We start from the raw sequence: 142,582 nt of genomic DNA on the forward strand, positions 1-142,582 counted from the left end.
ATGTTTGCTTATGTTAGCATTTTTTTTGCAATTTCAGGAATATGAACTTACGTAGACTTACCGCTATCATGGTAGGTGTTAGCATGTTAGCATACTAACATAATTCTACAACCTTTTTTAGCTTTTTCAGATGTAGGCACTTATATAAACACTTAGCACTATTATGCTGGGTGTTAGCAAGCTAACATTAGCATGTTAGTATTGGCAGCATGCTAATTTTAGCATGGTAGCACTTTTAGTCGTTGTCATGGGTAGACACTTGTTTGAACACTTAGCACTATCATGCTAGGATTTACCATGCTAACATTAGCATAGTGGCATTTTTAGCCACGTTCACAGATAGACATTATTATACGTTTATTATATGTTTGCTTATGTTAGCATTTTTTTTGCAATTTCAGGAATATGAACTTACGTAGACACTTACCGCTGTGTTGATAGGTGTTAGCATGTTAGCATAGTAACATAATTCTACAAACTTTTTTCGCTTTTTCAGATGTAGGCACTTATATAAAGACTTAGCACTATTGTGCTGAGTGTTAGCATGCTAACATTAGCATATTGGCATTTTTAGCCCCTTCACATAATAGACATTATTATACGTTATTATATGTTTGCTTATGTTAGCATTTTTTTGCAATTTCAGGAATATGAACTTATGTAGACACTTACCGCTATCATGGCAGGTGTTAGCATGTTAGCATACTAACATAATTCTACAAACTTTTTTTTAGCTCTTTCAGAGGCAGGCACTTATATAAACACTTAGCACTATTATGTTGGGTGTTAGCATGCTAACATTAGCATGTTAGCATTTTCACCATTCTTTAAGTCTTCCATACCCTTCCATAATATGTTTTCATGGTCAAGGAATGTAAATATGTAGCTACAATTAATATATTTATGGTGTAAATTCCAATATCAGGGAACTACAAGGCTTGGCAAAGGTATGAACTCTCCCACTGCTTTTCTAGTTACTGTGGAAGTTGGCCTGTTTGTTTTTCTAGTTTTATGCAATTAGAAGTCCAAAATGTAGCTTAATATATAGAGTACAACAACCCCTCGCCATTCTGTGCTTCAAATATTGCGACTTCACTCTATTAAGGTTTTTCAAAAATATATGAATGTATAAATCATGCTTCTTCATGGTTGAATAATGAATTAATTAACAAATGACCGCCATTTTGTGGTTGACTATGGCCCTCTTTTAGTCAAAAAGTATGACAAAAAGTCAAGTTTATTTAGAAAGCACTTAATCACAAAAGAGCCTCAAAGGACTTAAAAAGCAGGAAACAGTAGACAACAGTAGATGATAGACGACATCCTCTGATCTGAACCCCCCATCCGGGCAAGGAAAAACTCTAAACCCATTAGGGAAAAAAAGAACCTTGAGAATGGTTACAATGTTGTAATGTTACAATGATGAGACATTACATCACATTCAGGGTGAAGGGGGAAGTTTTGTCATCACATGCAACTCTACTATATTGCCTGTGCTATTATTTTTCAAAGAAATCCACCACAAAATGACACATAATGTCATAAAACACAGAATTTCTTGGATTGCCTTGAAGTTTCTCACACATCCTAAAGCACTGTTTTGCCAAATTGCCCCCCCCCAAAATATTAATATATGCCTTTAGGGGACTGACACATGTGTGTAGAATTCTCCAGTTCTTCACAGCACATCACATCATTGGATAGGCGGTACACATAATAGATTGACAGATACAAAGGAAACATAACTGTATTATTATCGCTTGATTGACATATGACTCAGCAACAGTCATTAGTAAGTGCTTAGCGTGCTGGTCCACAAAGAAAGCACAATTCCCTAACCTTTGTTACTGATGAGGTGCAGAAAAAAAAAAGAACAGTCATGTTGCAGTCAGCACACCTTCACGCTGAAATCAGCAAAACATGCAATGCATCTTGTTAGTCTTAAGAGGCAGGAGTCATGTGTGTCCGTGAGTAAAGGATTCGGATGATGGAAGTTAAGCTCGTAATGTCTTTCTCTCTGACACACACACACACACACACACCGGCCTTTCACGCAAAGCAAAATTGAGAAGCCGAGACCTCTTTTCAAGCTCCACGGCAGTTGCCTTCTCTATATAAAAGGATACTACTCTCCTCGGCTACGCAGCTATCACATCAGCACTATAACTCTATTAGGCACAGCTCCAGGACACACTAAGCAACCAATAGCCCACAATGGCGTCATTGTCAGTGAGGACTGCAGCTATTGTCGGCCATGCTACAGGATTTATTCCCCTCCTCCCATATTGTGACCTTCACCTTTGACCCCTTCTGCCATCTCACATGCTCCGGGACTGAGCATGTAAGGGTTTCTGGCCTTCTGACTCAGGCCTGCTAAGTGGCTTCTCTGCACAGTTCTAGTGTTTGGGTGATTCAGTTTGGTGTCAGTAAGGAGAGAACCAGCAGTGGTGTTGTGGGTGTGGGTTGCTTACAGAATTGTGGTTCTACTGACCCTCTGAAAAGGTCAGTTGCAAGGCATGAGAGGAGAGGAGCTGCCTAAATGGTTCTTTTCTACCCTTTTCTCCCCCCCTGGCCAGGGCAGAGACTCTGTATGGTTATTTATGAGCGTGTGGGAGAGCGACGAGAGGGTCTGGCAATGAAACCCACCGGCTTCTTTGTTGCCAGGACTGGGCTGAGCTAAGGTGCCTGTCATTGGTTCTATCATATATTTACATGCACACGCTCTCTCAATTCCTCAGCCACTATTAGGGACCCCTCCCATAGCCGCAAGGGCAGAGGAGAGGGCTGTGTTGCGAGGCAGATTTGGAGAGTGAGGTGTGCTTGGCATAAAAGCTGTCAGCAGTTTGATAGATGCCACTCAGGCAGGAACGCCAGGGAACTTCCAGAAGATGGATACTGCTGACATCATTGAAAACGTACAGCTCAAGCTCCATTTTTGTACACCCCAGTTTGCGTGTGATTATTTTTTTTAATCCGAAACTTTCTAAATTCATATTTTGCCTCAGTTTTTGTAGACTTTTGTGGTTTTTGGCTGGCGACCATACCCCGCCTCTCACCCGAAGTTAGCTGGGGATAGGCGGCATAGAAAATGGATAGGTGGAAAAATGCTCTCAAAAATTGTAGCTGAATCAATTTTTACCATAAGAAATAAAGTAAATTCAATGAATCTGTTCCAGAAAGTTGGCTGCATTGCGGACGAGTGGTTAGCGAGCAGGCCTCACAGCTAGGAGACTCGAGTTCAATTCCACCCTCTGTGTGGAGTTTGCATGTTCTCCCCGTGCATGTGTGGGTTTTCTCCGGGTACTCCGGTTTCCTCCCACATTCCAGAAACATGCTCGGTTAATTGGTGACTCCAAATTGTCCATAGGTATGAATGTGAGTGTGAATGGTTGTTTGTCTATATGTGCCCTGTGATTGGCTGGCAACAAGTCCAGGGTGTACTGTTGTGGCGTAACTGTATTAGTTAGCAAAGAACTGGATCCAACCACTGATGACATCATTGGTTCCTGTTTGCATGTGTTAAAAAGTCAATAGGCTGCTCACGTTCTGAGCACGTTCTGGGACGTTTTGAGGTAAAAAAAATACATTAACTCATTCAATCACAGCCATTTTTGAAAAGACAATCCCTTCAGTACCGGCCATTTTAGACAATTTTGACTGATCTTTGAAGGCACTTCAAATAGTGTGTTGTATGACTGTATAAACATGGAGCCAAAAGACAGAGCAGACTCCCGTCTTTCATTAGAAAAAAATGTTTAGTTCTACCTTTTTCCATTATTTAGTAGTCAACAGTAGAACATAGGTAAGTTTCAAGAAAATATCAGTTCCCCACTAAAAAAGACAGAAAACCAGATACTTTTCAACACTTATTTTTCCTTTTGTGACAGCTGAAATATCTTTAGCAACTACACCACAACATAAACAATACAAAAAAAGGTTGTTTTCCATCAAAATAAACATGTATTTACATATATTTACATATTAATTTACTCATATTTACACCATGAACTATTTACAATTTTCACATTTGGACGCATATGGACGCACTTTTTACCTCTTGCAACAAAAATATGTATAAATATGTCTTTGGTATTGGGCGTCCGGGTTTATAAAAACATATAAATGCGTATTTGGTTTTGAATGAGTTATTAATAAAGGTGCACCCATGTAGTATATTTATATGGTACGCTACCAAAAAACATGCTAACCAGGGCGTACGCTGACCAAGGTTCCACTGTAGTCCGTTTGCCCTGTACTATATAGTTTATTGAGTGTGACTATTAAAATAACTCGCCATGGGGCCAAAAAAAGTGTAATTTGATAAAGTTGTTTTCTACATGTAAAATTAACAAAACCTGAGGTACCACTGTACTGTACATTTGAAAGTTACTAATTGTTATTATTTATATGTATTTAAAGCAACTACAAAACATATATTTTTACAGTAATTTGAAAGTATGCATGAACAAAGCAGAAGACGACTGTCCCAGAAATGTGTCTGTTCACACCACCGCTACGCTCCGCCAGTGTAACACACACCACTTTTTTTTCCCCCTCTCCCTTGACAAAAGTTAAATTAAGCTTGAATTTCTCGCCGGAGTCAAATGGTCATGATGTCATGGTTTGAGGACAGAATGACTCGGTTTGTCTGTCGACTGAGAAGGCCTATTCTTGCATGTTTGGGTGGGAGCACGCATATAATTGCAGTGCGGGATAGCGTGAGGGGATGGGGGCGGGCGGGCGGGGGGGAGGGAAGGAGCCAGTTAGCACGCAACATGAGTTTTGGCCCACGGTTGCCTGGTGTGGGTGCCAAACTTGTCCAGAGAGCTGATGTGTGTATCGTTGCGCCAGGCTAGTTGTGCTCTCTTTAGAAGCTTGCGCTGTTCCAAGACACATCTTTCATTTGCACATGTTGAATAGCTTAAGGGAGCCCAAGGCCATTTCGACAAGGGACAGATCTCGCTTTTTCGGGAGGTTGCTTGGCTCTATGCATGTGTGTGTGTGTGTGTGCTTGCAAAAATCTTCAGAATGTCCATTTCCAGTAAGATTCGTCACAGTGTTTGCTCTCAGCAACCAAACCGCGGTGCGCGTGTTGCTGCCATTTTCAGGATTACACTGATCCAAAAATCTGACAGTAAAAAAGAAGAGAATGGAAAGCTTTGTCTGCCTTTTCATATCCTCTCAGTGGGAGGTAGAAAGGCAAGACCTTCAGACCAGAGTGGTGGTGGTGGTGGTGGGTGTTTGGGGAGAGTGGGGGGTGGGGGGGAGCTCTCAACTGCCAACCAGATGGGCCACCAAGCCGTGTGTATTTAGAGAGATCATATGGGATAACCTCGCAAAGACAGATTGACATTTTGCTGACAAAACAAACCACCGCTGTCCTGCACGCACGTAGCGCCCTTTCCACACATGCGCCCTCATGTACGGCCATGCAAATACTTTAAGTGGTGTTTGCTTACATAGGTCTTAAGGAAGTTATTTCGGCATGTGTTAAGTACGTGCCGGTGGAGCCATAACAATAAGAGGATAGAACAAAGATTCCCGCTCAACAATAGCAGCACTGGTGACCTGCGTAAAAGGAGACAACCTTGAGCGAGTCATCTCATCTTTTGCCTTGCCTTGGGATTTACCTTGGTGCTTAAAGGCCGGGTTGCAATGTATGTCCCAGAAGGTTAAGAAGTCATCATTTGTTTGGGTACAAGCGATGATGCCCTTCGCACTTTTGCCGTTTTCATGTCAAATACAGAGTCCAAAGTTTTTTTTATTTATTAAAAAATATATAATTTAACAAGAAAACTGAAAAAAATCAGCAAAAATTAAAAAAATCAACTGCAATTTTCCAAGAATTCATCGCCATGTTTTTTTGTCTCGTACAGTGGTTCATGTACCCTTTACTTATATCGAACTACAAGTGATATGTAGTATTCTGGTCACTAGGTGGCAGTAATGAAACAAAACATTGAGATATTACCTTATATTACATTACCTTATCACTGCATGAAGCCATGAAGTCATCCATGGCATGTCCGACGTGATCGAGTGAAAAAAAGTTACCCTCCCAACCCGGGTGGAAGTGGTAAATTTTTAGCTTCTTGAGTTTATTCATTCATTCATTTTCTACCGCTTATCTTCACGAGGGTCGCGGGGGGGGTTAGCTGGAACCTATCCCAGCTGTCTTCGGGCGAGAGGCAGGGTACACCTTGGACCTATGGACAATTTGGAGTCGCAAATTAACCTAGCATGTTTTTGGAATATGGGAGGAAACCGGAGATGCACACTCCACACAGAGATGGCCGAGGGTGGAATTGAACCCGGGTCTCCTAGCTGTGAGGTCTGCATGCTAACCACTCGAACGCCGCACAGCCCTTTCTTGAGTTTAGAAGTTGTAAATTTGAGGCTAAGTGGTTAGCTTGCTACCCAACAGCTGTCTTGAGTCTCTGCAATGTGCAATGTGGTTTAAACAATCAATAGTAGGAGTGTAGAGGTGACTATAGGGGTGTTATTTTATGTCTCCAGAGCTCTAATAATGTTAAAACCATATTTAGAAAGTCATAAACAGGTTTTCTATGCTCTAACTATAAAAATTATCCAATTCATTAACACTGCATCGTATATTGTGGACATTCAATTTCAATTTCATTCAAATTCAGAAGTTTGGACACCCTTGCTCTATCCCTTTCAGCCGTTTAGCCAAAATATGTCACTCAAAAAGTCCCTGACATAAATGAAGAAACATGCAAATATAAAAAAGTAAAATAAACAATATCCCATATCTCTAATCCACTTCAATACACTCACTACTCCCACTCTCTTTATTTATATAATTAATACAAATTGTACCAGAATATGTTCTGTTCCAAAAATACTGATTACATTTGTTGTCATAATACAACACTATCACCACACTAATTTCTGGCAGCCTTTACGCCATGCGGACAATATGAGATTTAGTTTAAGTCAACAATGTAAAACTGATGACTGCACAGGCTGACATGATCACGGTGACCCCCCCCCCCCACCCCCACCCCACCAGAAAAAATGATGCCCAAGGCTGCTCACCTCTCTTTTCTTTAACCTACTTAGCTACTTCACTCAAGTTTTATTTAAACTTATTTAATCGTACTTTAATGATAAGTATTAAAATAATAGATTTGGAATAGAATGATCTGGCTGAATTTATGATTATTTTATGATTATTTTACAATGGTAACTCATTCAAATTCATTTGTTTCAAAGAATCAGTGGAAAACCAAATTGTATGAAAACCGAACTGATTTTTCCCATAAGAAATAATGTAAATCCAAATAACACACAATTTGGAGTCGCCAATTAACCTAGCATGTTTTTGGAATGTGGGAGGAAACCGGAGTACCCGGAGAAAACCCACGCATGCACGGGGAGAACATGCAAACTCCACACAGAGATGGCCGAGGGTGGAATTGAACCCTGGTCTCCCAGCTGTGAGGTCAGTGCGCTAACCACTCGCTCACCGTGCATCTAAGATGGCTTATTTTCTATTATTAGAAAATTCAAGTTAGCTATAGGGGTGTTATTTCATGTCTATGGGGCTCTAATGAACTTATTTTGAAGATCAGGTTTCCATTTATTGAATCCTATTTTGTGGAACTTCACTTATTAAGTCTGGAACTAATGAATGAGTAATCTTGGTACATCATTTACAAGCACCATCACTTCATGATGCAATACTGCATTACTACAACTTTCTTGGCTTTGTAGCTTTTTTTGAGTTTATTTATTTATTTTGTGCAAGAATGGGCGTTATCTTTAAAAATAAACAAAACGTGTGTGAGGAGCTATCTCATTGATTATACTACACTGTCCCATTTGTGATGTCCTTGCATGCACATTATGTACCTTGGGCTTTGACTTTGTAGATTATTCCACGTTGTTTTGGTTATACTTCGGTACGTGACAAAAAATTAAAATTAAAATTAAAAAAAACTTGAACTATGTTAGGAAAGCAGGAAGTGAACAAATGTAACAGTTACTCATTGTAAAAGTACCAGATGGAGGGGTAGGATTTAATAAGCTTTGCTTCTTCCTACTCCTTTTGGACATGTGGAACTGTGAACTGATTATGTAAATAAAATTAAATAAAATAAAATGAAAAAACTAAACTAAACTAAACTAAACTAAACTAAACTAAACTAAACTAAACTAAACTAAACTAAACTAAACTAAACTAAACTAAACTAAACTAAACTAAACTAAACTAAACTAAACTAAACTAAACTAAACTAAATTAAACTAAACTAAACTAAACTAAACTATATTCGGAAAGCAGGAAGTGAACAAATGTAACAGTTACTGATTGTAAAAGTACCAGATGGAGGGGTAGGATTTAATAAGCTTTGCTTCCTCCTACTCCTTTTGGACATGTGGAACTGTGAACTGATTATGTGATGCATTCAATTGTAATCTGATGCATGTTCAAATGAAATAAAACCATTACCATTACCATTACCATTACCATTACCATTACCATTACCATTACCATTACCATTACCATTACCATTACCATTACCATTACCATTACCATTACCATTACCATTACCATTACCATATCTAATGTGCAAGATGGTGGCCAGAGTCATAATTTTATGACTATAGTTGCACCCGTGCGTGATGTCATGTCTTCAAAAGTGCACAAGCCAAAACGAGCAGTACTCCATGTGTCAAGCGTGGCCGAGCATGGCACGAATGGAAGCAAGTGAACTTTGACTATGTCCTAACGGAATTTGGTGGATTATTTGGCATCTCAAATGCACCTTGTTGCCACGTTCATCCTGTAAAGCCCCCCAGAGTCGGGACAAAGATGAGCTTATTGGATGGGTTCAATCTTGTTTGGCCATCTAACGAGGATAAAGGATGGCGCTTGAAGGTCAAAGGCCTCTTAAGCTTATATGACCACCTACCTTTTGATAATTATGCCTGTCAGAAAGGGTTAGTTTTTGTCAGAGCTGCAAATGTCAAAAGGTAAACAGGTCACTAACAGCCTGTGTGTGGGCTTTAAGCGACGTAGTAGTGTAATAGGATGTTCTGGGAGATGCACAGCCTGCCAAATAAACAAGCAGACAGGCTGCAAAGCAAACAGTTGTGACAATGGAATCCTCAACGTCACATGCAAGAAGGTACTCCAACGTCACTAGCGGAGGCCTTCATCATGCTCCAATTTCTGCTGCCCTCCAAGATGCTTCAGTGTGCTATTTTGGTAATGCTTTGGGGCTTTTGTGTCTGGTGATCCAGCTTGGTACTCTTTCCCTTCCTTTTCCTTTTCCCTCCCTGACTTTCTCGCCCACATTACCAACCCTTGCTTTTCCATGGCCTCTCATTCCAGAGAGCTCTGCGAACCAAATAAATGAACGACAGCATCCGGAAATAGGCAGTGCAGCCGGAGATGGTGAGCAGCACAATCCCTTGATTAATGTTGGCAGAAGGCTTGTAAAAAGGAGCAAAATAGTATTGCAGTCATTCACACTTCAGACATATGTGCTTTGGCGCATACTTTTAATCTCATGTGTGACTGGAAAAAAGTATTTAAAACATGTCGGTTTTACCTCAGACTCAGATACTGCACATGTGTTCTCATAAAGCTACATTAGGATAAACTGCTCAACGTGGTACACTCTAAAAAGTAATTCAGAGTATCTGTTGACACCACTTGATTTAATACATAAATGCAATGTAAAAAAATGTAATTAATTGATTTAAATAAACTTTCTAAGTTGCTAACTTTATTTTTTAAGTTATGTTCAAATAATGATGTTGGCTATTACATGAACTTAATTTAGCATGTCATATACACTCAAATTTTATTGTTTACTGTTTGTTTATTGTTTATTGTTAACATATTTCTTTGAGTTACAAACTTAAAAACTTGTCCCTATGACAACAATTATTCAGTAAGCATTACTTAAAATGAGCTTTGAGTGAAGAGGAAAAGCTAATTTGTGCAATGCAATATTGTTTGTTGGTTCCAAGCAATTTCAAATTAAGTTGTCATAACTAAGAAAGACTAATGGAAATTGTTGCGTTGATTTTTTTTGTTGAGGCTAAACATTTATTTTTTTGAGTGTATAGTAAAGGTTGACTTATCTTTAGCCTGCAAGGTCAAAGTGCATTATTAAAGTGGGACAGATGTCTGGGAGCATGGCTGGTGTAGATGAGTGGAGCACAAGGCGCTGGGTAAATGTTGTCAGGGTATGCAGGGAGGGATTGCCACGATAAGAGTTGTGCCAGCAGGTTAAAAGCGGGGTCAACTCTATAAGCGGGCGGTTGTCTGGAGACTTGTCCGCTGCTGCCAATCACAATCATACTCCAGCATGACTGATGACATGTCGGCAGTATAGCTTCAGTCGCTTTAATCGTATACACTCTGGGGGGAATGTTGCTCCTCTTTTGCTTTTTTCTGAGCTTAAATCTAAAAAAAAAAAAAAAAACGCAGCATGCCCAAACCCAGGACAACGTTTGCTGCCGGCATTATTGTTATTTTGACAGACTAAACGTGCTCTTGTAGATTGAGCAAATAACCTCGAAAGGCATCTTCTGACAGATCTGTGAATTGTGTTTCACTTGGTGCCTATTAAATGACCCTGCTCACTTTTTAAGCCTGCGTGAGTACATCTCACTATTACAGTCAGTAACATGAGATGGCGAACCACAACACCGCTAAATCAGTAAAATGGAAGCCCGGAGTCACTGTAATTTGGGAGGGAGCTGGTTAACCACTCCTCATAATGGATGGTGTTTCTGTTTTAGCCCAAGGCGTCGGAGCTGAGGTCATATGCAAACAAGGCAGATCCTCGGTTGCTGATTTTAATGCAGTGTAAATTATGTTGTGTTTGATCAGGGACCGTGATATCTAAGAAGCCTCAATTTTCATCATGGAGCTCAAATAACTTATATAAGGATCTCCGTCCCTTGATAGGGATTCTATCATTTAAATCTATTTGAAAATATATTTTTAAAAGGCCCGAGCCACTTGGCTAGTCCCTAATGTACCACAAGGAAACAGCCTAGATTTTCTTCTCTAATTTGCATAATAAAATATGAGCTGGACTGTATTCCCTCATGCCTAAAAAAAACATTACAACTACATTCAAATTATTCCACTAGTGCAGCCATGAAACTCTTAATGATACATCTATCCATATTTTATACCGCCTGTCCTCATTAGAGTCACAGGGGAGCCGGAGCCTGTCCCTGCTGACTTCGGGTGAGAGGCGGGGCACGGTCTGCACTGGTGGTGAGTCAATCACAGGGCACATATGGATAAACAATTCATACATGGAAGATTTTGACTCTCAGATTAACCTAACATGCATGTTTTGGGGGAGAACATGCAAACAACACACAGAGATTTTTCTGTCAAGCAGATGTGCTAATCGCTAGTACACTTTGTTTAAGATGTGTACAATAGTGTGAAGTTGTATATTATTATGGGAGAGAAAAATCCAAAACTACAGTAATGACTCATTTCAGGAAAGAACATCATTCCAACAGTAAAATATGGTGGTGGTAGTGTGATGGTCTGAGGCTGTTTTGCTGCTTCAGGACCTGGAAGGCACTTTTTCACACCACTGTATCCTTTCTGAGTTAATGAAAAATTCATACAATTCACACGTCATCCAATACAATGATCGGGAACCATTTCACTTATAAACAAGTTACATTAGAATTTTGAGAATTACTGTCAGTTATTTATATTTTATCATAGAACATGTAAACTAAACTGAACTTGTATTTACTTCAATTTTTCAGATTGTCTACCATTTTATAAATTTTCCCATGTTTTATGTTACAGCATTATTTCAAAATGAAATAAATATATTTTTGTCCTCAAAATTATACACATAACACTCTGTAATATCTGCAATAAAAAAGATTTAAAAAAATGTTTGGACATATATTTTTTTATTTTAAAAAAATGAATAAATTGCATGTGCATAAGTATTCACATTCACAACATTTTTGTCGTTCTTAAACTTTGTTCATTCTTATGACGTAGTATTACAGCCAGATTAGCAATAAAATAGAGATAATGATAATTACTTTTTTCTTGTAAATTTATGAGAATAAATGTGCAAGAAAAAAAGTTGTACATACACACAAGAAAAGGAGTTGTGAATTTTCGAGAAAAAGTAATAAATGTACGACTTTTTTCTCATCAATTTAAGTATGTTGGAAATTTACAAAATTTCAAAAGTAAAGCTTTTTTTCTCATAAATTTCAGCATTTTTCTGGTAAATTTATGAACAAATTTTTTTTTTTCAAAAATACATTTTTTCTCCAAAATTTATGACTTTATTCATGTAAACTTACGAGGAAAATAAATACTTTTTTCTTGTTAAAAAAAGCCATAATATTACGCAAATAAAGTTGTAATATTTTGTGTCATACGAGGGAAAATAGAGCTCTTCAGGAAGGAAGGAAACTTTGGTTTTGCTTCGGGCACGCTTTTATTTATAACATGGCAGCAAAACAGTTGGGCACAAACAGATTAGCCCCCTCCACATTCCCGAGGCCAAAGGTCACACAGGCCGCCCTTTTCATAGCTATCTCAGGCCATGCCTGTAACACAAAGTTACAAGTTTTTCCACTTGAATATATGATTTATTATTTTATTTATTATTAAATTATTATATTATTATAAAATAATAAATTTTATTATAAAATTATTATTATATTATTAAATGTATTATTTTCATAATATTACAAGTTTTACGACAAGTCGATTCTCAAAATCTCTGATTATTTTAATGCTCGTACAGGCATTGGCTGAGTATATAAAGTCAGGATTTTCCTGACTTTTGATCTTGCAAATATTACTGTTTTTCTCTGAAATGTACAACTTTATTGTCTGTAATGTATGACTTTATTCTTGATACGGGGGCCTACTTGTATGCCGTACATCCCAATCCACCCTCAACACAGTTGGGATGTACAGTAACACCAACATTTCATGATGAATGACAACCGGATTGCAAATTGGATTGTTAAGGTAAAATGATATTGTCATTATTGTTTAACTAAATTGCATTCCTGCATTTTGGTGCGTTTGTTGTTTCTGGGTCATCTGAACACATCCTTCTGTTTATTGTGAATGTCCCTTTAAAGGATTACATCATCTTTTTAGCTCCTGTTTCTCCTTACCACAGTTCTCCTTGTTCAGCCTTTTCTGCCCAGAGACAATTGGTTCATTCACCAGGGTGTAACACTGCCACCTCCTGATCCACCTGCAAACCTGACACAGACTATACAAACAAGATGTATATATTTTTTTGTCTAAGTTCAAGTCTCACACTACAGTTATGTTTTAACAGTCACGTGTTATTGCTGAATATTATATGCAAGATATTTGAAAAGCATGGACCCATTGAATTGCCTGGAGGGTGGGCTAAATGTGTTTAGTCAGTGTTTATGCGCCATCTAGTGGCAGAAGGTAATATTCCACCTCTTATAGCGTACATTATGTGTCAGAACTAAATGGGGCAATGAAAATATGAAATATATATACTCAAACCAAGTTATGCAGCTTATTGTTTTTTAATACCTTATAAGACTTCTATGAGTGTGTGTAATGTCAATATTTCTTTGTGCTGCCACTACAGGCTAAACTGACATTCACGTGTCTGTAGCTTTAAGAGACACACTTAATGCCTCTTTGTTATCTGCTTCATGTAAAATAAAACCTTTCAGCGCAGTTCCGTTTTATTTGTAAAATGGTTTGCTTTCTAAAATCTGCAGCAAATATTGTAGAAAGCTGCATGTTTTTTTTAATGTGGTTATTGTTGTCTTGCAGTCCAAATGAGTGTGTTTCTGCAAGAAGCTGAAGAGGTGACGTCATAGACAGAAAAGCAACAATGTGATTGGTCTTATCTTATCTGATACCTAGCTTAGACTGATTGTGTAGTACTTTACACGGCTGATTATGACGCAGTTGTTCTTCAATCGTTTCCTGCTCAGGTGTAAATGTGAATGGTTGTCTGTGCTCTGTGATTGACTTGACTGACAGTCCACGATGTGCCCCGCCCCCTTGCCTAACATCGGCTGGGATTGGCTACAATTTACCTCGTGACCCGGAACGAGATAAGCCATAGAAAATGCACGGATAGATGGTGTCACTCAGCTTTTGTTCTTTCACAGTGACATTTTCTTAGTATTCTCATGGCCTTTCTTAGGGAAATTGCAATTTCTTGGAGTGAGACAAAGATCAATTCCGATGTTATGGGGCGGCAGTCAGTCTGTAAGGACTTGTTTTTGAGATGCTAAAAGACATGCTAGTCTGCTTTCTAGCTAGCTCAGGGGTGTCCAAACATTTTCCACACAATGTAGAATGAATCAAGAAATTTCTTTTTCAACTTGAGATATAGGTGAAAGAGCATATTATTAGCATTAATGTCAGTGTTTACTCTTTTTTCTCCCCCATTTTGAAATATTTCAACATGTTTAGAGAATAATATTCACACTAGTACTCACATTAATACTAGTACTAGTCACACTAATACTCAAAACTAGTGTAATTATCTGTCCATGCAGCAAGTAAATTTTACTTGGCAAGAAAGCTGAAATAAAAATTTCTAGTACGGAAGCGTCAAATATGGTAAAATCATTTTTTTTTACAAAATGTTTCTTATTCTAACGAGAAAGTTTCTTGTTCTAACGTGACATTATCATGTTCAAATGAGAGATTTCTCGTTCTGATGTCATAATATCACGTTCAAACGAGAGTTTTCTCATTCTGATGCCATAATATCACGTTCAAACAAGCGTTTTCCTGTTCTGATGTCATAATTTCACGTTCAAACAAGAGTTTTCTCGTTCTGATGTCATAATATCACGTTCAAACAAGCGTTTTCCTGTTCTGATGTCATAATTTCACGTTCAAACAAGAGTTTTCTCGTTCTGATGTCATAATATCACGTTCAAACGAGATTTTTCGCATTCTGATGTCATAACCTCACGTTCAAACGAGAGTTTTCTCATTCTGATGCCATAATATCACGTTCAAACGAAATGGTTTTCTCATTCTAACGTGATGATATAACGTTCTAATGAGATAAGTTTATTCATTTTCTACCGCTTATCCTCACGAGGGTCACGGGGGGTTGCTTGAGCCTATCCCAGCTGTCTTGGGGCGAGAGGTGGGGTACACCCTGGACTGGTCGCCAGGCTAATGAGATAAGTTTGTAATAAAAGCTATATATGTATCACGTTATAATGAGATAACTATAATAAAAACGAGAATTTTACCATATTATAACTAGAAAATTATCTCGTCTATATGAGAAAATTATCACATTAAATAATGTATTTATTCATTCATTCATTCATTTTCTACCGCTTTTTTCCTCACGAGGGTCACAGGGGGTTGCTGGAGCCTATCCCAGCTGTCTTGGGGCGAGAGGCGGGGTACACCCTGGACTGGTTGCCAGGCAATCACAGGCTAATGAGATAAGTTTGTAATAAAAGCTATATATGTATCACATTATAATGAGATAACTATAATAAAAACGAGAATTTTACCATATTATAACTAGAAAATTATCTCGTCTATATGAGAAAATTATCACATTAAATAATGTATTTATTATAAATTAAATTTCTTACTGTTCCCATGATGCCTGCATGTAAACTGCCATGTAAAGTAACATTTTTTAAAAGTGTTTCTGGTTCTAACGAGTTAGTTTTCTAATTCTAACATGATGATTTTCTAATAAAAAGGAGTATCACGTTATAATGAAAATAACTATCGAATTTTATCAACGTGAACATCTTTTACCATGGCAGTTCTAAGAAAGTCAATTTTTATCATTCTAAGGAGAAAGTTGTACGTCCCAGTACATAAAAGCACTGTATGTAATTGTTGTGCCATTGTATTCATAAGGCTTGTCAGTAGGTGGCAGTGTCGAGCTACATACAGTCAACAGTAATCCTTGTGAGCTTTACATGGCAAGCTAGGGAGCTTGTTTGAATTAACTTTATTTCACACTGGTAATTCTAGATTCATTCACTATTTGTAACGTACACACAATCCCTAATGTATGGGTGACACACCCAAACATAGGAGTAGTTTGTCGCTAACCCAAAGCTCTCTTTTTAGGCGATTCACCTTGTTCCAATCTCCTTGGCTAATCCTCACTGACTGTGACTTTTGACCCCATCATGACATCTTATGTAAGAATCTTGTTAAGGAAATCACACGGGACATGCTTGTGCACTGTTACGACTGGCAGGGGTAAGCTCATTAAGAGGTACCCCCGGCCACACTCACAGGTAACAACATCGGCTTCAAATATGTCTCCCAATTGCACAACATCTTCAGCTGCAATGTGTTTGTCTCATTTGGCGGATTGTCTTGTTTATTCTGTGTGTTTTCCTTTGCGGGATATAAACGCAAGAGTCGGAGGCCTGAGCTGTCCGCCTCGCTCTTTTCAGTGAGCTTGTGTTATGACTACAACTGACAGTGTGTACTTTGTGGTGATAGATGCACAGAGGCCCCGTGGCGTCAAACTAGTTTGTAATCTACCGCTGATTGCTGTCAATGTATAGTTCTTTTTTTAATTACATCCATCTCGCCGTCATTGCTATTGCTATTTTTATCATTCCCAGTAAGGATTATATGCATAGAACTAACAAACAAAGAAATAATTTAGCTTCATAAATACTGTATTCTGCAGGTATAATACATGTGCATCCCTGTGTAATTTGCACGCAGTCAGCTGATGTAGCTGTTTGAAGGAAGCCAAAGGCATCAGGGGACAAGCGGCCATGTGACTGTGGATGCAGGGATTGGTTTAGTGCAGCTGTGACATCAGCAAAACCTCCCCTCTTACCGTTCCCTCCCCTCTCCTATCACCCTGGCTGTCTTCCTCCCTCTCCTTTCCGCTCTGCGTTTCTCCTTTGCATTTCCTCAGCATCCCTCCTTTCAGAAATGGCGTGTGTCGGTGCTGGCAGGGCGTCGGGGACCTAACGTGCACTGAGAGGACCCCCTTCATTCCAGGATTTGCTGAATTCCCCCCTCGAGTGTGTCTCTTTCTCTTACTGTCCTCCCCCAGCTGCTGCCTTTCAACCCCCCCTCCCTTCGCCTGTTCTCTCATCCCTGTACATGGGAGTTGGGCCTCTAGGGGAGGAGGGAGTCAACCTCTGTGCTTCGCCGGGGATCTGTGCACAATTAGCCATGCCCTGCCTGGACATCTTCTGACCAACTGGAAGCATTTCCACTTCTGTCCTTCCACACACCAGCGGCAGTGTAGGATGAAAATCTGGAACCATGATGCAAGGTAATGATGTGTCCCTCACTCCGCACGTCCTCTCCTCTTGCCCTCTTGTGTCCTGCAGGGCCATCAAGCACCAAATTCATTGATGTAGTATGTCGTGCAGTGTGGACTTCTGGGACACCCGTGCTGTTGGGCATGACTTGCATGTCTGGTGTGTTGTGACAGGTTTACGACAAGCTACGGTATGTCCGATGAATGCAAAGGAGCGTGAGGTGTGGTTAAAAAATTAAAAAAAAAGGTGCCTATAGCCGGTGTCCTGTCATCGAATGATGTATTATTGTTAATATCTGCACATGATCATCTTTCACATTCATCTGTGTGATATAGAATTTTTAGATAAGCTGAGAAGTGCCAACGTTGACCAATCATCCTGTTTGCTTGAATTAGCCGGCAATCAATGACAAGACATTATAACGTCTAAATCTCATCAGCCTTTATGACAGATGCTGTCATTGCTAACATGGAAGTAGATGGCTGCTAAAATTAGCAAATGGCCTGCAGTCAGTCTCCTGTGATACTGTATGTACTTTGTGAGCTTGAGGGTATTCACTCAGCGTGCACGTGTCCTACACCTCTCATAGTCTTTGTTAGTGACACGCATCACTCCACACTAGGTGTTTTGTATAGGAGTGCAGCATCATTTTATATTTAATCTGAAAATATCATGAAAAATATATCATAAAGAACAAATGGTGAGAACAAGTGAGTTCACATCAGAGAGACAATACCCCAAACATTTATTAGCAAAGTTGAAATATTAAAGAAAAAGGACTTTTTTAAAGTCGTAATATTGTGGAAAAAAAAATTGTTTGCAAAAATTTTGAATGTTATTATGATAATAATAAAGTCCAAATATTAGGGGAATTAAGTCATAATTACGGGAAGAACATTAACAAAATAATAACAACAGCAGAGATGGGAAAAATAACTGTAATTTTTGGAGAATAAAGTCAAAATATTACTAGAAAAAAATCATATTTTAAATAAGAAAAAAGTTGTCATTTTCCATGAATAAAGTAGGAAAAATAATGTCATTTTAGTAGCTTTAAGTTATATATTATTAAATATATAATATAAATAATATAAAATATAAATAAATATAAATAAATCTATAATATATAAATATAAATAATATAATATTAAATTAAAGAAAATTATATATTTTTTATAAATGTAATATGATAAAAAAAATAAAAAGTCATTTTGAAGAATAAATTTGGTGGAAAAAAATGTCAATGTCAATAAAGTCAGAATATTACAAACAAAATTCATGAAGATTATTAATCAAGAAAGTTTAAATATTTGCGAGAAAAATATGCTTTTTCACCTATATGTCAAAGCTGAGATGCAGTTTCTTCTTGAGATATACTATATAACTTCTTAGTATATCTAAAATATTTCCCCTGGAATTTCCCCTTGTGGCACTAATAAAAGCATATCTTATCAAAGTAGCCCTTGCATCCTTTTATTTTTCACTATGTGGCCCTTGCCGGAACAACTTTGGACACCCCTGTTTTAGCCATACTTTAAAATATCAACTAGTAGAGTGTTAGTTCCTGTTTCAGGGAGGTGGACAAATTCAGTTCCAAACAGCCAGCAGAGCAGAGCCGGGGTTTTCTCTACTGGTCTCATTCTGGGACCCATATTTTCCTGGGGTCATTGAGTAGTGACCCACTTTTAGCTGTAAAAGTATGCAAATGTATTTGTATTTAAAAATAGCAATACAAAACACATGCAGGTCATGAAAAAAAACAAACAACACTCAATTAAATGTGCAAAATGTGCATAATATGAAGCATGATATTGCTGTAGAAGTGGCTCCACCGTTAAATGCTGCTCTCCATTAAAAGTGCAGACTGACATAGGCCTGCTCTTGTGCTTCTTGAATCACTCTAATGAAGTGAACACATCCATCAACATTGGTGATTCGTTTCCGTCTCATAAGTGAATTGAATCTTTTTCCGATAGCTCAGTAATCAATCTGGGTGATCTCATACAGACTTATACAGACATACAGTTCCTTTTACCAGTAAACAAAGTGCACATCTGTTTGTTTTTAGGTGATATTTACCTTGGAGTTTGTTTTAATGTCAGTTGAATTAAAAGTGTGGTGCTAAAATTTAATTCTCCATGACATTTTTTTCTCTTTCTGTCTCTCTTTGTGCTAGGACTGAAAAACCGAACCAGGAAAGCCTTAGGCTTACGGAAAAAAGACAAGGATACAGAGACAACGTAAGTTACCTTCGACCAATGATGTCATTGAGGAAAAACACCAAATGTTTATCTACTATGATGTGATTTTGCTGATTTTGTCTATACATACATGGTAATTTTATTTAATTTGAACATGCATCAGATTACAATTGAATGCATCACATAATCAGTTCACAGTTCCACATGTCCAAAAGGAGTAGGAAGAAGCAAAGCTTATTAAATCCTATCCCTCCATCTGGTACTTTTACAATCAGTAACTGTTACATTTGTTCACTTCCTGCTTTCCTAATATAGTTTAAGTTTTTTTTTGTCTTTTTTTGTTTTTGTCATCCATGTACATGTGTACAAAAGTATATATTTTGTTGGCTTTAGTTTTATGCTTCAGAATTTGTGGCCAGAGGCATTCCCTTCTTGCCATCTGCCTGTATGTGCCGTTCTTGTAAACACACTACTCCAGGAACGCCCGGAGGGAATGGCCACAAATCTGGCACAAATGTCCACTTGGACTCCAGGATGAACTGATTAGAATGTAGTGGTCAAACTTTGAAATGTCACTATGACATTACATATCATTACAATGCATAGTGTGTTTAGTTATGATTCACTGGTGAAGTGTAACTGATAATACGTGTCATCGGAAACAGGAGCTCACCTGACAAAGAAGCAACTGGAAGTGGAAAGAAAGGAAACGTATGTATATTTTGGAATAGTAATTTAATTGTTTTTTACAATTTCTCCTCTCTTTTTAGCTATGTTTGGTGTCCTATTCTTTTTTTAAATGACATTTGTGGTGCCCTCTGTGTGAAGCCTGGCTTATTCTCAGTGTACTTGCTCCTCCCCCTGCTATACCCTCAGACGGTATAGCAAGCCATGGAAGTATTGTGCAGTGAAATCTGTGGTAGTAGTAGTAGTTCTTGTCTGGAAGTGATATACCATCAATTCCGGTGTATAATCCTTACCTACTAAATTTAGAGGAAAAAACAGACAACATATATACATACATATATAAGCCACAATATACTACATATATAAGCCACAGTGGTGGATAAGACAGACATGTCCACATCATATCATGGCATATTGAGTGCACAACGATCTTGTCAACACTTTGGAAATCACAGGAGGTCAGTATGTACATAACAGTATAACAATATAACAATCTGACAGTGACACATCTTAACATTCAATAGGTATACCTGATAAATATACAAATATGTACAATATGAGTTTGAAATTTTACAGTTTTCCCATAACACATTTTGTTTGAACAAAACATTTTATTGAAGGACAAACAGCATAGAAAATGGTGCATGGCGCTGCACTGTTATCTCTGTCCACCTGAGGGAACCAACCAGAGGAGTCCAGAGGGAGACTGACGTCATTGCAGCATCCCAATGAATGCATTATGGGAAAATAAATGAGCTATTTTTTTCCATCTGAAACTCATATTGGCACGTGTTTTATATTTATATATATTATTTATATATATAATTTTCATATTTATTTTAGATTTATCAGACAGACATTTTGAGTGTTAAGTCACTGTGTGATTAATTTAGTTTTATTTGTACGATGACACTGGCAGTCAGACCCTTATATTGTCAGACTGTATAATGACCTTCTGTGATGTCCAATGTCAAAGATTTCCTGTCAAAGAAAGCTAAATGAGCTTACAGTCGTTGTTGTATGTTATGGATTGGCCAGAGACAGTGACGTTTGATTGGCCCCCATCCCATGTATTATACAAATGGATAGGGTTTTATGGGCAGTTAGTTGTCAAATAATTTTTTTTACTCAATCTCTACTAAATTTTTGTGAGAACACATTGACCGACCGTTGTTTGTAGTGTTTATGAATAAAATTCATTTTTTTCCTATTATTTGTTCACTTTTATTCTGTTTATTTTCGACACACTTGTATGATGTTGAGCTTGATTGTTGTCATTTTGCACAGAAAAAGGCTAACGGAGCGCCAAATGGTTTCTATGGGGAGTTTGACTGGGACCGTTATGTAAGTATTTACTGACAACAGTGGAACCTTGGTTTTCCTCATTAATCCATTCCAAAAGGTCCGACAAAAAAACAAAACGTAGGACAACTGAATACATTTAACTCATAAGAAATAAGGATTGAACACCTCACCATTCATAGGCACACTGTGTGTAGTTAATGAGTTAATCGTCATTCAAACCCGAGCGTATGAAAACCAAGGTTCCACTGTTGAACCGCTTGCACAGTTCTATTTCTTTGCATATGAGGCATGCAATTATTGGTTTTCACAGAAAACCATGTCAAGGAGTCTGTTCTCACAAGAATTTAGTAGGATGCCATTAAAAAAAAGTACAATAATTAGATTTTTAGCATTTTGTTAGCATTTTCATATGAACTGAGTATCTGCAGTGAAGGGAAATGCCCTGTTGAATTCCAAGAATCTGATACAAGGTCAGTCAGGTTCGGACTCTGTTGTGTAGCAAATCTGGTACTGTGTTTTCTGGACTTTAAGTCATCCATCCATCTTCTACCTCTTATTCGAGGTCTGTTAAACTCCAAGAATCTGATACCAGGTTTGTCAGGTTCAGACTCTGTTGTGTAGCAAATCTGGTACTGTGTTTTCTGGACTATAAGTCGCCATCCATCCATCTTCTACCTCTTATTCGAGGTCAGGTCGCAGTTTGCATTCATCTGTCCACATACATTTTGGACAGTTTCCTAAAAAAAATCTTGTGAGAACAATTTAGGTGAAGCAAAACCATCCCATTCCTTGTCATCTCCAGGCCTCGCCAGACGTTGATGAGGAAGGTTTCAGCCTCCGTCCCGGTGATGAAGGCGATGATATCCTTTTTGAGGGAAGTGGAAGAAGTCTCGTCCAAACTATTGACCTGCGTGGTGGAGTAATCACTGCATGAGTACTAAATCAATAGCCTGTTTGTGTCTCGCCACATCACCTGCTGCATCCCTGAAGTGGCCAAACGTACAGAAGACACAGAGGACATTACACTCACATCGGCTCTCATCTCACCCAGCTACAGTTTCATTATTATTTCTGACCCGGAGTGAGTTTTTGCACCTGCAGGCGTTTACGGCTCTATGTGTGAATAATTGGTTTCAGGGTGAGTTGGCTCTGAGGAGACCCCCCCCACACACACACTTTCAAGCAAGAAGATGTATCTGAGAAACACTGTCAGTTACCTCAGGTATGATATTGTTAACTGGGACACTGCAAACGTGCAGCAGATGTTTCACTCTCCTCTGCGGCAGATATTTGAGCTGCAAAAGTTTCAGCGTTAAGGTCGATATTAGTAACTGGAATTCGAACCGGACCATTTTTCAGCAACTTGAGCATCAATGCCTTGCCAAATTAGAGTTCTGAGTTCCGTTCCTAGACTGATGTAAATCAAGTTTTAGTGTAAGTCATACTGAATCAAGACCTATGAGAAAACCCACAAGTGTGCCAACCTACTCAGAATTGGGAAGAGGTCATTACTGAATATAACCATCTGCCCGAGCCACCTCAATGACTCCTCTCCGTGTGAAGTAGCAGCGGCTCTACTCCTTCCAGACGCTAGTATTCACAATCTTGTTCTTTTGGTCACAACCCAAAGCTCATGATCACAAGTGAGGGTAGGAAAGCACTTGGACCAGAAAATTGAGAGCTTTGCCTTCCAGCTTAGCTGTCTTTTACCAAGACGGTTCGGTACAGCAACCGCATTACTGGCTTGATCCGCCTGTCTATGTCAGTCATCTGTGAACAAGACTCCGAGATGCTGGAACCTCAGATTTGGAGGCACTGAGTCTCGTCCCAGAGGTTGAGACTCAGTGGTGACTGACCGATGAGGCCACCGGGACTGCTGTACCTTGAAATTCATTCATGCTGGAGCCTATCCCAGCTGTCTTCAGGCGAGAGGCGGGGTGCACCCTGGACTGGTGGGCCAGCCAATCACAGGGCACATATAGACAAATAACCATTCACACTCACATTCATACCTATGGACAATTTGGAGTCGCCAATTAACCTAGCATGTTTTTGGAATGTGGGAGGAAACCGGAATACCCGGAGAAACCCATGCATGCACAGGCAAGAACATGCAAACTCCACGCAGAGATGGCCGAGGGTGGAATTGAACCCTGGTCTCCTAGCTGTGAAGCCTGTGTACTAACCACTTATCCACCACGCAGCCTACCTTGAAATTCTCTCCATAAAATATGACTTTTCTTTTTGTATCATATTACATATTACATATTACATATTACATATTACATATTACAAAATATCCACCCTCGGCCATCTCTGTGTGGAGTTTGCATGTTCTCCCCATGCATGCGTGGGTTTTCTCCGGGTACTCCGGTTTCCTCCCACATTCCAAAAACATGCTAGGTTAATTGGCGACTCCAAATTATCCATAGGTATGAATGTGAGTGTGAATGGTTGTTTGTCTATATGTGCCCTGTGATTGGCTGGCCACCTGTCCAGGGTGTACCCCGCCTCTCGCCTGAAGACAGCTGGGATAGGCTCCAGCACCACCCGCAGCCCTCGTAAGGATAAGCGGTAGAAATGAATTAATACAAAATAGACACAAAATAGCTGAATTTGGAACACTGTAAACCGAAAAAAATATTTGTAGTCTAGAGTCTAGAGGCCATGGACACCCAATTCTGAGTCATTTTAGTCCTACTGACTCCTACTCCACTTAAGCCTAAGTCCTGGCGAGGACATACGTAGCCTTATATGTATTGTCACAAAAAGTTCCGATTTACCTTGTGGTACTTTGTCCTTGACAAACGTTCACCGGCTTCCAAAGGAAAGCACTTTTTCTCCTCCAGCGATTCAGAGGACGATGAAGAAAGCAAGAAAAAGTTCAAAATTAAGATCAAGCCCCTGGTAGCGGAAAGCGCTAAGTGTGTCCCTCCATCTGTGGATGAGCTAAAAGCCTCAGTGGGAGGCTTGTCACTTTCTCCGTCTCTGGTGAGTGGAGCTCTAAAGAACTCTCTGCAACATTTTAATGAAGGACACTTTTTGTTTGTCTCACTCTTTTTTTTTTTTTTTTTTGCATTCGTTATTTTTTTTCTCCCTGATTTCCTGTCATCTTGTAGAGGAGAAGTCCGGTAAGCCTTTCAAAAAAATGTCAGAGAAAAAAGGAATTGCATGTCCTTTTGTACATGACACAATTGTCCACTTTAGCTGCACCCTATTTTGCATGATTGTGTCTTTACTTGCGACAGTCAAAGCATGTGTGTTACATAATGCACTCAAACATAACACACAAGGCTGAGTTGGGTTTCACCGGGGCATCATGTTTGACCTCCAAAACTCGTGTGTGTTATGGCTCATGTTGCATTATAAAGGCTTTGCAGTAAAAGTAAAAGAGGTGCAGTATGTGCAGTTTTAGTTGACGTCCATTTGACTGATATGTCACTCACTCTCTGACCCAGGTCTGTTCTCTCTTCCTTTTTGCTGGTCTCAGAGACGCAGCCCGGTGAGTTTGTGGCATCAACTGCTGACCCTTTTCACTGCAGACGCCCTGAAACTTGTCATCTCCTCTGCAGTGCACAGTGTAACAAGACAGCTAGCTTTTTAGCCACACTCAGACACTTATAAGTGAAACATGATGACAAATGGATGCGGCGTTAAAGGGTAAAGTGAACTGTTAGTAGTAATACTATTAGTAGTATTACTAGTATTGCAACTTGCTCAAGAAAATATTTATACCTGAGAAAGAAAGAGGAAAATTGCACAAGAAATGAACTTTGGTCTGTATGACACCCTTGCATATTAGTAGTTTGGTTTTATCAATACTACAATGAATAAAACTGCATTGCACAATTTAATTACATAACAAAATGAATTTCAATGAATATATTTTTTGTTGTGATTGTTTTGCAGGGACAGATAAAAAGGAACCTGTCATGTAAGTGTATCTTTTTGGATGTTATAACCAAGGCGGGGATGTGCATGTTGCCAGGTTGACCATGGGTACTGGGTTTCTCCCCACTGTATAAATAGGTATGAATGTGAGTGTAAATGGTGCGTCCCTGGGATAGGCTCCAGCTCACATGTTTGGAGAAAATGAATGGATTTTACAGCTTTTCATCTGCTGGTTTATGTTTCTCCTAGGTGAAGAAATTGCCCGACCGAGACGCTCGACCCCCACGCCAAGTCCTGCCCCTGAGACACCGAGGTCTGTGATTACCGTTATACTTAACACGGGTTTGCTACACACAAACTATACAGCCTGTGGGCCACATATGGCCATGTTTAGTTATTTTTGATTAACATCAAACCTTTGCCCATAGTCAGCTGGGATAGGCTCCAGCATACCCGTGCAAATTGCACAAAGTCATTATTTATAACAGCATAAGAACATAATAGTATGATTCACAGTGTCAACTTACTAATGCCACTTTTCTAGAATAGTAAACTCATTATACAGCAACTTAACGCTCAATAGGTATACCAGGCAATTTACAAACATGTACCAATATGAGCTCTACATGAAAAAAAAAATTCTTTTAAAGTTTTTCCATAATGCATTAAATTTGAGCAACGCATTAATTGGGGCGCTGCCATGACGTCAGCCTTCCTCTGGGCTCGGTTCTTCTGGTACCCTCTAGTGGACAGAGGCAGCATTGTTTCACCTTCCAGCTGTATTCTATGCTGTTTGTCTTCCATTGAAATGATTTGCTCAAATGAATATTTATTCAACATTCAGTTTACTGATAGTGAATCCTAATTCACTTATCGCAGTTGGATCTCAAACCAATTAACCGTGATTAAATTAATGTTAAAAATATACAATGTGTATATTATACTCCACCCATTGTGGCCTGCACAACAAAGTTGAGTCTGAACTACACTGTTCCAACAGGCTGTACTTTGCCTTGCACTACAACAAACAAACCAGCCTTTCAGACTGAATGAAAGATTGTTTGACTCTTTTTGCAGTGACAGATTACCACATATCATCCCTGCCTTCTTTGGCCTGCCTTCAGAGACCCAGTATATACCCAGATATGATGGTATGGAAACATGGATGTACCCTAGGCTTGGTGAAGAGGTGACATTGTTGCTTTATTCGTTCAACTGTAGTGGTTCCTGCTGATATCTGGGGAGGATCCAGACCGAGGTCAGAATCGCCTTTGAGCAGAAGTTTTCCAACAGGAGGTGAGCTTAGATAATATTGGAGTCACGTGACATTAAATATGAAGAAATGGTGACGCCTGTTTTGAATTCCTTCAGCTCCTCCTCCGCTCCCTCCTAAAAACGTTCTATCACGGAGTCAAGGCTATCCCTCGCAGTCTATTGGTAAATAGCAATAAAAGTGAATTGTGCAGAGTGCTATGATATAAATTCCCTGTCATGTTTTTGCAGGTGATTTACCCAATGGAAGGGCAACTCGCAATTCTGCCCCCATCTACCTAAACGTCCTGTCCCCCTCCTCCTACCGAGGCTCCCCAGCTCCTGACCTCGATGATGTATTTGGCCCTGTTGGCAGCCCACACGCCAGTCGCGAGGACGCCATGTCCAGCAGATGGGTTACTTTCACTAATGACAGACCCCCACCACCTGATGAGCCTGCTCCGCCCCCTCCGCCGGATTCTCCTGCCCCAGACACGCCCTCGTCCACACCCTCCACACCCTGCCTCTCACCTGGACCACCTCCCAATGAGCCCCCGCCTTCACCTCCGGTGTTCTCTCCCGGGTCTCCTCCACCTTTCACCCCACTGGACTCACCCCCCTCCATCATGCTCGGACCTCCTCCACCGGACGAACCAGCCCCTCCCCTGCCACCTGACTTCTCCCCCTCAAGTTCACCAGCAGTCTGCCTTGATGAGGATTCGATTGATGAGGAGGTGCTTCAGTTTGCACATTACTCCTCGTCCCCAGCTCCTATCAGCCCTGTGCCTCCTCTGCCTGCGGAGCGGAGGTCCCCACGAGCGGGCGGTATATCTCCCTTGGCTTTGGGAGTGGTGGGGGGAAAGAAAACTCCGGAAGGTGTGCACCTGAGAGATGACGTCGCAGACTTCACAGGTTCCCCTCGGGAGCTGACACCGAGCTTCCGTGGAACGCCACCTCCTCTTCCCCCAACCACATACAGATCTATTATGTCTTCCCCCGGGCCTTACTCAGGCAGTTGTGAGTATTCATCTCTTCAATGACATATTTACAAAACTGCTCTAGGCAGACAATGCTTATCTCAGCCACGTGAAATTATTATATAGTATTTTTATATTGGCGGCACGGCGGTCTAGTGTTTAGCGCGCAGACCTCACAGCTTAGAGACCAGGGTTCAATTCCACCCTCGGCCATCTCTGTGTGGAGTTTGCATGTTCTCCCCGTGCATGCGTGGGTTTTCTCCGGGTACTCCGGTTTCCTCCCACATTCCAAAAACATGCTAGGTTAATTGGCGACTCCAAATTGTCCATAGGTATGAATGTGAGTGTGAATGGTTGTTTGTCTATATGTGCCCTGTGATTGGCTGGCGACCAGTCCAGGGTGTACCCCGCCTCACGCCCGAAGACAGCTGGGATAGGAAAAGCAGTAGAAAATGAATGAATGAATGAATGAGTATTTTTATATTATTATTATTATATAGTATTTTTATACTAAATTGTATTCAAGTTGCAAGCGAACATATTCACATGCATGTTAATATTTTATTAGGAATAATCGCATTCTTTTGCTCACCTGCTACTGAAATTAATATTGTGTTCTGTATATTTCAGGGGTGTCCAAAGTGTAGCTGTTTTTTTTATTGGCCTGCAACACATTGTAAAAGTAAAATTACACTAAAAATAAAAAAAGCTGGAACGTTGATGCTAATAATTAATAATCAGGCAATAATAATTTTTTTTTAGTATGCCCCTCAGTGGAAGAGATGATGATTACTGCCATCTAGTGGTGTGATTGAATAATGCTTCAGGTCTTGAGAAAATATCACAGCTCCAACGATAAAGTTAACTTGATCAAAGACAACAAATCTCATGATTTTGTCAGCATTGTTTTTCACCAAACAGGAAATGTCGTGAGATTTGTCCTGCTGTGATAGAAAACTAACCTGGTATGTTGGAATGTGTCTCAGGCCCGTCTTCTCCAGCCCGATCTGCCACGCCACAGTCTCGGGGGAGTCCAGTTCCTCCTCCTCCTCCCCCACGGCCTTCCTCGAGGCCAAAGTTGCCCCCAGGAAAACCCATCGCAGACCTGGTAGGCGGTACTATATATACAGTACAAACTATAGGTAATGTATGATGATCGATGAACAGATGGAATCAGAGTCATGGTGTGCATGATTACTGACTTATAGTAAATTTCTGAGACATTTGCAGGGCTATGAATGCTGAATCATGAATATGCAAGCTAACTTGTACATGCTGCACAGTTGATCATAATAAAAAGTAATAGCACTTACTACAATATAACATAACGGTACACACCAGTGAAGTAAACACCAGTGATCAGTATTACAGATGAGGGGACCATTTTATGTGTAATGGGATCAAACTGTGTTTTATGCATGCAGACTCGACCCTTCAGTCCACCAGTGTCTGGTAGCCCTCCACCCTTTGCTCCACTGGCTCGGGCTGAGAGCTCCTCCTCCATCTCCTCCATAACCTCCCAGAGTGCAGCATCCACACCTACCTTAGGGAGGGATCTCAACCTATCCAGCACAGGTACACATTCGTGTGTTTGTGGTCCCGTCTTCATGTCATCATCATCATCATGCTCTTACCTCACTGTCATGTGCCTCTACATGATTCTCTCCTGGTCCTGTTCTTCTGCTCACTCAGAGGCCTCACAGCCTCTGGTGTGGTTTGACCATGGCAGGTTTTATTTAGCTTTGGAGGGTGAGTTGAGTGAAACTGTTTCTGTCGTGCTGCACAACCGTGCATGAGCTGAGAGCACCTCAATCTGAGCTTCCACCAAGTGGTACAGTTGTTTTTGCATTGCATCATAAACTTAAAGCTAGTTTGTTGAAAACAATTCAAAACGAGATACACTAAATTGGCTGCTGACATAATCTGTATAGTAATCTACAGTATTTCATCTTTTATTTTATGTCGAAAAACAGTGCAGATAGTACTGAACTGACCTGTACTCCCTGGTGGAAAAGGGCTGCATGCTTCTGTTAACTAATCAACTACATTGCCTTTCCATGTCAGCTCATGTCCCTGCTCTTTCACACACACTTCTTTATTCTTTTTTGTTCTTTATTTTGGCATAGTCTGACTGATTGTGTTTTAAAAGCCTGCAGTTCTAACCTATTGCTGAGTAGCTCATCTAATACACTGCTTCTCAATTGGTTTGACTGCGGGACCCACCATCACCCTTAACAGACCAACCCAAATTGCCGATTTTGTAACGTAAACTTCTCAAATATTGTATTTATTCATTAAATTATATTTATTTATAAATTCTGATGTATAAGCCATTACTTTCCATGGCCAACTTATGGCTGAATTCTATCTTCATGACATCACATACTACCAGGACTAAATTCATCACATAGCAACTTAATAATCAAAAGGTGTATATATCAACACACAAACAATTTCCAATATGATTTAAAAATTAAAAAAAAAAAAACATTACTTTAAAGTTTTCCCATAACGCATTCACTGAGGTGCTGCAATGACATCAGCTTCCCTTTTTTCCTTGGGCTCTGGGTCATCTGGTTCCCTCTGATGGACAGAAGAAGCATTGCAGCACCATTTTCTATGGTTTCTAGGCTCTCCTCCAGTGAAATGGTTTTCTCAAACAAAATGCATTATGGGAAGACTTTAAAATGTCCACAATTGATGTCCTTCCCCTCCCGCTCAAGCTTGACCAAGTCGCCCATAAATATGGCCTGCACCTTGTGCTGACATACCTATTGAAAAGCACAGACCGCGTGTGGTGCATTCACGAACATCGGGTCACTATGTAATTTATTTGTAGACCCTGTTTCCCAAATAAAAACGGCTCCACGATCCACCAGTTGAGAATCACTGATCTAATAGACTTGTAGATGTTTATTTGTGTGTTTGTGTGTCTTGTTTAGGCTGTTCAAGAGGACCCAGCCCGCTTACAATGGGACCCCAAGACACTCTGCCAGTGGCAGCCGCCTTCACGGAAACTATCAATGCTTATTTCAAAGGCGCGGACCCCAGCAAGTAGGTCCACATTTCGTTCATCTGAGAGTATGACATGAATGACTTTTGTTGTTTGTTGAAGAACTTTCACCTTTGATCCAAAGGGTTTCTAAAATGTTTCTGGGAGTGAATGATCTCTTTATCTCCTGTTCTTCCAGGTGTGTGGTAAAGATCACAGGGGAAATGGTGCTCTCCTTCCCTGCCGGCATCACCAGGCACTTTGCCAACCACCCAAGTCAACCTGTCCTCATCTTTAGCATAAGTAATTATACCCGACTGGAACAGGTTCTCCCCAATCCACAGCTGCTGTGCTGGTAGGTTTATGCCAAAACATACAGTGGTGTGAAAAAGTGTTCCTGTTTTCTTATTTTTTGTAACACTTAAATGTTTCGGATCATCAAACTAATTTAAGCATCCGTCAGTGACATTGTTTATTCTTAGGGGAAGGAAAATCTACATGGCGCTGTGTGAAAAAGTGATTGCCCCCTAAACCTAATAACTGGTTGGGCCATCGCAGACCATCACACTACCACCACCATATTTTACTGTCATTATGATGTTCTTTTTCTGTAATGCGGCATTACTTTTAGGCCAAAGAGTTAAATTTTCGCCTTGTCAGACCACAGAGTATTTTCCCAAAAGACATTAAGATGTTTTCTGGCAAAACTGAGACGAACCTTAATGTTCTTTTTTCGTCTTGGAACTTGCCATGCAGGCCATTGGGATTTTGTTGTGGGGTCTTTTGTGAGTTCTTGGGTTCATTTTGGTTGTTCAACCACTCCTGGGAAGGTTCATTACCTGTTTACCATGTTTTCATCATTTGTGGATAATGGCTCTCACTGTGGTTTGCTGGAGTCCCAAAGCTTTAGAAATGGCTTTATAACCTTTTTCCAGACTGATAATTGTCAATTAATCTTAGTTATGTTTTAATAGGAGGGCAATCACTTTTTCACACAGCGCTATGTAGCTTAGATTTTTTTTCCCCTTAATAATAAAAAGTTTAATTAAAAAGCTGTATTTTTATTCAATTGTGTTGTGGTTGACTAATGACTAATATGTTTGATGATCTGAAACATTTAAGTGTGCAAAAAAAAAGAAACACTTTTTCACAATACTGCAAAACAACATACTCTGATGCAACATGTAAGAGATTGTCTGGATTCTCTTCATTCATTCTCCTCATCCTTTCAGTGATTCCCCAACCGACAGTGTAGACAGTAAGGAGTTTTGGGTGAACATGCCCAACTTGATGAGCCATCTCAAGAAAGTGGCTGAGCAGAAGCCCCAGGCAACATACTACAATGTGGATATGATCAAATATCAGGTATGTGTGCAACAGCCATCACATCGTTTGAGCCACGCTGATCAAAAGTTTAAGACCATCGCTCAAAAATTTACAAAAAAAACCTAAAGGACGACTCAGTAATGAGTAGCCGTTTGACGACCCTGCACCAACTAAAGCTTTCGTGTTCCACTGAAGGAAAAAGCAACCGGGATCATGATGGACCCTCCTCCATATTAAGTTATTTTCATTTCCACATATTCCTCATTGGCGTCATAGGAATATGCTGGAGCCTATCCCAGCTATGTAAACAAACCATTGACATCTGAGCTTTATGTTAGAGGTGACAAATCATAGTGTAATATCTGATAATGTATCTTATTACAATATACCAAACGCTGTGGGCTGAAAATGGCTGCACGTTGAACACATCCACCTAATCCATGTCATCCTTGATCCTACGTGTCTCAGGTGTCGGCAGACGGCATCCAATCCACTCCTCTCAATCTGGCTGTGAGTTGGCGCGGTGACGCCGACAACACGGACCTTCGAATAGACTACAAATACAACACAGAGGCCATGGCAACCCCCGTGCCGCTACACAACGTCCACTTCCTGGTTCCTGTGGATGGAGGCTTAGCTAAACTCCAAGCGATGGTCCCACCTGCCACCTGGTGAATGGTCTTTACATTCTGAATCTCAGGTTCCTTTGGCGCGAACAGGGTTCCGCTCCAATAGTCAAGGAACTTTAAACCTAAATTGACTGCCGAGTCACTCACACTGTACACAGAACACTTGAATGACTAGTTCTCCAGCAAGTGCAAAAAAATAATTGAATGTCTCCAACTGAGGAACCCCCTGTCACATGTTTAATGAGACACAGTGATAGGAATAATTCCATATAATAATAATCCTTTGTTTATGATGTTTAATTGGTTCCACACCCATAATAAGTAACATACCTGATGTATAAATCAAGGATTTTTGTAGTTAGAGCATAGAAAACCTGTTTTCGGCCTTCAAAATATGTTTTTGTAACATTATTAGAGCCCCCGGACATGAAATAACACCCCTATAGTCACCTTTACACTCATATCACCCAATATAGAAGACCTAATATGAGAAAATAAGGCATAATATAGACTCGACACATGTTAGCATTGTGAAAGTTCCTTGTTATTTTTTTTACTTCCTTCTTCCTGTAGCGCCTGGCTCCCTCCACTCACTCACTCTTGTCGTGTCTCTGGGCAAGACATCTAACCGTGCTACCCACACTGGTGTATGAATATGAATGATTGTTTACCAATGCTCCCCGTGCATGCGTGGGTTTTCTCCGGGTACTCCGGTTCCTTCCCACATTCCAAAAACATGCTAGGTTAATTGGCGACTCCAAATTGTCCATAGGTATGAATGTGAGTGTGAATGGTTGTTTGTCTATATGTGCCCTGTGATTGGCTGGCCACCAGTCCAGGGTGTACACCGCCTCTCACCCGAAGACAGCTGGGATAGGCTCCAGCATGAATGAATTTCAATGTACAGCAGTACCAAATTTCGCAATTTTGTGTCTATTTTGTATGAATATCGTACAAAAAGAAAAGTCAAATTTTATGGACAGAATTTCAAGGTAGGCTGCACGGCTGCCGAGTGGTTAGCACGCAGGCCTCACAGCTAAGAGACCAGAGTTCAATTCCATCCTCGGACATCTCTGTGTGGAGTGTGCATGTTCTTGCCCGTGCATGCGTAGGTTTTCTCCGGGTACTCCGGTTTCCTCCCACATTCCAAAAACATGCTAGGTTAATTGGTGACTCCAAATTGTCCATAGGTATGAATGTGAGTGTGAATGGTTGTTTGTCTATATGTGCCCTGTGATTGGCTGGCGACCAGTCTAGGGTGCACCCCATGTGACCCCCGTGAGGATAAGCGGTAGAAAATAAATGAATGAATGAATGTTTACCGATGCTAATAACAAGGGATTAGCGAATGCAAGATATATTATATATATTATTATATTAGCACCTAATTTAGTGTGTATGCATTTTCAGTACGTGTGATTACTTCTTTCAAAGGAATCCAGAGCAGCAGACGATACAGTGGAAGATCCCCAGCCTTTCTAATAGGTCTGAAAACGGAGGCAAGTATTCCTTCATTCATTCCGTCAGTGTACATTCTGTTCTTGTCGTTTTATAACAGCACCATGCTGATGTTTGTGTATTTATGTCCTGTAGGAGTTGGGGCTCTCCTTGGACGGTTCCAAACGACAGAAGGTCCGAGTAAAGCCTCCCAGCTGGCGGTTCACTTCACCAGCGAGGGGAGCACACTGTCCGGCTGTGACATCCAGCTGCTTGGGACTGGATACCGGCTATCCCTGATCAAGAAGAGGTTCGCGGCAGGTCAGTTTGAACACACATGACCACAAAGTAGCTTTATTTCATATCAGTTTGGGTCATTCTTATCTAAAAAACACTTTTACCCCACAGGGAAATATTTGGCAGATAATTAGTGGACCTGCCTGTGCATGGAAACAAGAGTATCTGTGGCTTTTGACTGTGAAGACAATGAATCCTCCCTCTTTAGTGTATTTTAACAACATAATCAGTAGAATAACTACTGCTGAGTTTATGCAATTTGATAACAACATTTAGTTTATACACTTGAAATCCTAAGCTTTGAACTTAAAGGTGGATTCAATACAGTGCTGCATTCAAACTCCTTCCGATGACTTTGGACTTAGTTGTCATTGTAAATTTACTGTAAAAGACGATAGATTATATATTATGAGCGCAATCTTATGGTGGAAGATGTACAAAAATGTGTATAATAGAGTTACTTCCCCACATTAAATGATAGGTCATAAATTCTTGTTTTTACTGCCATTTGGAATGAGTTGTCTTTGTCATTGTCTGAGCAAGGGACTTTTTTTAATGCTACATTGTGTCGGGATAAATGTTTTTGCAGCACAAATGTTATTTTTTAATACTTCTCTGAAACCCTTCAATTGGATTGATGTACGACAGGGATGTTACTATTGTGTGCTAAAACTACAATTCATGAGAACATATTATATTTCTTTACAGAAACAGAATATACCTGCAAACAAATAACAATAATACAATAATTTTTAAAATTTTATTGTTATTGTATTGACTAATCTACAGTGGTGTGAAACTTCGGAATTTTTTTATTTTTTTGACATACTTAAATGTTTCACGTCGTCAAACATATTCAGATATTAGTCAATGGCAACACAACAGCAGTTTGGAAATGAAACTTTTTATTATTAAGGGAGAAAAAAATTAAAAAATTACAAACCTGTGTGAAAACGTGATTGCCCACTCTGTTAAAATACAACTGAAATTAAATCAGATCTAACAGTCTGGAAAAGGTTATAAAGCCATTTCTAAAGCTTTGGGACTCCAGCAAACCATAGTGAGAGCCATTATCCACAAAAGGCCAAAACAAGGAACAGTAGTCAACCTTCCCAGGAGTGGCCGACCAGCGACAACTCATCCAAGAGGTCACAAAAGACCCCACATTTACATCAAAAAAATTAAGGTCAGTGTTCCACCATCAGAAAGACACTGGGCAAAACTGATACCTAAGACCATTGGTAAAATATAATATAAAGTTGAACTTTTTGGAAGGTGTGTGTCCCATTACATCTCTCTCAAAGTGACGCTGCATTTCAGAAAAAGAACATCATACCAACAGTAAAACGTGGTGGTGGTAGTGTGATGGTCTGGGGTTGTTTTGCTGCTTCAGGACCTGGAAGACTTTACTTATAATAACAAGTTTTATTTTAAACTGTGTTGTCACTGACTAATATTTAAATTAGTTTGATGATCTGGAACATTTAAGTGTGACAAACATGCCAAAAACAAGAAATCAGGTTAGTATCTGCCATATTTGGAAAAAAAAATGCAGTGCTAATCACTCATTTTAAAGTGATTGTCAGTAATTCAGCTGCAATACCACTGTGTGCAATACCCTAAACGACACTTCATATTACCCATAAGCTTGTGCGTGATTTTATTATTTTCCTCTCTGTGGATGTTGTCTAAATGAGCCTTAAAATCAACACGGGCGTGAGTGCCATATGCTGGAGATATGATTTTTTGAATGAATTGGGGGAGCTGGAGTTTCATGCTGCTTGATAACGTGGCTGGCGGACATCATTAAGTGATGAAATGCGCATAAGAAGACATGCTGTTTCATTTTCTTTCATGTCCACTGCTTATGTTTTATGTATGATTATTTTCTAATAGCAATATATAAAGATTTAAGTGTAAAAAGTGTAGTTAAGAGCTACGTTTAAAAAGAATTCTCTTCCTCTCATATGGATATGTGTTTGTGGTTGTTTATTGGTGTCATAAGGCATAGGTTGCAAGACCATTTTTCATCATGCATTGTTTCCCTATGTGGGTTTTGTGTACAACAACAACAACAACAACAACAAAAAATAAGAGTTACTGTTGATGAATAACTCCAGTGCCGCATGAAATCTGCAGTCGCCCTTCACCGGTTGTTTCAGTGTAATGCAAACTTCTCCATGTCAGTAAGATACAGCGTGTGCTATTGTATAGTCATGCAATGACGTCATCACAACCCCACACCCTGGTTCCATATGAAGAAATGTATTGGGCATGCAGTCATAAATGTTCCCAAACTCTTCTTCCATTGCAATTCTATTGCATTGCTTCATGTAAATCATTCTATGTTTATCAGTTTCTCAGTTAAGGTGTGGGTGTAATAGAGCAATCAAATTGTTTCTGTATATTCTTTGCCTTATTTTTGAGAATACTTACTGTGACTTTTTTTTTTTACATTGCTGTATTTCTTTAACACACAGAATATGCAAACGTTTAATGTACATTTCCCATCCAAAGATTTGGAGAGTAAATATAAGGAAGAAGTCCGTTCAATGTAATACCTGTTTTACTTGGTAATAAAGAGGTTGCAATACCTTGCTGTTGCGTCAGTGTAATCAAATAAATCCTTGTAATAGTAATGGTAATTCTTTCACACACCGGTAGAAGCCGTCCGTGGTCATTTTGTGACGAATGTGTACATTTTCGCTGCACTGCGTCACGAAACATTACGGTAATGACGTAATCAAGCCGCGCCTACTTTATCCACTAATGCTATAAACATATAAACTCATGTGCTTAAATATGGTTTTGTCAGTGTCGTCGCATCATAAATGAAATTGTGTAGTATAGAAAATTAAATATAAGCGTAACTGTTTACACTACTATATTTATTTTTTGAGAAACAGGCAAAATAAACGTGACTTCCGGTTAGGAAGCTAGGAAACCCCGTCCACTGGGTTATAGTTGTCATGACAACAACAAACTCCAGACGGTTGCTAGTTCATTTTACATTAAAACGCTACTTATAGTTTAACTTAAGCACCCTTGGTGGAGGGACGTGAGACATTTTTATAGAATTATTTTTGTTTCTGCGAGATTTAAACGCATTGCTGCGAGGAGAAGAAGCTGCCATGTCTGATGTGCTTAAAGAGAAATCTGTCAGAAGAGAAAAGAAGACCAGCAAGGCGCCCTCAGAGGGAAGCCACGGAATCAAAGTCAAAGACATAGCTGGCAAGACCAAGGAGTGAGTGGACCTATTTACTGTACTTCTTTATGCGTCCAATTAAGTCTGTTATTATTGTCATACTTTCACTGATCCTCTAACAACACCATCAACTCTTTGTGTCCTCTAGCTCTTTAAGCAATGTGTCCTGCATAGATGACCACCATGATGAAAACACCCGGATGGTTGTAACAGTGGAGAACACCTACCAACTAGGTGAGTTCACACACCATGTAGTTGTAGTTAGAGCTTCGACCATTTCGACCTTCAAATTATGTTTTTGTAACATTATTAGAGCCCTCTGGACATGAAATAACACCCCTATAGTCACCTTTACACTCATATCATCCAATATAGAAACCCTAATATGAAAAAATAAGACATAATATAGACTCGACACATGTTAGCATTGTGAAAGTTTGTTGCTATTTTTTTTACTTCCTGTTCTATACAGTGCTTCCTGCAGTGACTCAGGAGTTAAACTCACTCACTCCACTCAGTCACTGTTGTCGTGTCAAGACACCTAATAATATGAATGATTGTTTACTGATGTTCCCTGTGCATGCGTGGGTTTTCCTCCGGGTACTCCGGTTTTCATCCCACATTCCAAAAACATGCTAGGTTAATTGGCGACTCCAAATTGTCCATAGGTATGAATGTGAGTGTGAATGGTTGTTTGTCTATATGTGCCCTGTGATTGGCTGGCCACCAGTCCAGGGTGTACTCCGCCTCTTGCCTGAAGACAGCTGGGATAGGCTCCAGCACCCCCCTGCGGCCCTTGTGAGGAAAAGCGGTAGAAAATGAATGAATGAATGAATGAATTTTGGAGCTGATTTCAGTGAAAGCGTCATATTTTATTTTTTTTATCATACTGTCAGAATCTCAGTTTCTCCTGTAGAAGAAAAGAGTTTCACATTTTGAGCTGAACAAAATCTTTTCAAAGATATTATCATTTATTGACATGCACCTACATATACACAGTGAGGGAAATAAGTATTTGACCCCCTGTTGATTTTGTAACAGAGAGAAAAACTTTATTATACTTTCTAAGTTGATATTTATTTTATTGTTTTCCTGAATAAATGTGTATTTATTTGTGTACAATTTAAGTGATTTCATATATATAACATTTCCAAATGTTTCAAATAAGACTTCACTGATGGATGGAGTTGTATTCTTGTTCTCGTCTTGCCCACAGGACCTCACAAACGCTTCCCAGCCCACGCTGCTTTGGAAATCCTGAAGGATGTACTTCCCAATTATCTGCAGGAGGAGAAATACGAAGTGGAGTGGTCTCGGCAAATGACGAAAACCATATGTGAGGTAAACAGGAGAAAGACTGTCAGCGGGTTTTCTTCTTTAGGTCACTGCTGACGGATTTGGGTGTCCTCTCTCAGGTGATCCGAGCCCGTGTGAAGGAGCTCATGATCCGCAGGTATAAGCTGGTGGTGCTGGTTCACATTGGCCAGCTGGCTGGGCAGAGCATGCAGATCAGCAGCCGCTGTCTGTGGGATGCGTCTTATGATACCTTCGCCTCGTGGTCCTTCAAGAACACCTCTCTGTACAGCGTCGCTACTGTTTTTGCTGTTTACTATGAGTGAAGCCAAGATAAAACACATTTTTGTTGACAAAAGTGTTTTATTTTTTTTTTGCTGGAGGGAAAAATTACATCTCATATATCTGCAGGTACTTTCCAACATATACGATGAGGTCCACTAGCAGAGCATGGAGAGGTCTCTCCTCCGACAGCCCATCTGACAACACGCCGCAATCAGGGCCTGGTCTTGGTCCCGCCAATACCGACCCAACACCGGTGCTTTGTCTCTTGTCTTTCCCACGTTGGGCTCCCCGCTACCTGCGGAAACAGTCAACCACAAACTTGAGACTCACCTCTTCAACAATGACAGGTCTGAGAACTCACCGTCTCGGAAAGTCTCCTCTTCTTCTGTCAGACGTCGCCACCTGGAACCTCCACACGTGAACACCACCGCCCGCAGCAAGGCCCGACCACACAGCCGCAGTGTGCTCGTGTCATCCAGCACCTGAGCCTGTGTTCCACAGCGCACGCACAGCAGCATCAGCACCGCCATCACAAGAATGGATCTCATTTTTTACTTCCTGTATGTACACATTCTGTTGTTGCTGCCCTGATAAGCCGCTTTTATGGACACGATCCTCAGGAAGTGGTGATTCATCTTGGATAATTACAGTTTTTTAAAGCAGATGACAATCTTAGCCATTAGAGGGATGGTAACATTTTGGTAAATGTTAATGGGAGAGGATGGCTCATTTATGTCACAAGTACGAGGCTTTTATCACCCCAGGTTTAGCAAAGGGTTCCCTTAATGGAGCACTTGAAGTATTCCTGGCTGTCTACATAGCAACATAGTAGCGTTTGTGGACACTGTCGTAAACATAATCTGTCATTCAGAGAGAAGAATGTGTGCGATTACATTGCACTGACTCATGGAAAAATGTTGATAAACATTGAAAAGAACTAATATTATTTTGAACTTCAGTTTTTCATTAAAGTGAGCTTATTTCCAATTCAGAATATTTTTAGTCCAGGCCACCCTATAAGGGACCCTAAAGGCATCTTCAGTGTCTGGTGATGTGTTTCAGTGAGGCCATTTTTAGGTCTTAGGTGTTTTGTTATTAGTCCGCAGCACATCCTAAGAAAAACAACAGCAAAAACTGGGAAAAATAAGCAGTCATTTTACAAGAATAGAGGCAAAATATGAAGAGAAAAAGGTTAATTAAGAAGAAAAAGGTAATATCATTTTAATAGCAGTAAGCAATAATTAGTAGCAGTAATTAAATACTTTTTCAAAGAAAGTCGTAATATTTTGAGAAACAAGTCAAAAACTGACTTGCAGATAAAGTTGATAAAATGTTTGAAAATTTGAAAAGAATGAAGTAAAAATATTAGGGGAATAAAGTCATAATTATGAAATGAAAACACTGAAATAGTTGGAATATTACATAACAACAGGAATGAAAAAGTAACAATTTTAAAAGAATAAAATAAATTTAACTTTAGTAGTACAGAGTTACTATATATAAATATATTTTTAAGTCATAATATATGAAACAAAACTAAAAATAATTTTGGGAAATCAGGTTGGAATAAAGTCATAATACAGTATTACCAGAAGACATTTGATGACTTTATTAGAAAATCAACATACTGTGTATGGAAAATTGAAAAAACAAAAATGAAAACAAAATGCAGTTTCTGAATGAAGTTAAGCGGAAAAAAATCCCCCCCACATTGCCCAGGAAAAGATGTTTCTAAAGCTTTGGGACTCCAGCAAACCACAGTGAGAGCCATTATCTACAAATGGCATAATAACAATAATGGAACAGTGGTGAACCTTCTTCCCAGGAGTGGCCGGCATGTTTATGTCTTCATTATGCTTCACTGATGATGTTTTACGTCAAGAGCTGAGATATCACACCTTGTTCGAATGGTCCTTGAACACACCACAAAGGTGGGTTGAATTTTATTTTATTTATATTTCAGCAGACGTTTGAGACGTATTTGGATGTTATTCATGCTGTCCAAAAAAATTAATTAGAGGCAGTTTTTTTTGTCTTGCACAGTTTGCAGTATTTTTAATTCCCAATGGTGTGTGGTAAACTTTTAAATAAACAATTATTAGTATTATCTTAATGTTTATTATTATATAAACATTATTATTTTTTAATATTATCTAAATCCAATGCCATATTTCACAATTTTTTTGCCTTGCGCCACAAAAATAAATTAGAAACACACTAGACACACTGGATGGCAATATCATAAACCTCATGCGTCATTCTATTATTATACTGCACTAAATTCGCTAATCACTTTGATTCTAAATTGAAAATCTACAACACTGCGTCTGAGTCAAAATCGACTTCAATATTATTTATTTTTGTTATATTGTATTTTAATATGTTGTCCTGAAATGCTACATTTACGGTTAATGAAGGTCTTTGTATCGTTTGTGACAAGAAAATGACGCATGATTCACAGCAATGGGAGTTTGGAGGTGTGTTGAAGGATTCTACTTCTGCATCTCAGGTGGGCGGGGTTCTTCATCCGGGTACTGTTGCTGACCCCTGACGTGACCCTGCAGGATTGCAAACATGGCGGAGGTAAGAAAGTGAAGTAAATAATCGGAAAATTTAAAAAATATATATATAATAAGAGCGCTAGTCCCTCCAGTCGCTAACACACGTCGTTAATGTCGTATATTTTAAAGACGTTTTATCCACAGTGTGCTGTTCGGAATGCTAAATAGTTATAATTTCTCTCCTATTAGCATGTTTTTGTAAACTTCGGATTTGGCTAGCGTTAGCTGCGGCGTTAGCGACTTTGCGGTTTTGTTAAGGAACACTTATTTCCCCTTATGAGCTATTTGGTTCATATTTATCACCAGGGTATCATGTGAATGGCTCCGATATTTGCGATTTCCCCCGCCTTTTGTGCTCTTGGTGTTAGTAGCAAGCTTAACTCGAACGCGTTAGCTTCATATTTAAAACGCAATTAGCTTACAACTTCCAGTTCGCTGCAGTTAAGTTCTTAGTTAGCCACAACGCTGAAATTTCATCCGAAGCAACGCGCTTAAGTCCTGGCATAAATAACGACGGTGTGAAGCAATGGAAGTGTCGTTTAGATTTCCAGCATGCAGGAAGTAGTGACGGTGTTGACTGACTGTTCGGGGACAGGCGCGCTTTTTGTGGACTCCTATTTCCGTTGTTTGGGGGAAAAAAATCCATATTTATTGTTGTGATACTTCTCTTAAAAGATGCTCATGGCCTTATTGTTTTTCTTTACAGTCCTCCCTTGGGAATTCGAGCCCAGGTATGTACCGTTTGTTGCGGTTCTTGTGCAAAGTTCTGTCTTTATCTTGGCATGGATATTATAAAATAGCAACAAAGCCGTTCAAATATAGTGAGGTTTACATTTGATAGATATTTCCTGTACACAATGTATTTATATATATGTGTAGAAAAGCATAAGGGTATATTCATTTTCCATGCCTCACATTTTTATTCTCAATTTATTTTTTATTTATGATCTATCTGCTCGGCAAGTGTGAACCCAATCTATGGCCAAACAGGGGAACCTAGACCATTGTGGGCTGTGGGCACCATTTATGAAAGCCAATAGCTTTTGTTTACATCAGAGTTGGTGCTTTGTTAATTACACAACCTAACTAACCGCTGCTTGTCCAGGAAATGTGCAGCATCACTGGCCTGTGAATTTATAGAAGCATGGTTTTATGAACATTTTAATTTGACAGAGTAATATTAACCGTCAGGAGTTTAGCACGGTCCTAAAAGTGTATGTGACCCGGAAGACGCCATGTTGGTCAACCAGTCGGCACCCCAAATATCTTTTTCTGGCAGTCCCCTACAATAGGGATGACTGTGGAAAATGTAGTGAGAATTGCCACTTTCATACCACTCAAACATAACGTCCTTATGTATTGATGTGATGATTTGTCACCATCTTGCCATTTTAGGGGGTTCAGCGGGTTCTGATGACCATGACTTCGACCCATCAGCAGACATGCTTGTCCATGACTTTGATGATGAACGCACAATGGAAGAAGAGGAAATGTTGGAGGCAACAGACGAGACCAATGTCAATGAGATTGAAGATCTTGCACGTGTAAGTTTCAGGCTGTTTTATTTCATTTTTTATTTTTTTTTTTTACCGACATCAGGATTTAGATGATCACTGTTTTGTGGTTGAATATGGTATGAAGTTTAATACGGTATCTGTGACTTTTGTGCGCCTTTAAGTGACGTGTGTGACGTCAGCTGGCTAGAGTTGACTATTAGCTGAGTGCTAGCCACAGGTTAGCAGTGTAGAGAGTGGCCGACAGCAGCTCCTGTGTGAACGCTCACTGCACGCGTTCCCTGCTTGTTCATAAAGCAATTTAAGTGCACTGTGAGTCTCTCCTTGCACCGCGAATAGAGTCGTAGGATCTTTAAGTGTCGGTAATGTTACATTGATGAACCACCAAGAAATATACAGTCAATGCTTATGTGTGAGTGTCCTGTTTATGTCCAAGATTGCTTATTTTTTATTATGAATGCCTTGTGCTCTTTTAGCACGCCCCAATCGATTATGGAGTCCTATAGTAAACGTTAAATATGCAACATTATCACATTCCTCTCTCAACAGGAAGGGGAGATGTCCATTCATGAGCTCCTGAGTCTGTATGGTTACGGGGGTGCTTCACCCGCAGATGAGGATGAAGAGGAAGATGACGAACAGGAGGAAGAGGATGAGGAGGAAGATGAAGATGATGAGCTGGACAATGATGAAAGCAGCAAAGGCGTCGACGAGCTAAAAAGCAACGAGGTGCGTTTGTGTGCCTAATTCACTCTGCTTTATGTCAAGCTTTGCTCGTGATGTGCGTGTCGCCTTCAGGGGGAACGAGTCAAGAACTCAGCAGCACAGGCGGACGAAGCCCCGGCAGTCACAGAGGGACGCACGCGTTCTGTACGGACCCTTGGCACCGCAGAACTGATACGGTCACAGAAACTCAAGTACTTTGAAAGTAGGTGACATCTCACTCTTGTCCGAATTCCTTGGGCTGATGTGCGAGTTCGCTCATTTTCTATTCAGTCATGCAATTGTCCTGATTAATATGAAAATTGGTTGTTGTGTCTCAGGTAATAATGACGCAGAAGAAGAGTCTGATGAAGATGAGGATTATGTTCCATCTGAAGACTGGAAAAAGGTATTTGTGCTGCGTAGTAGAAGCCATATGTCACATACAGCAATGTAACCTTAAAGGGACAGTATGGATCTTTTAATGACTGTACACATACGACAGATTATATTCATGTTTGGTGATGATATATCAAATCAAATCAACTTTATTTGTATAGCACTTTTTCTGCAAAGACATGCAACACAAAGTGCTTTACAGAATTAAAAACATTTACGACAATTAAAAGGAAAAACAAATACTAAGAAAGCCCCTCCCTCCCACCTTCCATACTAGACACACACACACACACACACACAGTCACACGCACAATCACACACAGTAGAGAAACATGGCATGGCACTGAGGATCAAGGAAACGCCACCTTTGGGGCCATCCACACTGGGAGGAGCCGCAGATTGTGCCATCGGGTGACCAGCACCCGGGCCCCCCGACCCCGAAAGGTGGGCGGACCCCCACGTCAAAGGGAGGAACCCCCAGCCGACTGGGTCGAGGGGACCCAAGGATGGCACCCCCTCAGCAGACCCGACACAGCCCCCAGTGTGGAGGACCCCCCCCCCCCCCCCCCCCCCCGAGGAAATACTGGAGTTAAAAAAAAAACTAAAAGCATAAAATAGGACTAAAAAGATAAAAACATAAGAAAAGTTTAAAAAATATTAGTTAAAAGCCTGATTAAAAAGGTGTGTCTTTAATCTTTTTTAAAAAAATATCAACAGTCTCCGCAGTCCTGAGGCCCTCCGGCAGGCTGTTCCACAGGTGGGGGCCATAGTGGCTAAATGCTGCCTCACCGTGGGTTTTCGTCCTGGGTTTTGGTATTGTTAAAAGGCCAGTGCCGGAGGACCGCAAGGTCCGCGGGGGTTGATATGGTAAAAGCAGATCAGATAAATAAGAAGGTGCAAGGGCGTTAAGACATTTAAAAACCAGTAAGAGAATCTTATATAGGGTCTTGGGGTGCATAATGATCCATATTTTTAAGTGGTCCTACTTGAAGTTAATATAAATCTTTTTCAACAGGAGATAATGGTGGGGTCCATGTATCAAGCAGAAACCCCTGTTGGCTTATGTAAATATAAAGACAATGAAAAAGGTAAGGCAACCAAAAATAAGCCAAGTTAATGTACAGGACAGAGTCATATTTTTGTTGTCCTTTCTCATTTTTCTGAATAGTTTATGAAAATGATGACCAACTGTTGTGGAACCCAGAGTGTCTACCTGAAAGCAAAGTGGTAGAGTTCTTAATAGAAGCATCTCGGCGAACGGGCGAGGAGAAGGGAGTAGATGCCATCCCAGAAGGATCCCACATCAAGGACAACGAACAGGTCAGACCCGCATAGCATATTTATTTTCCATACATGTGATACAGCTTTGGGCACGGTGGTCGAGTGGTTAGCGTGCAGACCTCACAGCTAGGAGACCAGGGTTCAATTCCACCCTTGGCCATCTCTGTGTGGAGTTTGCATGTTCTCCCCGTCCCTGCGTGGGTTTTCTCCGGGTACTCCGGTTTCCTCCCACATTCCAAAAACATGCTAGGTTAATTGGCGACTCCAAATTGGGAGTGTGAATGGTTGTTTGTCTATATGTGCCCTGTGATTGGCTGGCGACCAGTCCAGGGTGTACCCCGCCTCTCGCCCGAAGACAGCTGGGATAGGCTCCAGCACCCGCCGCGACCCTCGTGAGGAAAAGCGGTAGAAAATAAATGAATGAATGAATGATACAGCTTTGTTGTTTAAAACCACCATGTGGTTGTTATGAGTTGTTTTCCATCGCGCTAATGAAGTTTCCCTGTTTCCCTTTAGGCATTATATGAACTGGTGAAATGTGACTTTGACACAGAAGAAGCTTTAAGAAGGCTTAGGTTTAATGTAAAAGCAGCCAGAGGTGAGGAAGCACTCGCATGGGGGGTTGGAGGGAGGAGATGTACCTTTGTGGATTTCAGTCTTATAACTCTATGTTGTCTTTTCAGAGGAACTTTCAGTCTGGACTGAGGAGGAATGTAGAAATTTTGAACAAGGACTAAAATCCTATGGAAAAGACTTTCATTTAATACAGGCCAACAAGGTAAGAGAAATAACCAATTCCTATTGACGTCATGCTAAAAGAGCTAAATAGATGGAATAGCATGATGTCAATTTCACATTCAAAGTGTGTTTACAGTTTTGATGTTGCTTGTTGCATGCTGTGATATCATACCTATAGATATTTTGTGTATACGTGTCTTTTGTGTCCCTGTGCCTGTTGTGTTGACTTTCTCCCTTGAAATGTTTGGTAATAACGGTTATTTCATGTCTGCTGAATTAAATTTTTTCAGGTGAGAACTAGGTCTGTAGGAGAATGTGTGGCCTTTTATTACATGTGGAAGAAGTCTGAGCGTTATGATTTCTTTGCACAGCAAACCAGACTTGGAAAAAGGAAATACAACCTTCACCCTGGTGTCACGTAAGGCTTTTTATATAACACATATTATTAATAGTCCCAATTATTCATGGTGGATCATCTGCTACTTTTATCAAAATTTGTGTCCTTATTTTTGAGGTTTTTCAAGGACTTGGTTTGTGAGAAGAGTGTGTCCCTAAAGTACCTTGAGATAATGTTTTTTTGTGAAATGGAACACTCTGTTAGCTTAAAATTCTTAATATATTTCAAGCAGGTTTCTGTTAACCGAACTCCACACAAAGATGAGTCTGTTACATGAGAAAGTGTGTAACATGCCGTACACTGCTGTGTGTGTCATCAGAGACTACATGGACAGGTTATTGGACGAGACCGAAAGTGCTGCCTCAAGCAGGGCGGCGTCGCCCCCTCCCACCACGTCCAGCAGCAGCGCCAGCCACTCGGAGAAGGAAGACAGCAGCAGTCACAATGGTGAGCTACGTCTTGTAGCTTGTAGCTTCCCGTGCTAAAGTTGTATACACAGAAGCACAGTAAGGCCTGGCGATACAGGCAGAAATGTCATCATATTCATTACTATCATATGAAGAAACAAGTCGTAATTTGGATTTGCACCTCTGTAATCTTCAATTTTCGATCTCCTCCTGGCTGGCTTGCCATCCACAAATGAAAGTGGAGGTGTGGCTACTTTGTTACCATATACAGTAGTTACACCGCGGTGGGAACCATCTCTTCAATGCAATGTTACTGACAGCTTGTGACCAGTGTAGCTATTGCTATTCATGTCTTAAAAGGTAATGTAGTGTCAAGGTGACTATAGGGGTGTTAGTTCATGCCTTAAGGACTCTTAATATGCTAAATCTGTATTTAGAAGGCTGTAAATACGTTTTCTATGCTAGAGTATAAAAGCATTCCATTTATAAAAAAGGAAGTTATTGACTTACGAGTATTGGTTTCCTTTCCAATACCTTAAACCTGCATTGTTTTTATTGGCCAGCAGGGGAGGCTCTCCCTTACTGTAACCAGTAAGTAATAGTAATGGTCATGTTAATGGTTTTATTTCATTTGAACATGCATCAGATTACAATTGAATGCATCACATAATCAGTTCACAGTTCCACATGTCCAAAAGGAGTAGGAAGAAGCAAAGCTTATTAAATCCTACCCCTCCATCTGGTACTTTTACAATCAGTAACTGTTATATTTGTTCACTTCCTGCTTTCCATAATACAGTTTAAGGTTTTTTTTATAATGCACCTCGTACCGAAGTACGAGGGGATATGACCATACAATGACCCTCCATCTGGTACTTTTCCAATCAATAACTGTTACATTTGTTCACTTCCTGCTTTCCTAATATAGTTTTGCATAGTAAGTGTCAATATAGTGATATGTATAGCACATCAAGACTCTTCATCCTTGTATTTAGCAAACATCAACTGCTTGTATTGTTTCTTGAATTGGCTCATCGTTGTGCATTGTTTGAGGGTCTTACTCAATCCATTCCATAGTTTGATTCCACATACTGGAATGCTATGGCTTTTTAACATAGTCCTAGCATATAATAGTGCATTGATAGCCGGTGTTGTTTTAACCCCAACATACCTGTGTTCTTTGCTAGGTATTGCAGGCCACAGTTCCAGCCATCAGGGGGATGGTGTGCACATAGTCCCGGCAAACCAAGTCAAAGTGGAGCCCCTCCAGTCCAACGGTCCCTCGGGCGACGCCACACTTCCCACACCAGACAACAACTCCAACGGCTGCAGCCACCCCGGCTCACCCGGACACGAGCAAAACGGTTCCCCGGAACCTCCTGCAGACCAAAGAGACGCGGACACGGGGCACGAAAGGCCGGCTAAAAGGTTGAAGATGGAGGCAGAGCCTTTGGCCCAAAGTGAAGTGGAACCTTCTAGAACACAAGAGAACTGAAGGCTCCCAAAGCTCTGCTAATGTGGACTCACGTGGATGTCGATTTTCTTGGGTCATCTCTTTCCCTGCTAACGGACACAAGGAAAGTGTTGCCATGACGACGAGGTCATCAACAAGAGACCTGTCTCTCTCTCTCTTGAGCCCATCCATGTAGCACCGGTCTGCAATGCTCCAACTAGTACTCATTGTAAGTACTTGACTGACTGACATTTTGCCAAGAATCTCTCCTGTTTTTTTGTTGTTTTTTTTTCAATTTGTACTCAAAGAAAAAAAAAACAATTCCCATTAATATTTTTGTACACAAGATATTTATATTTTTTAACAAAGTCTATGATGGGTATTTGCCTTTCAAGCCATTTGAACGTTACCGGAGCAGGTTTTTAAGGATTTAGTTTTCTGAGAATAGACACTCACACACACACACACACACACACACTCTAAGCTGGTGAAGTGGCCAGCTGACTTTAGTTGCACTTTGATTGTACATTTCTGTGGTAAATGATATGATGCAGCAGCAGAATTTCATTTCCCACACGACAAAGCCGTTGTGCTCCAGTCTGAGAAATAAACCACTGCAGGTTTGTTTGTGTCCAGCAGCTGACATCAGTGATGTCCTGTATTGTAACGCATGTACAAGATGGCTGTATTTTTGGATTTTTTTTTTTCATAATCTTGCTTTTTTTCTTTTTACACAAAACAGAATGTTGGGGATTTTTCAAGCTTTGTATAGATTTCTTAACATCCATTGGTACATTTAAAAAAAATCATCATGTATTTGTTTTTTCTTAAGCCTGAGTTGCTTCGAAAAGTCATTTTTAAAAGTACCCATTCCATTGGTTGGTCCATTTCGTGATTTTTTAGTCCTTCCGAAATTAATTTTAGGCTCATACTCAGAGAACAAATCGACACTCAATTGTCTTGGAAGTGTTAACACACCAGGATGATACAAACAAAAAAAAAAACCTGCTCAAGGAGCCTCCAAGTCTTCAAGCTTTCTTTCACCCTGCACTCCAGATGAAGATGCTTTTGTCTCAAACATCCAATTTTCTTTTTTCTTAGAGTGATGTTTTGCTTTTTCCCTTCTGTAAATGACACCTAAATAAAATCTGTATCCCAAGACTGCATAAATAAAATAATTGGATATATTTAATACAAAGAAAAACAATTAAAATTTAAACCACTTTGTAATAAAGATTTAAAAAAAGACAAGTCAATACACCAGGAAAATCAATTGTGAGGGACGTTCCTTCAAGATTGATCTCTTGAGTTTTACATGTTTTCTGCAGAAAGCAAAAATGACACACTTAGCAAAGTGTAATATTTCACAAAGTATTAAAAATGTTCTTACTTTTTTGCTCTTGTGTGAAGGTGATGAAGGAATACACAAGGCTCCCTGCAATGCTGTGGGGACACAAAATAACACATCTTAGCTCTGCTGCTTGATATCATCTACAGTGCATCCGGAAAGTATTCACAGCGCTTCACTTTTTCTACATTTTGTCATGTTACAGCCTCATTCCAAACTGTATTAAATTAATCTCTTACCTCAAAATTCTACACAAAATCCTCCATTATGACAATGTGAAAAAAGGTTTTTTTGACATGTTTTGAATTTATTAAAAACAGAAAACAAAAAAATCACATTTACATAAGTATTCACAGCCTTTGCCATGAAGCTCAAAATTGAGCTCAGGTGCATCTTTTTTCCACTGATCATCCTTGAGATCTTTCTACAGCTTAATTGGAGTCCACCTGCAGTAAATTCAGTTGATTGGACATGATTTGGAAATATAATAACTGTCTATATAAGGTCCCACAGTGGCCAGACGAAAGCCATCAGACCAGAGAATTTTGTTTCTCATGGTCTGAGAGTCATTCAGGTGCTTTTTGGCAAATTCCAGACGGGCTGCCATGTTCCTTTTACTAAGGAGTGGCTTTCGTCTGGCCACTCTACCATACAGGCCTGATTGGTGGATTGCTGCAGAGATGGTTGTCCTTCTGGAAGGCTCTCCTCTCTCCACAGAGGAACGCTGGAGCTCTGACAGAGTGACCATCGGGGCCTTGGTCACCTCCCTGACTAAGGCCCTTCTTCCCCGATCGCTCAGTTTAGAAGGCCGGCCAGCTCTAGGAAGAGTCCTGGTGGTTCCAAACGTCTTCCATTTACGAATAATGGAGGCCACTGTGCTCATTGGGACCTTCAAAGCAGCAGAAATGTTTCTGTATCCTTCCCCAGATTTGTGCCTCAAGACAATCCTGTCTCGCAGGTCTACAGACAGTTCTTTTGACTTCATGCTTGGTGTTTGTGCTCTGACATGCACAGTCAACTGTGGGACCTTATATAGACAGTTATTATATTTCCAAATCATGTCCAATCAACTGAATTTACTGCAGGTGGACTCCAATTAAGCTGTAGAAAGATCTCAAGGATGATCAGTGGAAAAAAGATGCACCTGAGCTCAATTTTGAGCTTCATGGCAAAGGCTGTGAATACTTATGTAAATGTAATTTTTTTGTTTTCTATTTTTAATAAATTCAAAACATGTCAAAAAAACCTTTTTTCACATTGTCATAATGGAGTATTTTGTGTAGAATTTTGAGGTAAGAGATTAATTTAATTCAGTTTGGAATGAGGCTGTAACATGACAAAATGTAGAAAAAGTGAAGCGCTGTGAGTACTTTCCGGATGCACTGTATTTTAACTTGGGCTACTCCCATCAGGGATTTATGCTGCTGATTTCCATACACATGAGACGGTCCCATACCCATCATGTGGATGAACTGCAAATATTTCAATTTTTTTTATGATGAGTGCTTTGGCCAGTGGGGGGAGAAAGGTCAGGGCCAATTCCAATAATTAATAATAATAATAAATGTTATTTATATTGCACTTTACATTACAGAAATCTCAAAGTGCTACAAAGAAAGCATAAAACCTACAGTGAAGCAATAAAACAACACAACAAAAGGTATATATACAATTTTTTTTACACCAATTTATCCCAATGTTAATGAAATTAATTCACATTTGAATTTAAATAGGTGCGTTCTTTGTGATAAAAAGTCAAGAAAATTATTTTGAATTTTTGATTCATTTTCTACCGCTTATCCTCACAAGGATCGCGGGGGTGCTGGAGCCTATCCCAGCCGTCTTCGGGCGAGTGGCAGCGTACACGCTGGACTGGTCGCCAGCCAATCACAGGGCACATATAGACAAACAACCATTCACACTCACATTCATACCTATGGACAATTTGGAGTCGCCAATTAACCTAGCATGTTTTTGGAATGTGGGAGGAAACCGGAGTACCCGGAGAAAACCCACGCATGCACGGGGAGAACATGCAAACTCCACACAGACATGACCGAGGGTCATGAATTGAACCCTGGTCTCCTAGCTGTGAGGTCTGCGCGCTAACCACTCGACCGCCATGAAGCCCCCATTTTAATTCCCTTTTAATTCTTCCCTTTGATTTAATGTAAATTGTATTTATACTCATTTCAAGCACCTCAATCGTCAAACAATCATGCTAGCGTCACTGCAATGCTCTTACCTTATGTTCAAACCCATAAAATTAGTCCAAGAGAAAATGTAGTCTCCACCAAACACCATTCCGATGTACGTCACGATGACATTCTGCAACGATCCATGTCAGATAGGATAATAATCACGCCACATGACCGTATATCGGAGAGCGGTGGTGGGGGGGCTTACCTTGATGCAGCCCACGATGGAGGTGGTGAGAGCAGAGTTGTACTGAGTACACAGCATGATGGAGTACATTAAAATAAATCTGGTAGAGATATAACATGGGGGATTAGAATGAGGGGGGGGGGGGGCTGATCAACAAAGAGGGTGGAAAAAGTATTTATTTACCCCATGACACAAGAGAGGACAAACTGCGTAAGAAACATCTGGTCAGACCATCCATCATACTCCAAACCCTGAACACACACACAAAAATAGTCTATCAGCACCATGACAGTTACAGTATTTGATAAAGTAGTTGACGACCAATACCGTAATCCCTCGTTTATCACAGTTACAGTCCGGAAGCAGCAAAACAGCTCCAGACCATCACACTACCACCACCATAGTATTTTACTGTTGGTATGATGTTCTTTTAGCACACAGGCCTCACAGTTAGGAGACACGAGTTCGATTCCACCCTCGGCTATCTCTGTGTGGAGTTTGCATGTTCTCCCCGTGCATGCGTGGGTTTTCTCCGGTTTCCTCCTACATTCCAAAAACATGCTAGGTTAATTGGCGACTCCAAATTGTCCATAGGTATGAATGTGAGTGTGAATGGTTGTTTGTCTGTATGTGCCCTGTGATTGGCTGGCCACCAGTCCAGTGTGAATTTATGTTCAGTTTATCACAGGAAGTCTTCCAGGTCCTGAAGCAGGAAAACAGCCCCATACCATCACACTACCACCACCATATTTTACCATATTTTACTGTTGTTGTTGATGATGTTTTTTTTTCCCCAAAGGTCTTGGGGGTCATCAAGAAGTTTTCTGGCAAAACTGAGACAAGTCTCAATGTTCTTTTTGTTCAGCAGGGATTTTCGTCTTTTCACCATTTTCGCTCAGTGTCTTTCTCATGGTGGAGTCATGAACACTGACCTTAATTTAGTCTTTAAATGTTGTTGTGGGGGTCTTTTGTGACCTCTTGGATGAGTCACTGCTGTGCTTTTGAGGTCATTTTGATTGGTCGACCACTCCTGGGAAGGTTCATCACTATTGTTCCATGTTTTTGCCATTTGTGGATAATGGCTCTCTCATTGTGGTTAGCTGGAGTCCCAATTTCAATTCTCAATCACTTTTTCTCACAAGGCCATATATAGCTTTGGATTTTCTGCTCCCGTAGTAATAAAAGGTTTCATTTAAAACTACATTTTGTGTTGTCATTGACCAATATTGAAATTAGTTTGATGATATGAAATATTTAAATCTGACAAACATTACTGTACTTACTTTTTGGGATGTTGATGCTACTGATATTGAATACATGATTTCAAAAACGGGCCTCGGTGGTCTCATATTTCTCATTATTCCTCATAATTACGCCAGAAAACCACTGACCTTCTTCAAGTCCCCTGTGTAGTAGGCGTACGCCGATGTTGGTAAGATCATGATCAGAGCGTTGTAGTACAGAAGTCCAAATTTACCCAAATCCTGTTGAGAGCAGCAGCAGCAGCACACGCTCCGTTAGGAAGGAAAGTGAAAGCAATGACCAGGTGGACTCACCTTTGCATCCAGTTTCTGCTTCATGTAAGCACCATTGGCTGCCGTCAGGATATTGTTCAGCATGATGAAGACGTAGCCTTGGAGGTCAAAGGCTAGGTCGGCGCTACGAGACACAAAAATGGAAGTAGAACATTTGGATGCATATTAAAAAAAATGAACCCGTGTGAGGGCTGACCTACCTGGCGGCAATCAACGCTCCAAAGATCATGGTGAACACCGTGCTTTTAATCGCCGATGAGTATGTTTTCCTGAGAAATTTGGGACATTGAGCTAGACTTTGCGTTTTTAAGTTATTGAGAAATGAGCTTACCCTAACAAGATGCCTTCACACAGCATGGTAAAAAGGATGCTGAACCTCCGCAGGACTGTAAACATAGGTAAGCTAACACATGAAAACAAACAGTCACACTACAATCGCTTCCTAGAATCAGAATTGTACTTCAAAGACATGTTTCCATTAAGTCAGCACAGTTTAGATCAGGGGTCAGCAACCAGCGGCTCCAGAGCCGCATGTGGCTCTTCAGCTTCTTTGTTGTGGCTCCCTTTGCAATGTTTGAATATTTTTTAACACCCGAGTGGGGAAAATGCATGTGTTTGTAATGAGTTTAAAAAAATCCAACTTTGTGTGAGACCATGAATGCATCCTGACTGAGTTCTGACAGCAGACAGGATGCTATTCAGTTCTCTCTCACACAAGTAAACATGAAGGAAAATAAGTAATACTTTACCATGGGCTGCACGGCGGACGAGTGGTTAGCACGCAGGCCTCACAACTAGAAGACCCGAGTTCAATTCCACCCTGAGTTTGCATGTTCTCCCCGTGCATGTGTGGGTTTTTTTCCGGGTACTCCGGTTTCCTCCCATATTCCAAAAACATGCTAGGTTAATTAGCGACTCCAAATTGTCCATAGGTATGAATGTGAGTGTGAATGGTTGTTTGTCTATATGTGCCCTGTGATTGGCTGGGCACCACTGAATGGTGAAGTAATACTTTCCCAGAACTACTTGATAATTCCAAAAAATATATTAGATATCATTTTTTAAAAAGACTGGTGCATGGGAACTTGTTTGCCAGAGTAAACAAATCAGGTAAGTTTACTGTACTTTACACATATATTTATGTAAGTTTATCTCCAATACTAGCAAGAGTACTCCAACTCGTCTTTTGTTATCTGAACTACTTTGATACCCCCTAATTGTTTTAAACATACTATGTTTTGCGGCTCCAGGTTATTTTTCTTTAGTGTGCAAGGGGGTAAAATGGCTCTTTTCATAGTAAAGGTTGCCGACCCCTGGTTTAGATGGTGCCTCAAAATCAACCAACAGCACCCCTAATGGTTACAGCTGGTACTGCACCCGATTTATGCCTCAATTACTAAATTAGTGGAAACATGGCTTTGATGCGTCCTTTTAGAAACAAACTTGAGTCGTTGTGTTCCGAATAATCCAGATATTTGATTCCCAACATGGAGTAGCGGCAGTGGAAACATCTGGAGAGACAAATAGAATGTTTTTTTCTTTTTTCAGCACATTTCCATCGTATGTTTTTCTCTCCATCTCACCTTATGTGGTATATGCATGTTCATATCTGGAAAGGAGATGAAGCCTAGCATTTTGCCAGTTCTCAGCACTACCACTGTTGCTAGCATCTGGAAAATAAAACAAGCCGAGGCAACATAAATTGGGTTTTTCACATGAGGTCAAAGTTTGTGAACGGACGGGACTTACTTGACCAATTCCAAGGCATGTCGATGACGGAAACCTGCAATGTAAATTGTCATTCAGTACTTTTATATGCAATTAAATAATTTCTAAATTGTTTTACACTTCTATGTGAAGTCTATTTACATGCACCATCTGGAATTCCAAACGCTATGAGCCTCCATACCGCTAGGGGGCGGTATTTTGGCTTGTTTAGTTTAATATGTGGGCTAGAGAATGCTACATGCTAATGCTAAAGACGTCTTGTGAAATGGATAACAAACGTTCCATAGCTAATTAATGTGTGTTCAAATTGACATACGACATAGTTACGTGAATGCAGAGCAAATAACGTGAATAAAACTGTCACCAAAACCAACAGTGGGTCAGAGAATGCTACATGCTAATGCTAAAGACGTCTTGTGAGATGGATAACAAACGTTCCACAGCTAATTAATGTGTGTTCAAATTGACATACGACATAGTTACGTGAATGCAGAGCAAATAACGTGAATAAAACTGTCACCAAAACCAACAGCGCCCCCGACAGGCTGCCACTAGTAGTGCAACCATTTTGCTTCATGGTAACCATGAATTAAGAGTCAAAACAACCGGCAAATTCACTCGTTATTGATGGTTCCGGTTTTTAGAGGGGATTTAATTTCGCAAATGCGAGTTAAAATAAGCGGGAACCGCACACTTGAGAAGTGGGTGTTCACAGGGTGGAGATAAAATGTCATTAAATGTTGGCAGAAGATACTACTTTTATGAGTAGACACTAAATAGATACTAAATACCGACACCCATCAAGTCCTTCATTTTACTGTTTCATATGTTACTATTGCAGTACCTACTTTACTTGTACCTTTGAACTCTACCTGTAGCTGCTGAGAACACTTTTGTTCACAACAACGATGAGGAACGAACTGACTCCGTAAAAAGCAGCTGCCAGCAGCTTGTGAAGAATTGTTGAGCCATCACTCAAAGTGTTCTTCTCGGCTCGAAATGATGCGCCTTCTGCTGACGAGGTTGTGTCGCTTCGACGTTTGTGCACTTCTGTCATGTTGTTAGGCTCGGATAGGAAGTTCAGAGCTCAGTCGGTGCTCCTTTGCGCATGTGCTGCAAGTTAGGGTCCCGTTGTTTGTTGGCGAGAGCGGAAATGATGAGGAGAGAATCATCTTGGCGGAAACAGAGTCGATAAGACATTTGCCGTTATTCGCCGTAGCTCGTGCTGAGCACAGAAATAGAAACACAACACACAGAGCGCGGTGTCGCCGTCGCGCAGTACTTCAGTGCACATGCCGCCATCTTGTGTAGCACAACTTGGCAGCAGTGTATAGGCATATATCGGTAGTTTACAGCCGCACAACGGAACATTTTAATGCCTTATTGCGACCAGAATTTCAGAAACCATCAGTAAAGACGTCAAAAGTCATAAACGAACATGGTTGTGCTACACAAGATGGCAGACTCGCTGCGACAAAAACGTACAGCTCATGAGATTTCTATGTAATGTAGTTCTGTGGTGCTGAGCCGGAAGTCAACGTCGCCGCCATAGTGGATGGGCCAAGGCTACCCTGAAAATAAATACAAGTAAAATGTATATACTTCCTCTCATTAGGCACCGAAAACAATGTGATTGTTTTAGTACAACGTGATTGTTTTTTGTGCCTAGCAGTTTCCCAAGTACATTAGTGCGTCTGTGAATGTATAAACGGGAGGAATTAACGGTTTTTTTTATTGCATAAAGGCGCTTAACGGAAGTACATTTACTTGCATTTATTTACAGTGCAGCCTAGACCTATCCAATATGGCGGTGACGTTGACGTATCGCAGCAGTGGACAAACCCACTACGCTTCAATGGCGCCATTAATAATTACAACTAATTTACAATGTTTGTCAGTTTCATCAATTATACAGTGTTTATTAACTCCTTATGTTGTATAATGTCATGTTTACATCTTTTTATTATTCATTACTTAGATATTTTTGGACTATCATACTAAGTGTAAACATGTAATTCATCCATTATCATTGTTTACCTGCATCTAATCACTGCAAGCTATAAACTAGTAATGTTCTTAACATGCTTTAATGATACAATGCCATAAAATGTGTTCCTTTAATTATCTTGTGCGGTCTTTATTGCAGTTTAAAATGAATGAGAAGTCTAATAAGTCCAAAAGTAGTGTAATGCTTTACCTTTAATGTATAACACAGCAGTTGTTGTATTATTCAAAATATAAATTACCCCAGAAATTGTACTGCCCTATTTTGATAAACGACAAGGAGTGGACTCAATTTCAAACAATACCACAGCCATCTGAGAGTACACCTAACACCTCTAAAGCAATTTATTAGAACAGGGATGTTCGCAGAGAGTTTTAACGTCATGTGGCTCAAACAGTCCTACGAGAAAAAACAAAAAAACACAACCTGCTTCAACCATCTGTGCCAGCGCATCATCAGCAAGTCTCTGCAGAGCACAGCATTTACAGCTTTAAAAAGTACTCTCAACTTTGCTACCGTTTACTCCCTCCCCTCCATTAAAATAGGACGCTCGCTGAGGATGCTGACACAGTTGGCTCAACGTGAGTTTACATTCCATTCTGTAGCTCTTGATTGTTCCACAATGACAGCCGACATTTCTTATGCACTCATCAAAATACAAATAAAAATACACAGCAAATATGGTCTACAGAAATGAGTGGGGGAGCTGACGAAGTGCAGTTTTTGGAGATGGGGCGGACATTACAGAAACTCCAAAGATATGTCTGCAGTCTCGCATCTTCCACAATGACTTCTCAAGAGATACTTTAAATTACTGTAGGTAGGGAGGGACTTGCTGTCTGAATACTTACTGTCTAAGTAACTAGCTGTCACAGTTCCGCATTCACTCGCATACATTTCCACACACACACACACACACACATTCTCAAACAAAACAAAACATTTCCTCAGTGGTCCTGAAGTTACAAGTAGTCTGCATGAGCTAAAAAAGGACCAGCCTAAAAGATACACACCCTGCAAACAGGCGGCACACCTGAATCAGGGGATACAAAGCATCACTAACCACTGGTCCACCAAAAAAGGCAAACTATGAAAAAAAAAAAAGGGAAAAGAGGCATTTACTTTCACTGCACAACAAGCAGAAAAATACCAAGCTTTTTTTTTTTGTGATGCTGTTGCCTGGTTACCCATTCTCATTCTGTGCCTCTCAAATAGAGATGGGCTAAGTCAGGATAATTACACTTTTAAAATGTATGTCAAGTCATACGTTAGATATCGAAAACATATGTAGTGTAGCGCTACCACATCAGTGTGTATTTCACAGGGGCGTTGGGAGAGGGGGTGTGTGGGGCTGGGGGGGGGAGGAAAAAAGCACTCCAGTTGAGAGTCTTCAAGGACCCCCGTAATACTGAGTTGAAAGCTGTCGGAAAAGACGCACCTGAAAGCTAAAAATGGCAGAAAATGCATAATCTCAAGCAGCACAAACGCAATGAATTATGCATAATCTCTGAAATAAATGAATGAAAACATCCCTGCTTTCATGTTTCAAAATACAAAAACGTCAGTGTAACAAGAGGTCCTTTTCCCACCTTGTCTTTTGTCCTCCTTTAAAACAGGTAAAATTTGAGTCCTCTGGTGGCGCGAGTGGTATGGGATGACTGTCCTTTTTTGTCATTAAAATCGTTTTTTTGTTTGTTTTTTTTTTGGATTTCTTATATATTTCAGAATGTATTAAGCATGCAGGCCTCGTGGAGGAGGGGCGGCAGGGCGGCTTGGGACAGGCTGGTGGTGGCAAAGGAGCCTTCAGGCCAGGGCGGGGAAGGCCTCGGGGTCATCCACGTTGGGGACTGACACGCCACCTGCCTGGTGGCAAAACAGAGGAAACTAAGTAAAGATCACAGCAAGGAGGAGTGTAGCGTGCAGAAGGTTGCGCATTGTAAGGAACTTTTAAGGCGCGCACACATGCACAAAGCTGTTTTTCTCACTTTTATTCGGGAACTGATATTTTCCTGAAACTTCCCTATTCTACTGAACGGAAAAAGGTAGAAACAACTTTGGTTTTTTTTCCCCTGATGAAAGGCGCGAGTGTATGTTCACTCGGTATGTTCCATGTTTATATAGCCATTGATCACAACATTCTGTGTGCCTTGAAAAATCAGTCAAAATGGTCTAAAATGGGCGGCACTAAAGTCTTTTGAAAATGGTTGGAGTTTAAAAAACAATATTTATAATATATTATTATATTACATTATTTTTCATTATAATATTTATAATATTGTGGCCATATTTAACAATATTTATTTCTTTAAAAGAATTATTTAGATATATGCATTAAAAAACAAATACATTATTCACATATTATAACTTTTTCCTAAAATATTTTCCCAAAAGTTCCTTTATTTTTTTTGTTTATCAAAAAATATTTTTTCCATTTCAACTCTATGCTAGTAAAATTAATTTTTTTTCTCATATTATGGGTTTATTCTCCGAACATTTTTTTTCTTTTTTGTAGTTAGGTAAAATACATATTCTCTTAATATTTTGACGTTATTCTCATAAAACTACAGCTGTTTACATTTTTTTAAACTACTTAAATATTCTTATTCTATATATATATATATATATTTTTTTTTTTAATTATGCCTTTATTCCCATAATATTTACACTTACTATTCTCGTAACATTAGAACTTTTTCCTCAACCTAATTTTCCAAAATTTACAATTTAATTTGTTGTTTTCCATAATATTACAATAAATTTTTTTTTTATTTAATATATCAACCTCATGGTACTAAAATGCCTAATCAATATTAACCACGTTATTGTTGTAAAATTGTAAACTTTTCCTCATTAGGTTACAACTTTTTTCTCTTAATATTTTTTTAAAGTTTGCCCCTGGTGTAAATCTTTCACAGTAACCTTCCATTTCACATTCTAGTTATGAAACATTGTCAGATAATAATTCACACCAATGAGGGGAATATCCGGCACACACGGACAAGAGCAGGGTGTTTTCTGGTCAGTGGGCCTCTCTATGCGCTCCACAGCAGCTTTTCCATGTCAGTGCTTTCAGGTTTAGGCCGTGTTCATTGTCATTCCACTAGTGTGAGCACATTTGCACCTTTTGTATTCGCCGGTTACCTTTTCAGAGCGCCCTCCGCCACGCGCCGGCCTGCTGCCTCCCCCGCCGCGGCCTCCCCTGCCCCCACGGGAGCCCCCACGTCCACGACCGGGGCGGCCCAGGTCTCCGAAGTTGATCTCCAGCTGGGATGTGATGTCGTTGGCCGGTTTGCGAAAGTGGTGTTCAGCAGATTCGTCAGCGTTGCCCTACAAAGACAGGGAAAACACATCAAATTAATTCAGTAACATTTGAATGGAGAGACTCCCATCACTGTAACTAAGCCATATTGTCAGTGGGTAAATATTTGACCAATGAGAGGTTGCAGGCACCTTGTGGAACAGAGGTTGTGGGTCTACTTCCGCCTCCGTGGCATCAATCAAAGCTCCGACAGGCCTCTGAAAATGAAAGACAGGATTTTTTTAGCCCCAATGTACAATGTGAGTGATAATGAAACCCATGTGACCATGATTGCCACTTTCTCTGAATAATTGAGATTTAATAATTGAGCATAACCAGTGTTGGGCACAGGCAAGTTATATATGGTTAGCGCGCAGACCTCACAGCTAGGAGACCAGGGTTCAATTCCACCCTCGGCCATCTCTGTGTGGAGTTTGCATGCTCTCCCCGTGCATGCGTGGGTTTTCTCCGGGTACTCCGGTTTCCTCCCACATTCCAAAAACATGCTAGGTTAATTGGCCACTCCAAATTGTCCATAGGTATGAATGTGAGTGTGAATGGTTGTTTGTCTATATGAGCCCGGTGATTGGCTGGCGACCAGTCCAGGGTGTACCCTGCCTCTCGCCTGAAGACAGCTGGGATAGGCTCCAGCACCCCTGCGACCCAGTAGAAAATGAATAAATGAATGAATATTATGAATATTGTGTGGTTCACATCACTTTGCATTCATGTTCTGTGGAGAACTGCATTTAAATATACCCACTTTGAATAACAGTAACTGTTATTCTTTTGGGGGCGGCATGGTGGCCTAGTGTTTTTCATGTTGCCCACACAGTCAGGAGAACAGGAAGATCTGGACTCGAATCTTTGTGTGGAGTTTGCATGTTCTCCCCATTTGTTTTTGTCCGGGTACTCCAATTTCCACATTCCAAATATATGCATGTGAATGGTAAAAGTATCACTAATCAACGTCTAACTATACAATTAACCGTTTTCAGACCCCGAGCAGCGCAGCCATACTCACATCTTCACTCTTGGACTTGTGCAGCACGTATCCTTTCTTCCACTGGCTATCGGCTCCCTCGTTGGCCTTTCGGATGTTGAACTCCACCTTGGTGCGCTCCTTGTCCTGCATAGCCTTCCACTCGTCCAGCGTCATCTCTCGGGGGCCTTCGTTTTTCACTTCTTCCACCTCATTCTCCCTGCAGAGCCAATATGCAACAACGTGGGAGGTTAGACCTAAGAACTGTCTGTCCTGTAAGGTTTTGTACATGCTTCCTAATCTTGAAGGCGAGAAGTACAAGTACAATGAACACTAATGGTGGAGGGTCTAATTTACCCTTACAGGTTCTCATTGAACAGAAAGTGAACACTCACTTGTTCTCAGAGCCGGCAGGTGCAGTTTCCTCTCCCTCTGGGGTTGTCTCAGCAGGAGGCGTCGGTTCAGCCTCGCTGAAGACACAAAATGCATCGATTAGAGTCTTTCTATCTTTATGGCACGTTAGTACACGGCAATATTTCAACTTGGCTTTATACTTCTTGGCAGCTGCATTGTCAGCTACGCTAACAGTTAATATAATAATATTAAAGCTGCAAGCGGACTGCACGGTGGGCTAGTGGTTAGAGCGCAGACCTCACAGCTAGGAGACCCGGGTTCAATTCCACCCTCGGCTATCTCTGTGTGGAGTTTGCATGTTCTCCCCGTGCATGTGTGGGTTTTCTCCGGGTACCACATTCCAAAAACATGCTAGGTTAATTGGCGACTCCAAGGTATGAATGTGAATGGTTGTTTGATAGGCTCCAGCACCCCCGCGAGCCTCGTGAGGAAAACAGCATTGCACCCCACTGTCACCAATTGGTGGCACTGAGATAATTTCAGGAAGTGTATATAGTAATGGTTTAATTTCATTTGAACATGCATCAGATTACAATTGAATGCATCACATAATCAGTTCACAGTTCCACATGTCCAAAAGGAGTAGGAAGAAGCAAAGCTTATTAAATCCTACCCCTCCATCTGGTACTTTTACAATCAGTAACTGTTACATTTGTTCACTTCCTGCTTTCCTAATATAGTTTAAGGTTTTTTAATTTTATTTTTGTCACGTACCGAAGTACGAGGTGATATGACCATACAATGACATAATGCTGCAAACTATAAAGTATTAAATGTATTTTTTGGTTTGTTTTTGTTTCTCCTCTACCTAGTTGTCCCTTGTGGTTGAGTACGGCCTATTAATAAAAAAGCATGCATGTATCAGCAAATTTTCCATCATCCATTCATCATTTTCTATTCCGCTTATCCTCACTAGGGTCATGGGTATCCTGGAGCCTATCCCAGCTGTCTTCGGATAAGAGGTGGGGTACACCCTGGACTAGTTGCCAGTCAATCAAAGGGCACATATGGACAAAATCATTAATTCTCACATTCATACCTATGTTTATAACTAAAGATTTTAGAATGTGCTCACCTAGCTTCCTCCTTCACATTGCCCCAGTTGTGCGAGCCGCTGCCACCACGCTTCTCCTCGCTTTTCTGATTCCTGGAGCAAACCGGAACAATAGTCAAATAACGCACATCACGCACTTGTTTTATCTGGATAAAAAAACAAACAAACTCACGATTTGTCACTGCTGCTGTGTCTGTCAAAATCTCGTTTGCCACGGGAGTCAAAACCATCTCCTCTTCCCATGCCCCTCCCTCGTCCGCCTCGCCCACCTCGGCCTCCACCACGCCCTCTTGGCGGTCGGTCACCAGACGGCCTGTAAACAAGAGTAAAGAACAGAAACCCAATTACATGAGGAGTTTTTCTCTTTCCGAAAGCAATGGTATACATCAGAGGTAGGGAACCTATGGCTTGGGAGCCAGGTAGGGCTCTTTTGATGAATGTATCTGGCTCTCAAGCATTTCTTACCACAATAAAAATGTATTTTTGCTAACATTTTAAAGTAAACATCACAGAAATGACTGTTAAAAATAATATTAAAAATCAACAACTTTTTTATGCATTTTAATTCGTCCATCTATATTCTGCTGCAATACGGCCAACCATATCTATCTTTCCTGATGATATTTTCCAGGTCAAACACCAAAACTTGATTATTACTGGGTAATGCGGTAGTCTACCTCGGTCATTGAGATGTCAACATGTAAATATAAACTTTTCTCCTTTAGTCAAATAGTCACCTAGCTAAAGCTGCAGAACCAAGCCTTCTGGCAAAGATGGCCAAAAGAATGAAATATACTGAGTATGGTGCAAAATTATGCAGCAGCAGAAGTTGTATTAATGGCAACAAGTATTTGATTTATTATTAGACACTGCGCTGCTCACGAAAGTGTGCTGGCCACACCCCATTGGCGTGGGGTAGTGTGCCTGGTCTACGTAATTAGAGCCCATTATATCTAAAACTGTTGGTCTTACATAGAAATGCACACATTTTATTGCATTCAATGTTTAAAAAAATGTATATGGCTCTCACAGATACACATTTTAAAATATCTGGCCTTCATGGCTCTCTTCGCCAAAAAGGTTCCCGACCCCTGGTATACATGGAAAGAAATATTCCGATCGCGTGTCTATAATCAACCAGAATAGTCAATGGGGCATGCGCAGTAAAGCGTAAACACCAACATCACGTGATACCGACTTCCTCCAGTTTTTCTTTCACTTGTTGGAATAACTCCGTATTGCCAGTTTTTCGTTCATCCAGTTTTGAAATTTAGTTTGAATCAAAAACAAACTTTCCGCAGCAGTCCAGTGCCAATTGCTCGCCTCCATTTTTTTTAAATCGAAGAACGTCTCGAGCTGCGTGTTACGTCATATCTCAGCATTCGCTGAAAGAACGCACCTGGGAACAGGAAAAGATAAAGTTCAATTTTGCTAATATTTTATAATTAAGAAGAATTATTTTCTTTTTTAATAAAACTGGACTTGTGAATGGCGTATAGAAGGGTTTAGATTCTGTTCCACAGATGGCGCTAATGCACACGAAAGCTGCTTGCCAACCGCCAATAAACAACAGAAGAAGAAAAACCTGACAACTTTCCGATTGAGCGGATACAAGATACCTCAATCGGATTGGGGAAAGGAATATTCCACCCCTGGGAATCCGATTACATATTCATTCGGCTTGGCACTTTTCTTTCGGAATGAGGTGTATACAAAAGTTAAATTCTTTCAGTTTGAGCAAATAATTCCGAATGGAATTGGAATATTTGGCTCCATGTAAACGTGGCTAGTGATATTGATAAAAGAGGAATGTAGCGACTCGCTACTCACTTGTCAGCAGAGAACTCAGCACCTCCTTCTGGCTTCTCCTCCGCGGGCTTCTCAAAGCGGCGCTCACGAGGAGGTCTTCGTTCCGGCCTCTTGTCCCCAGATCGCCCGTCACCTTGGCCCCCCTGGTGCTGTGAACCCTGGTGACCCTGCTGCTCCGGCCTTCGACCCACTCGCCGGATACCTGTCAATCACAGTGGCAGGTGGGTGTATGATACTGCTTTAGGTCCACAATGGCGGACATGCTGGCTGAAAGTCAGTCACAGTATGTGGTGTCGGCACTTTGAACGGAGCTTCACCCCCCCCCAATCAGCTGTATTATTATTGTAAGTCAATGAAGGAGTCTTTTGCTCAAGTCAACAACAAATACGAATCCCTTGATGTGTTGGAAGCATCACATTCCAATAGGATGCGGCCGTTAGATGAGAGTGACACATACTCGCTCACACACCAGCCTGCACCTGAGCGACGACAACCTTCCGGCAAGGACTTCACCTCCGTGTGTCCTCTACCAACAAACACACAAGGTCCATGTTGACCTCCCGCCGAGTGACGCCGTCCAGCAGCAGCTAGCAGTGCTAGCTAGGGCTACACATGACAGTTGAGCATCACACCAAAATAAACACACACGCCCAGCGAGCACATTGTACGAGTGTGTGTGTGTGTGTGTGTGTGTGTGTGTTTACCTTCTTTCTTCAGGGGCACCGGAGGCTGGGACTCCTCCTTCTTGTCCAGCAGAGGATTCTTCCTGTCCTTCTGTGACTCCTTCTTGGGCTGCTTGGCGGCTTGAGCCGCGGTCTTAGCGGAGCCAGCAGCGGCCCCCTCCTTCTTCTTGTTTTCAGCCGCTTTTAGGATCTCGGACGGGTCAGACTCGTCGTCCGGTAACTGGTCGAACCGGTTGGTCACGACACAGCCGAAGCCTTCTTGCAGGTGCCCGGGCATGATGGCGCCCCTTCAGCTGGATTCACCTCCGATTCGACGAAGCGTGATGCGAGCGACTCTCGCTGGATGCTGCCACAAGATGGCTGGGAGAGCGGCCCCTTCTCTTCCGGTGCGAGCAACATCCGGGACATGGTGAGGCGCGCACCAATCTGAGCACGCGCTGCCCTGTAATGTTTTTATTGATTATGTAATGACGCACGCTCTTGTCCTCTGAGAATAATCTGTTCTTTCATTTCTCAGAGAAACATTCCGTTATCCCTAAATTCTATACGCACCATAACTGCAACTGAATTTAAAAATAATTATCTGAATTGTATCTCTGCCCTTCCAGTATATCTTATTTCTGAAAAAAAAAAACAAGTTTAAAATGTAGCACCAGCTGCTCCTGAGATTAGGTGGGATTTGGAAGTTTATAAAAGGCAGCAATTATGTAGTCAGCAGGGAAATGCTGAGTAACAGCTGGTGGAAACACATCTGTTTGTCCTCTGTGGAATCAACTCCTCATCCACTCAGTTTCAGGACAGGGTCACTGATATTATTAATGGAACTACTCTCCATGTTTAAATCCACAGCCAGACACTCTTTAGTTTATTGCTTTCGGACAAGATTGCAAATCAGGAAAAAAAAGATTTAGGACTGCTTTTTGGACATTCTCCTATATTGGATATTTTTGGTAGACAGCAGAATTCATGTTTCTATTTATCACAGCAAGTCTTTCCAGATTGTGAATTAGCAAAACAGCTCTGGACCATCACACTACCACCACCGTATTTTACTGCTGGCCAGATAATGGGACACACACTTTCTTATGGTGGAGTCATGAACACTGACCTTCACTGAGGTGAAGTGAGGCCTGCAGTTCTTTGGATGTTGTTGTGGGGTCTTTTGTGACTGCTTGGATGAGCCATTGGGTAATTTTCATTGGCCAGCCACTCCTGGGTAGGTTTTGTTTTCACCATTTGTTAAAAATGGCTCTCCGGGGTCCCAAAACTTTAGAAATTGCCGTATAACCTTTCACACACTGATAGATCTCAATTAATCTCAGGTAAGTTAAGTTTTTAATAGGGGGCAATCACCTTTTCACATAGGGCCATGCAGTAAAATAAGAAGCCAGGATGGGGCAAACACTGTTGGTGTCATAGTGTAACATTTGCTGGAGACATCAATGAACTGGAACAAAAAGGAAAAACTTGTCACATAGGAAAAACTCGCCACAAAAGACATCAAAACAGCCACCTGGAGGTCACCACTAGGTACAGCATGTGACACAAGCTGTATAGTTTATATCAGTAAAATATGAAAACTATGTAGATGTATTTCAAATATAAAAGACGATTCTTACTCCAGTTTGTTTATTTTCTAAATAGATAAGATTATGTATCAGTTGCACAATGTTGAGCTTTAAAAAATGAACACACTAAGGGTATAGTTCAGTTAACTGATGAGAATTTAGATTTTGTTGAGTTGTATCATGTTGAATCACTTGATGAAAAAGTAAGGCAAGGCAAGGTAAATAAAAGCACAGTATTATATTTTGGTCTAAGGTAATCCTTTCCTTTACATGAGTAGCACACAAGTCAATGTTATGATGTTACATTGAATTAGGTTGTGTGTAAGAATTGACTTGTCTGTCGGCAAGTCTTCTCCTGACTTCTTTCTCCAGCTCAAGAAGCTTTTCATAAAGTTCTTCACACATGCTGTTGTCAATGTCCATCTATCAGAACACAAATAAGGGGTCTGGTTACACATATGTAATGACAAGGAGCCCACTAACCACAAGATTACAAGACAATTACAAAGTACAACTACAGTGCATGACACAGTCATAATCAAGTGTCAATTAAAACTAAGCAATGAAGAAAGCATTTTTATACAGCTCTTGGATTGCATTGCATCATCATGTGTGCCTAATGAAGTTGCCAGTTAGCTTGAATGAAGAGAGATACGTACCGGTTGTGGTTCTGTGTAGTTTGTCCCGAGTCCTGATGTCAAACTGTGATACTTTGCCCTTGGATCCAGAGACTCTGGCGTTTGAAGAAACAGCCAGTGCTGTAGAAGTCCAGAGAATTCTATGATTACATTTCATTCACTGTATCAGTCCTTTGATGGGTATTTTGGGGCGGGGACGTACCAGAGAGCCTGCTCCGTTGTACGGTGTAAGAGTGAACGTATTTGTGAAGATCCTGATCTGCTCAATACAGATTCCAAGGAAACATGAAGTACAAATGTGAGTACTGTACATTCCTCCATTTTTGCAACTCACTTGTGTTTCCAGCTATTTAAGACACTGACGACTTGAGGTTATGTTCGCAGTTTATCGGTTCCAGACCTGACTAAACCTAATATGTTTTTTAACATGACTAGAGCCCTCTAGACTTGAAATAACACCCCTACAGTCACCTTTACACTCATATTACTCAATATAGTAGATACAAACTAAAACACTGCTCAAGTCAACAGCTCTCAGTATGATGCAGTACTGCTTTAATGTTTTTAACATCATTAGAGCCCTCTAGGCACGAATAACACCCCTCCAGTCACCTTTACACTCATATTACTCAATATAGTAGATACAAACTAAACACAGCTCTCTTTATGATGCAGTGCTCCTTTAATGTTTTTAACATCATTAGAGCCCTCTAGGCATGAAATAACACCCCTATAGTCACATTTACATTTATTTGACCCGAAACAGTAGAGATATAATCAGAGAAAATAAGCCATTTAAGGCATGAATAAAACTAGTGCTCATGTGTGTTGCATAAATGGGACTGGACCAGTGGAGGACAGGAAGTGATGTCAGGGGTTTTAACTTGGCAACAGTAACCTATGATGAATATTATGTTATTATTTTTGTGCCTGTTGTGAGATGAGTAATAATAATAATAATAATAATAATTTGAGTAATAATAGGTTGTATTCAACCACAAAATGGCATGATATAATTCTGAAAAAGCACGATAGAGTGAAACTCAAACTGCAGTGTGGCCAAGAATGACTGTACTGTCCCCTGAGAAGATACAATAAAATGCTTCCTGAAATGTGTGGGTTATAGTCACCTTTGTATGATACTGTATATTTATATTTATATTTACAAATGAGTAGCATGAGGCAAATGACACTCACCAGCCACATGATTGGCATTATGAGAGTCCACAAAAAGGAGGGGAGGATGCCATATGTTAGATTGGTCATCACCAGCCCTGGACATATCACAGAGGAGAAAAGCCCCTAGAAGAAAATGGGAATAATTTTTTAATGGTCAGATTAGACCATTTTTACAATGATTCAACCTTTGGGTCTATTTGTTTCCCCTGAATCATGATAAATTTGTAATAACAAGTGGCCAAATGTGCCACAATATGAAGGAAAATGACATACCTGGCTGTTCTTGTGTCTGTTGAGGGCCACACTGAGCATGTCAGAAGCGTACTTAGAAGAGCTGTAGGGCTCCGTTCCGTTTCTGTGTTGGATGTCATCGATGCTGAAAGCGGTGCGGCGGGCGTTACTTGAGGAGGTCCACACGACACGTGATGTGTGATCCCCCGGACACAGCAGAGGCTCCAGCTCTCTAATCTGCAACAAAAACACCAGTGTCAATCTTACAGCTTCTAAAAGTGATATTTTTGAGCATCAATTAGAAATATAAACATTCATCTTTTCAATGATGTTGATGATGAAAATTAGTGGTCTGAAAAAAGATTTACTCCTTACTCTCAGTTTGGGAAAAAGCTAGTTTATAATATGTCAAAACTAATTTAATCCGTACTAAAAGTGCAATGTACAAGGTCAGCCACTAGGGGTCTCTCAATTCAAACATCCTTCCTTCCTATTGAATAAGTAGAATAATAACAATAAGAAGAATTGAATAAAATGTAAATTTAAAGGGCATTGCTACTATACATAATTACATTTTCACACAGGGCCATGTAGGTTTGGATTTTTTTTTCTCCCTTAATAATAAAAAGTTTCATTTTAAAACTGGATTTTTACTAATATTTACATTTGTTTGATGCATGCAAAAAGGAAATCACACCAGTGTATACTTAATGCAGTGTATTATCAAACTATGAGATTGTCAGTTAAAGTTCATGTAGGCTTTGGTCTAACGTACCAGGAGAAAATGACCAAACAGGTTGGTAGCAAACACTTCCTGTAGACCGTCAGGGTTGAGGTGGTCCTGCTGGGTTAAGATACCCTGTGCTGTTGCAAACATGTTGATGATGTTCCTGCAGAAAAGGATGATGCATGTTACATCAGAGTACAGACATTCTGGAGTGGTTAAAAATAACTCATTTTGAGCAAATCACACAAGTGAAGTTTACCTGGAGAATAAACCTTTGAAAAAGGCTTTTATATCCACATGTGGATTGGGCATAATTCCTGCATTAAGATACAAAAAGTCAATTCTCTTGTACCTGTGGAAAAACATACATTTCTGATTAACCCATATGATAAGAATAGAAACTGCTTCTTATCAGCATCACTGTCAATCAACCTGGACTTCAGCTCTTGGGCAGCAGCGAGCACAGACTGCACAGAACCCACATCAAGGTGCAGTAAATCCACATGGGCGTCGGAGTGAGACGTCAAGAGGGCGAAGTGGGCAGCCTCGGCCCTTTGCATGTTTCTGCATGCCAGACACAGACGGAGCCGAGCATCCTCAGTCAGAAGCCTTTCACACAAGGCTAGACCGATGCCACTAAGACAGGAAGTCACATGGCAGATAGAAACCATAAACAAGTAGCTCATAAATAATGCACTGAAATTGAAGACACCAGGGCCAGGCTACAGCATTTTCTATGATGCTTCTCCAGTTTAAGGTCACTCAATGATAAAAAAAAACTACTTTCTACACTAAACCTAACCTTAACCCCCAATGAAGCCGCGACGACTGACTTAGCCAAAATGCTAATATTAGCCCTTGCTACATACATAACATACCAACGTACCTGTTCGCGCCGGTTACAATGACAACTTTATCCATATCCGCCCGTAGTTTACTCCAATTTGAATGACACTCACCGAGTAAAATGAAACCTCTTGAGTGGGTACTGTTGTGGACTAAGTTGTCATGGTTCGATTCCAGTGTAAACACATCCGCCAATGAGCTACCTCGAGCAGACGCATGGCGTGATTGGCTGTCCAATGCCTAAGGTCCAATCGGCCTCTATACTACGGAAAGCGACGCGGGACATAAATGGTGGACAAATCTACAATGTGTATATGAACAAAAAAAATCCCTTTACAATCAGTTTAACTCGTTTATATGTACTGATTTACATATTTTTGCAGTAAATAAAGTAGATTAAGTATCCAGCGTGTGTATTTTATTGTAAGGTTAAAAAAAATGTGCAAAGGAACAAAAAAATAACATTTAGTTACGGTAACTTTCAGCTTCTTTGCAAGTACAAAAATAGAAATGATTCATAGGTTATATAGAAGAGCTGATTTATTTTATAAATTGTACACATATGTGTTAAAACCATAGAAATAATATCTCTGCTCTATAAATAGACACTGAAGAGGTGGTAGAAAATAATAAATACATAGAGTAATGCATTATACGATGTTTCATGGCATGTCTATAAAGCACAATCCACTTCCTCCTTATTATATACAGCCCCCTTTGTCGCAAACTAGTTTAAAACAACTGGATAACATTTGCAGGGTTGAATAGAACTCCACATTCATACACAATAAATCCTGTGCAGGCTGTGCGTCACAGAGAAAAATGTCCCATCTGCTACGCCAGGCTCTGTACAAGCTGACTGTGTATTTCCTGAAAGCTCGGCCTTTGTTTGGCATTTCTCTTCCAGCAGCTCAGCATCAAGTCGTGATACACTGCACCGGGACAGCATGGCGGCTGAGGCAGGTAGACCTGGACATATTAAAAAAGTATTCATTAATAAAGATAAATATGGCTCAGTGAAATTAATAAAGGAGGTTTATTATTCTCACCTGTTTGCCCTGGTCCCTGAAAAACTCGCCTGTGTTTTCAATGACCTGCTCATCGGAGAGGTGGGAATATGGCTGCTCCTTGCAAAGAGTCAGAATCTCCCACAAAGTCACCCCGAATGCCCACACGTCACTTGCCATGGTGAATTTACCCTGGAAATCAGACATAGTATGGCAGAATTGATTCTACAGTATGAAGCTGTTTCACATCAAGGGTGAGGTATAGCGTGAAATGCGGGCTTACAGTCAGGCCATGAGGTATTAATAGAGGAAGTCAGTCAATTTCTGAAACCCACTCACCAGCAGGATGCTTTCCCAAGACATCCAGCGGATCGGTAGCACAGCTCGACCCTGAATCCGGTAGTAGTCCCCGCGGTACAGGTTGCGACTCATGCCGAAATCTGCTATCTTTATGGTGTAGTTTTTCCCCACCAAGCAGTTGCGTGTGGCCAGATCACGGTGGACAAAGTTGAGGGAGGACAAGTACTTCATACCAGATGCTATCTGCACGGCCATGTCAATCAGTTTACTGTAGCTAAAGAGAACCACATTAATAAGTACTTTATACAGCTTTGTAAAGAGCAAATGAAAAATCTAACTGATGATGAATATTCTAATATTTTCTTAGACTCATCACTTAAGAGCCTCGAGCAAAGAGGATATTGAACCTACTGTACCTGACCACACTAATCTCCTCTTTCTCTTCCGGTGCTGGCTCATGTTCCTCATCAGTCTCCTTTAGTCTGAGATTGCAGAGGAATTGGTTGAGGTCCCCATTCTCCATGTACTCAGTGATCATACACAAAGGGTCCTTGTCCACACACACGGCCAGAAGACGGACAATGTTTGAGTCCCTCAGGCGGGACATGATGCGGATCTCTTTGAGAAAATCATTCCTGAAGTGGAGGAAATGAACTTTAAAAAAAACAAAAAAACACAAGTTGTTTGTTCCAGAATCATAGCTGACAAGCTACCTTGCGTTCTTGTTGGCATCTTCTCGCAGGGTTTTAACAGCTACTAGCAGGGGTGATTGGGTGTCTTCTTCTGCAGATGGGGCCTCATCTAAAAAGGACTGCATGCCATCTGCTTCACACAAATGCACCTGTTGCAAAAAAATAACAGAGTTAATCCCCATGTATTTGCTCCCCGGCATATTCCCCAATTTTGTCACAAAATAACACATTTCAAAATGATATACTGTAATTCCCGATGTGGAAGCTGCCACTTTTTTCTTAAACTTTGAACCCCTGACCATGTTCTAATCTTGTGACATATCCTATACTTCAGAACTACTACTAATCATTTAAATACTGTGTCAATCAATTCGTACAAGTGCATACATAACAGGCTGCACGGTGGTCAAGTGGTTAGCACGCAGACCTCACAGCTAGGAAACCAGGGTTCAATTCAACCCTCTGCCATCTCTGTGTGGAGTTTGCATGTTCTCCCTCACACATTGTTTCCTCACACATTCCAAAAACATGCTAGGTTAATTGGCGACTTTAGAAAAAGATGGCGGCAGAGACACAGGAGCCGGAGTGGAGGTTGTTGCAGTAGCATGACAACCAGGCTAAAGGATAGACTGTGAATCTGATTCCACCTGTTCTATCCATCCATTCATTTTTAATGCCGCTTAGCCTCACTAGTGTCATGGATATGCTGGAGCCTATCCCAGCTGTCTTTGGGCGAGATGCGGGGTACATCACAGGGCACATATAGACAAACAACCATTCACACTCACATTAATACCTATGGACAATTTGGAGTCGCCAATTAACCTAGCATGTTTTTGGAATGTGGGAGGAAACTGGAGTACCCGCATGAGGCCAAACGCACACAGATGCCGATATATTTAATACTTTGTATATTATGTTTTAGAGTTGTTTATGGGGGGGGGGGTCATTTTTCCACCCCAAACATTAAAATGTACCTCTCCAAACTGTCCTTCTCCCAGTTTCTCCTTGAACGTAAGTTTGTCTCTGGGGAACTCTCTCATAGATGGATCTGTGCCAGCAAAGAGATTGAGGTTGACAGCCTTGATGGAGTGGCCGCTGCTGTCTGAAGACTCCTGCAGGCTGATAATGTCCGCCTCTGCATAGTGAGGGGCGCTGTCTAAACCGCCGGCGGCAAGAGCCCTGTAGGAGCTGCTTGGTCCTGATGCGGAACACACATTTGGCCAAGGGATCATTGCAGCACATGCAGTGAGAGCAGACTTCCAATGAGGATTTTGTGACCTCACCTAGGTGCTCTGTAGAATGAGCAAACTCAGGCAGTCTTCGAATGAGGCGGGAAGGCTCCTGGTAGTCGGAGCAGAGGGGGAAGATCCTCTCATAGGTGGAATTGGAGGTGGAGAGAGAGGAGGACAAAGACGAGTGGTGGAAGGAAAAGGCCTGCGTTTGAACCGCGAGACGAGCTGTGAGTTCGTCATCCAGAATGCGGCGTGATGCCTTAATTATTGAACATAAATATTAGTCACCTCGGTGTTAAAATAACTGTAGGCAAATTAATTTTTTTTCACACCTTCTCAAGCATTTTCTGCCACACCGTCCGCCACAAGATGATGACAATGATAGCCATCAGGATAGCGATAATAGCCACCAAGCAACCAATCAGGATCCTTGTATTGCTGTCATCCACTTTGTGAGTTGGATCATCTCCTAAGTAAGATGGAAAAGGGGGTTGTAAATCACTTGCTGAAAAACAGCAACCTGACATGTAATGTGGCAGCCAGCAGGGGGCGTAGTCTGATCACACAGACAAAAAAGCTTCAAGACAGGAAATTACCTGCACTTGTAGAGCCAAATAAAGAATGGCACACCAGATGAAGATGTATTGCACAAATTAAATTATATTTAAGAAACATAGTTGTTTACTAACACATCACGCACTCGTATCTAGTGAGTACGTTCCTTCTTTTGAACGTCTCAGTATCTGACCTGGTAGTGTGTTTGCCGGGTGTCCATGTTTGCGAGGAGTCAGTGATGTGTTATAAACCGCCGAGCCTGTCAATGGACAAAGACCAAAATAAAACATGAAACTCTGAAAATGAAAGCGAGAATGAATCATGAATAAATTTCACCTGACTGGAAGGCCACCTCGCTGAAGAGCATCCAGAGGTCACTGAAGTGGAAACGGCATTTGATGGCGCTGGCCGTGTGGTCCCCGAGGGGCACGGTGATAAACCGCGCACTTTGGCTCATATAGTCGACAGGTGGCTTAAAGGTCACCGGGTCAGCTTCCCAGTTTGATCCAGACCGGAAAAAACAGGTGGCTTGCCTAAACATCCGGACACCTTGACTGAACATGTTATTACAGTGAACCTGTGGAGGAGACCCTGTTTGAAACTTTATACTTTCATCTCTGAGGAGTTTGGTTTGTCATATCACCTTCATCGACGTAAAGTTCCGAACATGGTCGAATTCGAAGGTCATTTCTATATAACCTTTGGGGGAGCTCCTGTTGCTCCAGCCCACGTAGTCGTAGCCAGGCCACATGCCATATATGTGACTGTGCACGAAATCATCCAGACCCCAGGTGCCATCAGTCAACTGGCCCAGGCCCTTTGTCAGTCTAGGAGGGAGATACGGTAGATAAATGAGTCAGGATACATTACAAGTTGCTCTGGACCCGAGTTCGATTCCACCCTCGGTCATCTCTATGAATGTGAGTGTGAATGGTTGTTTGTCTATATGTGCCCTGTGATTGGCTGGCGACCAGTCCAGGGAGACGGCTGTGATAGGCTCCAGCTGTCTGGAGTATAATTTGCACCAGCCAAAAATGCAGAATAACGAAGAAAAAAAGTAGCAGATACTGGCACATGAGCCTACAGTGCCCTCTTGTGGCTGTCAGTGCAAGTCGCTCTGGAGTACAAGTGCCAGGACCAGCCAAACCATGTAAAAAGTGTAACTTTTAGTCCATCAAACATTTAAATCAAGCAAAAACACCCCGTGTCTGAAAATCTATTTGTCTAACACCTAGCCTCTTTAATAGTAGCAGAACCTTTGAACCACACATTAATTGCGTTACTATGAGCAATGAGGGGTTGCATTCAAAGGTGCCATGTAATTTAAGTTGAGTTCACATGTTTTGAGTTTATTTCTAGCAAATTGTGCTTCCACATTCAGAGTTAAGTGGTGACCTTGAAGGCATCATCAGGGGAACAGCGCCTCGGCCACGCTCCGCAGCAAAGAAAGGAGGTGTTTATCATTTGTGTCCATTATATGAACCAATAAGTCTGGGACCCAAGTGGAAAAGTGAGGTTACAGGGAGAAGAGTGACAGAAGGTGGAGAATTTCAAGTACTTGGAGTCGACAATTCAGAACAAAGGTGATTGTGAAAAGGACGTGAAGAAGCGTGTGTAGGCAGGATGGAACGGGTGGTGAAAAATGTCAGGTGTGATGTGTGATAGAGGAGTGTCAGCTAAAATGAAAGGAAAGGTATATAAAAGGTATATAAAACTGTGGTGAGACCAGCCATGTTGTTTGGTCGAGAGCAGGGGTCTCAAACTCAATTTACTTGGGGGCCACTGGAGCTCGGGTCTGGGTGAGACTGGGCCGCATCAGGTTTTCAAAAACCCCCCAAAAAAACGCATTTATTAAAAACAATTTTTTAAAAAAAACTTAGCTTTGGTTCCAATTTTCTACAAGAAAAGCTCTGATAAAACGTTTCACTGTTCTCAAATATCTTACTTTTTATTTTTTCTACACAAAATAAGATGAAAAATAAATAAGCAAATCAAGAATAAAGAAAATCAATCAATCAGTAATAAATAAATAAATATAATAATAATAATAAAATGGCTTAAAACTTAAGAAACCACATATAGTTGGTGGGACAAATTATTTTTTTCAGATTAAAATTAACAAAGCATTATTAGAGCCCTGTAGACATGACAAAACACGACTATAGTCACATTTATACACATTTATTTACAACAGATTGCGCAACTGCAGGGTCTTGAGACACATGCTATCTCGCAAACTAGAGAGCTTGCGACCTAGACGGTAGCCTTCAAGTTATTTCCTTTAAACTTAACTAGCCAAAAACTTACCACTTCCACACGGATAGGGAGGACAACTATTAACAGTTATTTAACCTTTAACATGAACATTAATCAAACGTAATAATTTTTTCTGGGTCCATGACTGGGTACATACCATACAGCATCCATATCAAACTTGCACGGGCCGCACTAACATTAAACTTTCATATCAAGGCGGGGGCCTCAAACTAGTGTCCTGCGGGCCACATTTGGCCCGCGGGCCGCGTGTTTGAGACCCCTGGTCTAGAGACAGTGCCACTGAGGAAAAGACAGGAAGCAGAACTGGAGGTAGCAGAGATGAGGATGCTGAGGTTCTCATTGGGAGTGACCAGGATGGATAGGATCAGGAAGGAGTACATCAGAGGGACATTCCATGTTAGAGGCCTTGGAGATAAAGTTAGAGAGGCCAAGCAGGAAGTGTAAAGGAAGCCCAAAAAGGAGGTTTTTGGATGTAGTGAAGGAGGACATGAGGGTAGTTGGTGTGATAGACAAAGACATGGAAGACGGTGAGAAAGAAGAGAAAGAGAAAGAAGAAGATATGAACCAGTAAGTCAGTTTAATGACAATGTTTTACATCAACAGTGAGTTACTTTGAGTAGTAACTGAAATCTCTGATGTATTCATTATTCAACAAGTGTATGTAAAGGTAGCTTCCTTACCTTTCGGCTGATACTCCGTCATACACAGAGTCATTGAAGTAGACATCCAGGCCTCTGTAGATCATGCGGTGCCCCTCCGGGATGCTGTAAGAAACCAGACCATCTAAAAGCAGAACACAGAAAATGTTAATTTGTTTATTGAGCAATTCCATCATGTAACACACAGTACATGTCAGTAGTTATGACTATCAGCTATTGACTAACCGAGCCATTCGCAGCCATAGAGCTCCACTCTCATGCACACAATCAAAGAGTGGTCAGTCACTGGCATGAAGCGCACATATCGTGCAATAATGGGAGGCTCTAAATCCTTCAGCACCACATCGTAGGCATTGCTGTTCCCCTCAATGACCTGGAAGAGGAGAATCACACATTTGATGTTAAGCAAAAAAGGTGCAAATGAGTTGTTGTCAATATAATTAAACGCTGGAAACTGTAACCACAATAATAAATAATTAAATTAAAATTCATTTATATTTATATACAATGGATGCCCGCACAGTTCATGCTCCGTATTAGTGGGTGAACAATCCAATGCTGAATGTAATCTAATAATTCCAATTACTTTTATTGCAAACAGCAAGCTAGCAGGAGAGTTTGGAGGGAGTATTTACTCTAATATATATTGTTAAATTTATATCTATCAAGGATACGTAATTTACAGGACTAAATGGGGAATAAATTACAGTATAATAAACAGTAACAGGGAATTATAGTGAACTACAGGGAACAGGGAACATCTTGCTGCAACGTCTTAGTTAAAACAACTTAATTCACACAAATTTCAGTAAAAAATATCATACAACTTTAAATATTTCCAAAATTCAATTTTTTTGGTTTATTGCAAATTAAATAAAAAATTTGCACGATTCTGCTCACCTGCCGCCCCTTTCGATCACTCCAGCTCACCCAGTTGGTGGCGTCCCGGCTGTACTTGATCCTGTATCGCTGGGCAAACTCCTTCCCCATGCCGTCAGCGTGGCGCCCTTGTGTGCCTACAAGTGTGATGAAATGGAGTGAACGCAGGTCCACCTGGAGATATTCTTTAAAACCGTCAGATTCGGATAAAATGTCAGGACACCAAGCTCCATCGCCATCTCCGTTGTCAAAATCTAGTCTGCAGAAGAGAAAGACAATGAGATGAAGAATTAAAAACAAGCCAATATCGGACATCCTTACAAATGTAGCTAATTATATTTAATATGCATGTATTGGAATATTAGTCGGAAAGTGTATATATGCGATAAAGAAAAACATGCCTTCCAAATTTTGCAGCTGTTGACTCTGACCACTGACTGGAAGCAGAGATGTCCTCATCCTGAATCTGTCCACCAGTCATACCAAGTGGGTAGCGACACATTTCTACAAACACACAAAGCATCATTGATACATGAATGTATCCACACACTATATGCATGTTTCCTCCCTAAGTATTCACAAGTGTAACATGGAGGTGAGTTGTGGTCCCCCCAGCCCTCCTTCCTGCAGCCCTGCAAGGCCTCTACAGTGGAACAGAGGCGTCACTGTGTAGGTGCCAGTGTCGGGAGGCTTTCTCTTCAGCGTTCATTCCTTTTCCAATGTTCCACCACATCCACGTGAGACTTTAAAATGTCTCTGGAACCCAACTGAGAGCTACTGTCGCTTGCTACCTGCTAATAAGGGACGTTGACGCTGTATTCGCCCTCTCTGCGAGAGAGCGGACGAACAAATACGCCTTATGCTGTGAAAATATTCAAAGTGGGTAGAGTGTGTAGCTCTGTGTGCTGCCCACGACTACGCCTATAAACCGCTTGTGAAAGGTCTGCCTGTTCAGAGGATATTTGCTGTCTTACATCAGGTAAACCACACACACACGTCTACATTTTAAGCCCACCCACCTGATATTGCTTTACTTCATCATCCTGGCAGAAATATGCAAATGTTATTTTAAGCTCACGTTATGTGGTTTGATCACTTGCACATTGGAATTTGTCTTGCACATAGAAAAACATACGATATGTACATATAACTACATATCTACTGCTTAACAATCACTACCTGGGTTCACTTGACATTGCACTGCGGCAGCCAACAGGAGCACGACAACCTCTTGACAACCCATGACCTTTGCTCCTTCTCGAGGCCCAGGCGCAGCTACATGAACCTAGAAGAAGGTGAGGATGGAAGGTTTTATAATCCATGCAAACACTATTAGGATGTACCATGTTGCTGTTATACAGTATTAAACAAGTACAGTTTCGGTTGGGTAGATAGATACTTGTGTGCATGAAAATAATATGTAAATTAAAATCAAAATGTCTAAAATATTACTGTAAATGTACTTCACTCTAAATGTAATTTCTGACTAGTTATCTGCAACCCACCCAGAATGGACCCACTACCCGAATGAATTGAGAATGGTTGCATTTATAAAACACCAAAGCACAAACAAAGACATAATATTGATTCCACATGCTCAACTGTTCTTGACTGATGCGCCCCCTCTAATGCTGTCTGTCACGTGTTTTCCTGCATGATGTCATTTCGGAAACGACACAGTGTCTCAGTACAAAGATACAAGCCAACTTTGAAAATATACGTTCAAATGAAATAAAAGACTTACTTTTACTTTTCTTTCCTTTTAGGAAGTCATCAGTCCCTGTAAATATTCCTCATCTGCTGTGGCGGGATACATTTGGGAATCGCTGGACTCTTCCTTCAGACAACTTTTTGGGAGTGGAAAGAAAGAAGAGAGACACAGACGGAGTGAGAGGGAGAGAGGGAGGAAACGTAGGCTGGTGGAAAGAAACAGAGAAAATAACACACTTTGGGGTTTGGTTGGTTGGAGGAGGAGGCCAACATCCCAGAATTCCACCTGATCCACAAATGGTTTAAATTACGGCCTCCAGAGGCAGTGAGAATGGCGTCTACCACCCTCTAACAAGTTCAAACTTCACGAAGACAAGGTCTTCATAAGTAACATGATCATTAGTAAACAAAGCAGCTGCTTTCAGAATGGTAGGATTCTTTTTTTTTTTTACAGTAAATATTTCTCAGTTGGAAACATTTCTGGAATTTTAGCTCTATGATACAAAAGTGACTTTCTAGTGATGTTGTACTAGTGGGTTTACTGCATTGTGTTTTAAAATGCACACCTGAGACTCACTTGAGAACTAGTTACAGCTCGCCCATGCGGAAGAATACACACCACACACACACACACAGCAGTGTTTACCTCGCACACCGTGGAGGAATACAAGTGAGCGCCTCCACACAATATTAACCTAATTTATTTAACTAATTACGTATCATGACAAGTCTTATATGGAAGCATATATTCTAGGGTCTGACGCTCTATAACTTTATTCTGTCTTGAACACATCAACAGCAGTGCAATTCATTCATTCATTCATTTAGTATCTCCAACTCACAAAACACGTCTCTAGTCCTCCTTCGAGCGACACTTCCTTATTGTCACGAGACACCCGCGAGATACGTTCATGGACACTAAAAAGCTCAACAATATCGTAATCATGTGCATATGTGTGGTCTAAATAAGCACAAAGACAACGAAAAAGAGAAAAAGTGGATATTCTTACCACTCAGTAACCTAACTCTTATTGTGGAAGTACAATGTGATGCATTTAATTATAATCAAAATAAATTTACACTCAAAAGTTAAAGTTATAAAAATTACTTACTTGCTGTCTTTGAACGCAACTCTTCATTGCTCATAAGTGTGATTCAAACTTGTGCAGCTGGACGTGTGCTAAGTTACATTTTCAGTTCATTTGGTGCAGTAATACATACAAATTTATTTCCTGTTATATATATTTTTGATCATTAATCTTTATGTTCATCATCATTATCATTTAGTTCCATCTTCTCACTTTGGAGGTCTAATTTGTACGGCTAATAGCATTTGTTGTTTCATGAACAAAATAGATGAGTGACTGAAACAAGAAGGTGCGAGTTATTAACGTAAAACAGGAAAACACAAAACAGGGCAAGATAGGAAGTGTTATTATACTTATTATAGATAAAAACTTATTATAGATAAATATGTCTCTGTAGCTGTGATTAGTTGCAATTAATTCTGAGTTAACTATGAACAAAATGTGATTAATCATGATGAAATGTTTTAACAGCCATTTATGTACATACACAATATTCATCAGTGGAAACCCTCACAATGTTCCACATTTTGTGCAAATCCACCTTGTATGCAGCGTTTTCATTTCATTTTGATTACCAGATCATTTTGGGATATCGTCTCTAAAAATATATGTGCCAGATCTAACTGCAATCCATCCAATAGTTTCTGCGACTTAAAAGGAATGGCTTTAGCGCAAATGTGACAGGGACGATTAAAGTTTATCCTCTGAAAGGACTGCTCTACTTTTGTGGCCAAAGAGGAAAATCACTGATGTGGCCCTTGTGAGGAGGTGGGCTGTTATAACATGAAATGAAAGTAGTTGTCAGCTCCTGCGGGGGGGCACGCACTATCATTATCTACTGTCAGCAGCTGCACTGCAGGAGCTGCTGGCTTTTGTGGTTGACTGTAGGCGGGAAATGCTTGATTTTCTTCATAGTTCTTTATATTTTCCGGCCAATCTGCAGTCTGAAGTTAATATTACATCATTCGCAACCACAGAATGCTGGAAGGACCGGCGCTTTGATTGTCCCCCTGAGGATTTTGTACGATTTTATCAAGACAACTTTAGCTGACTTCAAAAGTTGCCTTATTTATTAATAAGTTACATGAAAATGATATGACCCGATCATAAAAGTGCAACGGTACATTGATGTGTATAATCCCATTGTGCATGACTGACATTTTAATAATGTCTTAACATAATAAGCGACCCTTTGACATGTTTTTCCTCAACCGACAGGCCTTGCATGACATCTACAATGTGACTATATTATACAGTATACATTGCATTGTCCTACAACCAAGCTATAGACACACAAAACAGCGGTTCCGATTAAAACTATTGATTAGTGTATCGTTGTATTTATTAAGTATATTGACATCTCTCTGTGAGGTTCATATGTTCATATGATGGGTTTTCATCCATCTTCCAAAAATATGCATGTTAGTTTAACTGGTGACTCTAAATTGTCCATACATATGAAAGTGAGAATGAAAGGTTATTTGTCTATATATGCCTTGCGACTAATTGGTGTGCCCTGTTTCTCATCCTAAGTCAGCTGGGATAGGTTCCAGCACACCCTAGTGAGGACAAGTGGCAAAGAAAAGAAATAAATGAAATACATTGAGTTAACAGTGTGATTTATAATATAGCCAAACTGATACAGAAAATTGTATTTGAAACAATAAAAACACAAGAAGAAATAGAAATAGTAAATAAAACCATTAAAAATTGATTAACTACTATAAGAATGAAAGCTTCATTCATAATAAAAAATACAAAATGTGAATGCTGAATCAGGAACGTGCTCTATCCAGCAAGTGATTTCCTTATATGGGCGTGCTCTGGTACATGAGTGGGGTTTCGACAGTAGTTCGGAAGTCCTCAAGAGCGGCTTGGGAGTGGGTGTGCCCGGAGGCGGGTCATTGGTGGAATAAATTAAAACAGACTGCTTTGGAAATAAAAGGAAATACAGCTGAATAGGCGCAGATTCTGGAAGATCTGGAAAGCTTTCTGTGTGGGTTATTGTGTGTAGCTGCTCTTTCGGAGTCCCCAACTCAATACAAAGGGCTGAAAATGAGCATAATAGGCCCCCTTTCAGGCAATACTAGACGTTTATGAACTGTAGTTTGAACTGTGGCCACTAGGTGTCACTAGCAACACACACCGGACCAATATATTGCGTATTACGAGTGACAAATGTAGTAATTATTTACCTCATAACAGGCACAATTACATAATTACAGTCATCATCATGCTCTTGTGGCCGTACTTCAGCTAAAACTCAACTCTGAATACCCGACACCGCTTCCTGTCCACGTGCCCGTAACACATTTATTAAAACATCCACGAGCAAGAGCCTTATTTATGTCTTACATGGCTTATTTTCTTTGACTATATTTAATATATTGAGTAATATGAGTTTAAAAGTGACTATAGGGGTGTTAGTTCATGTCTAGAGGTCTCTAACAATGGTAAAAATCGTATTTAGAAAGTGAGGGATTACTGTATTACTGTTCAATGGCTACATGTATGCAAATACAAGACAGTCACACCGAGCAGTGAGCACACATTCAGATATATGAGAAAGTATATTTAATTCCACAAGGCGATACATTTACGGCGTGTTTATAAGTGCACTTTCTTTTTTTCCAGTACACTTTATGTAGTACACCGACTTAACATAGATGATGCAAGTGAAGACTCAAGAGGTAACGAGCATCAAAGAAAAAAACAGGGAAGGGTGGGGAGGAGAGAGGAGGATCAGAATTTGGATCCATTTTTGGAAGACCTGAACTACGTGTCCACAGTTTAGTCATTCGAAGAGTTGCAGCCGTGCATGTGAAAAACTGGAGCGACAGCTGGCCAGACTATTATGCAGGCACACATTTGTTTTATATGCCTCTCTAGAAGTATTCCTGCGGGGGAGCAACAGAAGTTGTTCTGCCAGATGTTGTAAATAAATAATATTTCTAAGAACATGGGGGACCACACATCAGACACAAATAGTGGGAAATTTCCCTCACGGATGACGTAAAAAGGACAAATAGTAGCATGAACAATGCATTGTCCATCAAACCATAAAGACCAGTGTAATTACAGTTTACATGCCAAAAACAAACACTCTTCAAAACATTTAAGCTTTGTTAGACTTAACTGGCAAATGAGGCTTCCTACCAGATAGTTTCAAACACAGCCATAGCCTTGCTGGATGTGTCACACATATTACCACAGATACAACCACAGTATGGTTGGCATGGCAACAAGCATTGAGCGCGGTGACAGCACCGTGGCGGGGAAGCCAACCTGTTCAGAGCCCTGAACGTACGCACACGCTGGAAGGGAAACAGAGGAATTTTTGACACAAATTGCACTTAGCAATGCATGCTGGACCTTTTTCTGCATGTGGCACTTTAGTAAAGCTAAGAATTATGTTGATGCAAAAGCTTTGGTTTTCCTAATTAGTAATGTTCTGACACATTCTCTACAGTGGACTGTGTGTGGTGATATCTTGAAGCTCTTTTTTTTAGAAACTAAAGAGTTTTTATGCACTTAACAAGTCTTGATTTGTTCACAGTTGTTGCCTTCCATTCAGTTTCTACCTGTTTTCTTACTGTTCTGGGTTGTGGGGAGCTGGAGCCTATCCCAGTTCAGCTACATTCTGGACTGGTCATGGTTTTTTATTCATTCATTCATTTTCTAATGCTTATCCTCACGAGGGTCGCGGTTAGTGCTGGAGCCTATCCTAGCTGTCTTCGGGCGAGAGGCAGGGTACACCCTGGACTAGAATCAAGACAAACAACCATTCACACTCACATTCATACCTATTATGGACAATTTGGAGTTGCCAATTAACCTAGCATGTTTTTGGAATGTGGGAGGAAACCGGAGTACCCGGAGAAAACCCACGCATGCACGGGGAGAACATGCAAACTCCACACAGAGATGGCTGAAAGTGGAATCAAACTCAGGTCTCCTAGCTTTGAGGCCTGCGTGCTGCGTACCACATGACCTGCCGTGCAGCTTGCGTTTTTTTATTCATTTATTCATTCATTTTCTACCGCTTTTTCCTCACGAGGGTCGAGGGGGGTGCTGGAGCCTATCCCAGCTGTCTTCGGGTGAGAGGGGGGGTACACCCCGGACTGGTCGGCAGCCAATCACAGGGCACATATAGACAAACAACCATTCACACTCACATTCATACCTATGGACAATTTGGAGTCGCCAATTAACCTAGCATGTTTTTGGAATGTGGGAGGAAACCGTAGAAAACCCACGCATGCACGGGGAGAACATGCAAACTCCACACAGAGATGGCCGAAAGTGGAATCAAACTCGGGTCTCCTAGCTTTGAGGCCTGCGTGCTAACCACACAACCTGCTGTGCAGCCAGTGTTTTTTTTTTAATAATCCTGACTATTACATTTCATTCAATATGTCTTTATTCTTTAAGTAATAAACTAGCATTAGCATCTCCTATGATTTATGCCACTAGTCATGGTAAACGTAAAAATATAAACAGATTTATAAATGCCTTATCCATAATCCACACCTACATTTTGAAGAAATACAGTAGCAGATACGGATGGTACATTTAACTGCCAGAGGAACACAGGATAACCTTCAATAATATTTAGGCAAATTGCATTATTCATTTGTTCATTTTCTACCGCTTTTTCCTCACGAGGGTCGCGGGGGGTGCTGGAGCCTATCCCAGCTGTCTTCGGGCGAGAGGCGGGGTACACCCTGGACTGGTCGGCAAATTGCATTAACATATTTCAATTTAAAATCAAATAAATTCCTTTTACATTAGCATTTGCAGAGGTTTGGACACTATAATTGTTGCTACTTATATAACGTTTGTTATTTAACATGCTTGTCTGCAAGAAGTGGGATTTCCAGCCTGGTCATTCATTTTTTTGAGTCACTGCACTCCTTTCCATTGCAAGGATATGATTGGATATACAGACCTAAATTGTGATGCATTTACTGACGACCTTCACATCTGCAGGGTGACGTAAAGTTCCTCTACACGGCCATCTCATCCCCTAAACAGTCTGACAAACTCTCAGCATTCAACACATTAAAGAGTCGAATGGTACCATCGAGCCCGGCTACCTCCCCGAGCCCCCAACTGTCCCGGTCATCACTCTCATCCGTGTTGGATTCATACTCTGATCCGATTCCTGATTCCCTGAAACGGACCAACTCCAAAGCTCCCAGGACTTGCTCACCCAGCAGAGAACTGTCATCTGGGGCGCCGTCGCTGGGTGTCTCCCCCGTTCCTTGCCCATGGTCTTGACTGTCTGTACCCCGTGAGGAGAAACGGAAGCACTCAAGACGGACTGCGTTGCCCCCGAGGCCCAGAGGGCTGGTGTCAGTGCCTGTGGTGCCTGGAGAGCACGGCCCAGAGAGGGTGGAGACCCAAGCACTGTCACTTATCGGGTGTATTTGGGATAGAGAAACCGAGGGGCCTGTAGATGGAGAAGGGGTGAGGGGTTCACTGGGCATTCTGGGTGGTTGTGCACGGAAAGTGATCTCCAGAAGACTGTCCTGGGAGCCCACTTCAGAAACACATGAAAGGAGATGTCAGAAATCACTTCTACAGGAGGCACACATGCCAGGATAGATATTCAATTCCACTCACTAGATGTTAAATGTCCACCGGCTTTGAGCTCAAGTTCCTGAATTTGTTTGACAAGCAGAGAAATGTGCTGCAATAAGTCCGTGTTCTGCTGCAGCAGCCTCTGAACTCTGGTCTGGGCTTCGGTTCGAGCACACATTTCTACAGACAGCTGGCCTCGGAGCACGTGAACCTGAGAACACAATCAACCATAAAAAATTGATACAAAATCCAAGAAACTACAACTACAGTTTTTTCTTTAGTACCAAGGATTTCTCGAGTACCTGAGCTGAAGCTGCCAGTGCATGCTGCTCCTGCTGCTGCAGCTGTTTCTGCAGTAGTTGGACCTGATGCTCTGAAGAACAAGGTCCCTCTGCAGTTGATTGACGCTTTGCAGAACCTTTACCAGCAGGGGAGCTCAGCAGAAGAGAGGCATCATCAGAGCCCTGCAGTGGAGAGGTCGCACAAAGAGACTGCTCTTAACTATCTCTGCAATCTAGTCATTCATTTTCTGTACCGATATGTAAGGATCTTCAGGGTCACCAAGAAACCTGACCCAGAATCATCTTACAGATGGCTTCACAAGAAAGGTTGTTTGTGGCTACTGGATTTACTGCCTCTTTCTTGTCAGAGTGCACTCGACATGGACCTTATCTCCATCAGTCCCCTAATTAGGTCTTCCCTCAACCCCCTAGTTTTAACCCCAAATAAATGTTCTTCTAGATCAAGGGTGTCCAAACGTGTTGTAGAAACTCGTGTAGAAATGCTAAGAAGAAACAACATATACTGTAGGTAAACAAACTTATGTTAAAGTTTAGTCTTTGCTCTGTCTTTCCGCCATTTTTGCTGTTTTTTTAATTAATTTTCCAAGTATTTCAACTTTCTTGTTAAATAGTATTCACAAACATTAATTTTGTAATATTATGACTTCATTTCCATAATATTTAGACTTTATTCTCATAATATTATAAAGTTTTGCCCTCCAACTGATTTCCGCCAAATTTGGTAATTTCTCATAATTTGCACATTACATGCATACATGTTATTTCCTCATATTACAATAAAAAATATGCTTTTCTGTAATAATATGTAATATTATATGTAATATATATTATATGTAATTATATATAAATATATATTATATATACGTATATTATTATATAATATATTATATGTAATGAGGCTGAGTGGCATGGAAAATGGATGGGTGGATAATATGTTGTTTAAATAGACTAGAGAAATAAAAGCTATATATATATATATATATATATATATAGCTATAATTATAAAAGCTACAATGTTTGGAGAATAAAGTCAAAAAATTATGGAAATAAAGTCAATATTACAAAAAGACGACCAGTCCAGGGTGTACCCCACCTTTTGTCCAAAGTCAGCTGGGATAGGCTCTAGCATACCAAAATGGCATGGAATATATATATATATATATATATATATATATATATATATATATATATATATATATATATATATATATATATATATATATATATATAATATTTATAGAGAAGGGGCGGCACAGCGGTCTAGTGGTTAGACCTCACAGCTAGGAGACCAGGGTTCAATTCCACCCTCGGCCATTTCTGTGTGGAGTTTGCATGTTCTCCCCGTGCACGCGTGGGTTTTCTCCGGGTACTCCGGTTTCCTCCCACATTCCAAAAACATGCTAGGTTAATTGCCGACTCCAAATTGTCCATAGGTATGAATGTGAGTGTGAATGGTTGTTTGTCTATATGTGCCCTGTGATTGGCTGGCGACCAGTCCAGGGTGTACCCCGCCTCTCGCCCGAAGACAGCTGGGATAGGCTCCAGCACCCCCGCGACCCTTGTGAGGAAAAAGCGGTAGAAAATGAATGAATTTATAGAGAAATATTATATATATGTATAATATTTCTCTATATTTCTCTCTCTCTCTCCCTCTCTCTCTCTCTATATATATATATAATATTTCTCTAGTCTATTTAAACAACATTATTTTCTGTCATATTATCCGTTTATTTTCCATGCCACTTATCCTGATTAGCGTTGCGGGTATGCTGGAGCCTATCCCAGCTGACTTTGGACAAGAGGTGGGGTACACCCTGGACTGGTCGTCTTTTTGTAATATTGACTTTATTTCCATGATATAATGACTTTATTCTCCGAACATTATAGCTTTTTCTGCAGCATAATTTTCCTAAAAATTACATCTTTATTTCATTGCTTCTTAAAACCAGATTTTTCAGGGCACCATTGCACCTTTATGTTTATCTGCTTGTTATTGTGATGATGGCACTGGAAGCGAGGGACTATAACAGTTGTCGCTGTTATGCCCATTGTACTCTCCGTCTCCCCGGTTGCTAAATCCCTCTGTCCTATTTTCTCTCCCCGTCCTTCCATCCAATAGAGCCGAGATTTTTGCTTTTCTTTTGGTTCTTGTGAATTGGACTGCAGAAACTGCCTTTCGCCACAACGTGGCACTCTGCACCATTTTCTTTTGTTCAACCTTGTAAGAGGTCTACAATCTACTGAGGACCTGTAGTTGAGTTGTTTTTGTCAAAGCATATCGTTTTGGATTCTGCAGGAGAACCCAATAAAACGTCTGCTGAGTATAAATTGTCTGAAAGCGTCCATAAATGTCACCATCTGTGTGTTGTTGTTTGAATGGGATGAAGAACAGTGGCACTAAAATGATTGTGTACAATTTACAGTCTCTACCTTCCCGTTTTTCCCAAGGACCTTTTTGTTCTTCTCCAAATCTGATGAAGTGTTGCACTCTATACTCTCCTCTGTTGTGCCTTCAAGGTCGGTCTCTTCTGACAATGCAAACCTCTCCTCAGCTGCAGAAAGACCAAATGCAAATACAGGCTGTTCAATGCTGTGTTCTCTTCTTGTGTCCAATAGAAACCACAAAAGCAAGTCACCATCACTGCAGCACTGCAAGGTAATAAATGCCGGTGATGGATTTTCTTAGAGAGAGGAGAATTGTCACCTGGAATTGTGTCAGGCTCCTTCGCCGTCCCGTCTTCATCTTCCTGGTCATCTGTTTTCTGCTGCAGTGTCAGCTGGTGACACACATCGAATGCTTGACCTACTGTCCGCACAATCCTCATGGCCTGAGACTGGGAAGGAGTACAAAAAGAGTGTGTGTTTCTGTGTGTCCACAGGCTGTTTTTCAGCAGAACGCCGCAGCAAAACACAGCAAGGGAGGTTTGAAAGCTGAAGTAACCCAGCTGGGTAGAAAATGAGGTACACAAATGGGCGAAAAGGAGCACAGGAAGATGAAAAACGGGAGCAATAGCTGCTGTGAGGGGGAGTATTTGGGTGGTAAAAGAAGACAGCAGAAAACAGCAGAAGTTGCAACTGCTTTGTATTGATTTTGCTGTTCTGGTGATGAATTGGTCAGATCAGAAATTAGCAACTGTTGCCTTAGGTCAGGATTCTATGACAGGAAGGGAAACAACCAGCAACAATAAGTCCAATTTTACATTTAGTCGAGAATTAGGCATCAATGTATATGTTTCAATTCCACACCGTAGCTGAAACATCATCAGAAATGGGCATAATAACTATCAGAAGCAGTATCAACCTATTCATACATTTCTGTACAACAACACAGGCAAGTTAAAACTTATCCCAGCAGAGAAAACGCATCATTCTTTTCATTATCTAGCATTAAACATTCAACAAGAGTGTTTCCCACCTCTCAAATGCAGCCATACAGCCAATAAAGTCAGTTCAGCCTGGCTAGCAAAGTTAGCGTATCAGTAACTCAACTTCCATTGTGTTTAGACCGTTTACAGTATACATTCTCATCTTTTTTTAAACAATATATTTATATTACTATTGTTGAATTTTTTTAAAATATTTTTTATATATTTATATATATTTGTATATATATTTTTATATATTATATATATATAAAATATATATTATATATATATATATATTATATATTTTATTATATATGATATTATTATATATATTATATTATTTTATATTATTATATTTTTAAAATATAACATTAATAAAATATCTTACAAAATCTGCACCTATTCCTTGGATTTCCAAAGCAGTCTGTTTTAAATATATTTTAAAAATATGACTGAATAGTGAAATCTTTGATAATTTTTCCCCGTACCCCGGAACCCACTGTTAGCATGTTTTCAATTAACGTAAAAAATATACGGCAAAATTTTGCCTCATTTACTAGTTAATAATATGGCGTGTGTCTTCTTGTATTATTAATACACTGCATGAGTGCAACTTTGTTATTAAGGTATTATGATGACAAAACATCCTTGCTAGTAGCCTTTTAGCTAGCTAATACATAACAGGGTTGTACCTAAGTAACAAAGTAGTCCTAGTCCTAACTACGAATCAAGTGCCCAAACAAAGCATCCAAGTGACTTAGTCACTGTTAAGAATGAATAGCGGTTCTTTTGGGACACAATAGACAGATTTATTGGGACACCATAGACAGATTTTGGCCAGGGAATCATTGAATCATCTTTATAATGTGTGTAACTGTCTGCCTCCTTTCTTGCTGTTCTTGCTGCGGCCCGTTCAAGCGATGAGGCGTTCAAGCGCAGTGTGTGGCTCTGTTAAAATAGGTTTTCAGACAAGCGCCAACACTTAATTGTCACAAATAATGGCACAAAATCTACTGAATTAAAGAATGAAGTCGTAAAGTACGGAGGCACTTAGTGTCACATTCGTACATTGTAAAAAAGTACAATGCGCTTCCCATTAAAACTGAGTGTTGCATTTCTATATTGGACATTATCCCAAAAAGCCACTTAAAGCAATGCCTTCCTCTTTCAATATGTCAAGTTACCTTTTAGTTTTAGTTACGGAGACTGCAGATTTAATGTGAAGAAATCCATCAAAAAGCGGTTCGGATGAAAAAATAAACAAAGGCTAACTGAATTGGTGATATTTCTTCATCAATACAAACACAATAAACACTGCAGCAGAAATAAAGCAGCTGGCCCTCCCAAGGCTGAACCCTAAAGCTCTCTCTTGATGTACTGAGCTGATGAAAACAAATCTAATTTGCTCTCATCAGCGGATCTGTCTCCTGTTCATGCTTGGAGAAGATAGAACCGAGTCTAACCATGCTCCAGACAATGAGGTGAGTTTATTCAGCAGTGGTGACTTCAAGAGCAGAAAGAGGAAAAAAAACATACACATAATTTCTCTTTCCTCTTGCATGATTAATATTCAGCCTTGGCTAAGTTGCTGTCTGTCTGGTATCCATGGTGAGGGGATAACAGAGGGTTTGTCTTTGTCTCGGAGGAAAAATGTCCTCTACTTATGCAAATAAGAATATACATGGTCTTATCCGTGACGCCATCGCTGAGAGTACTATATCCATCACACACTGAGCCTGATAGACTAGCGATAGGAATCCGAGAATGTGGGGCCCTATAGACAATGACAATGTATCCTACTGGGCATACTCCAATCGATTATGTGTCTGCCATCAGTCGCTATTGATTCGACCGATACTGATTTGCTTATGCACACACAGGCCACTTTTTTTATTTTTTTATTTTTATTTTCATCCCATTTTGTCTCACAGGCCCTATTTATATTGCGAGCAATGAAACAAAAACAATCACTGAAATCAAATCATGAAGCTCCATTATCCGCGTTATAATTTGCAAATGATTCAGTGACATCTGTTGCCTCCACACATCAGTGTTCTCCGCTGATATAGCTTTATGGGTTGCCGTGGGAACAATGTAGGCATCAGTGTGTGCTGTGTTGACGGCGCATGATACACGGTAGTATTAACAGAGGAAAAATTGATACATGTAAGTACTTTATGAATCACATGTACAATTACTTAAGGAACAGTGACACGGCATCTTTGTTAAAGAGTTAGAATTAACCTTACATGTTTGTAGCTGCGGCGGCACAAACATGTAAGGAGACCAGGGTTCAATTCCACCCTCGGCCATCTCTGTGTGGAGTTTGCATGTTCTCCCCGTGCATGCATGGGTTTTCTCCGGGTTCTCCAGTTTCCTCCCACATTCCAAAAACATGCTAGGTTAATTAGCGACTCCAAATTGTCCATAGGTATGAATGTGAGTGTGAATGGTTGTTTGTCTATATGTGCCCTGTGATTGGCTGGTGACCAGTCCAGGGTGTACCCCGCCTCTGAGGAAAAAGCGGTAGAAAATGAATGAATGAATGAATGAATGTTTCTGCCACACAGGCACTGGGAAAAACCCATGTTGGATTTGAGGCAGCAGTGCAGTCCATCATACTGCTGCAGGCTGCAAAGACGTCCCCGGGGCTGCACATCTGTATCGCATCTGCAATCTGTGCACCTTTCTTACGACTGCAATCATCACACCTGCAATATGTCACACTGACAACTGCACACCTGCTTCGCATCTGTAACGCCTCTCTCAGGTCTCTCAATGGGCTTCCCACACGGATACACACATGACTCAACTGAAGGAATTCAAGAGTCAGGCAGATACTTAGCCAGCAGGCTCTATAATACACCATAGTAAGTATTCATTCATTTTCTACCGCTTTTCCTCACGAGGGTGGCGGAGGGTGCTGGAGCCTATCCCAGCTGTCTTTGGGTACACCCTGGACTGGTCGCCAGCCAATCACAGGGCACATATAGACAAAGAACCATTCACACTCACATTCATACCTATGGAGAATTTGGAGTCACCAATTAACCTAGCATGTTTTTGGAATGTGGGAGGAAACCGGAGTACCCGGAGAAAACACACGCATGCACGGGGAGAACATGCAAACTCCACACAGAGATATGGCGGAGGGTGGAATTGAACCCTGGTCTCCTAGCTGTGAGGTCTGCACGCTAACCACTTGTCTAACTTTTTTTTTTATACCTGACTGCTGCGCCCCGCCCTGTTTTTAGCCTTGTTTTAGCTCTGAATGAATATTTGGGTATTGTATTTTAATGCATCTTTTACTCTGTTTTTACTCAAATCTTTTTTTTTATTTATTTTTTCTCTACTGTAAAGCGTCTTTGAGTACTCTGAAAAGCGCTATACAAATAAAATTTATTATTATTAATATATATTTTTTTCTCCCTGAAATAAATATTGTATTGGGACACACCTAATTGAAAGTCTCCACTGATTGCTGACATTGTTAGACTAAAACTATAAGGGATTTTTTTCTTCTTATATACCAGACAATATAAAAGTTCAACTCACCTTCCTCTTAGACTTGAAGACATTGCAGCGGAAACTGTTGCTTTCACCGTCTCTTGCAATGTAACTGAAGATCTTTAGATCTTGGGCATCATGTGAGACATAAAAAATCCTGTTGGGACATGAAAAGGTGAATTTTCATCACTAAGGCTCGTAATTTTTGCTTCACTGTGGTATGATATTTGCTTTACTTTACTTTTCTTTAATACTCGGGGGTATTGCAGTGAATGAGATGATACAAATCGTGATACAAATGGAATCGTTACACCCCTTAGTCCAAAGTACCTACCTGTAGATTGGATCCTCTGACACCAAGATGGTATTCTCATCCCATGTCCATCCTTTTCGCTGTTAAATATGAAACATTATTATTATTATTACCGAGACGGAATTTTATGCAGTAATAAAATTATACTTGACGGGACATACCTTCTTTTTCCTCAATATCACTTTGACAAAATCCGTCGATACAACAATGTTGACCTTCTTTTTCTTAATGTTCTTTAGTTTGAATTCATACTGCGGAAAACAAAACATCAACATGAGCATTTTAAGGTCATTCCAACATTCTGATTAGGATAGCGATGAAAAGTGCCTGCTCCCGCTGAGACAGATCTCTTTACACAGTGACAGATGATATATTGGAAAAAAGAGACGGATCATGCAGATACGGGGGACACTTTTTGATTATCGTCCTCTCAGAGGAAATCTGAGCTCGAGTAAACACTCACTTTCTCCTTCTGGAGGCTGCTTAAGCTTTCAAATTGGAGACTTCACAGTGGGTGGCAGAGATGTTCGGCACACTTTCATCCCTCTTCATGATGAATGATTGAACTTCCACAGATGACAGAATTATTTGAAATCATGCATGCTTGAAAATATCGGATGATTAATTCATCAAATGAGGCTCCCACTGAGTCAGTTCAGGTTGAGCTGTATTTACATATTTCAACATGTTTTCTTTGTCGTAATATTGACAAGACTGTCACATGGGTTTCATGACATGCATCTGGAAGGATTTCCCAAAAAAGTGATTCTTATTTACAGTACACTTGAATGGTAAGTATACCGTGACGGTCGTGTCAATGAATAAGCAGTGGCGTGTATAACATCCACAAGATTTAATAATATATCATGTCATGCCCTCACTCGCCACTCATGGGGGTGTGGGAATTTTTCTGACATGCAGTCAGGATCAAATATGCTCAGGTGAAGGACACACAGCCCCTGTGATGTGTGTGTGTGTGTGTGTGTGTTTCCACCTCGTCCTACATAACAAGTGAAGCAATGTCATCCACCATCACATACAGCTGTCAGAAGCAGATGAGGTGGAACGTTAGATGTATTTATGGTACCTCCAGCTGACAATAAAACTCAGCATCAGTGTTTTCTATTTGCATTTTTGATACTTTATATTCAAATATCGGGCGCCACGGCGGTCGAGTGGTTAGTGTGCAGACCTCACAGCTAGGAGACCAGGGTTCAATTCCACCCTCGGCCATCTCTGTGTGGAGTTTGCATGTTCTCCTTGTGCATGCGTGGGTTTTCTCCGGGTACTCTGGTTTCCTCCCACATTCCAGAAACATGCTAGGTTAATTGGCAACTCCAAATTGTCCATAGGTATGAATGTGAGTGTGAATGGTTGTTTGTCTATATGTGCCCTGTGATTGGCTGGCGACCAGTCCAGGGTGTACAACTCCGCCTCTTGCCCGAAGACAGCTGGGATAGGCTCCAGCACCCCCCGCGACCCTCGTGAGGAAAAGCGGTAGAAAATGAATGAATGAATATTCAAATATCGTCAAACCTTGGTTTAGGTACGACATATGATTTTCAAATTCACGGTTTTTGTACAGTATTGCATGTAACAAATTAGTCCGTCTGCTGTATACTGTATCGTTGTGGTGGGTGCTGGAGCCTATCCCACCTGTCTTCGGGCAAGAGGCTGGTTACACCCTGGACTGGTGGCCAGCCAATCACAGGGCACATGTAGACAAACAACCATTCACACTCACATTCATACCTATGGACAATTTGGAGTCGCCAATTAACCTAGCATGTTTTTGGAATGTGGGAGGAAACCGGAGTACCCGGAGAAAACTCACGCATGCAAACGGAGAACATGCAAACTCCACACAGAGATGGCCGAGGGTGGAATTGAACCCTGGTCTCCTAGCTGTGAGGTCTGCGCGCTAACCACTCACCCACCGTGCAGCTCTAATTAAATACAATTATACAAAATTATCTAAAATTATTCAAATACTTGCAGTTTCTGCAGTGGATGAATTGAATTTACATGTTTTTTTTCATGTAAAATATTTCAAATTATAGAAAATTATTCCAAATTATTTCAATATATTGTTAATAACATTTGCAATAAATAATATAAGTATTAGGAAAATGCCTAAAAGTATGAAAATAAAATTGCCTCAGTTGTGGCAACAAATGAACAAGGAAAACCAAGGTTTCGCAGTATTTCGTGCTCACTTACTGTATGGATTTACAATTAAGTGATATGTAGTCATGTACTGTTGGGTATCATTTGCAAAAGGGTTCTATGAATATTGGTTGGTTATATGAATAAAGCAATATGGCGTATATGAGGCATTTTTGCAATGCTGTAACACTGTTTTGACCCATATATATTTTTTCCCTCAAAGAAAGTATGAAAAGGTTTTTTTTTTTTCATGCAAACCAGCTGGTGACAGCAAACAACGAGTCAAGAGGTTTTCTTCCTGTCACTCAAACAGAGAAGGAGTTGTGATGGAGATATTAAGATGTTATTTGTAGATATCATAAAAAAGACAGTATATGGTAATAATTCTAGTGAGTCATTATGTTGCAGCAATTCCAACAGTTTGCATGCATCATCTTATTCTTCCAGTCACAATGCAGCGCATGAACAGCATCAACTGGATCTGGTAGCTAAATGCTTTCTTACATACGAGTTGTGTGATTTTTGTGTTTTTCTCCCACCAAAATGCACGAGTATGCACTACACTGAAGATGAGAGTACAACGGAATGGCTCAAACAAAAATGACAATAATGTAGGTCACACTCGTGACATCTACGGGCCATAACTGATCATTCACAACGCCCTCTTATGTGAAGTGTTGAATATGAACTAGCTTGTCCGGGGGTTTCTGCAAATTAGATGGAAAAACCTGCAAAAGACACTTGTCAATGGATAGATTTTTGTTTTTTTTCTGCTTTGCAAAGATGACAGAGCGTTTTACAGAGCTGTAACATTGAAGCATCACTACACACCAGATAAGGATTAAGTCCTCACTTGGGTGTCACTGCGGACATGGCCTCACTAACTTGGATATTAGATTAGATCTCAGAGATGCCCAACAGCTAGTAAATCCTTTCCTCTGTGTGTGTGTGTGTGTGTGTGTACCTCCCTCACACTGCAGTGAGAAGTAATTGCTCTGCAGTCTTCGGCCTTGTGTGGACCGGAGCTCTGAAAGATGTTGGTTTTTCAAATAGTGTGCTACATAAACCTCTGGAATGAAATCACGATGTGGATGATATTTAATAACTCATTACAGCCAAGTGAATGAGTATGTAGTTTCTCATGAGGAGTGTGGATGAGTGCTCAAGGTGAGACAGGAAGTATGAACAAGCGATGTGTTTCCTTAGACTTACCCGGATTCGCCTCATTGCAGCAACGATCTCCATCCGGCTGCCAGGACGACCTACTTCCAAGCTGCCAATGTACTGTAAAATAGAAGATTTTATACACTTTTTTGGGGGGGGAATTGTAGCGGTTTAACTTTTCCTCACTTGTCAAACAGCAATAACTCAAAGACATAAAATTCACAGACTTATAACGGGGTGTTAGACTTGCAAACGTAATAACTGCCCACAAACGTATTAAACCGCAAACGTAATACAAATCTGCAGCTTTGAATGTAATAATCCCGCAAATGTAATAATTTTTCCACAAACGTAATAAAATTTGCCCACTGCAAACATAATACTGAATTAAAATTTTTTTTTTTAATTATTACATTTTGTTTGTGGGCGTACTTGTGCGTTTTAGTTACAGTATATTATTGTGTGTGTGATTTTGTGTGTATATGGGGAAGAAATAATCAAAAGAAATAATAAAATATAAGAATAATAGTAACTCCGGTTTCCTCCCACATTCCAAAAACATGCTAGGTTAATTGGCGACTCCAAATTATCCATAGGTATGAATGTGAGTGTGAATGGTTGTTTGTCTATATGTGCCCTGTGATTGGCTGGCGACCAGTCCAGGGTGTACCCCGCCTCTCGCCTGAAGACAGCTGGGATAGGCTCCAGCACCCCCCGCGACACTCGTGAGGAAAAAGTGGTAGAAAATGAATGAATGAAGAATAATAGTAATAATTTTATTAAAACAATTGCAGTTATCACAATTATGTTATCTTTTTTTAAATTAAAAATAAATTATAATTTAATAATTAAAGATTTCTTTAATGTATTCAAATCATACTCTTGGAATAACATTTTTTCCACAAAAAAAAGACGAAAGAACAAACAACAACAACAACAACCACAAAAATCATTATTTAGTCTCATATTACGTTTTTGGGAAGTTATTACATTTACAGATTTTCACTTTTCCAACATATGTAATAATTTTTGCAAATGTAGTAGTTATTAAATTCTGTATTACGTTTGCAGTGGGCAAATTTTATCACGTTTGTGGGAAATATATTACATTTGCGGGATTATTACATTCAAAGCTGCAGATGTGGTTTATTGTGGTTTATTACATTTGTGGGCAGTTATTACGTTTGCGGGTGTAACAACGAGGAAGCTTAGTGGTCCATACAAAGAAAGTTAGTGATAAAAAAAAATCCTAATAAAATGAAAGCAGATACATTTGAGTATGTCTCACATATTGTGAGATAATGAGCAAGCATCAGTAACTGTTGCAAGGATGCTTACCTTTGCCTCAAAGCAGACTCCATGCTGGAACACCTCCTCGTTATGCATGGGGATCCTCAAATCGTGGGAGTCATCCACTAAATTATACTTTGTCACCCCTGGCATCGCTCATTTATTTACTGATTGCGGAAACAAACACACACACGGTACTTATTTTGCCTTATTAAAGATAAGGACTCTTTCCGCAGTCACTCCCTTGAGGTCATCCGGGTCGAGTAGTGTTGCGTCCAGACGGATCGATTACGATGGAGAGTATTATTGTGTAGCAGATCGGCTATCGCTGTGTGTAGCGGATCGAGTCCCGGTGTGTCCTCTCTCGGTGGGGCACGACGGAGGATTACGCGTCGCTGTTGGGCTCAACACGCATCAGGACTGTTGTTTCTTCGGTGTCCAGCATCAAACGTGCGTTGAGAATGTCCAACACTGACAAAGCAGCGACGGCTTGTCATCCTTTAAAGTGGGTGTAAGACAAGAGCAAAAGTGCAGTTATTCTGGCGGGAGTACATGACGTTTGGCTGACATCTAGTGGCAGTGCCGGGAACTACGACTATAAAACACAATGGAACGTGCGGCGGCCTTTAAGGGTTTACTTTAGCTTCATATATCTACATATCATACACACATATCTACAGTGGTATAGGTATGCCCACATGCTGAAACAACCAATTAACCTCACATGCATGTTTTTGGCATGTGGGAGGAAACCGGAGTACACAGGGAAAACTCACGCACCCACGGAATATTCCACACCCCGTGTGAAAAAAAAAAAATTATTGCTCCCCATTAAAACTTAACATACTGTAAGTAAGATTAATCAAGAGCGATAAGTCTGGAAAAAGTTCCAAAAGACATTTCAAAAGCTTTTGGACTCCAGTGAACAAAAGTGACGGCCATTATCCACAAATACCAAAATGACCTTAAGAGAGCAGCGACGACTCATCCAAGAGGTCACAAAAGACCCCACAACAACATCCATAGAACCGCAGGCCTCACTTATCTCAGTTAGTGAGTGTTCAGTGTTAGTCAGTTTTAGTCAGTGTTCATGACTCCACCATAAGACACTGAGCAAAAATGGCCTGCATGGTAAAGTTCCAAGATGAAAACCAAAAAGAACATTAAAGCTCATTTCAGTTTTGCCAGAAAACATATTGATGATCCCAAAATCTTTGAGAAAATATTGTTTTTGACTGAAAAACGTTTTGGAAGGTGTGTATCCCATTACATCTGGCTTAAAAGTAATGCTGCATTTCAGAAAAAGAACATCATACCGACAGTAAAATATGGTGGTGGTAGTGTGATGTCTGGGGCTGTTTTGCTACTTAGGGATCTGATGAATGGAACCATGAATTCTGCAGTCAATCAAAAAAATCCTGAAGGAGAATATCCGTCTATCTGTTCAAGAACCTCAAGCTGAAACCAACTTGGGTTCTTCAGCAGGACAATGATCCAAAACACACCAGCAAGTCCACCTCTGAATGGCTGAAGAAAAATCAAATGAAGACTTGAAGTCCTGACCTGAATCCTATTGAGATGCTGTGGCATGACCTTAAAAAGGTACTTCATGCTGGAAAAGCCTCCAATGTGGCTGAATGACAACAATTCTGCAAAGATGAGTGGTGCCAAAATTCCTCCACAGCGCTGTAAGAGACTCATTGCAAGTAATCACAAACGCTTGATTGCAGTTGTTGCTGCTAAGTGTGGCCCAACCAGTTATTAACTTTAGGGGACTTTTTAGGTTTGGACTCCCGGGTACTGAAAACGCAAAACAGCACCAGACTTTACACTACCACCACCATATTTTGCTGTTGGTCAAACAGGAGCTGCTGAACGCACCTGAGGTTGATTACCCTCTTAAGGTGACTGCAGACACGGGGAATGCCGGATTATTTTCTACACTACTCTATGCAACACATATTGCTGCCTTGCTTTCTAGTCTTTGTTTGTTTGTTTGCTCTTTGTTTGTTTTGTGTGTTTTTCATGGTGCAACTTTTTGACACCATCACTTTTTGTTAACATTTTGGACTTAATAAATTCTGAGTTTAACTCACCTGCATCTTGCTTCTGTGTCTGGGATCCAGACCCCATCAAGAACGTAACAAGTTTTATTTAAAAACTGCATTTTATTTTCAGTTGTGTTGTCATTGAACGGGCAAACACTTTTAATGTATGTGTTGTATGTGTTCTGTATACTCCTTTGAATTAGAAGTAAGAATAAGAATTAAGTTTTGATTCCACACTAACCTAAAACTAGACATACAACACAGTCTAGGAACAGAACACATCAAATATGCTTCCAGCCCAGCAGGTGGCAACAAATATCTTCTCATGGTAAACTGCATACCAGGCCCAACACACATACTGTAAGAGGGGTGGTCAGATCCTATTTTGACGTTCTTCCATCATCACTTTCAACCTGCCAATGTCATACAGACCTGATTTTGACTTGTAGACATGGAGGTCAAAAAGGAGCATCTATTTTTAAGTGATTATTAGGAACCAAATTCGCTGTGAGATGCTACTTTTAGAGAACAGTAATAGGTTTTCAGGTTCATAGGGAGGCTGAGTAAATGACTCATATGTAGTTCAAGAGTTTTCGGAACATGAGGTTCCTGTTTAAATAGGTTCATCTTATCCAAGGTTTAATTACTGATGTTTGGGGCATGGGTTTTTTTGGGATTTTTGGGGGGGGTGGGGCAGGGAGGGGGGGGGGGGGGGGTGCTTGACAAAATCTTCTGAGCACGTGAGAGTTTCTACGTGTTTCTCACGTGTATTATTAAGATATTTTTTCCTCTTGTGTTACACCACTTTGCTGATCTTAAAGGTGTAGTCCTCCAATCGTTTGGCTCCAAATGAATGCCTGTGCGTGTGTTATGTGGGCCATAGCTTGCAATGATGACTAATGCAGACAGCATCTTGAAGGAAAAAGTACAAATTTTGAAGATACCAGAACGGTGAACAGTGGCAATTGAAGAGAGAGAAAGGAAGGGCTCTGGCGCTGAATCTAATCTAATGATGACAGTCACTTTGACTGGAGGACGATTTATAAAAATTGATTTAGACGATTTAGATAAATGTCAACGTCAATCGTCAATCTGTGTGTCAAAAATAGACATCTTTATGCCCGTATCATTTGTTCTCTGGTGGTCCCAAAACATAACCCAATTAATAATACAGCTAATTTGACCTCAGCGACTTTCGGAAAGGGCAATCTGATCTTTGTCCGCTGTCAGCTCTCATGGATTAAAGTGGCTTATTTATTGCAGAGTAAGGCACATTATATTGTACTGTATTTAGTTAGTTAGTATTTCTTTCATTATTTATCTTACTATGTATTTTTTAATTGAGTGTAGCACATTGTGCGTCATGAGGCATTTGCACCACTTGCATAGGTTTACTCTGTGCTCACACGATCCAAATCAAACACAGTGATGGTTCTTTTTGCTCACACGATCCAAATCAAACACAGTGATGGTTCTTTTTCCAGTGTCTTTATTCTGCTCACCTGCAAAAAGCCCCCTGGTAGATACATGAGGCCCTTATGAAGCTCTCATTTAGGTCAACGCTTAATACTTCATGATGGACTGCTGCTTTGAATGACGTTAATTACAAACCTATTTTATTTGGCTTGGTTTGTTTGTTTTTTCATTTATTTTTTTTATAGTGCATGTCCTCATTAGAGTCACTGATGAGCCGGAGACTATTCTAGCTGACTTCAGTTGAGTGGTGGGATACACCAGCCAATCACAGGACGCCATTTAGGCGAACCGTCATCCTCACTTTTGATAATTTAAAGTACCCGATTAACCTAAAATGCATTTTTTTGATGTCCACTTGCAGAAAAAACATGCATACTGAGAGCATGCAAGCACGAGAATGGAATATAAGGGCAACATTGAAAAAAAAAACAACAACTGAGATGTGCAGAATAAAGTTGTACATTTACGAGAATAAAGTCATAATTTTATCATAAAAAATTTATGAGAAAAAAGTTGTAAATTTACAAGAAAAATGTCATAATATTATGAGAATACAGTCATAATTTTACAAGAATAAAGTCATGAACTTGTTATATAAAATTGTAATATTACAAGAATAAAATAACAAATTTATCAAGTCATAATACTACGTTTCATGTGTTTCATTTATGTATTCTGCCTTCTTTACCCTGCCCCTTCCACATGCCCAAGGTCAAAGGTCACAAACATCCCCCGCTTTCACAACTGATTATGACTGAATATTAGGGCAACATTGAGAAAAAAATATAAAGTCGTACATTTACGAGAAACAATAAAACTATGAAAACAGCTATGAAAACAGGGGAACCTTTGTGACCTCTGGCTTCGTTATAAATAAAAGCTTGGATAATCTCTAATTATCAAACATCGTTTTAATATGACCATTTCATCTGTGACCTTTAGTTATTCCTCTGAAGGCAGTGGTATCATCCGCAAATGATACCAACTTTCATAACTTCTTTGTCACTGTTGTACAAGTTGAACAGTTTTGGTCCCAGAATTGACCCCTGTGGTACTCCACATATAATATTTAAAGTTACAGATGTGTGTGTTCTCGTAGCTTAACATAATGCTTCCTGTTAGCTAAGTAGTTTTTGACCCAATTCAAAACTACTCATTTTTCAGACTTTATTCTTGTAAAATGTACAACTTTTTTTCTTCAAAATCTTACCTTTTTTTCCCTAACGATGATACAACTCGGATTCAAACCTTCAATTTCTGAAATGTCAGGCTGTTATGCAAACCACTACAAACCACTATATGTAGCCTGTTTCCTTTTTTACGTAATTATACAAAGATATATTTAAAGGCTTATTAATTAATTATAACCTATAAACACATGCAAAAAAAAAAAACTCCTGTATATCATCTGGTGGACGTGAAGCAGGCAGAACATGACCGAGAGTGTTCCACATTAATTTGGGAACTGTCTTCTATCAGCTGGTTGCGACATTTCTGAGGCTGCACTGCACACTGTATGGAATAACACAGGTCAGCCACTTGTCATCAAAATGTCAAAACACACTTTAAATTAATGTTTGTTGCACAAATATGCAGGATTATTTCCTATGTGACCAATCTGGCAACAGTTTGATTCTTTGTGAATATGTTGTGTTCCTTACATCTTAGTTAGTGTACTTGATATCTGGACTTGTCAAAACACAAAATTATTTTGCTATAAAGCTTTTAAGGGCTAATTAATTGTCTTCATAAGGCTGTAATGTTTTGGGAAAATCAAAGTTCCATTAAGCCTTCATGTAAGATTTAGTCACCTTCGCCAAGTCACAAAAGCCATGGGAAATTTCCAAGCTTGTGTGTTGAATCTTTGAGGCAGCTTGTTGACGGATTCTCCAACCTAACAGGAAGAGCTGCGCTGGACGTAATCATGCAGATAAACACACTTTAGAACCTTCCCAGTAGTGGAAGCCAAAATCACCCCAAGAGCACAGTGACGGCTCATCCAAGAGGTCACAAAAGACCCCATGGTTTCCAAGATGAAAACCATGTCTGAACAAAAAAAAACCATTAAGGCTCGTCTCAATTTTGCCAGAAAATACTCTTTTTGGAAGATGTGTGTCAGAAAAAGAACATCATACCAACAGTAAAATATGGTGGTGGTAGTGTGATGGTTTGGACTTGCTGTGATAAATGGAACCATTAATTCTGACCTGAATCCTATTGAGATGCTGTGGCATGACCTTAAAAAGGTACTTCATGCTGGAAAAGCCTCCAATGTGGCTGAATGACAACAATTCTGCAAAGATGAGTGGGACAAAATTCCTCCACAGCGCTGTAAGAGACTCATTGCAAGTTATCACAAACACTTGATTGCAGTTGTTGTCACGCAGGACCATGTAGGTTGGATTTTTGTTTTTTTTGTCATTAAATTGACATTTTTCGGGGCGTCTCAATGACTTGTTGGTTTTTTTCTGCAAAGATGAGTGGGCCAAAATTCCTCCACAGCACTGTAAGAGACTCATTGCAAGTTATCACAAACGCTTGATTGCAGTTGTTGTCACACAGGACCATGTCGGTTGTATTTTTTGTCACTTAATAATAAGAAGTTTGAACGTTTTTACATCACTGAATATCTTTTGTGACACCAGTCCTGGAATTTTGTGTGTTCCATTTGTGTTATTTTTGCCTACACTGTGAGTGATGTGTTTGGTTTGATGACTTCCTGTTGGTTTAAATTGATATTTTTGGGGTCGTCTCAATGACTTGTGGGGTTTTTTTTTTTGCAAAGATGAGTGGGCCAAAATTCCTCCACAGCACTGTAAGAGACTCATTGCAAGTTATCACAAACGCTTGATTGCAGTTGTTGCTGCTATGGGTGGCCCAACCAGTTATTAGCTTTAGGGGGAAATCAGTTAAATCACATCATGAATCATAAAAAGTTTCATTTAAAAAATGCATTTTGTATTCAGTTGTGTTGTCATGGACTAATATTAATATGTTTGATGATCTGAAAAATTTAAGTATAACAAACGTGCAAAAAAAGTAAGAAATCAGACCACTGTACAGCTTAATAAAACATATGATTGGTCTGAGTAGAGCATTATGTAGAGTGTTATTATTATTATTATTATTATATAACAAAATGACCACTTTAATTTTGCGCAACAAATGAAATGTGGACAAAATGAGGATATGTAGTAAATGGGAGTGTTCCCTTGGTAACCTGGTAACCATGACTCCATCGCTTTGGTTTGATTTTACACTGCTGTTACGAATTCAAGCACCATTACTAACACCAGTAATCAGCAGTCACATGGAAAATATGTTTTTAGATCAGGAGGATGCTGGCTCATGTCTACCTGCGAAGTGGGTGATCACATGCAGTAGCAGATGTCCAAGCATGGCACCATCATCCTGCGGGATAAAATCACATTTTCCACACTTGCACAAACACAAACATGCCAACCCCTCCTACTGTATCACATGTCTGCGGTCGAGTGGTTAGCGCGCAGACCTCACTGCTAGGAGACCAGGGTTCAATTCCACCCTTCACCCTCAGCCATCTCTGTGTGGAGTTTGCATGTTCTCCCCGTGCATGTGTGGGTTTTCTCCGGGTACTCCGGTTTCCTCCCACATTCCAAAAACATGCTAGGTTAATTGGCGACTCCAAATTGTCCATCGGTATGAATGTGAGTGTGAATGGTTGTTTGTCTATATGTGGCGACCAGTCTAGGGTGTACCCCGCCTCTCGCCCCAAGACAGCTGGGATAGGCTCCAGCACCCCCCGCGACCCTCGTGAGGAAAAGCGGCAGAAAATGAATGAATGAATGAGTATTTTCTTCCTTATATAGAAACTGAAAAGGCTGGTCGTCTTCTTTATACATGCAAGTCAGAGCTTTTCTTACAGTCACTTACACACCAGTGACCTGGATGCTACATTTTTTTATGCTACTTAAAAATACACGTCTCGGCTTGACCCCCCCTCCGCCCACATCATGTTCATTAGGATCAAAAACAAGTCTTTTTTTTGTCACTTCATCTTAATCAGTGTAAAGGTCTAGTGAATCACTACAATGTGTGTGCGTGTGTGTCTATGAAACGACCAAGAGGTGAACCATTTTCCACAAACGCTAGAATGGTGTTAATGACTATGCCCCCCCCCCCCCAGGCCTCCTTCTGGTCGGATTGTTTGCACAGGATTATACCTGTGGAAGTCTGTCAGCGTGGGAGGCGAGTGGTGAGTGCGGTGGGAGCGCCATAGAGGTTGCGATGAGCACAATGAAGGGAAGGGGCTGACTTCAAGGGAAGGGGGAGGCAGCACTGACTCAGTCAATGACTGGCTTTTATTGTAGACAACATAACTGGACTGTGGAGGTGCTTATTACATGACTAACCGCTTCTATAATGTCTCCCTCCGTGGCGAACATTTGATTTTTCGATATCGACAGAAGTCAAGTCAGCTGACGTTAAAGCCTGTTTGTAGTACGGCACATGCAACCATCCAGACATGAATGTGTGCTACGACCAACATCACTGTTGGGTTAATGGCTTAAACTGGTGTAATCATAATTAATCTTTTTAACTGCAGGGTTTGCACAGGTGAGTGCATTCTGGACTATAGCTCATGTGACATACGTAAGAGTATGTAAGAGTATACGTAACAGTAATTTGATGCTGCAACTTTGCCATATCACACTGCAGAAGAGGAGCAAAAAAATGACATAAATCACTCACTCACCTGTCAGTTCCTGATGGTGTAATGGTACAGCTGCTGCCCTTAAAGGCAAAAACATCTGTTAATTGTTATTTGCACAAAATATATTAATAGAGAAATTTTCTTTGTCATGTATTCTTATCGGCGGCACGGTGATCGAGTGGTTAGCGCGCAGACCTCACAGCTAGGAGACCAGGGTTCAATTCCACCCTCGGCCATCTCTGTGTGGAATTTGCATGTTCTCCCTGTGCATGCGTGGGTTTTCTTCGGGTATTCCGGTTTCCTCCCTCATTCCAAAAACATGCTAGGTTAATTAGCGACTCCAAATTGTCCATAGGTATGAATGTGAGTGTGAATGGTTGTTTGTCTATATGTGCCCTGTGATTGGCTGGCCACCAGTCCAAGGTGTACCCAGCTGGGATAGGCTCCAGCACCCCTGTGACCCTCGTGAGGGAAAGCGGTAGAAAATGAATGAATGAATGAATGTATTCTTATCACTTCAAAACATGCATCTAGGTTAAATAAAAAGGATCTAGGTTAAATAAAAGGAAAATAAAGTAAAGAAACAAAAAAGTTATTTTCGAAAAGTACATATAATGCCATTTTGCTTTGTTTTTTTCAAATGCCATTGTTTTTTGTTTTTCTTCTTCAGTTGCTGCCATGAATTGGACTGGTGAGTGATCGTGCTTTCATTGTGGAAACGTTTATCAAAACAACTGCAACACAATGAGCGTTCCGTTTGCACTTCAATCTTGGTAGACATGATCCCGTAACCAGATCGAAACACCATCTTGTTATGGGTTATCGACTTCAGAGCTACTGGATCTGCATTGAAACGAAAATCCTTTTCCTTGGAAAAGGACAAGATGTTCATCCACTGTCCACATCGTTGCCAACAATACAGTGGTCATAATTTCATCCAGACCATCTGAAAATGTAGTAAAAAATTTTTTTGGTTTTATTTTGTTAAAATAGAGTTTCCTGACAAAGTCAGAAAGCCTTGATGCAATAAACAAATGTCATGTGATTCTTTTTATGTATTAAAATGTAAAACGGGTCGGTGTCGACCCTAACATAAGAGGAGGGTTAAGATGAAACCTTCCAGAGATATTTATTTGATGTATATATTTCGACATTACAGATAAAAAAAAACAGCGTTTTATTTATAAATACAGATTTCATTGAAAAATATGAAATAAATAAAGACAGCATCTATCCTAGTGATAAATTTGTAGTGTGAAAGCAACACATGTTTCTTCATTCAGCAAGTCTTTATGCCAATGTGGCAATCAGTTTTATGACTTCTTCTCACAAGCAGCTCAGTGTGCGTCCGTCTCGCCTCACGACTTCATGTACTTCAGCTTGGACTCCAGCCTGTGCAACCTCGAGCCTCGTGTCTCCTCGGCTGAAGGTATTTACTGTGTACCTTTCTGCTGGGCGTCAGTAAGCTTTTGTATGCCCACCCCCCCACCCCGTAAAAAAATGAATGCATCACATCTGTCTGCCGTTTGGGGGGCAGTTCTTGATGAAGTCACTTAGACGTTCTTGTCCGTTCTGCTGCGTCAAGGACTTGAGGAAACGGGGGTAGCAGTCCTTCTCCATCAGGGTGTAGATTTTAGCTTGGGCCAGATCGAAACATGACTGAGTGGGATGTTCCACGTTGTCCTTAGTGAGGGCTTTTGTCACATGATCAAGATTTACCTATCAAAGAACAAGGGAACAAGGGAACAAGCTTGAACAATCATTCATTCATTTTCTACTGCTTTTCCTCACAAGGGTCGCTGTTAGTGCTGGAGCCTATCCCAGCTGTCTTTGGGCGAGGTATACCCTGGACTGGTGGCCAGCCAATCACAGGGCACATATAGACAAACAACCATTCACACTCACATTCATACCTATGGAGTACACCCTGGACTGACAAATACAAATTATGGAACAAAAAGTTAATTCATTCATTTTCTACCACTTATTTTCATGAGGGTTGTGGCTGTGCTGGAGCCTATCCCAGCTGTCTTTGGGCAAGAGGCGGGGTACACCTTGGACTGACAAATACAAATTATGGAACAAAAAGTTCATTCATTCATTCATTTTCTACCACTTATTTTCATGAGGGTTGTGGCCGTGCTGGAGCCTATCCCAGCTGTCTTTGGGCAAGAGGCGGGGTACACCCTGGACTGACAAATACAAATTATGGAACAAAAAGTTCATTCATTCATTCATTTTCTACCACTTATTTTCATGAGGGTTGTGGCCGTGCTGGAGCCTATCCCAGCTGTCTTTGGGCAAGAGGCGGGGTACACCCTGGACTGACAAATACAAATTATGGAACAAAAAGTTCATTCATTCATTTTCTACCACTTATTTTCATGAGGGTTGTGGCTGTGCTGGAGCCTATCCCAGCTGTCTTTGGGCAAGAGGTGGGGTACACCCTGGATTGACAAATACAAATTATGGAACAAAAAGTTAATTCATTCATTCATTTTCTACCACTTATTTTCATGAGGGTTGTAGGCGTGCTGGAGCCTATCCCAGCTGTCTTCGGGCAAGAGGCGGGGTACACCCTGGACTGACAAATACAAATTATGGAACAAAAAGTTCATTCATTCATTTTCTACCACTTATTTTCATGAGGGTTGTGGCCGTGCTGGAGCCTATTCCAGCTGTCTTCGGGCGAGAGGCAGGGTACACCCTGGACTGGTGGCCAGCCAATCACAGGGCACATATAGACAAACAACCATTCACACTCACATTCATACCTATGGACAATTTGGAGTCGCCGATTCACCTAGCATGTTTTTGGAATGTGGGAGGAAACCGGAGTACCCGGAGAAAACGGGGAGAACATGCGAACTCCGCACAGAGATGGCCGAGGGTGGAATTGAACCCTGGTCTCCTAGCTGTGAGGTCTGCACGCTAACCACTCGCCCACCGTGCAGCCGCTATTTATTATTATTATTATTATTATTTATTATTACCTCTCGGGGTGCATCTGTGCTGATGAACTCATCGTAGATTTTCTTGGCCTTGATGGACATTTTTGATGTCTTGGTGGTCCTGTAGTCTTCGCATGCTAAGTAGAAGGCAATGTTTTCCTCACTGAATTCCGACGTTAGGAAGGCTCTGAATAGGCACAACCCATCTAGCAGGAAGAATAAGTATCAGTAACAGGAACATTGGGTACACAATACAGGTATTAACTATTTTTTAGTATAGAACTGCACTGCATTAAATGTTTTTTTTACGAGTTTGCTACAGTTTTCCACCACTGAAAATGACAAAAACATTAACAAACACATTTTTTATATGATAAAATAGCAATAACAATACATATAATGAACAATATTTGCATGAATATTACTAAAACCTACTAATTTTAGTACATTTATGATGGCTGCACTTACTTTGACTAGAGAGCAATTTCTCGAAGGACTCCTTCCATTTCAGACGCTCATCGACATTAAAGCTGCAAGAAAAAAAGAAACATTTTTCAGACTAAAATACTGTATCCTGTTTGATGCTTCCCAAACAGGAGGTGAGTCTGTCTTACCTCTGCGTCTCACTTTTTTTCGGCTGCACAGATGTGCTGTGATCCGTCTTCTGCAGCAAACTTCCAAACAGAGCTTTCAGCTCCTTGGCCCTGTGACAACACACACACACAGAGAATGAAACAAATGTCTAAAAATGGAAAGGAATGTAAACAAGGCACACCGCATAGTTATTTGTCATCTACATGAGAAGAATGATGGCTCACCTCTCCAAGCAGGTGATTGGCAGGAGATCGAGTCCTCTGCACATGATGAGATGTTATCCGGTGGATATTTCCAAAGTGTCTGTGAAGAGCCTGGCAGGGCTGCTTGTTTGTGTGTGTGTGGGATTGCGTTCAGTTGGTCTGAAGGTTGTGTGGGAGAAGGAGCTTTTATAGGGTGGGCCACTGGATGACATCACACTTCTCAGCCAATTACAAGGAGCGTGATGACGAAAGAGACTTTCCTCCAGACTGCATCCAAATGATCTGGAAGTAAATTACCTCACATTTTAATGATTATTGTAATATTAACTAGAGAAGCACTCAGGCATCGCAGACCTCCGCCCAACGCCATAGCCCCCCCCCCCCACCCACCCAGATTGTGATTCACATCAACAAAATAATATTACATTTACTGGATGCAGAAAATGGTCTTATATCACAATGTTAAAAATTCCCGGGTCCAGATGGTAATGAGTTCTTCCATATCTCATTTCCGACAATTCCTGAACATTTAAGGAGGTAAAGGCAACTGTAAAATGTAGAATATCGGAAGCATGCACACACATAGTTCATTTCAAAATGTGAAAATTGTAAATAGTTATTTGTAAATAAACTGTTATTGCATTATGGTATAGTTTAGATATTTGAGCTGTCACAAAAGCAAAAAAAAAAAAAAGGGTAAACTTATGCTTGAAATGTATCTTTTCACAAAAAGCTGTTATTCTTCCTTTTCTAGTCGGGAGCTGGAAGTAGAACTTTTTTTTCAGGATTAACCAGTCATGATGTGTTTAGTATATCACTATATTGACGGTTACAATGGTACCCATTATGTCATTGTATGGTCATATCACCTTGTACTTAGGTATGTGTCAAAAAATAAATAAAAAATACATTAAAATAAAATAAATAAATGCATAAAAAATAAAATAAATAACAAATAAAAATAAAATACTAAATAAAAAATTATAAAAAAATTAAAATACTAAATAAAAACATACAAAAATTAATAAAGAAATAACAAATAAACAAAAATAAATATTATATCAGAAAGGCAGGAAGTGAACAAATTACTGTTAACAGTTAGTGATTGTAAAAGTACCAGTATTCAATAAGCTTTGCTTCTTCCTACTCCTTTTGGACATGTGGAACTGTGAACTGATTATGTGATGCATTCAATTGTAATCTGATGCATGTTCAAATGAAATGAAACCATTACCATTACCATTAAAGACAAGAATCTAATCTTTCTTTTGGTGGTTTTATATAGGAATAAAACACAATATTCTGTATGTCTTGAAAGTTCAGTCAAAATCATCTGAAATGATCGGTACCGAGTGGGTTGTGTTTTGAAAAACGGTTTGGTCATTCAAGGAAGGGAAGCTATACATCATCAACGTGTCGATTTATTGATATGTCAATTCTAGTATCTGTCATAATATGCAGTTTGCTAGCAACTGGAGCTGCTGCTCAAGGCTACTGTTTGAGTGGAGCAATGGAATAAAAAAAAACACTGCTGCATAAACCCCCAGAGACGCTGAGTGTCCGATGGGAAGGACAAAGCAGAGCATTTATCCAATCACGGTGTGGTTTGACGTGGAGGAACAACCCACTACCGAGTAAATACAGGGGACAGTGTTGCAGATATCGATATCAATCAATCTATCAATCTGAATGAATTTTCTGCCATGACAGTGCTCCTCTTTCTTTCTGCCATCCTCCTGCTCTCTCCATGGTATGCCTGGACTTCTGGGCTGGGAGGTTAAATCTTGAAACCGCTGCAGTCGGACAGGAAACCAACCGAATTTTATGTCGTCAATATCTCGTGTTATTTATTATTATTCAACCAAAGAACTATTAATAAAAGTTGAATGAAAGTTCTTGTGCTTCTCCAGGAATCACATACACGTGTCAAAACACACTCCCACTCTGGCCAGTCATTTCTTTTTATAGACACTCATGTTTGAGAAATCTATTGTTAAGTGAATGCTAAATCTGTCCCGGCATCAAAATACTATGAGCAGGAAGTTTCTCACTGAGTTCACAGGAAAAATGATGGGAGCCGAATGAAAACGACTCATTGAGAGCCAGTTTCCTTCATCAGCACACAACAATAACCTTTTTTTTTCTTTCAAACTGTCGAACAAATCGGGATGGAGGTCAGAACTTGACATACTGAATGCAGTTTTTAATTATGAATGCTGACATAGTAGATTACGTGACATACATTTGACACAAGTAGCCACTTCACCGAAAATTACAATGTTCATCTGCATGGGAGACGGACTGCCGCTGTTGCATCATCGCCGTTGCAGTGTTTTATTGTTATGTTGTATTATTATGTTATGTATTCATTTCTAGAACTGATTCTTTACATTTACATGGTTTCTTATATGGTAATGGTAATGGTTTTATTTCATTTGAACAGGCATCAGATTACAATTGAATGCATCACATAATCAGTTCACAGTTCCACATGTCCAAAAGGAGTAGGAAGAAGCAAAGCTTATTAAATCCTACCCCTCCATCTGCTACTTTTACAATCAGTAACTGTTACATTTGTTCACTTCCTGCTTTCCATAATAAAGTTTTTAAATTTTGTAATTTTTTTGTCCTGTACTGAAGTACGAGGTGATATGACCATCCAATGACATAATGGGTACCATAGTAAGTGTCAATATAGTGATATGTATAGCACATCATGACTGGTTCAAGACTCTTCATCCTTGTATTTAGCAAACATCAACTGCTTGTATTGTTTCTTGAATTGGCTCATCGTTGTGCATTGTTTGAGGGTCTTACTCAATCCATTCCATAGTTTGATTCCACATACTGAAATGCTATAGCTTTTTAACGTAGTCCTAGCATATAAGTGTTTCAAATGTAGTTCTTCCCTGAGATCATATTTCTCCTCTCTTGTAGAGAAGTATTGGATGACATTTTTAGGTAATTGGTTATTTTTATCCTTATGCATTATTTTTAACTGTTTGAAAATTAACTATATCAGCAAGTTTAAGTATTTGTGATTTTAGAAATAAGGAGTTAGTATGTTCTCTGTAGGCGGCATTATGAATTATCCTTACTGACCTTTTTTGCAGTACATTTAGCGAGTGAAGATTGCTTTTATAGTTATTACCCCATATTTCCACACAATAAGTAAGATATGGTGGAACCAGAGAGCAATAAAGAGTGTGGAGTGATTTCTGATTGAGAACAAATTTTGCTTTGTTCAATACTGAAATATTTCTGGCCACCTCATGTTGTATATTTGTAATATGAGGTTTCCAGCTCATATTTTATAGGAATGGTTGTTTGTCTATACAGTGGTTTGAAAAAGTGTTTACTCCATTCCTGAGTTCTTATTTTTTGAATGTTTGTCACACTTAAATGTAAATATTAGTCAATGACAAATATGACACAAAAGGCAGTTTTTAAATTAACTTTTTATTATTAAGGGAGAAAAAAAATATCCAAACATTGTGTGGAAAAAAAAGATCTATCAGTCTGGAAAAGGTTACAAAGCCCTTTCTAAAGCATGGGACTCCAGCAAACCACAGTGAGAGACATTATCCACAAATGAACATGGAATAGTGGTCAACCAGGAGTGGCTGGCCAACCAAAATAAACTCAAAAGCGCAGCCACGATTCATCCAAGAGGTCACAAAAGACCCCACAACAACATCCAAAGAACTGCATGCCTCAGTTAAGGTCAGTGTTCATGACTCCACCATAAGAAACTGGGAAAAATGGCCTGCATGGCAAGAGTTCCAAGATAAAAACCACTGCTGAACAAGAAGAACATTAAGGCTTGTCTCAATTTCACCTGAAATTGATCATTTATCAGTCCTGCTCCATTTTTAAATAAAATGTCCCAATTTTTTGTTTCTTTGATTGTTTGTCCTGTTTGAAACCAGAGGAGCAATCCGATGGAGGGACCTTATGATCACTCTTCATGAGAACACACATTCTGCTCCCTGTGCACTATTTTCCTTTACAAACACAACACATGATATAATATACGATACATAACATCATAACATGCGTTATCTAACAAGAAAGGCCACCGTTGTAATAGTTGTACCTTTTGTGTGATCTTGTACAATGACACAGTTTCAATGAGTCACAGTCTGCAGCATTTTATAGTAACATTGCAATCTAGGTTAGTCAGTTACAAAGATGCAAATACACACTCGAATACTGCATAAAGTGGATAAATAGAAGACAATGTGATGAGAGGTTAGCATAATTACTCTTCCAGTAGCCTGAAAAACTGGGTTACTGGCTCGGTGTCATGATCATGTTTTGCTCCATGCTTCATAATAAGACTGACCTTGGATTCTCTTTTCTTAATTTTTGGTTGAATACATTTTTTTAATGAATTGATTCAGGTGCATTGGATAAAGTTTTAGTTTAATCAGAGCAAAACGAACAAAACGTTTACCACCAGCGATACTCAAGGTTCTACTCCATTCTTAAAGTGATAGTTCGGATTTTTGACATGAACTTGTATGACATCCCCATCAGCAGTGTAGTGCATCAATGGTGATTTAGTTTTGGTCGGATTTCGGTGAAGAGGAACAAACTTCCTTTCAGGTCCAGGGGACACTTAAAGTAAAGAGTTTGATTTCTCAAAACAATATGCGTTCCAAAGAGTAATACATTAGTGTTCGTATTGTATTGTATGTGTTCGTATCGATGCACACATCATCCACTGTGGAACACAGTAATGGTGTTCTGTGGGCCCACAAACGGCTGCCTTGTCATTTTGTGGACACAAAGTCCAAATTATCTTGGACTAGTAACCCGGAGAGAACCCATGCAAGCATGCAAAGTCCACACAGATACATCATGGGTGTTTTTCCGATCCAGCATAATTCAGAGTGCTTAGATTCTATTTACAGATCAAAAGTGAAGTTTGTTTGAATATGTTTCTTCCGGTCTAATTTTGATACAATGATGACTTTGAATTCAAAACACTTGTGACCACTGTGGAAGAAAAAAAAACATCAAAACTTGCTTGATCATTGCCTAAATATATCCCCTTGTTTTTCATGCAAGTATAAACCTTTAGGACATCAATAGCCTGAAAAGATGCTCATTTTTTCAGTTCTTAAACAGGCAAATATGAGTGCAACAGGGTTTAACTGAGTATAGGGATTTTTTAAAAACACAAATTTTCAATGTCATTGCCATGTAAACGGAGATTTTGGAAAACTTCACGCATGCTAGGTTAATCCATACAGTATGAATGTGAGTGTGAATGGTTGTTTGTCTATACGTGCCCTGTCATTGGCTGTACCCCGTCTGTCTTTGTACGCCCGAAGACAGCTGGGATAGGCTCCAGCATTACCCCTGTGACCCTAATCAAGATAAGCAGTATAGAAAATGGATGGATGTATATTCATGTTTTGTTATGTAACAATACTGTTGTGGAGGCAATTAAACAAGATATGCAATTATTAAAAGTAATGCTACTTGGCTAGCAGTTCACGTGTCATCTCCTATGAATTTGTTATTGTCTGCAGAAATAATGTATTTGACGCTTCTGAACAGTACAGTCAGGGCTGCAGCATCGCCATGACTTTGGCATGCAAAATAAATGTGTGTGGAAATAAATAGTTTTAAAACATCACTGTTTTTTGACACAGGAGTGGGGCAAATGTGCATTTTTGAGCATTTGTGTGGGCATGGGCTGAGATTAATTTAGATTGCACAATCTTTGTTTTTCTTTCCTAATCGTTATCTTCACTCTGTGGGGTAGAGTCACCACTTCCTGTTTCTTTCTTGCTAAAATGATTTTAAATGAATAGCTGCCGGCCCCTCGTTTCTGGAAAGGTCCTTCAAATGTGGGAAGTATTCCATGGAATTCACTCTTATTTCCCAGCTGCCATGACCCAAAGCTTTCCATCTGGAAGGTGTCCAAGACAACAGCAGTTTCCGCCTCTACTTCCTGCCTTTCGCCTCCTCCCTTTCTTGCACATGTCTAATCACATGTCTGTGTTTTATGTTCAGTCAAAACATTCATTCACTTTCCGCTTATCCTCACAAGGGTCGTGGGGGTTGCTGGAGCCTATCCTAGCTGTCTTCGGGTGAGAGGCGGGGTACACCCTGGACTGGTGGCCAGCCAATCACAAAGCACATATGGACAACAAAATATAGACAAAAACCAAGAGATGCCCAAGGGGGAATCGAATGCGGGTCTTCTAGCTGTGTGGCCTGTGTGCTAACCACTCCAACACCGTGCAGCCAGGTTCAATACTATTCATTCATTCATTTTCGACCGGTTATCCTCACGAGGGTCGCGAGCATGCTGGAGCCTATCCCAGCTGTTTTCGGGAGATAGGCGGGGTACACCCTAGACTGGTCGCCAGCCAATCACAGGGCACATATTGACAAACAACCATTCACACTCACATTCATACCTATGGACAATGTGGATGTTTTTGGAATGTGGGAGGAAACCGGCGAAAACCCACGCATGCACGGGGAAAACATGCAAACTCCACAAAGAGATGGCCAAGGATGGACTTGAACTCGGGTCTCCTAGCTGTGAGGCCTGTGTGCTAACCACTCGTCCACCGTGCAGCTTCAGTCAAAACACTGGGCTTTTATTTGTTCACCCACTGCTTTGGAAAGCATACATGCACATCTTTATGTCCCGTTCCAGAGGTACCGTACCATCTGGCTGTGGGCAGAGAATCCATCATCTGCATATTCAGTCAGCGATCCATCTCACGGAACAGGTGGAGGCAGACCTGATGCATCACAACTAAGAAGCCTCGCTCATGACCGCCCCTGCTACACATGATGCTATCTGTGTGTTATCAAATGTCAGCTGGACATTGAACATGTAGAGTTTGCGCAGCCAGGATGACAAAATCAATGTTAAGCAGCCTCAGCATGAGTGGAATATCAATGATGGCACATGAAAAAGAAGATGTGGATCCACCCATCTCCCCTCAGCAGCTCGCTGTACCTTCAGCTTAGTAAAATCTAGATGTATTTTTAATTGTGCTGACTTTTATAAATGCATGCATGAGTTGATTGCAACCCATCGACTATCAAGCTGCGAATAATTGGACAACTGCATCGTATTGTTGCCCGTGATCATGTTAAAAAGCTTCCCAAGTATTTCTATGAATAATACGAGCCAGGAATAAAAAGTTTCATTTTTCCAAAGAATACCCTGCAGGAGGCTAATAAGTTTGGACTCGCTCACATGAAACAAATAAGCCTGCAGCAAAGCCTGTAACGCACCAGCGGGATGTGTGACACAAAGCTAATTGGGTACATTGCTGTTGAATGTGCTTGTGTGCAAGAGAAAGCTGATTTATGGGAATCGTCCGTGCTCCTGTATACCACTAATGTGGCTACTTTTATTCTGAAATATAGCCGCTTGCTGACACAATAGGTTGAGCGGGGAGCAGAAGGTGTCGGTAAACAAAACACAAATGTCACCTCAGAGTGATGAGGGCGCCGGTGTCTCTTTCATATTTACAATATGAAAGTGTTTATTAGATTCGCTTGCACAACGCTGTGATATAACAGCATGATGTTTTCAAGGCATGTGCGCTGTGATGGATAGTAAATGATAGGAGGTTTAATACCTTTGTAACGGAGAGAAGCTTCTCGGGTTGTGAGATCGTCTCGAAGGATGCACTGGTTTCGAGTCCCTGAGGACTCTAAGTGGGTTTCGAATAGAGGATGAGGGAATCTTAAAGAACCAAATTATAGAATGAGAACCAGATTGTTTATTCCTGATAATAATACCTAATGCAGAGGTCCGGGCTTATCTGCAGTCCCTGTATGCCTACAAGTAAACGGGTCTTATTACAGCACAGCTGCAAAAAAAGCACCCTTCCTTTCTCTGCCTGGTCTTTTATACACTCAAGATTGTGTAAGAGGCTGGAGTCCTGGACCAATCAGCTCTCGTCACTGCCCTTGATTGAACCGAAAATTGAGCAAATACCTTCAATACATACAAAGACAAATACACACTAAATGATAAGTAACTTAACATAACTCAAACATAGCAAACATGATGCTCATTAGAACAACAATTAGTCATAGCTAGCTTAGATACTGATGTTAGCACCAATGAACAAGGAAGCCTAACTCCGTTAGTGCCCAAACAACTCCACAGCTCCCACAACAGAGCCAAAAACGCACTGTGGTGCGTTTACTGACCGCTGAACACTGTAGGACAAACGATACTCAAAGCCAAACATTATACAATAGCTATTATATACACTAAGTACAGTGGGGCGGTTAATAATGCTTTAATCCTTGAATGATCACAGGTTGCATTGCCCCGTTGACATTCTCATCTGATTTTCGATCAACATTTACAATAACCGAGAGTCCCTCACACACAAATGGCCATTTTGAATAATAACATGTACAGGTACTCACCAGTAATTAATGATAATGTAAGATGATTGATGAACAGATTGGAGTCATGACGTAGCCTTAGCCTGGTTGTAAGGCCAGTGCTTTAGGATATTAGGATATTAGGGATGTCCCCCTGGGGTTGATGACTTGAACTGGTTCCGAGTGGCAAAAGTATAAGTGTGTTTAGTCACTGCCTGTCCTAGTTGTATTCAAGTGACAGATGCTGCCTTTGTTGCCCTAACAAGTAGACTTTGGGACCAGGTGAGAGGTGTCAATACCATTTTGTACAGAATATCCACCTTGCTCTCTGCTCTAGAAGCTGCAGCTCTTTACCGTAGGGACGTCAGGCGCCTGACAAGCCTGCAGTGCCGCCATTAGGCCTACATCATGCATATTCAGTAGCAAGACAAAGTCACTAACACTGACGTTAACACAAAGTCAAAGTCGCTAGGGATCGGTAAAATTTTTGGTTCAGTTCACAACACGAAAAATGCTCTGATGGACGGCTGCACGGTGGACGAGGGGTTAGCACGCAGGCCTCACAACTAGGGGACTCCGGTTTCCTCCCATATTCCAAAAACATGCTAGGTTGATTGGAGACTCCAAATTGTCAAACAAACTTCAAAACTCAAGATCATTGATTCTTGCTGATTCACCTCAGTACCCAGTACCCCATAGACCCCCAGGGAGGCTGAGCGTCCAATGGGTGAAGCAAGGCCCAGAATTTACCCAATGACGTCCAGTTTCGCGCAGTGGAACAACCCACTCTATGCTTCCCCATCGAAGTCGGTAGACACTCACGGTCCGACAATGTCAAGGAAGTTGTATCAGTTACCTGCGATAAGTAACTGATTCTGAACAAAAGATGAAAGTATTCTAACCCATATTTTGTCATATGAAATGTACACACAGCAGAACATATTGTGGATATTTTAGGGGAAGCTCAGCATGCCTTGCAGTCTTAGAGCAATCGAACACAAGTGCACTGACTGGGTCCAGCATATGGAGCTGTACCAAAGGTTTGACCTTTTAATCAAACAAGTCAAATGGATGTGTTTAAGTTCGCTGGACATTGCCAGAGGTCTGCTCTCCACTGAGTGCCAGTGTATTTTGTTTGTATCACAAGGAAAGTAGTTATGTGTCTGCCCTGCAGCCTGAACCCCCCGCCGGACCTGTTAAAAGTGTGCAAGCACATCAATTGAGCGACAGTTTGCCTGGCAACTCTCGAGTGGAGGAGCTCTTCTCAGAAATTGAACCTGTGCATGTTGGTCATTAGACTGTGTGGCTCATGCTCACAGCGTGGTAAGACTGCACACAGTTGACACGTTAACCGGAATCCTACGTGGTCTGAGCAAAGTCTTGAAGCACTTATTATGTACGGATGGCAGGGTTTGCCGTTTATGACCACCCGTGAACGGTGAAAAAAAAACGTAGAAATACGTCTTTGGTCGCAAATTAGTTAATATTTTGACTTTATTGCACAATTACTGCTGAATGAAACAACTTCAGTAAACATACTACTTTATCAGCAGCGACTTGTTGCTTTTAAACTGCCTCAACTTTGCAATTAATTGGTCAAATGGAAGACAAATTGACCTTTAATTTCCCAAACACAGATGAAAACATTCTTTTTAATGTCTTTATAAAAAGTCATACATTTCCCAATGTAAATATTGAAGCTTTCCAAGACTGACACTAAGGCTGTTTGTGAATTTATCTTTGCGAGTGAATGTGACAGTAATGAGCAATAAATCCCCCCTCGTTGCCAAATTCCAGTCATGTGATTCCAAGCCACAGAGTCATGTATGGGAACTGGGCTCTCCCGATGGGACGGAATACCATGCATCATCGAGTAAGATGCAACCTTTGTCACATGGGAGGAAATCGTTTCTTTCTTGTCCTGATAAGAGTAATTAGGAAAAATCTGCACTGAACGACTCATTCTAGGTGAAGAAAATGTAGACTTCCTCAAATAGAATTCTGAAGAAGGTTCAGTTCAGTGAGGAAGTACTACAAAAATACGCAAAATGAAGTGAGGAAGCAACCTCATTCTCATTTCAATTCTTATGTACTGCACTTTAAAGATAGCTTTATTATGACTTCCCGTTCTATTTTTAGCTGTAACATATTTTTCAGAGGAACGTTATTAGGGCTCGAGCACTGACAGTGCGAAAGCCCTTTTGTAATGTTTCTTCTTCTTATTATTATTCTTCAGACGAAATGATCGCCATTTTGAGGGCCTTAACATGCCGAAAAAACTCACCAAATTTGGCGAGCGCATCAGGTCTGGCGAAAAATTTTATATTTTATGTGTTTCAAATATAATATTCCAAAATTGACTCACTAGCGCCACCTTGAAATAAAAAAAAAATTAGCCCCCGCCACCAGTTTCACCGATCGCCATGAAACTTGGTGGAGACGTGTGATGTACACACACAGTCACAAACCAGAGATTGACCCAACCCACCAAAAAAAATTTGGAGACGATCCGACTATGCATAAGGAAGTTACGGCAGATATACATTTCCACCAGTTGGTGGCGGTGGTTTTTGAACATGGCTTCTGGAGCGTTAGGTGCGTCCTGTCATGATAGACGTCTCCACCGAAAATCATTTTGGGTGCTTCTGGGGCCCCTGTTGTGTGAGTTTTCCACTGTGTTTTTGACCAGAAAAGTGCATTAGCAGCAAGTTGAAAAAAACTGAAAAAAACGATACGTTTTTGCGTCCAAGCAAAAAATTGGTACCTGTGGGGGCACTGCAGTGATGTCAGCCTCCCTCTGGGCTCCTCTGTCTTCCTATTATGAAAAAAAAAACTCATATTGGTACTTCTATATTTCTTAGGTATACAAATATACCAAATTATACCAAATACCAAATTATACATTTGAGTGTTAAATAAATAAATAAATAAAGAGCTGCCTAGTCGTCATCCGTGCCACAATGTGCCATTTTATGATGTGGACATGTGCTTATTCTGTATATGTACCAATGTGTTTTTTCCTCTACATTTAGTGCGTGTGGCTTATACACCGGAATTTATAATAATACATTCACAAATATGAAATTAAATTCACAACAAATAGCGTGTTTTTTATGTAACGTCAAACATTTGTGCCAGAATTTTGCCCTGGAGCGTGTAGCATGGAGAAGGTTGCGCATTGTAGGTAAATTTTAACACATGCACACACACTTTAATTTGTAATGTGAACATTATCAATATTTCATGGTGTTAAATTTGAGAATTATTGGTTATTTTGATGTAAAACAAACCATTTATGTGTTGTTGATGTTGTGGTATATTGGTATAGTGGTATAGATACGTATATCTTGCTGGTTTTCTCCCATTTGTAAGAGGCTATACATGCAAATGTTACATAGAATGATGTAATGTATGTACAGTAGGTTCAAGCCTGGATTTCTTGACTACCACTACACTCAGGTCTTAAGTTTGACCTAAGTTTGTAGGTCTTAAGGTCTGCATGTGGATGGGGTTTTTCAAAAACAGGCTGTGATGTGAAAATCATTTGATGGACTCGCTGCTCGCTCTTGTGGTTGCTCTGAATAGTGTCGCTCATAGATCCTGTTGGTCAGGGGTGTCAATACTTTTTCCACAGAAGGCCACAAACTGAATGATGAATGGATGCAAGGGTCACTTGGATGTTTTGTAAAGCTTTGTGATGTTGATGAAAATGTTGTACTATACGTCTAAAATCCATAAATGACAACTTTACTTTGGTTTGTTTGTTTCTCTTCATTCATTCATTCATTCATTTTCTACCGCTTTTTCCTCACCAGGGTCGTGGGGATGCTGGAGCCTATCCCAGCTGTCTTCGGGCGAGAGGCGGGGTACACCCTGGACTGGTGGCCAGCCAATCACAGGGCACATATAGACAAACAACCATTCACACTCACATTCATACCTATGGACAATTTGGAGTCGCCGATTAACCTAGCATGTTTTTGGAATGTGGAACGAAACCGGAGTACCCGGAGAAAACCCACGCATGCACGGGGAGAACATGCAAACTCCACACAGAGATGGCCGAGGGTGGAATCGAACCCTGGTCCTCCTAGCTGTGAGGTCTGCGCGCTAACCACTCAACAGCCGTGTCGCCCTGTTTCTCTTAATATTTGACTTTAAAAAAATATTTCTTTCTCTCATTAGAGCGCAACGTTTTTCTCTAAATAATTTTTTTCCAACTATTTCAACAATAAAATTTTCTTCTTTCTTTATTACCATAATTATTTGACTTCATTCTCATAACGTTACAACTTTTTCTGCAACTTAATTTCCCCACAAATTACAACTTTATTCCTTGTTTGGTGTCCCTAAGCCAAACATGCATAAATGACATAATCTTGTATAAATTACAATTTTACAAAGTGTTAAGTTTCGAATCAAACCTAAACGAATACTGTAAATAATAAGAAATTAAATCATGTTTTGGCCAAAAGTGATCATGATGGAGTTAAGGTTTACAATTGGATGTATAGTGTGATTTTGATATTTTTAAATAGCTGAATATCTAACCCTTGGGAAATTTCAGTTTATTTTTCCACCATATTACAACCTTAAAAGGTCTTTCTTTTTAAATATTTCAGCTTTTTTTCTAGTAATATTTTGTAAAATTATAACTTTTTTGATATATTCTTTGGAAATGACTGCTGACTTTTCCATTTTTGCTCCTAGTTTATATTTTTGTTTGTTTTGTTGTGCTGCTGACCAATGAAAAAAACAGTTTCTGAAACTGAAAATAGGATTAGTCCTATTTAAAATATTTATCATTGTGCTTTTACATTGCAGTGGTGTATTATTTCAATTTGTCGAACAGAAAGCAGTTTGAGGTCTCCGTAAAGGTAATTTATTATTAATGTAAATGAATCTGTAATTGTCAAAATATTTATGTAATATTTGTAGAGTTTTGTTTTGTATTATCATTGTTATTAGTAGTAGTAGTAGCAGTGGTGGTTTAGTATTAACGTTGAAAGAAAAAGCGACTACAAAAAGTGAAATCCTTGTTTCAAGGTGTGCCGTGAGGAATTATCCAATTGACTGGAAAAAAAAAGACATTTATTAATAATTTTCGGCGAATATTATGTAATTGTCGAGTTTCCGTGGTGTAAAGACTGGTAGAGCAATGTAATATTGGTCCGTGTGGCAACACGTAGCTGATTGCATAGTTCCTCTAATAGACTTAGTGATGCACGTGAGAGGTCGTGGTGACATTTTGTAATTTTTTTGGTTAGTTGTGTGCCGTAAGATTTTACCAATGGAAATTTTACCAACTTGCCGTGATTCAAAAAAGGTTGAAAAACACCGATCTAACTGTTGGCTTAATGCAACTCCGAGTTTAGCCAGATGGTGGCAGCAGAGTCCTATTCTACTCGTACTATCCAGTCTTGAACACTTCCTCACTTCATATTTTCAAAATGACAGCAAGAACAACAGAACAAACTCTCCTCGTATGACAAAAAACATGTTGGGAATAAATAAAAATGCATTCCAGAGAAGTTATTTGCACTGTGCACTGGAGGAAAGTAAAGCATCAGTAAATTCCAAGCCTTGGAAACATTAAGTATGCTTTTGTGTAATATAATAGGATTGTGGGTGCATGTATGCCTGCGAGCTGCAGAATTACCACTGTGAATAGAAGGTGCACATCATAAACACACAATCTCTGCACTTATGTGAGAAAAAAACAAACAAACTGGAGAGATACGAATGCGGTTTCTGCCTTTATGATCAATTTTTATTCTTCTGCAGCAATCCTTGGATACTTAGGAGCGTTTTTCTTGCATCTTTTCCCCAAAGGGCCACATTACCATGCATGTTTTCATACTCTACAATGTCTATGTTGCTTTCATGCTTTATCGCTGTATGCATATGTGGAATTACACACACCTTTTATGCCTACAGTCAACATTTGGCTTGAAAAACATACGATTATTTCAGTTATGTTATTCCTGTCCTCTGAATGCACTTGAACGAAAATCTGACTTTCTGCTCTGCTGTGTGTCATTTTCTTGTATTAATTTATTTTAGGAAAAAGGCACTCTTCTTACAGGCCTATTTCTCCCAACAGTTCGCTGTGGATGTGATAAAAACATAATAGGAATAGATGACAGCCTTGACAGATCCTGTTGGAAGGCGACATCTTCCTACTCTTTTTTTTTTTTTTTTTTTTACACAGTGAATTATAATAATAAAATAGGCTATCGGTGATGCAACAGTGATCTGTTTTGGCTGTTTTTTTTTTTGCATTTTCTGAAGACACTGTGATTGCAATTATTGAGGCAGTGGGGAAAACTGAGTATATTGACACTGCATATATTATTAATCAACCCCTCTGCACTCAGAAATATACTTCATCTTAAGGTATCAGTAAATCTCTGATTGGTGCATTTTGCAGGTATTCAGTCAACAGCCAAAGACAAAACAAGTACGTACATTTACTACAATTTGTAAAACTTTGAAGGTTTGAGCCACATGAAATTGTGATGCCCATTTGCCCACAAATGACTACCTCTACTACTAAGTCATAATATTTTTACTTTTATGTTGTTTTTCTTTCTTTTTCTTTTTTAATTTTTTTTTTTTACGTTGTTTTTCTCGTAATTAGTCACCAGATCTAGCAACAAAATCAGTGAGCTGGAAACACTGGTCTTGCTCCTTAATTTTTATGCTTAATTCAGGCCCTGTTATAGGCTCTATTTAATCACAAAATTATTTATTAAGTCATTCACTACCAAAGACACTACCAAAGTATTTATTTGTCTTTCGCATTTTTTGCGCTAGAGAAGCGGGGTACACCATGGACTGGTTGCCAGCCAATCACAGGGCACATATAGACAAACAACCATTCACACTCACATTCATACCTATGGACAATTTGGAGTCGCCAATTAACCTAGCATGTTTTTGGAATGTGGGAGGAAACCGGAGTACCCGGAGAAAACCGGGGAGAACATGCAAACTCCACACAGAGATGGCTGAGGGTGGGATTGAACTGGGGTCTCCAAGCTGTGAGGTCTGTGCGCTAGCCGCTAGACCGCCGTGCAGCCCTAATTAAATACAATTATACAAAATGATCTAAAATTATTAAAATAAATTCAGTTTCTGCAGTGGATGAATTGAATTTACAAGATTTCCTATGTTTTTTTTCATGTAAAATATTTCAAATTATAGAAAATTATTTAAATATTTATTCATTCATTCATTCATTCATTCATTTTCTACCGCTTTTCCTCACGAGGGTTGCGGGGGGTGCTGGAGCCTATCCCAGCTGTCTTCGGGCGAGAGGCGGGGTACACCCTGGACTGGTCGTAAATATTTATTACATTTATTTATTTTTTATTCATTTTATTTATATTTATTTCATTTCTTAATTTCGTAAATATTTATATTGTCAATAACGCTTACAATATATCATAGAAGTATTAGAAAATGCCTAAAAATATGAAAATAAAAAAAAAATGTAAAATTGCCTCAGTTGTGGCAACGAATGAACAAGGAAAACCAAGGTTTCGCAGTATTTAGTGCTCAGTTACTGTATGGGAGAACATGCAAACTCCACACAGAGATGGCTGAGGATGGGATTGAACTGGGGTCTCCTAGCTGTGAGGTCTGCGCGCTAACCACTAGACCACCGTGCAACCCCACAAAAATATTCAATTTCTAAATAAAGCATGCTACCTCACAGAAATTCTGTCAGGTTTGGAACCAATGAACTGCTATAAACGAGGGATTACTTTAAAATTTTGAGGGAACCTGAATCCACCACAGCCCAAACACTGTCCATATTGACCTCCAAGTTTATAATACGCTTCCACTGCTGTAAGTGTAGCTATTATTATTATAACAAACCACCTTTTGAGGGAGAATGCCAAGTCGTTGTCCCACGTATTAAAGGAGAATTACGGCTGTACGAGGAAGGAAAAAGAAAAAGGCAAACTAGAGCGTCACAATGTTTAGAACATATTCATCAGAGCACTTAAGCTAAAAGGGTAATTTCATAAATGGAGATAAAGTCCATTAAGGTGATTTGTCTACCTTCCAAAGAGAATTTCATAGTGTTTTCACTCACAGGGGCTACTGGCGGGTGACAAAGGAAAAAGCTCAATAAATGATTGGAGGCAGGCGTGTAGCCAGGGGATGCGCTTGTGCTGCTGGAGGCATTTTGCTGGCATATGAAGCCCCTCCGAGGAAAGGGTCTTCAAATCAATAAGGTTATCCTGAATGATGCCCTTTATACTTCCCTGATGGGAGTATTATTTTCAAAGACGACAAAACTTTCAACCGTGGGAGACGATAGGTCACTGACACGGGTAGGATTGAGGGGGAAAAAATATTTGAAAGCAACCAACAAACAGTAGTCGCCAGATTACAACACAGTCATGATTTCCAATAATTTTCCAATTTTCCAATATGGAAGAATGAAGTGTATTTTTTTCTGTCTGTTTGTACATCCCTGGAGTTACAGCTCTTTGTTTAGTACCTTTTTTTTTCCTATGTCAGCGCTTCATCTCACATCTCTTGTGTGTGGCATCCTACCATTCAATGTCGTTCAATGACGTGTGAGACTGCGGGAAGAAAAGGCAAAATGATTACTGCCTGAAAAGTACAATAGGACTCACCTGAAGATGCAAGTAAACAGCTACTCTACTCTACTACAGATACTCTACTATTTTTTTCAGGTTTTGTCTGCACGAAGGGGTTGGGGGATCCATTCAAATATGTTTGGATGGATCGTTTTTCAAGTCTATGTTTATTTAGTAGGGAGCAGAAAAATAAAGTTTTGTTTAATTGTTTTACACAGTTGGATTTATTTTATTGTATCTATTTATGGCTGCACAGCGGACGACCGGTTGGCACGCAGGCCTCACAGCTAGGAGACCGGCCACCCTCGGCCATCTCTCTGTGTGGAGTTTGTATGTTCTCCCTGTGCATGCGCGGGTTTCCTCCCACATTCCAAAAACATGCTAGGTCAATAGGCGACTCCAAATTGTTCATAGGTTTGAATGTGAGTGTGAATGGTGAATGGGGGCAGCGGCTGCGAACCGTAAGAGGCAAAACGTGCTGATTTATTGTATTTAACATGCGATTTGAATGCTGAATATGTCTGGATGCTTCAAAGGCATCCTTTTTGTGGGATTTTCCTGATTTCAGTTTCGAGTTTAGTCTGTACAGGACAGATAAATAAATAGATATCATCAGTTTCTCAATAGTACCTTAAATTGTGGGGGCATGTAAACATTTTTGGGGTATTGAAGAAAACAATTGAGATATAACACTATGAAATATTTATAGTTTTCATATTTGGAACTGGGGTTGCATGGTGGACGAGTGGTTGGTGTTTAGGAGACCGGGGTTCGATTACCCGATCAGGCATGGCTATGTGGAATTTGAATGTTCTCGTGCGTGGGTTTTCTCCGGGTACTTCGGTTTCCTCCCACATTCCAAAATGTGCACCGCCTCTCGCCCAAAGACAGGTGGGATAGGTTTCTTCCATTCACATTGTTGCTGAGTTCTTATCAAAGGTGGCACTTCTGCCACCTTGTGGACGTTTTTATGTCTTAAAATGGCTCTGAAGGGAAATGCCTTAGTGGAGAGTTGCATCATCACCTCTTTTTTTTCTCTTGATCAAATTTTTTTTAAAGATGTGTGAATAAGTTGTTGGGATTGGGCATTCAGGTTTATAAAAGGTTTAACAATGAATCCTATTTCATGGAAATTAATTAATCACGTTTAAGTTTGGAACCACTAAACTGCTATAAACGAGGGACAACTGTAATTACATATAAAATAGTCTTTTTTTTGTTTTTTGTTTTTTTAACTTCTGATGAGCGCTAGAAGACGGCTGGAAGGATGGACGCATGCTTTTGAGCACAACAATTCTTCCCCCTCATAGAGCGCCGCACACACGATGCCCATTTTAATTAGATCCAAGCTACGGTTTGCAAAGTAAAAGCAGTTTGAAGTCAAAGTCAGTAAAATGTGATATGAGCCCCTTGTTCACATGCACATGATTCTTTTCTTTCCTCTTAATGTTTTTAATGTGTCTGGACTCGATGCAGGCTGTGCTGTGTTAAACCCCCCCCCCCCCCATTTCTCAGCAGTCCTGCGCGGAGACGTCCAAATCTGATCATTAAAAAGTATTCTATCATTTTTGAAGGTCATTAGCCATCTGCCGTAGCAGTAATAAAACTTATTCCCCCTTCACTCCGCACATGGATTTCAATACGACTTCAGATGCCAAATTTGAATATTTTTACTGCCCTCTTGGAGGCACACCACCAAATGTGAGCCAGTCAACTGAAACACGGTTTCAAATGTCAGTCGCAGCGGCTGCACACGGCGCCTGAACCTCATGAGTGCTTTAACGACCACGGGACAAAAAAAAAATCCACACTTCCGAAAGTCGCTGGGGTGTTTCAAGCTGATGAGGATGACGAGCAAGGACAGAAGGAAGGAAGGAAGCGGAGCCTAGAGCTCATCATAATCCACCCACATGCATGTTAGCTCTCGCTTTACCCAGGAGAGCTCTTATGGCTTATCAAGACAGATATGCAGTCTAAGCCAGCGCTGATTATGTTTAATTAAGAATCACTTGTGGATGCTCTCTGTGGATGTAACAACTCACTAACAGAGGATAACACGCCTTCTGGGTCATTTTTAAGATGCCTCGTGTGACCATGATAGGCAAATAAATGACGATTCCTGAGCTGATGCCAAAAAGAAAACCAGAGATCAAACAAAGTCATCATATCCGGTTAACAATTCTAACCTTTCACTTAAAGAAAATTACCAATGCAAATATAAAAACATGAAATACAATTCATTTTCTTGTGCAATATTTATGATTCGCTTCAAATAAAGCAATCAATTAAACAGTCGGAAATGTACTTTATCATTTCCTACTATGATAATATTAATTGCTCCTCTATGTTCATAATTGAAGAGAAAAAAAAGTGTCCCAGTTCATGCGCTCTCCAAAGAGACTTTAAGATAATGTGATTAACGTTTGTGATTATAGTTGTTACATAACAGCTGGTGGCAAGATAATAGTATCCATTTGATAACAAAGTGGTATTGCTTTTTATCAATATATAAAAGAGCTGTATGTTTGACCATTTTGGTTATCTGTAGTGAAAATGCTATTCTAGCACAATATTGTCAAAATGTGACTAATGTTAGCATTGGAGCTAGCATAGCTATGCTAATGTTTGTATCCTCTGATCCCTCGCCGTAAAGGAACACTTCACTTTTTGGGAATCCTTATGTGAAACATAAACATATATTTCTTTCCTTTTCTGTGCATTTTAACAAGAGTAAACAACTTAGTGTGAGCTAGCTACCGATGCTAACAACAATTTGACTAAGAAGCCCTCTAAAAAAACCTCTAACAATGTTTTATTGTTTGCTATACATGTTGTAGTCATGCATTAAATAACATACTTACAGTAACTTGCCATATTTTGATGATTTAAAACGTTACCAAAATTTTTTTCCCAGTCACCATGAGTAAACAACTTAGTGTGAGCTAGCTAACAATGCTAACAACAAAGAAGCCCTCTAAAACCCTCTTACAATGTTTTATTGTTTGCTATACATGCTGTAATGAGTACAGTGATAACATACTTATGTATCTTGCCATATTTTGATGATTTAAAACATTATTGAAACTTCTTTCTTAGTTACCATGTAGCTTATGCTACTTCCGTCAACAACAGCAGCATACATACAGCGACAACACTTACAATTTCCGCTCTCGTTGAGATGGCTGTGTCTTCCAGCATTGGACTTTTAAAAAAGTTTATTAGCATTGGAGCTAGCATAGCTATGCTAATGTTTGTATCCTCTGATCCCTCTCCGTAAAGGAACACTGTACTTTTTGGGAATCCTTATGTGAAACATGAACACATATTTCTTTTCCCTTTTCTGTGCATTTTAACAAGAGGAAACAACTCAGTGTGAGCTAGCTAACAATGCTAACTTCTAAGAAGCCCTCTAAAAAACCCTCTAACAATGTTTTATTGTTTGCTATACATGCTGTAATCATGCATTAATGAGTACAGTGATAACATACTTACAGTATCTTGCCATATTTTGATGATTTAAAACGTTACCGAAACTTCTTTCCCAGTGTAGCTTAAGCTACGTCCGTCAACAACAGCAGCGTACATACAGCGACAACATTTACAATGTCCGCTCTCGTTGAGATGGTTGTGTCTTCCAGCACAGGACGTAGATAAATATAGTTTTTCGTGATAGCTGCTACATTAACAATATTGCTTTAACTTGGTGAATATAAAAGTCGGTTATGTAAATGGAACATTGTTGTTGTTTTTTTTAGTTTTTTTTGGTGAGGGCATTAGCGTCAAAATAAGTAGTCCATTGTTAGCTAGCTCATATTAACTCGAACACAACATATGCTGGTCTCGAGACCAGGAACCAGCATAGTGGACAAACACAGCTCATTAGCATTAAAGCTACAGACACACGAAACAACCTCTTTCCAGTTATTTACTAAAACCACATAATCTGTCTAAATTCACAAACTGGTTTGTTTTGAGCGACACACTTTGAATACACTATTGTGACCCTGATTTAAAATGATTGAAAAATAGTATAATAAGCGACCTTTATAACATTCCACTCGCTGTGAGATGCAAATTGTCTATAAATATGAATCACTGCATAAACAGTTCAGAGAGAAAGTAGACTAACCAATAAAAGTTCTTCATTCTAATAACAAAATGTTATACCCACAATTCCAAATGATCACTCCATAAAATATTTCATTCCCTTGACTTTTATCCATCTTATTCAGTGACTCACTTGGGTTACCCCTGGTGACAGAATTTAGGATATCGTTCCTAAATCACTCCATCAGTTTCCAAAGGATTTATGAGGATGAGCTTGGCGGCCAAACGTGTCATAGTCACGCCGTATTCCTTTGGTGCTTTACGATCCGTGAAATGGACTCGGACTCGTTGGTCTTTCTCCTGTGCGGAGGAGGACGAGGAGGATGGCCAGTGACAGACAGAGAAGAGTTGGTGTTATCAACTCTGTCACACACTCAATCAGCATGACTGATGGTGTAACAATGTCAGGTTACACTATCAGGGGGTGGTGCTCATTGGCCAGATTTGTTCCCTACTATTTGTCTTTCATTCTGGCCCAGTCCGCATGGTAACACGTTTGATTTTGTTTTGTTGTTTTTCCACTTCGAAAAGACTTTATTATGATACTTTCCAAGAGCCAGCTCTAAGAGTCATTTCGTTCGCAAATGACCCATCAATAATGTTTACTTGCAGAAACAAGACATGTTACACCCGCAAACGTAATAACTGCCCACAAACGTAATAAACCACAAACGTAATAATCCCGCAAATGTAATACATTTCCCACAAATATAATAAAATTTGCCTACTGCAAACGTAATACTGAATTTCCTGCAAATGCAATAACTATTACATTTGTAGAAAATTATTAGATATGTGGGAAATCTGTGATTGTAATAACTTCTCACAAATAACCAAATAATGATCTTTGTGGTTGTTGTTGTTTGTTCTTTTTTCTTTTAATGAGGGCAAAGGTATAGATGTCATTTTGAGGATTTTAACAAGATATTTTTTTTTCTTTTTTTGTGGAAAAAATATTATTCAAAGAGTATCATTTGAATACATTAAAGGAATCTTTAATTATGAAATTATAATTTATTTTTAATTAAAAAAGATAACATAATTGTGATAATTGCAATTGTTTTAATAAAATTATTATTACTATTATTATTATTATTATATTTTATGATTTCTTTTGATTATTTCTTCCTCATATACACACAAAATCACACATACAATAATATACTGTCACTAAAACGCACATGTAATATACTGTAACTAAAACGCACATGTACGCCCACAAACAAAATGTAATATTTATTACATTTGCAGGAAATTCAGTATTATGTTTGCAGTGGGCAAATTTTATTACGTTTGTGGGAAATTTATTATATTTGCGTGATTATTACGTTTGTGGGCAGTTATTATGTTTGCGGGTGTAACAAGACATGTTGAGGCTGGGCTGTAGCCAGTTTAAAATAATAACCCAAACAACTAAAAAGGAACGTTTACATCTATTGTGCCTCCTCTTTGATAGAAATTCTAAAAGAAGCGGAACAAGTTTCCTCGATTGGACTTTGCTAAAACTTTGTTGGCTGCTAATTGCCCTCTCCAGAGCTGGCGATGCAATTATTTGTATCTTCTTCTGTTTGAATTCTATTCTAAACTGTCCTTGAGACAGTAAGACTCATTTCACATCTGATAAAATAAAAAGGCTCCATGTTTGACCCATGATGTGGTATGCTTTGCATCATGGACTTTTCTCTTTCAAGTATTCTAGTACAGGTTGGCCTTGGTTTTGCCTCCCTAGAGAATTCCAGAACATGAGATACTTTTGAGACTTTTTTTTTTTTGCCGTTATGGATGTTATGAAGGGGTTTTTTTTGTACCAAGAAAAGGAGTCCACAATCATCCACTTCACTCGTCTTGTTTTGTTTTGTAGTTTTCCAAGTCTTGTTGTTGCCAGGTTGTTGCGCTTGCCAGGGTTTTTGTTTTTTAACCGTGGATTTGGCCGCAACTATAAATATTTGTTAAATTTCTCTAAAAGATGGTTAAATATCAGAAAGAATGGTAAACAATACTTACTTTTTGACAAGATTTTGTACGATGTTGGACCAGTCTACCTATTCTAAGCAAATGTATAATATAAGACAACTGTATTTTTCAAGAGGAAAACATATTTTTGTGACAAAAACAATACAAAACATGTTTTAGATTGCAATTAAAAAGGATATTGAAGGTATTTGCTCAATTTTGCTAGCTAAAGATGAAAACTAAAACAAACACATAGTCTCACAAATACAGACAAAAAATACTTATACACGCACCCCCACAAAAAAAAAGAACTAACGTGACAACTGACAGTTAAGGTGGAAACATTGGGAATGCATATGACAGCTTTCTTTGCGACAAAGGAAAAGCAGAATGTTCCAGATGCCTTGATGCCCCTGCAAACAAAGAAAAAGATGCCTTGATGCCCCAGCGAACAAAAGAAAGCACAAACACCATGAAAGTGGTTCAAGCAAGGACAGTGGTGAAAGCTGATTGGTCCAGGACTCCAGCCTCAAGTGTATAAAAGGCTGAGCAGGAAAGGGAAGGTTTTTTTTTCCAGCTGCGCTGTAATAAGACCCACTTACTTGTAGGCATACAGGGACTGCAGATAAGCCCGGACGTCTGTATTAGGTATTGTTGTCAGGAATAAACAATCTGGTTCTCATTTTTATGATTTGGTTCTTTAAGATTCCCTTATCCTCTATTCGAAACCCACTTAAGAGTCCTCAGGGGGAGGATTTCTACAATATCAATAAAATGACATTTATTTATTATTATTTTGTTAAAATAGTCCCCATAACACTTCTGTTGTTTGCTTCCTTTTGCATGTGAGTGACAGAAAGAAAAGCTCTGGTTCACTTGGGGAGAAGTCGATGGATGACACTTTCTGGTTTGCATGTATCACTCTACGGACTCTGAGTGCAAGACCAAAACATTTTTTTGGACTTTTTCAATGTAGCTTCGATCAAAGAGCTGCCAAATGTCGACTCGAAATTTCAACCTCATATCACCTTGAGGTGCTTTGTTGATCTTCACCTTATTAACCGCTTGTGAGTCAATTGTCCAAATGCTTTTTTTAGCCCCTGAAAATGGACGTTATTCCTTTGTGGTTAGTATAAGGAAGGCATACTTCTGGACCTTCATCTCCAGGTGTGAAAGACACCAGTTTGTATGGAGGAGAGCGACTCACCCTCTACTCTATTAGTATGTGTGTTCTTTGCAAAGTGTTCATTTAACTGTTAAATGCCTCACCGTTGAAATGTTCAAGGAAACTATCCAGCGACAGCCTCCGAAATACAACCGATTTGTCTCCATTTGCCCATCAAAGCACTGTGAGAGCATCACTCTGATCCATTCAGTGGACGTCTGCGGGTGAGGATGACTTCATTGAGCCACAAAGAGGGGATGTGACACATGAGTGGGGGGTCTGTCTCACATGTGGATGCGTCAATGGAAAGTGGAAGCAAAGGCAGCGTTGGCGAGAGTGTGTAAAAGTCACCTGAATTGAGAGTAATGAATCCAGAGAGAGGAGAAGACATGTCTTTCATCTTCAAAACAACTTGAGCCACTCTTTCTTCATCATGGCCTAAAAAAAAAAAAAGTACATCCTCACAGCACAGATGCCGTTAGCTGCAGAAAAGGAAGGACAGTTTTCTAAGATATTCAACCACTTTACTTCTCGGTTCCACTTTTCACTGCCCTTCGGTGTTTTGAAGCTGATGAGAACGCAGCACACATAGACAAATATTTGCAATCTAACTATCCCTTTAATTGAGCTTGATTAGAGTGAGGGAAAGTGGTGTGTGAAAGCCGCAAATGACAAACTCACAATGCAGGGGTACCAGGGTAACAGAATTTAAGCAATACGACAAGCGCCAATGTCCATATGTTAGTACTTCTCAAATAGTGGGGCGCGTATGCCCCCCCTGGGGGATGGAGCAAGGCAGCAGAAAGGACTTTCACTATTAATATTGGTGGGAACCGCCCGGGTTCTTTAATTCTATCAACTGTGAAATAATTCAAACAGCCAGGAGTCTATTGAGGTCTTTGAAGGGAAACCGAGTCCCTCTTCCTCAGGCATAGCAGTCCAGGTTGTACACCGCAGTGTACATACAAGGCCGGTACCGCAATACCGATACCTCTACTTTTTAAAAATGAAGGTGAATGCATCATCAATCTGAATCTGATTCTCCTGCTCTCTCTGTGTGATGTCTGGGCGCGCCTGCCGGCCGGGCTTACACATGACAGTGGGCGATGTTTGGCTGCCTGTTGCTGTTGGGTTATGTGACAGTAAATCAAACTCAACACAGGGAGGGAGCTGTACCCATCTTATATTTATCTTATCCATCAATATTGAAACATGAACCAATCCAAGTGTAAAATGGCAATGTTGCCTCTGTCCACTAGAGGGAGCCAGAGGAGTGAAGAGGGAGGATGATATCATTGCAGCGTGTCAATTAATGCGTTGCTCTGGTGCAATGCATTATGGGAAATCCTAGTTGTTTTTTTCACCATTTTGAACTCATATTGGTGCATGTTTGCATATTTGTCAGTGTTTTGAGTGTTAAGTCGCTGTGTGATGAGTTTAGTGTTGTTTGTAAGATTACACCATGAGTCAAACTGTTATAGTGTTATACAATGACCTCCTACTGTTTCCGATAGGTTGACGAGCTTTTTGTACATCGATAGTTACTTTTTGTGTACATGATTATTTGCCTCACTGACTCATGAGCAGCCCGATATTTAAATTCCACATCGTCCTGAATGAAATATTTCTTTGGCAAATATTTTTTGATTATATAGTATATATAGATTTATATGGAACATACATCGATTAAGCCTTTGAAGGTGAGTGTTAAGTCGCTGTGTGATGAGTTTAGTGTTGTTTGTAAGATGACACCATGAGTCAGACTGTTATAGTGTTATATATAATGACCTCCTACTGTTTCTGATGGGTTGACAAGCTTTTTGTACATCAATAGTTACTTTTGTGTACTGAGTTCATGATTATTTGCCTCACTGACTCATGAACGGCCCGATATTTAAATTCCACATTGTCATGAATGAAATATTTCTTTAGCAAATGTTTTTTGATTTTCTAGTATATATAGATTTATATGGAACATAAATCGATTAAGCCTTTTAAGACTGGATTCAGAATCATACTCACAATCGGAGTGTGTATGACCTCCACGTGCAAGTATACGTCTCGCTGCAAAGTCTGGCCGTGTTACTGATTCATCACCCAGCTCCTGAACCGGATGACAGTACAACATGGTGGCGGTAGATGTAACGGTACACTGTATGATGCTCAAGACATGCTAGATTGGATTCAGGTCTGAAGAACAAGTGGACCAGTCAATAGCGTCAATGCCTCTATCAACCTGAACACACTATGGCCACATAAGGATGGCCATTATACTGGCCTCTCCACCTCTCCTGGTGTAATAGCCTGTCTCCTCGTATTGCATCCATGCTCTTGAGAATATAGTGAGAGGCACGTTTGGTCATGGCTGATGTGGATGAGCCATCTTGGAGGAGATGCACGCAGCAGATTTCACCTCACACGGCCACTAAATCGTCTGTAAAGCTATTCCTTGATGGGGTTTGCCTTTAATTTCTGACTGTGGCACAACAGGAAGTGAAACTGAAGCTGATGCTGAATGGTTATTACTTGCTAACTGGTCAGGGTGATATCCCAAAAGTGTGATTGGAGTTCCACTGTGATGATTATATGTTTGGATGATTTTGGACGCCTGTATTATCATAACAGCTATGCAAAACAGGAGTGAGCAGCGTTTTTTTTTTTTTTTTACCCACAATATGAGAACACCACAGCCAGTGGTTTCAGAGATAGTACAAAACATGTTTACTGTATAGTGTTCAATAATTAATAGCTAAACAGACTCTTTCCTACGGATTTTGGACATTCGGAACCGTGAATTGATTTACGTGATGCATTGCATTGTGACCTGATGCATTTTCAAATAAAATCAAACCATTACCATAAGGAAATGAATTCAATAAAGGCTTATTAATCAGCCAAATGGACATATGAGCACATATAATGCAGCATGAGATTAACACACCAAGTAGAAAATGCACAGAGCTAACAATATTACCTCTGTGCATTCACACACAGTATGAACATTTGTGAACAAGGACGAGGTGGACGTAAAAATAGAAAATATACGTCTGTCTGTGCAGCATCGGAGAAAGTCATACACAATACATACACATATGTGTCAATCTGCGTCACACATGATGTGTTCGTGGCCGCCATGCCCGAGGAAGACACATTATTCGTGAAAGTATTAATATACCTGTGGGCTTTCTAACATAGTCGGTGCATCCAGTCGAGAAACAAATGACAGGCAGCTCATAAAACGCACTCATTATTCACAGTACCACAGCTCTCGTTTAGCACACAATATGAAAAATCTTCACAATGGAACACTTATTATACACAACATCAAACTTATTTGTTCATCTAACACACACACACACAACTTCATGTTGTCACCGTTCTTCTGCAGTGTACTACTTACCTGCTGTGGCTGTTCACAAGAGGCCTTCGAGCACATTATGTAAATCTCAGTGTCGTCAAGCTGTTTTAATATTTGTTCTGAAACCCCTACTGCAATCTGTGTACCCTTCAGGCTCTCCGTGCCCCTTTTTGAGAACCTAGAGTCGAAAGAATACTGACATGATTGCTTTGCTATGGTTATGATAAGCTATGCAATCCAAAAATATACATATTTAAGCAAACTGCATGTATTCTTTAGCCTAAATTAAGCATTTCAAGCATAAAAATGAACTAAAATACAAATATAAGTCACCAGTATTGCAGGTGTTCTGTGGTTTCCATGCCAACGACACAGAGGCTATTCTCTGTACTACAAGCCATCAACATCATGATTACAGATGGTGATATTTTCAGGTAGAATTTCTTGTGTAAACTGCTCTCCAAGGTCTCACGGTGGCTATAAGGATAAGAGCTTTGAAAAAAATAGCCATATAAAATAAATTCAACTTGTGACCAGATACAAATGCCGAAACATGAGCAAAAAAAAAAAAGCAAAGACTTTTGCAAATAAACCGAGATAAAAGAGACAACAGTTTTGACATATTTATCACATGATGTCCACTTTGATGGAATTTTGTTGCAGTCACCATGTGAGACTGCAGCTTTTACTTTGGTTTAGCAGCAGAAGCTAAACCACTTGAAATTAGAAAACATCGTGTCTCAGCTGGGATTTTAGGTTACATAAGCAGGAGATAAAGCGGTGGGTGGTCATCTTCATGGACGTGTGGAAAAACCAATGATTCTATAGCTTGTGCCGAGTGACACCCATCACATTTCAGCAACCCAAACACACCTACAAGATGTCAACCGCCTTGCTGAGTAGGCTGAAGGTCAAGGTGATGGAGCGACCAAGTGTGTCTTTTCAGGAGCTGAACCCAATTGAGCTCCTGTGGGAAAGGTAGAGGATAGATAGCCATGCTCTGTGATGCCATCATGGAGGAGTGGAAGATTATTCCAGTCACAAACTTTTGAGTTATTTTCAGTAGTTATGTGATTTTGTTTTTACGAGTATAATTCAGGCTGGAACAAGAGGCAAAAATAGGTCACAACTCCCCACTAATGCGTTCGGCTTCGGGGTAATTTTAAGCCAAAAAAAAAAAAAACGTCCATTAGGTGGCACTTGATAAAGAAAGAAACACACATTACAGGAAGGAGGAGTGTAGCATGTAGAAGGTTGCACATTGCAGGCAAAGATCACAATCACACGGAACCTTTGGTGTTCCAAAGCAGAGGTTTTGTCACAGTGCGGCTTGTGAGTTTTTCGGTTCGACCCCAGGATGCGGAGATGAGGTAAAAATATATTTATTTTGGCTATTCAGCAGAATCACACGCTAGCAAGTCCACTCAACACAAGACAATGAACCAACAACGAAGGGAGCGCGCACCTGAACTAAATAGGCAACACAAAATAGGAAACAGGTGCGGGAGATAATTGAAAGGAACAGAAAACAGAACAACAGAGGAAGTGAATACAAAATAAGGGCACGAACGAGGAACACAGGAAAAGGAACTAAGGGGGGTGAAGCCCGATCGTGACAGGTTTGACTGGATTTATTATTGTTATTATTGACAAGTCAAGTCATCAAAGTTTATTAATGAACACAAAAAAAGAGGAAAAAACCCTCCTGAGCCCCAAGAAAAAGTCCTGATGTGCTGGCCCAAACAAATAAAAGGACAGTGACGTGAACCAAACTGATTGCTAGCCTGAAATGAGAAAAAAACACACATCTAAACCCTAAACAAAAAAACGGACAGCTATTCACACCAGAACAAACAAGAAACTAAAAGCTACCAGGAAAAGAACCCAGGCTGCTGCACAGCGTCACGCCAGCAAGAAGCAGTTGAATGGCCCTGGAGCATGACGAGAAGGTGGAGACGTTGCAGCCAACACAAGCAGAGCAGGGAGCAAAGAGAGAGCAAAGCACACCGACACACATTTACAATGTATATCGCATAACGGTGGGGCCAATCAGCTGCTTCCTCCAAAAAAATCCAAACATAAAATTGTCATCAAACATAAAATAATACTCATTGGATGTCAGTCAGGACAGGTCAGGTTTCTTTTTTATTACTCAGGGGAGGTCAGTATACTAGTATATACCAGTATAACAACATAACATTCTGACTCAGTGTAATCTTTCAACACTTTACTAACACAAAATTCATCACACAGCATCTTAATACTCAAAAGACATATACATACCAATATACCATGTCTCAAAATGAGTTAAAAAAATAAACATTTTCAAGGCATTGCATCTAAGCAATGCATTCAATTGGGTGCTGCAATGACATCAGCTTCCCTCTCAACTATGGGCTCCGAGTCCTCTGGCTCCCTTAGGTGAACAGAAGCAGCATGATAGCACTATTTTCTATGCTATCTAGACTCCTTAGCTTCAAATGTTGCCGTTTTTTTTCATATTAAATTTGTATTGATGGATAAATGGGGCTTGTGGGGGAGTGTTTAGTACGCAGGTCACACAGCTTGGAGACCGGAGTTCAATTCCACCCTCGGCCATCTCTGTGTGGAGTTCGCATGTTCTCCCCGTGCATGCGTGGGTTCTCTCCGGGGAATCCGCTCCTTCCTCCCACATTCCAAAAATATACGAGGTTAATTGGCGAATCCAAATTGTCCATAGTGCCCTGTGATTGGCTGGCGGCCAGTCAAGGGTGTAACCCACCTCTCACTTAAAGACAGCTGGGATAGGCTCCAGCACCCCCGCGACCCCTGTGAGGATAAGCAGTTGAAAAAGAATGAATGAATAAATGATGAATAAATGTTTCTATATTTCTGAGGAATAATGATTGAGTGTTAAGCTGCAGTGTGATGAGTTAAATGTTGTTTGATGTTGTAAGATGAAACCATGAGGTAATGACCAATGGGTTGTCAAGCTAATTATGAGGTTTTTCATCGCTCATGATTGGCTTGTATAAGAACAAATCTGTTTGTTCGTCTGAATTTAGTCGCTGTGGCTTATACACCAGAATTTACAATATGTACTTGTTAATCACGAAAGTCCATTCTCCCCTGACCTGCTCAGGGTGGTCCAAGACATAGGCGGATGTGTCAAATGTGCAAGAACTATGTGATTCCCTCAGTCTAAAATAATCATTGAATCATTTGTCATCTCCAGGAGAATAGAGATGCTGCTACCGGGCACAGAATCTGACAGAAGCCTGACATAATGTTGAATGTGTCCAAAAAGCTGCCAGATGGCAGAGAGAGAGAACTTCTTCCAAGAGTTCTGAGCATAAACTGTAACTCTGAAAGCAGAATTGTATGTATCAGACAAATAAAGTATGTTGTGACTGGAATTATATTGTGACGCTGCTCAACAGTGGAGACCAAAGTGTGATCAAATTTCAGTGAGTCGTCTTAGGTACACTTTTGTGTGTCTCTGTGGTGGTACTCCTCCTTGACTTTACAGCTTGTGAACATATGTTGGAGTCCAATAACTAGCCCCAGGGGACACACTACTGTCCTACCTGGAGGGACTGAAATCAATTCCTTTTATACCTCAATTTCTGATTGTGTGTAATATTTTACAGACATGTGTTTCTGACTAATAAAGTGCTGCTAATCTGATGATTTCCCCCCAGCAAGAATTGGATCTAATGTTTGGCAACCGTGTAGTACAGGGGTCTCAAACATTCGGCCCGTGGGCCAAATGTGGCCCGCAGGACACTAGTTTGAGGCCCCCGCCTTGATATGAAAGTTTAATGTTAGTGTGGCCCGCGCAAGTTTGATATGGATGCTGTATGGTATCATGTACCCAGAAAAAAATATTACGTTTGATTAATGTTCATGTTAAAGGTTAAATAACTGTTAATAGTTATCCTCCCTATCCGTGTGGAAGTGGTAAGTTTTTGGCTATTTAAGTTTAAAGGAAATAACTTGAAGGCTACCGT

General features: G+C 40.2%; 10 protein-coding genes across 17 annotated transcripts; 3 read left to right on the top strand and 7 right to left on the bottom strand.

Moving 5' to 3' along the window:
- The first annotated feature begins 16,123 nt into the window (after positions 1–16,123).
- LOC131125275 (SH3-containing GRB2-like protein 3-interacting protein 1) lies at positions 16,124–36,883 on the top strand. 4 transcript variants are annotated; one of them, XM_078791440.1, is made up of 23 exons: positions 16,127–17,303; positions 19,469–19,532; positions 20,159–20,204; positions 21,468–21,524; positions 22,288–22,345; positions 24,301–24,476; positions 24,976–24,987; positions 25,395–25,419; positions 25,626–25,689; positions 26,454–26,527; positions 26,598–26,672; positions 26,748–26,813; positions 26,880–27,644; positions 28,591–28,712; positions 29,029–29,179; positions 29,297–29,353; positions 30,547–30,658; positions 30,796–30,951; positions 31,829–31,961; positions 32,391–32,593; positions 33,986–34,050; positions 34,145–34,309; positions 34,397–36,883. In XM_078791440.1, exons 1-23 carry the CDS (start codon positions 17,294–17,296, stop codon positions 34,417–34,419), a joined length of 2,679 nt encoding a protein of 892 aa, XP_078647566.1. In that variant the 5' UTR covers positions 16,127–17,293; the 3' UTR covers positions 34,420–36,883. The 4 variants fall into 4 exon arrangements, with proteins under 4 accessions (XP_078647564.1, XP_078647565.1, XP_078647566.1 ...); XM_078791438.1 differs by having other exon boundaries at positions 16,124–17,303; positions 29,029–29,353; XM_078791441.1 differs by lacking the exon at positions 29,297–29,353 and having other exon boundaries at positions 16,128–17,303.
- Positions 36,884–37,150: 267 nt separating this feature from the next.
- dynlt5 (dynein light chain Tctex-type family member 5) lies at positions 37,151–40,087 on the top strand. 2 transcript variants are annotated; one of them, XR_013627454.1, is made up of 5 exons: positions 37,151–37,529; positions 37,639–37,724; positions 38,707–38,831; positions 38,906–39,321; positions 39,416–40,087. XR_013627454.1 is itself a non-coding variant. In XM_058066667.2 (4 exons), the coding sequence occupies exons 1-4, from the start codon at positions 37,417–37,419 to the stop codon at positions 39,107–39,109; spliced, it is 528 nt and encodes a 175-aa protein (XP_057922650.2). In that variant the 5' UTR covers positions 37,151–37,416; the 3' UTR covers positions 39,110–40,087. The 2 variants fall into 2 exon arrangements, 1 of the variants encoding a protein (XP_057922650.2); XM_058066667.2 differs by having other exon boundaries at positions 38,906–40,087.
- Positions 39,224–39,598, bottom strand: LOC131126602 (relaxin-like). Its single transcript, XM_058069311.2, has 2 exons — positions 39,430–39,598; positions 39,224–39,363 (listed from the first exon to the last, which is right to left on the bottom strand). The coding sequence occupies exons 1-2, from the start codon at positions 39,596–39,598 to the stop codon at positions 39,224–39,226; spliced, it is 309 nt and encodes a 102-aa protein (XP_057925294.2).
- A 1,458-nt stretch (positions 40,088–41,545) lies between the features above and the next one.
- Positions 41,546–49,970, top strand: LOC131125271 (mesoderm induction early response protein 1). 2 transcript variants are annotated; one of them, XM_058066653.2, is made up of 13 exons: positions 41,546–41,651; positions 42,336–42,360; positions 43,025–43,173; positions 43,693–43,872; positions 43,942–44,071; positions 44,187–44,254; positions 45,260–45,332; positions 45,413–45,564; positions 46,042–46,123; positions 46,209–46,303; positions 46,635–46,681; positions 46,980–47,107; positions 48,255–49,970. In XM_058066653.2, the coding sequence occupies exons 1-13, from the start codon at positions 41,643–41,645 to the stop codon at positions 48,560–48,562; spliced, it is 1,446 nt and encodes a 481-aa protein (XP_057922636.2). In that variant the 5' UTR covers positions 41,546–41,642; the 3' UTR covers positions 48,563–49,970. The 2 variants fall into 2 exon arrangements, with proteins under 2 accessions (XP_057922636.2, XP_057922635.2); XM_058066652.2 differs by having other exon boundaries at positions 46,554–46,681; positions 48,255–49,969.
- On the bottom strand, positions 48,954–56,669 carry LOC131125274 (nucleotide sugar transporter SLC35D2-like). 2 transcript variants are annotated; one of them, XM_078791437.1, is made up of 13 exons: positions 56,389–56,669; positions 55,538–55,571; positions 55,372–55,458; positions 55,232–55,308; positions 54,120–54,191; positions 53,989–54,057; positions 53,810–53,912; positions 53,645–53,737; positions 52,437–52,504; positions 52,275–52,353; positions 52,114–52,196; positions 49,911–49,963; positions 48,954–49,842 (listed from the first exon to the last, which is right to left on the bottom strand). In XM_078791437.1, exons 1-13 carry the CDS (start codon positions 56,571–56,573, stop codon positions 49,832–49,834), a joined length of 1,014 nt encoding a protein of 337 aa, XP_078647563.1. In that variant the 5' UTR covers positions 56,574–56,669; the 3' UTR covers positions 48,954–49,831. The 2 variants fall into 2 exon arrangements, with proteins under 2 accessions (XP_078647563.1, XP_057922642.2); XM_058066659.2 differs by having other exon boundaries at positions 55,232–55,299; positions 56,389–56,667.
- A 1,027-nt stretch (positions 56,670–57,696) lies between these two features.
- LOC131125272 (SERPINE1 mRNA-binding protein 1-like) lies at positions 57,697–66,166 on the bottom strand. The gene is made up of 9 exons (XM_058066654.2): positions 65,783–66,166; positions 65,100–65,280; positions 63,442–63,582; positions 63,291–63,362; positions 62,197–62,271; positions 61,844–62,021; positions 60,972–61,037; positions 60,663–60,848; positions 57,697–59,384 (listed from the first exon to the last, which is right to left on the bottom strand). The coding sequence occupies exons 1-9, from the start codon at positions 66,036–66,038 to the stop codon at positions 59,325–59,327; spliced, it is 1,215 nt and encodes a 404-aa protein (XP_057922637.2). The 5' UTR covers positions 66,039–66,166; the 3' UTR covers positions 57,697–59,324.
- Positions 66,167–66,644: 478 nt separating this feature from the next.
- Positions 66,645–71,209, bottom strand: hsd17b7 (hydroxysteroid (17-beta) dehydrogenase 7). 2 transcript variants are annotated; one of them, XM_058066657.2, is made up of 9 exons: positions 71,064–71,209; positions 70,537–70,740; positions 70,364–70,456; positions 70,153–70,267; positions 69,420–69,614; positions 69,165–69,269; positions 68,170–68,226; positions 67,989–68,087; positions 66,645–67,752 (listed from the first exon to the last, which is right to left on the bottom strand). In XM_058066657.2, the coding sequence occupies exons 2-9, from the start codon at positions 70,662–70,664 to the stop codon at positions 67,630–67,632; spliced, it is 915 nt and encodes a 304-aa protein (XP_057922640.2). In that variant the 5' UTR covers positions 70,665–70,740; positions 71,064–71,209; the 3' UTR covers positions 66,645–67,629. The 2 variants fall into 2 exon arrangements, with proteins under 2 accessions (XP_057922640.2, XP_057922639.2); XM_058066656.2 differs by having other exon boundaries at positions 70,991–71,147.
- A 244-nt stretch (positions 71,210–71,453) lies between these two features.
- Positions 71,454–80,620, bottom strand: LOC131125416 (discoidin domain-containing receptor 2-like). The gene is made up of 18 exons (XM_058066962.2): positions 80,502–80,620; positions 80,299–80,401; positions 79,734–79,829; positions 78,956–79,058; positions 78,576–78,813; positions 77,901–78,048; positions 77,697–77,799; positions 75,383–75,566; positions 75,076–75,316; positions 74,933–74,998; positions 74,517–74,653; positions 74,236–74,443; positions 73,927–74,150; positions 72,971–73,098; positions 72,674–72,892; positions 72,297–72,531; positions 72,000–72,149; positions 71,454–71,919 (listed from the first exon to the last, which is right to left on the bottom strand). Exons 3-18 carry the CDS (start codon positions 79,795–79,797, stop codon positions 71,785–71,787), a joined length of 2,583 nt encoding a protein of 860 aa, XP_057922945.2. The 5' UTR covers positions 79,798–79,829; positions 80,299–80,401; positions 80,502–80,620; the 3' UTR covers positions 71,454–71,784.
- Positions 80,621–85,762: 5,142 nt separating this feature from the next.
- On the bottom strand, positions 85,763–99,850 carry LOC131126461 (carboxyl-terminal PDZ ligand of neuronal nitric oxide synthase protein). Its single transcript, XM_058069019.2, has 10 exons — positions 99,091–99,850; positions 97,801–97,872; positions 94,584–94,673; positions 94,444–94,502; positions 94,158–94,266; positions 89,942–90,071; positions 89,668–89,789; positions 87,238–87,399; positions 86,978–87,146; positions 85,763–86,894 (listed from the first exon to the last, which is right to left on the bottom strand). The coding sequence occupies exons 1-10, from the start codon at positions 99,193–99,195 to the stop codon at positions 86,359–86,361; spliced, it is 1,554 nt and encodes a 517-aa protein (XP_057925002.2). The 5' UTR covers positions 99,196–99,850; the 3' UTR covers positions 85,763–86,358.
- An 8,532-nt stretch (positions 99,851–108,382) lies between these two features.
- On the bottom strand, positions 108,383–111,280 carry rgs5b (regulator of G protein signaling 5b). Its single transcript, XM_058069059.2, has 5 exons — positions 111,029–111,280; positions 110,825–110,914; positions 110,679–110,740; positions 110,253–110,416; positions 108,383–108,978 (listed from the first exon to the last, which is right to left on the bottom strand). The coding sequence occupies exons 1-5, from the start codon at positions 111,070–111,072 to the stop codon at positions 108,769–108,771; spliced, it is 570 nt and encodes a 189-aa protein (XP_057925042.2). The 5' UTR covers positions 111,073–111,280; the 3' UTR covers positions 108,383–108,768.
- Between the last annotated feature and the right edge of the window lie 31,302 nt (positions 111,281–142,582).

Source organism: Doryrhamphus excisus, linkage group LG6, assembly GCF_037039965.1.
Source record: "Doryrhamphus excisus strain RoL-2023G ecotype Guam linkage group LG6, RoL_Dexc_Guam_v1.1, whole genome shotgun sequence".
Classification (NCBI taxonomy): Eukaryota; Metazoa; Chordata; class Actinopteri; order Syngnathiformes; family Syngnathidae; genus Doryrhamphus; species Doryrhamphus excisus.

Coding starts and splice junctions, on each gene's coding strand:
- LOC131125271 (XM_058066652.2), top strand. Junction 43,174..43,692: donor AGATTGAAGATCTTGCACGT/GTAAGTTTCAGG, acceptor CTCTCTCAACAG/GAAGGGGAGATGTCCATTCA. Junction 46,304..46,553: donor ATTTAATACAGGCCAACAAG/GTAAGAGAAATA, acceptor AAATTTTTTCAG/GTGAGAACTAGGTCTGTAGG.
- rgs5b (XM_058069059.2), bottom strand. CDS start 111,072: ATGTGCAGAGGACTCGATCTCCTGCCAATCACCTGCTTGGAGAG. Junction 110,741..110,824: donor AAAAAAAGTGAGACGCAGAG/GTAAGACAGACT, acceptor TTTTTCTTGCAG/CTTTAATGTCGATGAGCGTC. Junction 110,417..110,678: donor GAAATTGCTCTCTAGTCAAA/GTAAGTGCAGCC, acceptor TCTTCCTGCTAG/ATGGGTTGTGCCTATTCAGA.
- LOC131125272 (XM_058066654.2), bottom strand. CDS start 66,038: ATGCCCGGGCACCTGCAAGAAGGCTTCGGCTGTGTCGTGACCAACCGG. Junction 63,583..65,099: donor GCTGAGTTCTCTGCTGACAA/GTGAGTAGCGAG, acceptor TCTTGTTTACAG/GCCGTCTGGTGACCGACCGC. Junction 61,038..61,843: donor ACAAGTCCAAGAGTGAAGAT/GTGAGTATGGCT, acceptor TTTCATTTTCAG/AGGCCTGTCGGAGCTTTGAT.
- hsd17b7 (XM_058066656.2), bottom strand. CDS start 71,025: ATGGATAAAGTTGTCATTGTAACCGGCGCGAACAG. Junction 70,741..70,990: donor ATTGTAACCGGCGCGAACAG/GTACGTTGGTAT, acceptor TTCCTGTCTTAG/TGGCATCGGTCTAGCCTTGT. Junction 70,268..70,363: donor TTCAAAGGTTTATTCTCCAG/GTAAACTTCACT, acceptor CCTTTTCTGCAG/GAACATCATCAACATGTTTG.
- LOC131126461 (XM_058069019.2), bottom strand. CDS start 99,195: ATGCCAGGGGTGACAAAGTATAATTTAGTGGATGACTCCCACGATTTG. Junction 94,503..94,583: donor TGATATTGAGGAAAAAGAAG/GTATGTCCCGTC, acceptor CATATTTAACAG/CGAAAAGGATGGACATGGGA. Junction 89,790..89,941: donor GGAGCCTGACACAATTCCAG/GTGACAATTCTC, acceptor GTCTTTCTGCAG/CTGAGGAGAGGTTTGCATTG.
- LOC131125275 (XM_078791438.1), top strand. Junction 28,713..29,028: donor GAAAACCCATCGCAGACCTG/GTAGGCGGTACT, acceptor TTATGCATGCAG/ACTCGACCCTTCAGTCCACC. Junction 31,962..32,390: donor TGGATATGATCAAATATCAG/GTATGTGTGCAA, acceptor TACGTGTCTCAG/GTGTCGGCAGACGGCATCCA.
- LOC131126602 (XM_058069311.2), bottom strand. CDS start 39,598: ATGGCGGTGCTGATGCTGCTGTGCGTGCGCTGTGGAACACAGGCTCAG. Junction 39,364..39,429: donor AGAGGAGACTTTCCGAGACG/GTGAGTTCTCAG, acceptor CTGTTTCCGCAG/GTAGCGGGGAGCCCAACGTG.
- dynlt5 (XM_058066667.2), top strand. CDS start 37,417: ATGTCTGATGTGCTTAAAGAGAAATCTGTCAGAAGAGAAAAGAAGACC. Junction 37,530..37,638: donor ATAGCTGGCAAGACCAAGGA/GTGAGTGGACCT, acceptor TGTGTCCTCTAG/CTCTTTAAGCAATGTGTCCT. Junction 37,725..38,706: donor GGAGAACACCTACCAACTAG/GTGAGTTCACAC, acceptor TCTTGCCCACAG/GACCTCACAAACGCTTCCCA.
- LOC131125274 (XM_078791437.1), bottom strand. CDS start 56,573: ATGACAGAAGTGCACAAACGTCGAAGCGACACAACCTCGTCAGCAGAA. Junction 53,913..53,988: donor GGAGCGTTGATTGCCGCCAG/GTAGGTCAGCCC, acceptor TGTGTCTCGTAG/CGCCGACCTAGCCTTTGACC. Junction 52,354..52,436: donor GTCCTCTCTTGTGTCATGGG/GTAAATAAATAC, acceptor TATCTCTACCAG/ATTTATTTTAATGTACTCCA.
- LOC131125416 (XM_058066962.2), bottom strand. CDS start 79,797: ATGGGTTGTCAAGAGGTTGTCGTGCTCCTGTTGGCTGCCGCAGTGCAA. Junction 75,567..77,696: donor GACGGAGTATCAGCCGAAAG/GTAAGGAAGCTA, acceptor TCTCCCTCCTAG/ACTGACAAAGGGCCTGGGCC. Junction 73,099..73,926: donor GAGAAGGACAGTTTGGAGAG/GTACATTTTAAT, acceptor TTTTTGCAACAG/GTGCATTTGTGTGAAGCAGA.